The following is a 123,982-nucleotide window of genomic DNA, read 5'->3' on the forward strand; positions in this document are numbered from 1 at the left end:
ATTTTAGGGTTAGAAGTTTAAGCTGCATAACTGGCTGTGAATTTACTGATTCTTTTCTCGTCTTCCACTACCATGTTTCTTTTGTAGGGGAATCTCAATGAATTGAGATGATTGATATTGCTGCAGTGAGAATGGAAATTACTTGGGTTCCTTTCCTTTTAAAAGCTGCACGCAAGAACTGTGTGGTGAGTCAAACGTAGACTAATGGTTATGTAAATGTCACTAATTTTAGATACAGTCAAGATCTGAAAGTGTGTTTCCTTTTAAGATTTTATTTTCTTCACTATCATGACTCAGTATCACTTGCAAATGTTATTTTATTAGCCCTGTTATATTTTAGCATTGAAATACACATGCCTTCTGGAAATAAACGTCTTACAACTTTAAGTTTATCCATCATATAGATGTTTTAAATGGAGAACAAAATAGATTAACTGCACTGGGGATTTGTTTTGACTTCAGGCTTTGGAGGCCTGCTGCTGGTGCTGTGGCACAGGTACAGACATGATGTAGATGAACATGAATCCAAGTTACAATTCATAAATCTGCATTATTTTACCATACAGAGTTTGTCTGATATATGTACTAGTTGAAAATCAGTTGGTTTTTTTTCCCTGCATTTGCTATAGATTTGAAATGGTAAAATGACTGTTGACTGAAATACCATATTTAATTCAGACCTGAGCATTTCTCTATAGTAAAGCAATCCAGCATTACATAGCCCATAGCTTTTCATAAAATGTTTCTACGTGCCCATTTACTTGCTACAGGTCTTGAGATATGTGGACAAAATGAGGTCAACTACTCAGAATTTCTGCCATCTAGCTTGAAGTTTAGTAGCTTCATCACTGAAGCTTCTTTAAGTAGCACTGTATTTGCTTATCTCTAACTGCACTGTTAAAGACCTGCACATACATTTCAGCATCTGTAAATTCAGAAACCCTTGGAAAAGCCATACTCTGAGTTATAAAACACAAAGATTATTGTTCCAGTATTCCCCTCCCTTTAAAGGTTGCTGATTCTGTTAGCGTGCTGCTTGCAGAGGGCCATCCATCCTGTTGCTCCTGTGGATCCAGTATTTTAATGTACCTGAGCTTTCTCTCTGGGACTTCTGGGAGTAGATGCAAATCTAAAAAGGCAATCAGAAAGATCTGGGAGCGTGCAACAAGTAAGTCTATTTGCATGGGATTGTCGTGTGAATGGTGAAATAAACTGCTTCCTTCTGGTTCACCATGCAAACCCCTGTACTGGCACAAGGCAGCGGATGGAAGAGTGAAGCAGCAGCAGTGAGAAGTTGGCAGACTGCAACCCTCCTGCGTTTTGCAGCTCTGAGGTCCTATGGATCTGCCTGATTTAAGAAAAGAAGGCTCACTGTCTTCAGTTCAAGTGCTTATTTCTGTGCTAGACTTAGAAACTGTAGGGTGAAAAGATGCTTAACTCATATAAGGGATATAAGAGAGAGGCCTGCTTGAAATTAAACTGCAACTAGTTGCTGTGTGAGTGTAGCTAACTGGGGAGAAGAGCGTGTCTGAAAATGCCGTGTTGAAAGCTGGGAGCTCTTAGGGGAGAGGAGATATCTGATAAGTGGAAAATTGGGAGGACTGATACAGGTTGGGCAAAGATCTAGGGGGTTTGCTTTGTGAAGGTAGAAGAATCAGCAGCCTGACAGAAGGGGTCCTGCCTGATCCTGCAATGAAAGTGTAAGTCAATCTTGGGGAAAGCGGCTTGCACCTCAGACTCTTCCTAATATTTACTAGAATGCTTAGCACTTAAGTCTGCGCTGCCTTCTGACTTTAGCAGCTTTTGCTGTGAAATCGCTGTCGGCTTCATTTCCCTCTCATCCTGTCCCATGCAAAAGAGGGCAACTTTATTACTGCTCTTGGCTACTTTGCAAACTTTGGTCCTGAGCAACAACCCCAGAAGTCAGAGAGTAGTCGAGGTTAGAAGGGGTCTCTGGAGATCTTCTAGTCTAAGCAGGGTCAGCTAGAGCAGGTTTCTCAGGGCTGTATCCAGTCAGGTTTTTAGTATCTTCAAGGGTGGAAAATTTACAATCTGTCCTGTTCAGATTAATTTCCTGTGTTTTGCTTCGTGCCTGTTGCCTCCTGTCCCGTCACTGGGCACCACCACTTAGAGCCTGATTCTTCTGCTCTCCTTCACCCCATCTGCAGGCACTTCTAAACTTTGATAACCACCCCACACACAAACCCTGAGCCTTTTCTTCTCTAGGCTGAAGAGTCCCAGCTTTCACCACCTCATCTAAAAGATGCTTTAGTTGTTTGACTATCTTCGTAGCCCTTTGTGGAAGTAAATAAAATGTTTCAACTAATAGGGGAAACGGAATTCAAAGGAGGAAATGCTTTTGAGAAGGAAAGAAACCCACTGATAAATTAACTGTTAAAAACTAAAAAGAATATGCAGATTGCAAAATGAAACACTGAGGATTTATGTAATTCCTGATTTAAGATTCTGCAATCTTAATTTGCCCCCTTGTGTTAGTCTACTGTGAAGCAGTCTTCATGATCGTAGGGAATATCCAGTCCTAATAGGAGGACTGGCCTGGCATGGTGCTGAGTCAGGTAAGGTGTTGGGAGGCTGTGCAAGTAAGAAGCTCGACACTGCTACAGGTGCTGCAGAAACAGGCTGAAACTTCTGTGGGGAATGGACCAAAGTCTGCAAGTAGAGGAAACCACGTCTTCATGGTTACATCAAATGAGAAATCTGAGGAATTGGATGTGATGTTTATTTTTCTGCTTTTGTTTCTGTGTGATGCTCACCAAGTTACTAGGACACTGATTTCATAGTACTTGCCTTCCTCACTTCAGAGGTATCTTTAAGAGGCTTTAAGATCCTCATGTCTGATGGAGACACTGGCTTTCCATATTGCAGCTGAGCTACTTCAGAGTTGTAACTTGAATTAAAATGTTATGTAATGTCATGTCTGCTTGCAGTCTCCTAAATATCTTATGGGATACCTCAAACTGCTGGGTGCTACTATAGTTTCTGTTTCTCCACGTCACATTTAAAACGGAGATGATAGGCACTGGCTGGTTTTGTGTGTTTTTTATTATTATTACGAAGTTTCGTTTAGTGGCTGTGCTACAGCGATGCGTTTCCTCATAGAATTTTCTATGGCATTTATTAATTTTGGTCTGAAGAGGTGAGTATTGTGCATATCCTTACCAGTTCAAGGTAAGAAACAGGATTTCCATGTTGCTGGTTCATAGTCTTTGTCCCTTCCTGTGTACTTTAAAGTATTCTGATCTGTGTCCCATCTTGTCACTGATTCATTTCGCATGTATAGGTATAACTGAACATTTGTTCATCCCATTTTTGGAATATAATTTTGCAAATAATGTCATCAGTATTCTGCAAGATCCCTTATATATCGAGGGTAATGTTTGTGTCTGAATTTTGGTATGTTATACATGTACAATAAATTTACCTGTAAATATATGTATTAAAGAATGAACTAGTTAAATTGTAACACTTAAGTTCTTAGGCACAACAGTATTAAACAGCACTTCATTAAAAATGCCAAGTCATGTATTCAGGACTTCTACGGACTGTTCTTCAAATTTCAAAAGCTATTTTCTTGGTACCACAGACATGAGTGGATGAGAAGGGTTCTGTGTTTAATATTCAGATATAGAGAACTGAAAATCTTTGTTTTTCCCTAATACTCAACAAGATACCGTGGTTTGGGGAAGTCTCTCCCGGTTGAGTAGCAGCAGTAGCAATAATCAGTGAAATGTTTAGACTCCCTTCATGTTCCTCGTTACCACCTCCTATCGTAAAAGTCACAAGATTTATAGCAATAAATCTGAAGTGGTGTGCTACTATTTTACCACAGTTTAACTCAAAGCAGCAATTCTTTAAAACAAATGAACAAACAAAGTTTGAAACTTATTTGGAGAAAAAAATCAATGTCTGGAATATGTTATTATCTGAGTTTTTGAGCTGACAGTTTTAAGTGTATATCAGAAAACATTTACCTATATAGTTAGAAATGAGAAAAAATGATGGAAAAAATGCAGTGGCATGAGTGGTGTTTCTCATCTCTTTCTGTGAAGGACTTAGTATCACTTGGTCAGTACTTGCTTCACTCTAAACAGTTTATTTCTATAGGAAGTTATTAAGTATCTCTTAGGTACAGCTCTATTTTTCAAAATCTGACTTGCTTGTAATAGTCCCATGTTAATAAACCAAACGAAACTTATCTAATGTTGCTTCTGTTTCTTCATATAAAATTTGATCCCTGTATTCAAGATTTCTGAAGTTAAGATTTGAGTATAGTACTGTGTATCCAGTGCTGACCAGGTAAATGCTGACTGACTTATCTCAGAAGAGACAGGAATAATACAGCCATAATGTCTTTTCTCTGCTGTTTTTATCTGTAGATGGATCAGGCAAAAAAGAAGCTTCAGGAATTACATTATTGGACCAGCTAGAGTAGTCAGCAGTCAATAATATGACACTAGTTCTGTGATTCTGAAGCAAAACCAATTCAGGGCTGTCAGTCTTCCTGTTGCCCTCAGTATTAGCCTGGCTCTGATGTTTCCATGGTGGTTTCACTGAGTAACTTTGGGTTAGAGTTTGGTAAGCTCAGCCAGCTGAATGTGTCGCCTCTGTGAGCAGCACTGCTGGCACCAAGGAGAAGTTCCCCCTGCTCCCTTGAGAACAACAGCCGGGAGGAGTTCACATCTATTGCTTAAACCAATGTAAGACATACTCAGCTATAATCTTTTCTTGACTGACTTTGCCTCTCTGCTTTTCAAATCCTTCAAAGGAGCTTGCAGAGAATCTGGTCTGGGTCTTCTAGGTGCGATATAAGAGAGAAATATAAATAGATGCAGTGTAAAAATTAAAACAATAACTGCTTTCATGGTTAAGCAAAAGGACAGGAGCTGGGGAAAAAAAATAAGTTTGTCTCTTGTCCTCTTAGATGTTAGCATGAGTGTCCATGTTCACTGTGTACTTTAATAACTGGGAGGAGACTGTTTGAACAAAGAAGACAAATATGATCTACTGGAAAAGTAATGAACCTTCAGAATTAATTTTGTTCCCTCCTGCTCTGTCTTGAGTAACACAAGTTTGTTCCTAAAAGAAACCCTGCTATACAGGCCAAGGAGAGCTTTTCAAGGATTTTTTTTCTTTTCTAGGCATATCAACACTGAATGCAGAACTTTGTGGAACTTCATGGCTGTTAAGATCTTAGTTCCATAACAGAAATGCCAGAAGTAGATCGAGTGAAATGGTCGTAGGAGTCTTTGAGTCATCTTAATTTGTGCATCAGGTGCCATCTCTGTTACAGCGCTGAGAAAGGAAGTTTCCAAAGAAATTCAGAAAAGTAGAATCAAACTCTTGTTTTGAGGAAGTTACATCCAAGTGTGGTATTTCAGTACTTTTGACATGATTTCAGGGAAAAGAACATCTCTATCTCTGCCAAATACCAATTTATTTTCCTGTACTTCAGTTAATTCAGAAACATGGGATTTGACAACATTCCTGGTTTACTACCTGAAGCTGTACCTGTTGACTTCAATACTGTGTTGCTACAAAATGGTTTCTGATTTACTAAAATCATAGAATACCCCGAGTTGGAAGGGACCCATAAGGATCATCAAGTCCAACTCCTAGCTAACTAATGAGCCATGAATATTTCTTCCATATCTAAATTTAACTTGTAGAAATAAAAAATACACATCTCAGTCTGAATTCTAAAGCAATTGTTTGTTATCACAGAGCGTAATTTTGTTTTACACTGAGCAGTTTCTTTTGCATATACATCAATACAAGGATATTTTTATACATAGATACAGACAATATAATAAAAATTGCCCAGTGTAGTGGTCTACATCATCTGTTAGCACACCTTGCTATTACTTATCACAGTACAAGCAGTGCAGAAAATGACTACAGCTATAAAAGGATAATGAAATATTTGCTCTGTGTACTTCTGCTTGTTGACTTACTGTCCTTAGTCTTCTAGGAAGTATTTGCAAGTCTGTTTGCCGCAGAGTAGCTCTTTCTTAGATTTACTTGTAGGTTCACCTGGGAGTGAGGAGAAGGATATTTGGGGGGTGGGGGCAAGTCCCAGAAGCAATGTCAGTGGGGCTAACAACATCTTTTTCTACTTGTTTCCTTCAACAGAAGACTGGTATCTACACTCTACACATAAAAACTAACCCAAAAGTGCTCATGTAGACTTTGCTTCTTACTATATGGAAATGGCTGTGATACTTTTCCTATTATCGATGTGAAAGTCTCCCACTTTCCCCATAAACTATGTGTTGTCTTCAGACATACCAGTAAAAAAGCTAACATATCTATGTATATATTCATTTATAATGAAACTTAAGACATAAAAGCAAGAAATTTCCAGTAGTGTCATCCAAAGATGGAAAAGGGCTACAGTTTGGGGTTCATAAAATCTGTTACAACTAGTTGTCACAGGTCATTTAGAAAGTGGGCTTGCCTGAGTGGTAGGTTGTACAGTCAGAAAAAGGATTTTGCGGAAGATTTAACAACATCGTGTAGCCAGACAGCCCCCTGTTGGCTGTATTGTTCTGCTGTAAAGGCTCCAGAAATGAATTGTGCTCAAATTCAACTATTCACTGCACTAAAGCTATTTTTTGAATCCCATATCTTAGGTAATAAAAATGGAAAGGGGAATAAAGTGTATATATAAAAAAAAAAAAAAAAAAACAACTCTGAATTGAGTTTTATCCCTTTTCTGAATAAGATCAATGCCAAAGCCTGGTTATAGAGAGTATCAAGAGTATCTGTGTTCAGTTTCTGAATGTTTTTGTAGAAACCTATTTTTAGAGAGCTGCAGGGAAAATTTAGACTGGTACTTTGTCCTTGTGAGCAAAACTTAAGGCTAGCATACTTCATCACATTCACAGCCTGTCTAATGCAAAGCCTTTAGATCAACTTCTGTCAAGAATGCAGGTAATGGTTTGCAAACTTAAGTTTTAAAAAGCTATCAGTGAACTAATAAGATAGAGGCTCCAGCCTTATTTAATGACTGTGACTCTTCTAGGTCTGTCTATGAAAGTTTCTGCGGTTTAACCATGTACAGTTTTACCAAGAGGCTTGTGTTTTAGTTATTCGTGCTTGCTTTACTTTAGTCTCTTCTTTTGTGTGTGGCTGAAGTTGCTACCTGTGCAACTAGCTGCTTGCTTCCAGTTTGTGTTTTCCTGTGCCACAACACCAAAAGCCTTGATCTTCGAAAGAAATAAGTGCCTAAAATATGGGAAAGCTGAAGGACGTGTAGTATTTGGTATTAACTGTCCGTGAAGGAAACCTAAAACCTGCCTTGTAATGTCACTGTACATCCCTGTGACAATAGCTACTGTGTGTCTGTAAGCAAACAGTTGTTGTCTGGAATTTGATGGTGTATCAATGTGTAAAAGGTGCAGTTTAGGGTAGAAGTGGGTGACCTGAGGAAGTTTCCCAGGACAACAGGTGACCCACGGAAAGTTTCCAGGAACAACTGTTTCAAAGACAGAATCTTCTGCCCCAAGTTAGACAACACAGAGATGACTCCTTTCTGTATCAGATGTGGCCAATGTTATAAAAACTTATCTTCACTTGAAGAATTGGATTTGTGGCTAAAAATTATTTATTCATGGCTAAAAATCCATACCTGTAACAGTAGTGGAGAGTCTGATGTGAGAATTAGTCTTCAGCAGCATAGGACAGAAGACTAACATGATGCTGAGAAAGCCAAAGTGTTCAAGGACTCTATTTCTCCCTTTCCTCTTTGGTACACACACAGGGACAGGCCAAAGGTCACAAAGTCCAGTGAGCTGCTCTAACAGTTGGCATGACCTGCTAAAATCCATCAGAAGAGTCTAAGACATTGGTTGAAGTGGTTTCAAGGCCAAGGGACTCAGCAGAGAAACGGAGAACCTGGGTTTGGGGTTCTTCACAAGCCTGGGGGGAGACTCGTGTTCATGTCTTCAGCTTCTGAAAAAGTGCTCGGGGGAAGTCGTCCACAGATGTTCCCCATCTTCCTTGTTAAATCGATGAGATGTGCAAAAAAAGCGTAGAAGTCACAAAACAGTTTTGTTCAAAGGTTGTTGGCGGTGATAACTATTACCATTACCAGATGAAAGCAAGCTGCAGGTAGGATTTCAAAGGGTGGGTGAATTTGCTTTTATTGGACTAACTGTGCAGCTCTTTGCAAGTTCCATATTCTCTTCCTAAGATGTTTCCTGAAGTAATAGTAAAAAGAGCATCCAATAAATTATAGTCCCCATTAAACCCTGTTAAAGGAGTACCTTATGTTTCCAGAAGATGAACGCTGAGATAGCCAAGTATTTATGAATCGGATCACAGACATCTGTTATGCCAAAGTTTTTTACATCGCTGAAGAGAGCACCGGTAAAGATGTCCTTAAATTGTTTTATGCTCTTGGTTTCTCTACAGCAGCTCAAGAGGGGAAGTAACAGAGGTAAAGGACTTCACCAGTTTGGCTTCAGTGACCAGCAACGATTCACCTCTTCACTCTACCATCGTGTTATTATTTCTGACAACCTCCCTCCCAAACTAGGGATCGACAGGAGCCTGTTCTGGGTGAAAGAAGATTTAAAAGCATATCCTGGTCAGAAAAATTACAGCCTTTTATTCCTCCTCCGAGGTGTGGTTGGTTACTTAATTTCCAAATGATGATTAAACTTGAAGAATCCCCCAAGGCTCTTGGAGCATCTGTGTAACTTGTATTTCTTTCAAGCAATTCTAGTAGCTTAAAATGTACAGTGTATTTGGCAGAGCTGTGGTAGTGTGATCCCATTGTTTTATGCTTCTTCAGAAATAAAGTAAGTTGCTTTTGAAAGGCGCTGCCTTCATCTGTGAAAGTATTTGTCAGTCAGTTTCCTCTAAAGCTGCACCTCTTTCTCAAAGTGTTTAGGTATGAGCAGATATCCCTTCTAGAGCAGTGGGTATTTTTAAAAGTAGTTGACATTGTCTGTATCTCTAATTTTTACATTGATTTCAGAGTTCTTGTGAGAACAGCATCTGTTCCTGGTGATTTATAGTGGCTGAGTTTTTCAAGCTGCCAATAGACTCTTCCTTTGAGACTTCCAGGCCTAGTGAAGCTACTCTCATTTCCACATAAAGCGTGCCCTTGGGATAGGAATTTCTTCATCACCCTCTATATTAAAAACAAATCCTGTATTTTATTTATATTTGCTGTTCCTTTCTTCATCCTCTACAGGTACAGGAGCGTGTTCTTCTGCAGTACACGTGGAAGCAACAGCTCTGCAGAAGAGCAGTGTTTGTTCCTCCATCCCATAGTCCTCCAGACTGCCAGTGACTATCAGTACAGCTTTTCATTAGCCTGTGGTATATCAGGTAGCCATCTGTAATTCACTAATTTATCATTAATTGACGTTTAGCTGCTAAGATTGGTTTTAGTTTTGGAAATTGTAGCATTTCTGTTTTTCTGTTGGAGGAACTGTTTTAGTCCAGGAGGAATTTTGTATCAGCACGTACCCCATGAATGAGCACACGCAGAAAGTTCCTGTGTAATGTGGTGTTAGGACCGTCCATGTAAGATACCATTTACTTGGTTTGATGAGCATTACCTGAATCTTCTAAGAAGGCTGAGCAAGCAAAACCTCTTGCCTCAAAGTGTCACAACTGATAGAGGCACCTTGTCTCTGGTTCTAGTTTGCTTGAGTAGAAACACTGAGAAAGACCAGAAGAATCTTTTGTTTCTTCTACTTCTTGCCCTAGGCTGTCAGTGTCTCCTAACACAGCTAGACCTTAAATAGAGGGTGACAAGGAGCTGAACATTTGTAAAACAGATCCTGATTTTCTCATTGTACATAGCTCAAACCTGGGAACAGCGGGCTGTTTTATGCTGCAGACTTGGAACTACCTTGGGTATTTCATAGCACGTGCTCTGCAGTCCCTGGATCCTTTACCAGTTGTGTTGCTTAAGTACAAATCACCAGTGGCAGTGATACTGAAATTAATTCTGATGAAGTTGAGTCACCTTTGGATCCTTTAGCTGAAAGCTGATGGAGCAATCCAGCAGTCCATTATCAAATCAGGCTCAGAATTGGCCCTTACGAGCCTCTGTGGATGTCCAGCCTTCAGTAAGTTACTGAACCATTCTCTACTCTGCTGGTACTGAGAGATAATTTCCTGTGAGTCTCCGATACCGTGTAGGACTAATTCTATAGAAAATATTTCTGTGCTCTGTCAGAATCAGAAGAAAATAGAGGGATCCTTCTGTAAGGTTCTCTTTAGGTGGACCTCCTACACTAGGTAGAGGTATCAGCTGTGGTTCTTTCACAGTAGGGTTACTTATAGAGGTATGGAGACTTACTGCATTTTTCAGCACCTCTGTATGCTCATGAGCAGTTATTAAATGGCAAGGATCCTTGAGGTACCATCTAGACATTTAGATGAGGCCGTGGGCAACCCAATCTAGTGAGTGGCATCCCTGCCTGTGGCAAGGGGGTTGGAACTAGATGATCTTTGAGGTCACTTCCAACCCAAGTCATTCTATAATATTTAACTTCAGCCTTCAAAGAATGCCTCTTGTTGCTGTGTCACGCCAAGTGCTGTCAGACCAGAATATGGTCTTGGGACAGCCTTCACTGGAAGGAAGGCAGTCCAGTAACAGCAAAAATTGATGGGGTGGAGGAAGAGTAACTTTTCTAACTTCTGTATCCGCTGCAGAAAGAGCTACCCTTCTGTAAGTGAGGGTACCAAACTACCCAAGTATGCAAGCCCAACATAGTATTGTTAATTACTAGGTGCAATCAATAATTTAAAGTGGTGCTAAGATTTGCCACAGGCACCCAGGGAGGAATTTAGATCTGGTGCAGTCAAGACCGTTTATAGCAATGGCTTTTCCAGAGACAGACCTCTTTATAAAGACAACTTCTTTATGGGCTTTTTGAATTACAAGCAGCTAATAAATGTTTTGTGATCTGTTTAGTATAGACAAGGTCCTGCACACTATTCTTAGGTCCCTGGGAGTAAATACCAGTTCCCAAGAACAGGCATCGCAGCACAGGCTTTTCAACTGCCCAGACCTACATGCCTTCCAGCAAAGCTACACAAGATCTCAAGAGAAAAAAGAAAAACCTCTTCCTCGTGTTTAGTGGTTCACCTGCTTCTTTCATCAACACGGCAGAGCATCTGACTCTTTGATCTGGAAGTTTTCAAGTTCTGCCTCCTTCCTTTCAACCACTGAAGTGGTTTTGTAACAGGTTAGTGCTAGGCATCAGAGAGACAGGCTTGCACAGTCTATTTTAGTTACTCATTGACTCCATTCTCTTCCAGGGCATTTTAATATAGATAATTAGTAACATCCCTTTTCCTGTGGAAGAGAAGAGAAATCCCACTTCATCTTTTAAAGAGGGAGGGGAGAACTGTTGAGTTAATGACTCAGTTCCAATAAAGCATCCACTTTGGCCTGTCCTGGATCTCAAGAGATGCAAATACGTACATCTGAAAGATCAGACAGTAATATTTTCAGCTAGTAGTTTTTCAACACCAGGTAAAACGCCTTGCTTTGAGTTTTCAAAACACTTATTTCCACGCTACCACACAGCTTGAAGGAGCTACGTGATCTTTGTAGTGAGAGTTGTAGCCTCCTGTGCAAGACCAGTTCAGTGAGAGCGTGTCAGGCTTTCAATAGCTAAGCACAAGAGTGCTGTGGCACAGCATGCAGGACATGCTGTACCTGGAATTGCATTTTCCAGAAAAGGTTCTGCAGGAAAATCTCTGAAATGAAAGCTGAGTCTAGCAAAAAGTTGATCTTGTATCCATCCTTTTCCACATGTATCCGTACAGGTGTCAGGACTCCATATGAGGAGCACTTAGCTCTGGATTGCATTATCATATTTCAGAAAGCTCTTACTGAATGGTGACAGGCAACAGTTTGCAGGTTCTGCTTTACCGATCTGAAGATTCCCCATTTAGGAATTTGCTGACAGGGTTACTGCCTTCCGTACTGCACGTGGAATTGAAGTAAAGGCCACCGAGAGGAAGTGTCCAGTCCAGTGGAGGCTTACTGTTACTGTGCTGGTGCTGCCAAGGCAGAGGTGGTAGCTTCAGCACTTGTCTATGCAGCCACCAGAAGCTCAGCTCCTGCTTCCAGACGTGAGATATCAAGATGATTAACCCACCTAAAGTTTGGATCCTGCAATGGTTCTCCTAATGCAGGTACAGAACTGACCCAAGAGAGAAATGTTCGGATGTGCAAAATTTGTCAGATGTTCTGCAGATCTACCTACCTAGCAAAGTGGCAGAAAAAATGTTCCTGAAGTCTCATTAATGTCTAACTCTCCCACCCAAGTCATTCTGTGCCTCTTCCAAGTTCCTGTAGCAGCTATCATCTGCCCATTCATTCGCCCCATCAGATCTTTTGCTTTTCTCTATCTGATGTTGCTAAAATTTGAGCTGTTAACTGTCCTCCCTTGGATTCAGCAATTTGTGTCTGGTTCCCCAAAGGCACTGACACTCATCCAGCCCTGTGTTATCCCTTTACTCCTCTAAAAGGGGAAAATGAATGGGTTTGCTTTCTTCTGTGGGTCTCAGCCCCCCTCTAGAGCATGACCTGTTCCTCTGTTGTACCAGTGGCCAGGCCAAGGAGCAAGCTGAAGACATCGCAAAAAGATGCAAAGATTAAAGATGGAAGGCTCAGCGTGTGTCGTGTGCTGTTTGCTGTTGGATGCAGCATTGTCAGTGAAATTGTTTGTCTGTATTTACTCTTATTACCCAGTTTAGTTATCACTGGGGGGGGGGAGCATAGACCAGTCTTTTCAGAAGGCCCTCAATGAAAGCTGCAAAACTGCCTTTGAAACTTAAAGAAAACTGAGTTCCCAACTCCAGAGTTACCAGTAAAAGCCCAGACTCGATGTTTCCCATCTCTTGCCTTTTTTTCCTGCATAGCATCAGGCTGGAACGATGTTGCAATGTTTAATTCTGAACAGTTTCAGCAAGCCCTCAGCTGACTGTTGTAGCAGGAACTTGCTTAGAAAGCAAAGCACCAACTTCATTCTCCAAAGCAGATTTGTACACATTGCAGTTTCCAGCCTGTAGGGCGACATTCATCATCCTGCTGACCAGAAAGAAGCCACCAATTAACTGAACCATCGCGTCGGAGGGGAAATGGAGTAGAAGCGGGGTAAGAACTCTTGGAGAAATTTACACATCAGATCACACTTGCAGATAAAACTTCAGGGGGTGGTTTCAGCAGAAACTGCGCTATGGTCTAGAACGCTGCCATTCCCCCCTTTTGGCGAATGGCAGGCAGATTTATTTGTGTTTTATGCGATGACTGGTGATTTACATCCCACCCACCCATCTGAGAGCATTCTGGGCTCCGGGCATATCTCCAGCCAGTTCCAGGCTATTCAAAGGGTTGTTGGTCCGTCCATTTCCTCGTCACAACCAGGCCTTCTGTGACTAATTACGGCCTGAGTGCAGCAGGAGATGGCAGCTTCAAAGAGTGGGAATCTTCAGCCACGCTAGCAGTTCCCTCGCTTCTCAATTCTTTATTTATGTGGATTACATTGAGTTGACAGATTTAACTGGGCTGTTGAAGATACGGTCAAAGAAGCAGAGTCCCTCCCTTCCCTTTTATTGTTTTCTGAAGACATAACAGTCATATGCATCTGTCACTAGAGAGAGGAAGTTCTCCATCACTGGGCTTGATTTGGGCTTTTATATGCTGTTTCAGTAGCATCTGGGAATAGATCAATATAATATTTGGTAGGGAGTTGTATTTCCTCGTGATGCACTGTAAATCTTTTATTGTAGATACTCCCACTGTTTATTGTTGAAAATCAATAAAAATAAACCTTGTAAAGTTAAAGCCTGGCAAGGGTTCAGCACAAATCACAGGGAAGGAGCGAGAGGCAATGAGCCTCCCTCCCCCTCTTGGCTAGTTCCCAGCTTGTTTCCCAATGAATATTCAATAACACTTTCCAGCAATCTGGGAACAAACTTATTTTTCTTGAATTATTCAAAGTTACGAACGCTCTGTTGTGATCTCAAACAGGACTTCTAACCCGCTTTGGCTGCTTTCTGGCACTGAATTCAGCTGTGGATCAAAACCCAGTATCATCCAGATGATGTGTTGGATATACGTTAGCCTTATCCCTTCCAGAGACGGACGAAAGCACGTCGGCCTCGCTCCGCTCAGGTTAACCGGGTAATCTGTGAGCATTACCACTGGATATTAGCCAAAACAGGTTAAAAAGGGGGAGCAGCCCGCTGTGGAGAGAAGCTCCCCAAAAGTCAGAAGAGAATTTACAACCCCTGTTTGCACGCAAGGTGGGATGCAATTACTCTGGCATCATTCTCTGCTCTGTGGCTTCTAATTCCTCACATACTGCATCGTAGGGTGGAGTCTTCAAGTCATGAGGTTCAACTACACAGGGAAATGAGAAATGTTTGGGAATTATTTAGTGAAGGAGAACACAGTACCAAGGCCAAGCTAAAAGGTTGTTCTTTTTTAAATCTTAACACAGTATCAATCACAATAGGTTTGCTTAGACATCGATTCTTAATTGATTGCACTGTGTTATGAGCAGTGGCAGCAAAATATATAAGAATGTAGTGACTATACTTCCTGAAAGAGTGAAACCTCTCAAGAACTACCGTGTTCAAATTAATACTCAAAGAATCTTTCCAGAACAGGGGGGACAATGTGACAAAAAGAAGAGGAAGGTGTTTCTTGTCGGACTCTCCCCTTCCCAGTATCAGCAGAGCCATGAACTGTTCGGGTGGTAAACAAAGGACACATCCCCAGAAGAGATACTGAGAACAAGAGGGAACTTTACAACATTGAATAAAGAAATACAGGATGAAATCCAACTATAAAGGAGGGAAAAATGATTAAAATAAAGAAAATACAATACAGTTCCAGGTTGTTCCAAACAGTCTCAAGTTATGTCAACGATCTCAAGTCATTCCAGGGATGTTCAGATTGGACATGAGGAAGGATTTCTTCTGTCACATAAACTTTAAGTACTTGAAGGACTCAGTGGCTGCATTACCTTAGCTTTTAGCTCCTTTCCCTCCAGCCCCCTTACTGCTGTGGGAATCCACTGGTGTGTTATAACAGAGGAGAGCTCACTGCGCCTTGCACGTCCAGAAGGGAGCTGGAGGACCAACCGGCTCATGGTGCCCCAGCGATACGGCAGGCAACTCCCAGCATCTCCTGCCCTGGAGCAATTTGAAAAGTTTTGCAGAATCCAAGGAATAATAAAAAAGCAAATATAGAACGTAGTGTACTCAGTAAATTTTGTACCCTCCCAGGAAGGAGGAATTCTCTTGAGAAAGTGGGCAATGACTTGAAGAAGCGAACCAAGCCAACCATTACAAATTCCAACTTTGTTGGAAAAAAGGTCTAAATGTTTCAAAATGACAACTGCCATTTGGTTGTAGCTCTGCCATTGCTGCTTCCACTTTCTCTGCGAAGAAGTCCAGGCAGGTGCTTTCCTTCGAGGACCCAGCTCACCACCACATCATCTCCAACTAAATTTATCCCGCGGGTATCCTGCAGGACAGCGTGCACTCGGGCACTTCCACCAAGTTTCTGTTGGGTTATTGACTCACACTCACGTGCTCTCAAACTTCCTAAGGTACCATTTTTTAAAAAAAAAAAAGAGCACGAGTGACAGAGGTGAGACTTCTCAGCTCATTTCTAAGCATCAATGATAGAACAATGTGGGAATCCAAACTTACTGGCTGCCACGAGCTTTACATCAAAGATGCGCCCAGTCCCACCCTACATGCTCACACCAGGTCAAGGTAACGTATGCACGGTTCCTTACGGGATGGGAAGTGTTACTGGTGTGTTTTTCCACTGCCAGAATATTAGGGTGAAAGAATGGTGCTTGTGCTGAATAAAAATTAACCCATTGTAAGCTGTGTCACCAAAATGACCGAGCCCAGAGGGTGGTGATGGGTCTCATTGGGTCAGTACTGGGTCCAGCCCTGTTTAACAGCTGATGGTGACGGTGGGGCCAAGTGTGCCCTCAGTATGTTTGCATGTGACACAAAACGGGGCAATGGCAGATTCACCAGAGGGCTGTGCTGCCATCCCGAGGGACATCGACAGGCTGGAGAAATGGGCTGACAGGAACCTGCTGAAGGCCAACACAGAGAAGTGCCGAGCCCTGCACTAATGAGCCCCTGCTGCTAAGGAGGCTGATGGTGTCCTGGGCTGCGTTTGGCAAAGCATCACCAGGAGGTTGAGAGAGGTGATGCTTCCCCGCTGCTCAGTGTTGGGGAGAGTCCATGTAGGGCCGCCCAGGGGAGGAAGGGCCTGGATGACCTCTCCTGTGAGCAGAGGCCGGGAGAGCTGGGACTGCTCAGCCTGGAGAAGAGGAGGCTCAGGGGGATCTCCCCCAGGGCTGGGAATCCCCGCAGGGAGGGGGCAAAGAGGCCGCAGCCAGGCTCTGTTCAGGGGTGCCCAGCGCCAGGCCAGGGGCAGTGGGCACCAAGGGGCAGGCAGGAGGCTCCCTCTGAGCACCAGGCAGCACTTCTGTGCTGGGCGGGCGGCTGAGCACTGGCCCAGGCTGCCCAGAGAGGCTGTGGGGGCTCCTCCTGGCAGAGCGGCACAAGGCGCCTGCACAGGGCCCTGGGCACCCTGCGGTGGAGCAGGGCTTGGGGACGGGGCCTCCAGAGCTCCCTGACAGCCTCAGCCCTGCTGTGGTGCTGTAAAATGCTTGTATTAAGTATTCATTTAGGCAGAACCGTGGAGCATGAGTAATGGCATAGGTTAAAGCTTTTTATTAATCCAAATGTGAATATTTCCAATTTTGTTTCACTTCATTTTAAAGGAGTCCAAACCCAGTTTGTGAAATGGCTGCTACAGCAGTGAAAATAAACTCTCCGCTTCTGCAGTAGGTGCAAGAGCCTAACTTTGTTACTACAAAGGGTTCTGAAACAGTTCTCATATGGATTACACTGTTGCTGTCAGCCATCATTTGTATCAGGATGCTTACAGTTGCAAGTCCATTATTTTCCTCTTTGCCATAAAAAGTTGTCACTTTTGTCTTCTTCTTGCTATTATTGGTAAGTCTCCTCACTAATACTCACAGTTAGACTCATTCACTACTCATAAGTATTGGTTTTGGTTCTATTTCGATTTGGGGAACGGGAACTTTTCTGGAAAGCCAGTCCGTGTACCTCAAAACGAACCCACTGCTTCAAAAACAAGGAGTGTTTTTGTACAGCACCCTGCTGTGCCACCCTAAATCTGCCTTCAATAGGCCGACCACAAAGCCCACCCTTGCCTGGCTCCTGCTGCAGACCTTCACAGCGGGGCAGAACCATCCAGAGGCTGCAAACCCAGCTGGGGCCTCAGGGCAAGCCCAAATCACGCGGCAGCAGCCCTGTGAGTATGGAAGGGGCTGGTTCCTTGTTCCCCTGGCGCAACCGTAGTGAGGAGGAAGTAAATAAAATAAATAGGGGCCTAACAAAAGGGCCGTGCTCAACACTTCAACGCAGTGACCAAAAAATACAATCGAGTTTGAACTGAAGGCATCCAGGCTGTTATTCCACACTCAATACATCACGATGTTCGACATTATTTAACCTGTGAGCTGCCTGGGAGGTGTAGTCCCATAATCACATTATTTCCCCGCTAGGAAGCTCTAAAAGAAGCAAAGAGAACCTCGTCATTGCCAGTGGGCTTTCGAATTTGTGTCGAACTGAAATGCTTTATTGCGGCAACAAAATAAAACCAACGCCCAGTAGTGGCATCAGCAGCCTGGAATGATCCATTTCGTTGAAAATCCTACAGGCAAGGCACAGGAGGGTGATCCCCACCACCCCCAGGCTTAAGTGCTGCAAATAAATTCGCATTTTAAAGCTCCTTGTAAGCCAGGTCTGAGGCTTACGATGCAGGATGAAAGGTTCTTAATTTCTAAAAGCTTCCTTAACTTGCCTGGAACCTGAGATAATTTGGGCATCTTTACAAAGCATCGTACAGGGTTAACATCCCCAGGGCTTTAAAAGCAACTTCTGCTGAGCCTTCCTCCTAAATACATTTTGTATTTAGCAAGCATTAAAAAATGCTTCAATTTTGTTAAAAATTTGACCAACTCTTCCATCTGGAGGACTGATTATTGCATTTTTCTTCTTCTTACAGTGAAAGCTCTGAGAACCGACCCTCTGTTCGCTTCCCCAGCGTTCTCTGCAGACCTTTCTCTCTTAATTCCCAGCACCAAAGAGCAGCTCAGTGTCTTCAGACGGGGGCAGAGGACAGAGGAGCATTTTGCAAGAGACAGTACCACATTATCAACACACCACCACCAGCGGTGGCTTCACAAAGCCACCTTCTCACGTCTTGAGTCACACAGCAACACAACGGGCGATGCTGCAGCTTTCAGCTACGCGCAGGAGAAGCCGTGCAGGTCCCCTCCCGAAAGCAGAAGCAGCATCCCATTGTTCCGCTTCGCGCCGCTCCTCCGGCCACTTCTCCAAACTGCTCGGAGGAGAATGGGGCCACCTTGTTTATTCCTTTGTGTGTTATCACATCTGAAGCCTGCTTACATTGACGCGCAGAACAAAAACAAGCTTCTAGAAGGAGGGGCTGAGTTTTCGGCGAGTCCTGACATAAACGTTAGCCACAGGGAAAAACAAAACCAGCCCTGGAAAATGCTGGAATCTGGTCCCCAAACACAGTATTGAATCTGCGGCTCGTTTATTTAGAACTGAAGAGGGTGGAGCACTCAAAGGCAGGAAGGCAATTTTTTTTTTCCAAGTACTTTACAAAAATAAAATGTTGTTTGTTTGTTACTTCCCTCAATAGCTGCAGTTTCAAACAAGCAAACAAAAAGGGCCAGTGGTGCCGACACAGCCCTCTTCCACCTTCAAAAGATTACAGGAAAAGGCTTTATTTCCCCTTCTGCGTGTGGCTTCTTTTTCCCTGTGTTGCCCCAGAGCTCCCCGGGCTTTGGCTCACCGCGACGGCGAGGCCTGCTGGCCTCTGCAGCCTTTCGAAGCTGTAGCATTCCACTTTCTCCTCGCTGGAAACCGTCCTGGTGCTTACGAGGCGAAAGCCGTCTTTGAGGAAGGTGTCAACCAGCAGGCCCAGCACGTTAACGCCGTTAATCAGCTTCCTGGTGTCAGGCTGTATGGAAACGTACCTAAAATGAGAAAAAATAAGTTATAAAAAGCAGTCACAGAACACTTTAGATACTTCTGGAAGGATTTAATCAATTTTTTTTTAAAAGAACAAACCGGGTCCTCAGGTGGTGCAGCTCAGCACAGTCGCACAGGCCTCCAGCAGCCAGGTTCTGGGTCTCTTTTCTCTCCTTTGAAGACAATTTCACTCTTCCTTCATCACAAGCACTGCTCTCTCACCCCCACTACAACACTTACTGCCTTAAAAAGGAGAGAGCCGTGCCCTGAAGCCGCAGCGGTTTTCAGGTAGGAGTAGGTGATGGGAAGGAGAAGGAAGCCACAATCATCCCAAAAGCACACAGGATCTCTCTTACAAACAGTGACATTTATTGCAAAGTTACCTCGTACAGCAGGCCGTGTGGCGACAAGTAAGAAAATCATACCCACGTCGCCTCAGAGAGCTTTAATTGATATAAAGTACAGCTTAAGAACCTACCCAGACACTTCAGGGAACAGCAGTCATGTAAAAATACTATTACAAAACACGTACGCTGACGGGGTGAAACTGTTCCACAGGGAATTACACCGAACAGGCATGGAAAGCACAAAAAAAAAGGCAAAAGAATCCGTTTCACCACAGACTTAAGTCAACAGAAACTCAGCAGGCTGCGCAATCAAAGTGTTCTCGTTCCACTAATCAAGGTAGGCTCGTCCACAGGAAGAGTTTCACCGAGTCTGAAGGAATACAGGAAGGAATCGGGGATATTTTTCCCACTGCTCAAGCTGTCGGAACCTACCCGGCCAACTGCTAGTCCTGTAAAATCGTTTCCAAAATTACAAAATTAAGGGCTGGCACGTGAAGACGCCTTGCTGCACAAATGCAAAGTAGTTCTCCCTCTTCCCTCCCCTCGCTCGGCTACAGAGAGCTGAAAGGAAGGAAGATAAACTCGGTAATCAAAGGAGTGCAGTGTTAATTCAGATATTCCGAGAGAATAACCCTCTTGGCACGGTTTCAGTGAAATTTCCATAAAGTTCCAGATGTTCTAACAGTCGCAGAGGACAAATGAGGTTACGTTTTCTTAGCCAGTAAGAACGCGGCTCCATACGATGGAGACATCCAGCAAGAGCTTGTTTAAAAACTCTACGTTTTCAGCAGAATACGCTGCTGCTATCCCAAAACTCCCTGATTTAGAGGAGTCTTAATAAAATCCGAACCTGCCTCTGATTTCAAAGAAAACCCACTGCGCAGCACGCAGCTAATGGTCTCCCCCTTCTCCCTCCCCACTGTTAAAAGGCTCTACAAAAGCTTTCCAGCCCCTGAACCTGAGTTCCGCCGGTGTTTTCAACCCTGTTCAGCCATTCTTTTTTTTGATATTGAAGGCTACAGGACCACGAGGCAGTGGATTTCAGCTTTCTCCTGCACCTCACTCCTTATTTTGTTTCCTTCCCTTCATTTCACTCTGTGTTTTTCATGTTTCCTAGGAGGTCACCGATGCCACGAAATCCTAAAGCCTGGCAGAGAGAGCACGGAGGGAAGGAGAGAGAAAGACCCAACAAAACAGAGGGACAAACACTGAGAACAGGATTTTTAAAAGTAGCGATTATTTTTAAGAACAGGCAAATCAGCCTAACAGAAATTCAACTGGGCACTTCAGAACTGGAGAAATATCAAATTAAAAGTACAGAAAGAAGGATTTTTGTTCATTTCTCTCAGACAGTTGTCCCATAGTGTCTTTAAAACAAGCGCGTACTCTGTGGACTAGAAGTCCTGAAGGCCTTTCCCCATGGAGAAGTCCCACTACGGAGAGTACCTGGCCACAAGCTGGTCACCGGCGACGTATTCAGTTCCACACTGAAAAACCAGGTCGTGATGAGAAGGTCTTTCCGAGGGAAGGGGAACGAGCGGCTGCTGAGAAGGAAAAGGGCTGCTCCACCTCTGCACCGTGAACACGGTGATCTGCTCGGCGAGCCTCTCCACGGTGCTGCTGCAGGAACCAAAGATGCGGAAAAAAGCCTGGTTTTCCCGGAGGAAAAAACGCACCTCCAGCATCTCTGGCCGTGGCTTCAGCAGCTGCTCCTGGCCCAGGAGCTCAGCCAGCGGCTGGAGCTGATAGAACTCCGCTTCTCTGCGCAGCCTCTCCAAGTCGGAAAAATCAGCGGGCAGAGAGACCTGCAGGGTCCTCAGGAAGTCCAGGATGTAAGCGAACAACGCTCCGTCCCTGTCCACGAAAAACTCCCCGTCCACCAGCTGAAATTCCTCGTCGCCTTCGCTCAACATCCGCGCCAGCCTGGACTCGGGGAACCGCCGCAAGGTGGACGCCCGGGTTACAAACCTCACACCTCCCACGCTCAGGGCGACCACCTCCCGACTGCTCATCGCCGCCTCAGCCCCTCAGGGATTATGAGGACGCCCTGCTCTCCGCGCCTGCGGCTGGATCTTTCCTAAAGCACGAGCCATCCGCAGCTGCACGAAGCATTCGCCGCTTGCTGCGAGTGTTTGGAGCGAGGTGTGGAGCAGCCACGGGCTCCCCGGGCAACAACGCTGTAAATACGGCGTACCAGCGGTTTGTTTGCAGGGCTCGGTTGCTTGGAGACTCCAATTCTTGGAATTTTGCATTTTATTTTTGAAACGAGCCGCCTGCAAGGACTACTGGAAGGACTACAACAGACTGGATGGACTTCAGGCAATGTATTTCCGGATCGTGTGCTCTCAACGAAGGGCACTTCGGGGAACTCAAGCTTCCAGCTCACTTGAAATCAGCGTTACCCCACGGCCAAGCCGACGCACTCAGAAAGTTATTTCAATTCAATCAATTCCTGAAACAAGGTGCACGAAAACCCGGTACCAGCAGCAGAGCCTACACCCCTTCCAGGGCTGAAGCCCTTCCAAGCATGACTCCCACACCCCCAGGGTGTTACGCACACTTTCCTGGCTCTTGGAATACCAAGCTGGATCAACAGAGAGGAGAAATCTGCTGCCACTTTTGCGGGGCTACACCACAAGGCTGTAGGCCTGCCCCTCCCCACACCGAGCTGTTTGCTTGAAAGATGCTTTTTAAGGAGTTGTGGCTTCAAAGCAACGTGGCCCTACCAAGACAGCTCGCCCCCCCCGACAATTTCACGCTGGAAAAGCAAACTGCGAGCACGCAGCTTGCTCTCCTCTCAGCAGCCTCGGCTGGATTCTCTGTACCCCTAGGATTTATTCAAGCTGCTTGCCCTGGAGATAGGTTTTTGGACAGAACATGTAAACGACAGCCATTACCTACAGCAATCTGAGTATTCAGGATAATTCAGCTTTTGGCTAGACACAAAAATAGAGACCTGTGTGTATATATATCCATACACACATATATCCAGCCCTGTTTCAGTGAGTACCAGCAAACACACTCAGGTAGGAAGTGTTTCCAGGGGGGCAGCTACGCCCCGTCCAGCGCTCTGCTTCCCCATCAGAACTGCTCTGCCTGTGTCCGAACCCCGTCAGGAAGAAATAAATTAAAATTATCTGTGCCCTTCAGGAAGGAACACTTTTTAATCAAAGGGTACACAAGCTCTGATTCTACAAATACGTTACCATCCCCCTAAGTTCAGCCCTATGTTTCGGTAAGGAAAATGATTTAAAACGAGGAACATTCCCCTCATCACCACTACAAGAAGAATCCTGATTTTTTTTTCCAAAGCTCCCCTTCACCTTCCAGGTCAGCAGCGCTCAAACTACACGACCATCACGGAAACATTTTGACCCATCACTCAACATTTTGAATCAGAACATTTTGAGTGTTTTCACTGGAAGCCTTTTAAAAAAGCACAATTCGTTTTACAAAGCTTTACGTTTCCTTCACCCGATCTCTTTTACTTCCCACATTTCGGTAGGGGCTTCACAACAGTTTATATTTGCAGACGAACTGCGCCACGTTATCCAGTACGACCAACGTGTAGTTTTTACACTTTTCCCTCAGAAGCGAAGCTCCATCTGTCATCTGCTCCCAGTAAAAGACGGCGTGATCTGCTATCTCCACCGTATCTGCCAAATAAGATAAGCTAATTGTAAAGAGCTGAGACTTCCAGCCCTGGAGATTGTCAACGACAGACTCCACGAAGGACATTCGGGTGACAGCAAGAAGCAGCAAGCAAATAAGAGTGGTTACTATCAACCGGCGCGAGAAGACCGAGGGGATCTTCAGTTTCAGGGTGCTGTTTTCCTGAGGCAAGGCCAATTTGTCCACGTCAACCAGTTTGATCCCGTTCCACTGGCTGGTGTCGAAGCTCTTCATCGTAGGGCTGACGTCCACGTTGGAACAAGGTAGCGGGGTTTCTTTGAGCACCTTGATTTTTTCCCTGAACTCCTGCATCTGCTGCAGGAAAATGATGGGCTCGGACACGTCCTTGAAGGCCTCGGCGATGTTGAAAGCCATCCGCTGCTCCTGCAGGATGGCGTTCAGCTTGTTGATCTCCGGGTCGTAGGCCTGCATCACGGCGAGCTTCATGGTCTCGAAGTCGGAGAGGATCTCGTTGCGCTTCTGCTCCAGCGTGTGCTGCAGCTTCTCGAAGAACTCCTTCACCTTGTCGGAATCCTTGGTCAGCATCTGCAGGGCTTTGCGCTTACTGGTTTCCAACGTATCCAGGCGGGAGAGCGCGTCCCCGCAGCGCCACGTCTCGAAGCCCTGGAAGAGGGTTTCGAAAGCCCGCTTCTCCTGGGAGTAGGCCTCCTCAATGGAGCAGAAGACGTGCTTCGTGTGGTCGCCGCGGGTGGCGCAGACCCCGCAGATCAGCTGCATGTCCGTCCGGCAGAAGATGTTGAGGGGCTGCCCGCTGTGCACTTTGCAGACGGGCATTTTGGGAGCCACCTTGATTTTGTTGTACTTCTCCACGATGCCTTTCAGGGAATAGTTGACCTGTAAGCTGGTGACTCCCGTCACGGGTGTTTCCTTCCGGCACGTGGGGCACTTGAAAGGGGCCGGCCTCCACAGCACGTTCCGCACGTTGCCCTCCAGGATGCCTTCCAGACACTTCCTGCAGAAGTTGTGCGAGCAGGGCAGGACGCGAGGGTCATCAAACAGGCTGCAGCAAATGGGACAGGTGAGGTCTTCCTCCAGGAGCTCCATCGTATCCTAGGAAAGAAAATAAAGATGGTAACAACTTAGGGAACGCATTTCGGAAGTTCTTCAACTACAGAGCTTTTTTATTCTACATGCAAAGACAAAGGTGAGTCTCTAATCACGTAAAAACTTCCATTTTCTCCCACAATAATTTATAAGTAGCCAAGTGAACGTTATCACTCAGCTATTCAGCACAAACTTAGCGTACTTCAAAGAACAGCTGCCCATGATCCTTGATAATTCATAGCAAAACAGAGCTCTCAACTATTTTATTCATCCCCGATCTCTATTTCCAGTTCCATTCTCACAGCATTAATGCCTCAGCAACTCCTTTTCGTGGGCAGGACCTACTGGAAAAGGATTTACCACACATTCCTTCGCAATGGGAAGTCTCAATGAAAGGACACATCCCACTGCTCTCCCCATGCCTCTAACCAAAGCCAAGCTCTCAGGTGCACGCACCTTGTAATTACAGCGTGCTCTAGAAAACACACAACTAATAAAAGACCAAACAGGGTGACAGCTTGTATTTGCCAAAACTCTCAAATGCTTAGTTTGGAGCTGTAATTAAAAAGATGCTTCCCTTGTGTAGTCATCCCATACTGTGTTTTAAAATATATGATAAAATTCCTTTTATAAATTAAAAGATTTATCGCAAAAAAAGAGCATCCAAGTAGTCCCGTAACAAGCAAAGCATACAAATGAGCTGTTTTAAGTAGTTTTGGTGTTATTACTAAGATTCCTGTCCCCTCTAGGAAATATAAAGCAGCAGAGAAAGAGAGCCAAGAGAAGAGCTGCGAAGAAATATCCATGCTGCACGGGACAAGAAGAGCAATAGCGCAGCACCGATCCCAAAAAAGCACTGATAGCTACAGGGAAGAAAGGCAAGGTCAACGCTGAGTCTCCTCCACGAGAGGCCAGATACAGCCACGGTGAGAACTCACATTCCCGAGAGGTGTAACCAAACCTTCCGTGCTCCTCCAGCACCGAGGAGGAGAGGGATTCCCTGCGTTTGGTAAGCAAAGTTTGAAAAGGTTGCCAGGTTTTCTACTCACCCTGAGCACTGAGGTCATCGGGCAGAAGAAGGCACCCGTTAAAGCCAGGGAAAAAGCCCTGGAGAAAAAAGGTCGAATCACTCCATGTGCCACCAAGGGTTTCCTTTAAGGCCACAGATCCCACGCAGAAACTTCATTTTCTGTAAAAAGAAAGTAATTTTGAAACACCTCTTAATGCTGGCACACACAAGGTTTCTCTCTTGCCTCCTCTTCCTAATGGTAAAAACAATGGGATGAAGGGAAGAGGGTGATTTTGCCCCTAAACTCCTGAGTCCCTCTGTATGAACAATTCTGTTTTCCAGCTTGGACTCGTAGCTTTCAGCCATGGTAGCAGCACAAAGATCAGTTTTGCCCACGCATTCAAAGGACAATAACTGCCAAATGGAAATGCCAGTTCTCCATCTTTTAGTAACTGGAAATCCACAGCGCAGAAAACATTTGCCCCGGTCCATCTCCTTTACCAGGGAGGATTTTGCTTCTTAGTTAGGAACTGGAAGCGAAGCTTGGTATGCCTGACAGCAAGCACTGAAAACCACTGCAGAACACGCTTACTACAATGTGTCCCATCAAAAATGCAGGACAAACATTGAAGACTTGCAAGCTCCTAAAAATACAAAAGCGTATACAAAAGGGTTTCACGATCCAAATAAAACTGTCTTGGTGCATTCCAGGCCTGCTTATCCAATTAAATAATTACACTTCATAAATGCAAGTGAACTGCAAAATCATTGTACGATAGCATTAAAAGCTTAGGATTTAAATTTAAAAAAGAAATTGGCAAGGCTATGAGCTTACTTTAAAAAAAAAATAATCTTACAGCAACAGTAAGGAGAGCAAACCAAAAATACTGAAAACCTGAAGGACTGGTTTGGAGAGCCCAACTTCCTTCTGCTCTAGGAGGCCAATTGCAGAGAATAAGCTGCCTGCGGACTGAAGCACACCTTTGTACCCACGCATCCCTTTGTACCAGCAACCTGGTATTTGCACGAGTTAACTACAGCTTAAAACGCAGCAACACCACCACTTCTCTGTGGGGAAGCTCCGTGTAACTTCTGACACAGGTGCACAAGGAACTGGAGCCCGCCACCTGTAGCGCACACACCAACAGGCACAATGGTTTCTCCCTTCACCTGAGCTCTGGAAGCTCTCTGGGTACAAACCCAGCAGATGTCACCCACCTGAAAGAAAGAGCGATTGGCACGGCCCTACCGTTCAGAAGAATGAATGGTAAAACAAATCTAACCGTAAATATGAAAATAAGCAGCGTAGCTCGTTACTGCACTCCAAACGCAAATTCATCTAGCACGTGTCTCAGCACAGTTGAGTTCATGAGCTAGCAGGCAGAAAGCAAAACCGAAATTTCTCCAAACTTTACAGAAAACAGAAACAGAAAGCGAGCTTCCCTCAGTTACAAGTTTCCTTCAATGACATGAAAGTAGTCTAAATAAAACGTTACCAAGTTGGGCTGTATTTCCACAAGCATTTGAAGCAGTGAGGATGGGTCCTGCCCCCTTTCCTTCACAAGGACCCCACCACACCTTGTCAGGACCTCCTGTGAGCTACTTCACCAGCTTTCTGTCAGGTCAGCACGTTCAACAACCCCAAACAAGGCTCCCACAAGACAAGGACGGGAGGAAGGGAGGTGGGCACTCCTCTTTGGGGCAGCAACAACCTCAATCCCACTCACCCCACAGAGGGAAACCACAGCCTGACCACGCACCTAGGGCTAAAGCAGCCGACCTACGGATCTCCCCCGGCGTCCAGGCGAGCAAGAAGGAGCCGAAGCGAGCGGCCACGCTTCCAATATTGATTATTTCACAGCCAAAGCGTTTCTTTTTCCTTCTTCTTCCTCGTAGGAGTGCCAGGCAGATCCAAAGCCGTTCAGCTCTCGGAAAGGCCTGTAAAAATAAATAGATAAATAGATAGATTGATAAATAAATAAATAATAGGAAATTTTAGTCAGGGTGAGCGCTGTTTCCTCAGGAGGCTCCCGTCCCCAAGCCGAGCGAGGAGAGCCGAGGCACCCCGCAGCCCCACAGGCAGGGCGACACAAATGGCCGTCCCCCACGTCTCCTCACACACACACACACACACACACACCCCCCAGCCTCTCCTCACCCTCGGGGCCCTCCCGAAATGGCAGCGGCGCCACAGAAAATGGTCGCGGGGCCGCCTCTCCCAGCCGCCGGCCCCGGGGGTGGAGGGAAGGAAAAGGCGGGCAGCGGGCGGCCGCCATCGCCTCACGGGCGGGCACCGCGGCGCCCAGCCCCGCTCCCGCTCCCGCCTCAGCTCACCTCACCTCAGCGGCCCCCCGGCCGCCATGCCCCGGCCCCGCCGCCGCACGCCCCTCCTCTCGCCCCGCAGCGCCGAGGGGCGGGCAGGGAGCGGGGTGTGCTCGGCGAGGCTGGGTTATGAGGAGAAAAAGGGGTCGGGGGGTGCGGGGGAGGCCGCCCCGATGTGAGGGGTGGTCGGGGGGGGTGAAGGGGGTGAGGGGGGTGCGTGGCCGGGGGTGCTGCCTGAGGGGGTGCTGCTGAAGCGGCTGCTGAGCCGCGCTGGGTGTGCTCCAGAGCTCACATCTTTCCTCATGCACTGGTGTCCAGTTCTTTGTGATTTTTGAAAGCAAGTATTTTCAGGTAGTTTCTGAAAACTGGTAATAAAAGCCATCCCCAAATTGCTTTCAAGTGATATCCAATGCTTGTGCATTTACATTTCTAACTTCCCCATGTCTGTGCTTTCCCAACTGCCATCCTTATCCTAAAAAATTCCTACTCATCTTCTCTTGAATATTTTGATTAAAGATATTAACAAGATGTCATTCTTGGCGTTTAGATTCCCTACTCATTACAAACTCATTGTACAACTTTTTTTCCTCATGTATTTTCAGAGTATGTTTTATTCTCTGTTCATTCTTTTTCCTCATTTTCCTGTCCTTCTCTGTCTCCTTATAAACAAAGAGGGAGTTGTATGGACATAAAAGCGCAGACTGGCTTGCCTAGAGTATCTCTTCTTCATCTGGACCATCCAAAAATTTTATTTTCTTTCCTTTCCTGGGCTTCTGTCAGAGCTGAAAGGTTAAACCCCAGGACAAACACAGCAGCCACCGTATCATTTCCTAAGCAGTCACGGGATTTCTGTGTTCAAGTGTACCACGGCTGTCCTCAGCATGATCAAACATACTCGGGGTACTTTTCTACTGAGTAATCCGAGTGATTATTTCTATTACACATGCAAAATATGTAATACAGCTTAGGAAACTGCACACAACCAGTCGTTTTGCACAAATGTAGTCCATCTTCCTCTACTCTGTAATCCCTTGATTGTTAACGCAGGTTTTTCAAAGGCAGGTTGCTTATGAGCTTGCATTCTCACAGCTGAGAGCACGGAGTGTTTTCCTGAAGCAGCAGCAGGGGCCATTTGCTGAAGTTTCAGAGGAAAATCCTGGCTGATGGAAAAGAGCATTGTGCAGCGGTATTATCTATTTGTGGGAAGGCAAAGGGCAGCAGCACCTACTGGCATCTTCCAGCTCCAGAGAGGACCTAGACCACGGTTCTTGCATTAAGCATTGCTTGGGGAGATTTCTGAGACTGAAGCTGTGTGGTGGGCTTCAGCCAGCAGCCTGACAGCTCCCTGCTGCTACTTGCCTTGCTCGTACCAGCTCCACCACGCTTCACAGACACTCTCCCGAGGTGATCCAGCCCGCTATGCCAGCAGCACGCTATTCCCTTCTCTGTGCCTGGGTTCATTTCCTGCTGATGCAATGAGCTGAACCAGCTCAGTACACGGTTAGGCAATCACCAGGCCTAACGGAAGAGGAGGGAGGAAAACAGGAATAAGGATTTTTCCTCTCTGTGGATGCGAGCCATTAAACTGACTCAAGCTGTAACAGGTACTTTCGCCCTGAGAGGTGGATTGACAGAGTTAAGCCAACTGTGCTGCTGACAAAAGAGAGCTCTATCCTTTTCCTTTCCCTTAGTTTTGCTTTCCTGATGCCTTCTCTCTGCTGGCTCTGACATCCATGTGGCCACATGTCAGGTTAGACTCACTTGCCAATGGAGCCGAAAGCTAATCCAGTTTAAAAAAAAAAAAGGTTTTCAGCAGGATCAATCTCTTCACCCAGCTGATCCCACAGCCAAACAGGCATTAATGCCAGCATAAGGGATCTAGCAACAGGGCCTGTTCCAGTGGCAGCCTGCACACGTGTCAACGTAAAACAGAAGTGCCTCCCCCCCGGCCATAATTTCCCAAATGCTTCCAGCCAGCTCTTGCTGGCACCGCTGCCAAAAGTAACAGAGTCTTGCCCTTTGGCCACACCAGCTGCTTACTGCAGGCCCCAGCCACCCTCTGTGCCGTGCTGGAGAAGGTATCTATCACAAAACTGATGGATAAAAGTAGCAGGAGCTAAAAGTAGCAGTTGTGTGTTGTTGTTGTTGTCATTTTTTCTCCTTTTCCTCAGGTTTGGCTTCTCCATCAGTAAAGCTTTTCCAAAACCATGCTACCAAAGACTTGTCTGATTGCACTTGTCTCTGAGGGTGAAACACCAAAGAAAAGAGAAGAGTTGAGAGCCTTTCTCAGACTTATCCTGGGCTCCAGGTCTACATTTACTGAAGGAGGTTCAGGCTTCACATCCCGTTGCAGAGGTGTCGGAGCACTCCCAGAGTCGGGTCCGACTTCAGGATGATGACTTCTCGAAGCACGCTGCTTTATTCACGTGAGCGTATCCTCAGATGGAGAGAGGCAACCTGAGATGTGCTGTGTGGTTGCTGTCAAGACCTAAAAATGGAAATAAACCTGCCAGAGATGCGATGCCAGTACAGCTCAGTAAGAAGACACTGTGAGACAACACAAATCAACTATTCACAGCAGCCCTGTGTGTCAAACACCTTAGCCGTGCATAAACGTCGCACAGCTACATGTATATTGCATCTGGCCACACTTCTTTTTTCAACAGATACATCTGGGCTGTATTAAACACTCCAAAAGAGGGATCAGAGAAAGCACTTGCTTGTTATTGTTCCATAAAAACTGCTTTTCATAGGCATTGTAGAAATACTGGGCATTAAAAGTTCATGAAGGATCATCAGCAACCGAAACGATTGCCTGCAGTTTTGAGGTCTGAATGTCAGAGACTGCCTCGGTGTCTGCAGGGTCCCTGACGAATATTTTAGCAGCACCGAAAAGCTCCGTAGTTTTCCGCGCAGAACTTTGACCCGCACGGTTAACTAATATTCAGCTCGTCGCCAGATTTTCCCGTTAGGAGGAAAACTAACGTGGTGGTGAATTCAGTTATCTCCGCAGTGTGATCCCATTTATTTATGGAGAATGTGCAGCCACGTCCCATTTCCTTGCACGCAGAGGAAGCAAATGGGAGGGAATACGGCGCGGCGCTCCAAGTTTGCTGCTCTCGCCAGGATGCTTGCCCAGAAGAAGCTGTCCCCTGGCTTTTTCTCAGGGCCATGCACCACTGCTTCTCCCACTGTCTGCTGGCTCTCGCCTGGTGTTTCCGCTCCCTGACATGCACGCAGGCAAACACAGCTGCAACCAATCTGGGCTCTTGCTGCCGCGCTCGCAAGCGGTCCCCGGAGAGCTCTGACTTTCCCCAAATTAGTGCTTGCTCACACGAATTAGCTCATCCCAGTGCCTGGCTGTGCAGCCCTGTGCCCTGGGCAGCGGTTTCTAGGCTCTCGCTATCTTACACCCTAAAAGAGCTTAATTGCTCCTTCCTGGCCAGCGCGCCTGTCGGCTTTAATGAGGTTTGTGATTGCCTATAGATCAAAGCCCTGCCCTGATGGGTTCTGCTTCTCCGGCATAGAAAGGAAAGGGGAAGTGACCTCCAAAGCAAATAGAACAACTGGGAACAAAATTAATTTTCGTACACAATTTCTGCTGTGACTTGGCGAGTGTCGGCTTGACTGCATGAAGTAGGAGACTTCCTACAGAAAGTACACCCTCCCCAGAAGACGTTGTAAGGAAGATTTGAGGAGTAAGAGCACAACCTGTTTTTCATCGGAGACCTTGCCTGTATCATCTTCCAAACCACAGGCCTGACCCTGTGAGTGGAAGGACTGCTTTCAGTAAACAAACCTTGATTTTCCAGTCCTGCGCTATCATTTACCTCTGTGCAAGCCTCACGAAGATGTTACTACATCTATTCCAGCATATTTAATAACTTTTTTTTTCTTTTTTAATTGGTTTTCACAGGTGGAAACGCCTCCGTAAAGCTTGTGGCAGTGGAGGAGCAAGGCCCAGTGCTCTATGAAGAGGAATTATCGTGCTGAGACTGATTAGTGATGTTGTATTACATGCTGGAACAATGGGTGATACATAATTCCCCTCTCTCCTGCGAATTTGGTGATATCAGGGAACCTTACCCAGATGTATTTGCAGCCTGTGGAGCTATTTTGCAGGGCTAATGAGGGACAGTTGTGTTTTGTGAATGAAGCTCGGAGCAAGGGAACAAAGCAAGTCAATGACCACCCTTCTCTTCCAGCACAATCTCCAGCACTCCCACGTCTGTGAAATAGATGAGACCTGGTCTTCTTTTCCGTTCTTCTTCCCGTTCTTCTAACATGGTTCCCAGACAAAATGTCTCTGCTGCTACTGTTCAAGGAAAAAAAAAAAAAAAGAAAAAAAAAAAAAGAAAAAAAAAAAAGCTAAAACCCTGTGAGCAACAAGCATGTTTAGGCATGCTGAGCATAATTTTGCTTCCAGTGTGGGAGGGCCCTAAATACTTGGCCTCCCCAGCGAAAGAAATGCACATTCAAGAAATTCAGCAGACGCCGCATTAACCCTTCATTGCCAACCACAGTTATACATGTGAATGCTGGAGCCCAGATCTCCATTTCCTCGGGGCAGCTGCTTGGGCATTGAACAAATTTTGTGAAATCTCACTGTTCAAGTATGCTCTAAACAGGCTGTCAAGAAAAAATGACAGATATGGTACTATCTTGCTGGCGTTTCTCACCTCCTCCTCCACAAAAGGCATACAAAAAGCTGTATTTATTACCGGCTGACATTCCCTTTTTCCACCTGACCAGCCTCGTTGGTTTTCCCAGGTGGGGCTTTGTGGCTTTACCACACATCCCATGGGGACACCGAGCTGTCACCAGCACCGGGCTTGGCGCTGGCTTTGGGGGACACCCAGCACCACAGCCACTGGGAGCTGGAGACTGGTGACACTGGGATCTCCAGTAAGAAAGCAGTGGAGTGGGGAAGTGCCAGCAACTGCCCCCAAAAGCCTTGTTCCCCTTTAGTCCAACAGCTTTGGCAACACTGGCAACATGTGCTTGTTTCCCCAGTGGCCTTTTGGGGAAAGAAAGGAGAGTATTACGGCACAGAGAAGAAATAGGATGGGAAGCCATCTGGAGGTTGCATCTCCTCCTAAGTCTTTTTTTTTTTTTTTTTTAATAATATATTAACATTTGTCATTTAGCATTTACTGTAACAAACCCGCAGTGTGCGACAGACAATAAAAATCCCGCAGTGACTTAAATGGGACTAATTATGTGAACAACGAGCTACCGACGGGAACGACGGTGCCCTACACACAAAATGAATAAACATCAGTTTCCACCTAATATTTACTTCTTAGAAGTCCAAGAATAATCCCATTTGGCATATTTTAAGGAAGTCAGCTCTTGACCCCAAATGTTTATGGGCTGTAACAGTAAGTCCAATAAAAGAAAGGAAGCGTATTTTAGAGCCGCTCTTAAAATCAGCTTGGTTTTAGGCATAGTGTGGAGGAAGGCAGCGTTTCACCTCATGTTTCAAGCGAAGGGGTAGGTGTGACTGATGCAGCCCATCCATACCAGTAAGATATTTCTTGCTGTGAAGCTGTTCTTTAATAAAGGATGTGAAAACCCCTAAAGTCCCCAAGACGGGCAATGTTGTACCACACGGGTTACGTTAGGTGCGTATGGGGGAAAAACTTAAGGGAGCTTTCTAGGTGAAATGTAGCGAAATGAGGTGGCAGACAAGCATCACGAGGAACAATTTTATCCCAAATGGGAGGTAAATATGGCTTTAAACGCATGTATTTTGGTGTTGGCAGGGCATTGTGGACCAGCAGCACTACATTTACTGGAGTTTCTCTGACAGAAAACCCGAGCGGCAAGCGGGGTGAAGGCAGCAAAGCGGGCTCCGGGGGGGCTCCCCCCTTCGGATAACCACCCCTCAGTGCCGGGGAGCCCCAGGGGAGGCTCAGCCGAGCCCAACCTGCCCGGTTGTTCCCCCCGAGGGCTGTGTTTTGTCCCCTCCGAGGGCCGCCCTCCCTGCGCTCCCCTCAGCGCCCCGCCATGTCGCGCCCTCCCGCCGCCTCCTCCCGCCCGCCAGAGGGCGCCGGGCCCCGCCGCCATCTCGCGGCTCTGGCGGCGGCTGCGCGCTTGGCCCGGCCCGACCCGGCCCGGCCCGGCTCGGCTCGGCTCGGCTCATCCCATCCCGGCTCGGCTCAGCCCGGCCAAGCCATGGCCGCCTCCGTCTTCTGCTGCCTCCGCTGGTGCCGGGATGGCGGCGCCGGGCACATCCCGCTGAAGGAGATGCCGGCGGTGCAGCTCGACACGCAGCGCATGGGTGAGCGCGGCGGGGCGCGGCTGCCCCTCAGCCTCGGGGAGGTGTCGCCGCGGGGGTTGTTTTGGGGGAAAAAGGTGTCTTTTTGGGGGAAAAAGGTGTCTTTTTGGGGTCGCCGTGCGTGAAGAGGGGAGGGGGAAGCCTCAAGGGGCGCTCGCCTTGCTTGTGGTGGGAGGGCGCGGGGAGGGGTCGGCGGCAGGTGCCTGGGGGTGCAGCCCACTCTGAGGGCTTCACATCGGGAGAGTTGGCGGAGGAAGCCGAAAAAAATAAAAATAAACATAAAAATAAATTAAAATAAAAATAAAAAGAGGTTTGGGTTAGGTTCAGGTGAGGCGAGCGGTACGCGGCCGCCTTCCTCAGCACCTGGGAAGGAGCAGGACCACCGCAGCCCTGCCCAAACTCTTCTTGAGGTGATTTTAACACCAAGCCGTGCCCAGCCCCTCATCCACAGCCCAGCGAGGAGGAAAAAGCAGCTTTTGAGCATGATTCCTGGCCTGTTTGGGACCTGGGGAGTCAACTGTACTCATGGCCGTGCCAACGGTATCTATAGGTGAAGTCTTCTGCTGGAAGAAGAAACATTTTGTATTTTTTTCCCCCCCTCTCCATACTGGCAGGCATCTTTCTAACAAAAGGGCTTCACCTGAGAATAACTGAACGCCTCAGGAGTCCATCAAACGTGTCTACCTGCTGTGCCTTCCCTTCTCCCTGCAGAACGTTTTTCTCCAGTACAGGGTACGGGGCTTAGGTCCTCCTCACGGCGAACCCCTCTGACTACGTTGTAAGTTATGCCTCTGATGTGGCTGAGCAAAGGCTGTGATCAGCGTGGTGCCTCAAAGCCCAGGAGGTGAAATTAGAGCAGCGTATAGGTTTTAAATAAATAAACCCGACTTGAAAGATGAACCAGCCCATAAACAGCCTCCCGTTTCTTACTTCAAAGCGCGGCCCGTCGTCGTAATTCTCTTGGACTAATGAAGCTCTTACTTGGGGCTGAAAGAACAAAATTTTTTCTCCATGTCTAGGGCTTTTAAGGGCCGCTTCCAGACTTCTGAAAATGTTTTGAAGTTCTGTGTTTTGTTTTCTTCTTGCAGGAACAGATGTTGTCATTGTTAAAAACGGCAGGAGAATATGTGGCACAGGAGGCTGCCTAGCCAACGCACCTTTGCATCAGAACAAGAGCTATTTTGAGTTTAAAATCCAGTCCACAGGTTAGTCAGCAAAAATGTACAACTTTAAACGTGGAGGGTATGTCGGATTGCCTGCTGTTGGTCGTATCTCAAATGCCGAGCACGTGCATCTTTCACATTGCATCCTTGAACTTTGTGAATATTGGAGACTCTTACAAGTTGTCGTTCTGTAAAAGGAAATCTTTTTCTTATTATTCTTATCCTTAATTGTGGCTCTGCAATACTGAAAAGAATGGTGAATGCAAATCCTAAAACACCATATTATTTTGTATGCTGCTATATGCATGCTTTTCACTGAACACTTTAGAAATGTATTTTGGTAAGTACATATTCGTGACCACATCGAACGCTAGCTATGAAGTGTTAGCTTTTTAATAGTGCAGTTTATCCATCATTATTTCTGGCTATTTGTCTACCTTGATTTGCTGTTAAGGCATACTGTGCTTGAGCACTAGTAACATGCCTCGTGCTATGCTTTGCACTTCAAATCAAGTGTGTAGCACTTTTTTCAACACTGCTTTATCAAGAGGAGCCTTTCAGCACCCTGTTTTGTACAGATTTGCAGTGCAAGGTAGCAGAAAATGAATAAATTTGGGAACATTTTACTTTTACTAATCCAGTCATCTTCACTCGTACAGAGGGCACTCCAGGCTTATTTGTATTACAATAATAGAAATCAGCCTGTGTTTTTAAAAACATCAGACATTAAAGGTGAGGCTGTTCTTTCTCAAAGCATAGGGAGAGGAAAGAAGAAGGGAGGTGTTCGTCCAGAGACGGGCTTCACAATACTGGAGCTTGAACCCAGTGCTTTTTGGGTAAGGATTGTTTGCACTCAGTTGGCTTGGAGTGCTGGCAATGTGATCATGAATCCATCTAAAACACCTCACACTCAAGCCATTTGTTCTTAAACCAGCTTGGTTTTAAACTACATATAAACCTCAGCTCAGTCTTAATCTGTCGATTTTAGCATCCTTTCTGTTGAGGGGGAGAATCAACTCAGCTGCAGCTGTTGTTCATGTACTGTCATCATTCACACAAGTACTGTATCTGCGTTGTTACACTTCAGAAACACAGGAAATAAACTCTTCTGTGAGCCCGGCCTCATCTCGTCCTGTGCCCCAGGGCAGGAGAGTTACAGATTGCTTAGCTTAAAACTTCACAGAAGTGTCCCTGCGCAGTCTACCAGGGGTCACTTAACCTGACTATGGGAAAGTTTTACAAAGCCCAGTCTGAATTCTGTTTTCACTCTGGATTTGTAAATATTAGAATGAATTGTTCTGCAATTGTGTCTTTTGAAATTAATTTTCTTATATTTTTGCTTTGTTTTAGTCTTCTGAAGATTAAAGAGCCCCAGTTTTTTCATTGTCTACTTATATACGATATTTTTACACGTTTTTGATTGGTTTTCTTGTTTCTTCTAAACTGTGCCTAATTGACCTGACTTGTGAGGGATGATGCTTTAAATGGATGCTCTGCTCCAGCTGCAGCAGCAGTCGATGTCCTTTGTGGACTTCATATACAATGTGTTTAATTTATACACGACATCCAGAAGCTTTTCACAACAGTACAACGCACTCAAATACGGCGTGTGCTGTGTGATAACCCTCAAATTATATTCTTTGAACTGGTTGCCAGGGCACTATTGTATTTTTGCTACTTATTCCTCCTTACCTGCTGTTCTTTGTAATTCAGAAAGAAATAAATGCTTTCTCAGTATTTCAGACCTCCTAACCAATTTATCGGGATTCTTTAAAAATTGGCCTCTGAAGAGCTTGCACTCCTGTCAGGTTGATACTGGCAGCACGTTTAACAAGCAAATTGTCGTGTTACTCAAGCCATTAATGTGCGTACAGAATAGCATCTGACCTCGGGCATTCCCTGCAAAATCTGAAACCCCACTCACATCATCTTTTTGATCTGACAGAGTGCTACTGATGAGTAGCCTCCGAGTACAGTTTCCTAACCAGTTGTGCACTTGCCTTGCTGTAACTTCACCTCGACCACATTTTACTCATTTGAGTATTTGAATGTTGTATGAGGTCCCAAAACATTACCAAATCAGTATCTGACATATTTACCATTTCTCCTTTTTCCCTAGGGCTGCTCTAACCAGCTGAAAAATAAAATTGCGTTGTTTCAACTTGATTCATTGTTCACAAATCCGTGCTAGTTGGATTTATTTTTTACATCTTCCTGGGTTCTCAGAGTTGTTTTCTAGTATTTTTTAGGAGTAAAAGTTAAGCCAAGTGGTTAGAATTCTCTGGATCTGTATTTTCAGGATAGGATATCTTGATATCATCAGGATATCTTCAATCTTTTGTGACTGCTGGTATTTCCAATAGATACTGACTGGTAGTAAATACCTCCATGGCACTAGTTATAACACATTATATTCTTTATAGTGTCCTGCTTCAGTCAGATATCAAAATGACGTATATAAATATATATATATATTTTTTTTCTTATTGTGTTAATCTCATGTTTTAGGGATTTGGGGTATTGGAGTTGCAACCCAGAAAGCAAACTTGAATCAAATTCCCCTGGGTCGAGACGTGCACAGTCTGGTGATGAGGAATGATGGAGCTCTCTATTACAACAACGAGGAGAAAAACAGACTACCAGCAAACAACTTGCCACAGGAGGGCGACGTGGTGGTGAGTTTCCTAAAGCTGCTGTATCTTTTCCAGCTGGTCCCGGATTTCTCTTTACTTACAGCTGCTGTGTGGTCAGACCGACCGTTTCAGTCAGATTATTGTCGTCTCCCAGTTTGGAAAGTGCTGATGTAAACTCCTGTTGTGTTTGAATGGGTCAGCAGACTTTGTTCTGAGCATCTGTGTGATGCTGAGTGGGGGACAGACTTCACCAGGGTTTGTGAAGTGGCCTCTCCTGCTGTGTCACAGCCCAGTTGCTGTGTCCAGCTGGCTGATGACTCCTGTCAGAAGGGTCCTGCGCTGTTTGAGATGGGACTTTCCTGAACAAATTACGCTCTGGAATGTGTTACGTGGCCTGCCTCCGTGCCCAGCTGAACTCTAGATCCCTCAGCTGACCGGTTAATAATTAGAAGGGAGCAGAGAGAGGGCCTGGCTGACCAATGGATTGTATTTTTAGCCAAAATTTCATAGGGAATGAAAGAAATATTAAGTGCGGATTAAATGAGGAGAGGGTAATGCTCAGTGGGAAGATGATTGAAGAATGAGAGCAAAGTGAGAATCCTAAGATGTTTGTACTTCACTGTTCCCAAAATATCTTTATGGCTTGACATTCAGAGGATTCCAGCTTATTACCGTTGTTTTCTCAATGTCCTGTTAAAGACTTATTTTCAAAAACACGTGGGAGCCATGAAATGTAGACCATTTATCCCTGCTGCTTTTTCTTGCTGGGTAACCTTGCTTCTGTATAGCAATGGTTAGAAATTTCAACCCTAGAAGCCCTAAACAGCTGAAGCTGACTCCTCCACCCTTCGCCTCAGACGCTCCGTTATTCTTTTAATCCCCTTCTGAAGTTGTTTTCCTGGAGGGTTGCAGGCTGTTTCAGGGTTTGGTCAGACAATGTAGTCTCCAACAACTTCAATCAGTCACAAAAATGTAGCCGATGTGCTACTTTGGTGACCCCCCAGTTTTCATAGATGTCAATTCATTGTGTTCTGTCATGAAAAGAGATTTCCGAGGCAGCAAATGACAACACCAAGTGCCACGCTCAGCAACACCAAAACAGCCAGGAAAAAAAAAATCCCTTGTCTAACAAATAAGTCATTTATTACCTTGTGAATGTTTGCTTCCTACTCTCTGGTCAGCACGTTTGTCATGATGTGTGTGGAGCGGTGGTCAAATAACTGAGCTCATAGTGTCGTTAGTTAGGGAAGTTATTTCCATGGGAAGGTACAGAAAAGAAGACTGCAAAGTGCTTAATATCCATTGGAAATTTTGTGATTCTGAGCCGTGGTGAGGAATAGTCTGGAAATGTCTTTTGTAAACTGGCCTTAGTAAGATGTGTACAGTACTGATTGCATCTAAATTGAACGAGCATTGAGGAATCCCAAGTATTTGAAAATACAAATGTTCCTGATCATTTATTAACTTCTAGGCCTGTGCAGAACTATTTCAAGTGAAGTTTTCTGGAGTGCTGTGGTTTGCATAATGGTGTTAAAATCTGCCTGTGGCTGAAAAATCTAATTAAAGTAGCAATCTTGTGTGTATCAACTTGTTGATGATGGCTTGTTTGTTTGTTTGTTTTTATTTTTCTGTGCTTTGTAGGGCATTACATATGACCATGTAGAATTAAACGTATATTTAAATGGGAAGAACATGCATTGTCCAGCTTCAGGAATCCGAGGGACTGTCTATCCAGTGGTCTATGGTAAGCAGGAGATTTTCAAACTGTGTTGTAGTACATAAAGTATTTTTGCCCCAAGTCTGTCTTGTGAATTCTCCTCCTCGCTTGGATGGAGCACACGTCTTTCCAGTCACACCTCAATCATTTGTTCTGGCAACTACAATGAAGAATTGCTTGGAAACACAAAGCTAGGAGAATACAAAGGTGTATTTTCACTTCATTTTTTAGTGCTGTTTAATAGCTAGAAAAAAAGAGTACTGCTGACAAAGTATCCACATCCAACAGGCTGGGAAGTTCCTGCAGTTAGTCTAAAAGTATGGACACATGGGCTAATCTAGTTTATCTCTGCAGCTTGGCATTTATGCCCATTAATTTCACACTTCATAAATGTATTCAGTGTTAAATATGAATAGATACTGAATTGCCACTTGTATTCTCTTATGGAAGCAATAACTCTCCTGTAGTGCTGGTGCAGCTGCTTACTGTCTGGTGGGTCAGCTCCTTGCTGCAGCACCAAGGTGCTGAAATGCTGCAACTTGTGGGTGAGCTGTGGTGACTGCTCTTGCCAGCGCCTATCGATACAGCAGAGTGATTTTGAAGCAGAAACCAATGCCATGTCTGATTAATCCCCTCATAGGCAGTTTAAGAACGAATTTATGAATTACGGGAGCTGGAATTTGGCCAAGGCGTGTGTTAACAATTTACCCTTCCAGAACTTGGCGTTGTTTTTGTAGTTCCCAAGCAGTCAGAAGGCTGTTTAACATCTCATCCGAAAGGCAGCACATAATCTGAGCTGCACTCTGAGTTGTTTTACAATTTACAGCAGACGATCACTGCTTATTGGATCCCCAGCACTGCACCTCCAGCCTTCTCCGCTTTATCTTTGTTCCCACGTGAGAGTCTTGTCTAAGCAGTGTCTTCCCCCAAGCTCATTTATCTCATTTTCTTGAGATACCATTAGCTATATGATGTGGATAATTATTTCATTTCACAGTTGGTTCCTAATGAACTGTTGGCGTGTTCCCATTTATATCTTGACACATTCATAATACTGCATTTTATGAGCAGGACGCAAATACTCTTAGATATGCTGTAGAGCCTTTGAAGTCAATAAATTTAGACTTACACCTTTCCGAGGTATTAGGAGAGGAAATATTGTCATCTTGTGGTGTGTCTGTAAGCCACATGATGGCGCTGCTGAAGTGCTGTGGCCGCCAGGAGCTGCCCTGCAGCACGGCCGATCTCGTGTGAAAAGCTTGGCGAGCAGTGGGAGAGGAGTTACGGTGTGATAGCTGATCCTTGTGTCTTCCCTTTATTTTGGAAATGGTGGTAGAGAAAGCAGGTTGCTTTCACAAAGCATTCGGTAGCTTGTTAGCCTATTATAAATCATCTTTTTTTCTGAGTTCTGTGCCAGGGGAATGCAGCAGCCTTTCATTGCCAGTTGCTTATTCTCCTCTTCTGCAAGTGGGCATAATTTCACAATAACTATCACGTTTCTTACATGTTGCTGTAACAACTGAAGCCTCCAAATTGATTTTGCGTGGCACTTAACATTGGTGTACATTTTAAATACCAAAGTCCTTATTTTAATGTGCACTTCTAGTCACAGGAAAGGATCTGAGCACAGCGAAGAGAGCTTCTTAAGCATTTCCCTTTCCAGAATTCAGAGCAGAACTATGGATATCATTTTGAAAGAAACCTGATAGAGTACGTGAACACCGTGTCAAGTGTGCAAAACAGGAAAGTGAACTTGAAGGTTGCTCCCCACAGCTGCTGTACTTGAGGCACCTTTGCACAAGGGTGATATAAATGCTGCAGGACTGTATGAATGTGCTAATAAGAGGTTTTTCCTACCTTGGTTCTGAGCTATCTAAATTTCAAACCAAACTAAGGGGATGAATCTCCCCTATTTTGATCTAATATTGTTCATATACCTGGTTTATTTGGAGAAAATTATATTGAAAGAGAGCTTTGCTGTCCAGCTGGGCATTTCTATTTGTTTGTGCAGTACATGAAAGTTTTTCTATGTCAGTCCTCAGGAGTTTCTTTTTTCTGTACTGAAGGTTACCAACACATGTGCCACAGTTTACGCAGGGGTCCAAAACTGGGAATGGTTTTGTAAAAAGCATTAACTTCCAACTTAAAGAAACAGTCAAGGAAGCTCTCTTCGTATTACATCCTAGAACAGATGGTCTGACACCAACCACTGCAGACTTCTGAAATCTTGGTAACCTCCAGAGAAATGATTGCAGACAGCTGAAACCCTGTAAAACTCCGGCAAAATAGGAAGCGGACAGAAAAAATATGCAGCTGTAGAGGTGACAGCCTTGCAGTGTGCATCTAGTAGTGTCCTTAGTCTACAGATTTACAGAAAAACAGAGTAGAAAATTTGAATGGAATTGTCTGAAGCCCTGCTAACGTGAAATCAGAGGTAGTTTACTCTGGGTAAATCAAGGACTGGTGCTGGCTAAAGTAAATATCAGCAGAGAGAGGTGACTGGCTCTCCTTGGGGATGCGTACAGGGCTGTAGCAAATTTGTTGGAGAGATTTCATTTAATTCTCCTGTGCATAAGTAACGAATGATCTGGGAAGGTGGTGTAATAGAGGGTGAAACTCTGAATGTTCCTTCTCTAATTCCTTCTGTTTGATTCTTTCCCACAGTTGATGACAGTGCCATTCTGGATTGTCAGTTCAGTGAATTTTACCACACGCCTCCCCCAGGGTTTGAGAAGATCCTCTTCGAGCAGCAGATCTTCTGAGTGTCTTCGTACTGGAAATTTGCACCCTGCACTGTTACGAAAAAGCTTTGTCATCTTAAATAAAGCTTCACATTACCTTTAGGAAACATATCCGTATTTTTAGTAAGTACTTGTGACTGTTGTCTGCGGAATTAATGTGTTAACTGCAACACCAGATAATTGTGTTGCAAGTACTAGATTTCTGGCAGTGTTTTGTGGTTGAAAATCAATGTTTTGGGCCAGTTTTTTTCTGATCTGTACTCGATGCCTAAGGAAACCAAGGGTTATCATTGACATCAGTGTTCAAGTCAGTATTTTGGATGAACTGGAGCTCTGTAAAGCCGGTAATATGATAACTATGGAGAGTGATAGTTCTCATGATCTTTTTTTTTCCCAGCTTTTTCCAGACAGAAGCTTTATACCTTGTTAAAAGGAAGTACTGTATGAGTGCCGATACGATGGCGTAACTAGCAGCTAGGCTTCGTGTGCCTCTGCAAGGTGTAGCTTAATCCATTCCCTCCGTCTTCAAACAGCAAATGTGTATTGCTCCTAGCTTTTCCTTCCCTTTGACTGTGATGGATGATGGGTTGCTGTGTAGTGATACTTCCAACACTATCTTGTTGAACCTTAACAAAGCAAAGCTGAACGCCACCTGTGTGGTTTTTTTTTGAGGACCACGGCTCTGTGTCGCTCTGGTAGCAGAATAAATACAGATTGCTCAGCTTGGGTATGCAGAGAGACAGGTGAAGGGTGTGAGTTGTTACGGTGAAGCCTTACATCTACACTGTAAATCAGATTATTCTTTTACGGAATAACTTATTTAATTTCTCTGTGAATCATTGATAAATGATTAATGGCTAAGACATTGTTCTAAAATGTGATGCCCGTAAGTATAAATTGAGATGCTTTTTTTTTTTTTTTCTCCTCTGTTGTCATGTATTTAATATACTTCCTGGAAGAACTTTTATTGTAAAGAAAATCTTCGTATTGGATGTTTGGTTTTTGTTTTTGACTTTGCCTGGGTTGATGCAGTTGCATAAAGGAATAATTTATTTAAATATTTTTTAGAAATGACCTGATTCTGAAATTTTCAAATACAGCTTTCTCAAAGCCTTTCAACATATGGTTTTCTGCATCTTTCTTTGCATTCTGAGTGGGCCACGTTCTCCTTCCGTTTCGCCTTGCTGTCACGTAAAAGCAGTGAACTTTTCAGCCTGAAAAGACGGGGTATAAACCAGGGAGACTTGGAGTGGTGCAGTTTTGGTTCCCCTTGAAATCTGCTCTGCTGTGTTAAAGATTATACAAAACATTCATCCTTGAGGTGATTTTGCTCTGCCATTTGATAGGAATGTTTCTGTTTGTTCAAGTTCGTCAGCTTTTCAAACTTTTGGAATGATTATTACACAGTTTTGTTCTTTAGATATAAAAGGGGAGGGAAGGTGTCCCTCTTCTTCCTTTTGGTATCTTTGAACAATGCCTTCAACAGTGTTTCTTTGCCATCAAAGACTACTGAGATGAAAGTGCTTCATGTGGAATTAAGTTTCTTATGTTCCCGGGGAAAGGAGGAAATATTTAAAGAAGCTCTTATCACTTCATCTAAGTGTATCCAGCAAACGACTGATTTTGAAGCCTGATCTCTTTAAGAATATTTAAGAGTAAAAGCTGTTATCTTGAGCTTAACATAGACTTGGTGACAGAGTTCTCATTCTCCTTGAAGGTGCAGAGAGGGCTGTCTTCTTCAAAGTCGAAGGTTTGAAATGGAAAACGTTTTGATTAATACAAAATGTTCAAAATAGTTGCTAAATTTGCCAAAAATATTAGAGGAGCCTGCTTTTACAGCTGCAAGTTGCTCTTTTCTCATCGTAAACTGAGTAAGATGAATTTGTAAAGCTGAAAACTATAACTACACCTCTTGTCTGAACATGGGAAAACTTGTTTGGGTGTCACAGGGAAACTGTCTAAAGTAAGGGGGGTGAATAAAAGATTATTACCATCCGTTTATGGAAATGGAAAGACACCGCAGGTTTCACCTGGAAATAAATATTGTGGAGATGCCTCGTAAGAGAAGCAAGGGAGCAGTTAACTCCATTGCACAGGTAAGAAGCTACAGAAAGAGCAAATGAATGAACCTGTGTCCCAGCGTGGCATTTCAGCACCTGGCAACAAAACCAGCGTACTGTGTTCCCAGCCCCAGCTTCGCCCAGAGAAACGAGGTGCAGTAAATGTTTCTGAAAGCTTCCCTCTAAAGTCATTTTCAGTTAAAGATTTAACGATATATTTCCTAGTAGCAAAATTCATGTTAACAAGCATGAATCATGCTTCCCAGTGAAATTGTCGAGGTATTTCCACTAATTGTTGGCACCTAAATGTTTTCTTAATCTCTGAATGTTACATTTTGAACACACTATCAGAGTGCAAAACTTTATTTTAACTGATACTGTACATTTTATGAGTCCTCCTGAGATGGCACGGTGGCAGCAAGATAGGAAGTCTGAAGCAGACTTTGTGTATCCATAAATAAACTGAACTGACAGGGCACGTCATACGGATTGCATGTAAATCAGTGGAGTTGTTATTCTGATCATGCTGGAGCTGTTTATGGTGCTCCGGGATAGATGCAGCCTGGTAATACTGTTCCAAGGAGCCTGAAGCCCTCATTAGATACTGTAAAGCCAGAAATACCTTTCGAGGGTTGCCTGAAAAGATGAGGGTTCAAAACATCCGTGTACATCCATACAGGTGCAAACGTTCACATGAAAACAGACGTGCAGGGCTATTCATGCTTTTTTTTTTTTTCCCTTTCTGCAGGCTTTCTTGGGAATGGAAGGCCGTGCATGTAGAGGGATGCAAAAATAAAAGGAACAGACTCCTAGTCATTAACAAGAACGCCTTAACCACGTACGAGCTCGCTCACTGATTGCTTTTGCACTACTTGCTCGGCTCTGTCATCAGGTTGTTGTGTTGATGGGGCTTTGTACACTCAAATCTGCTCAGGCTCGTGGCTGAGGTAAGGCTTCACAGGCTGAATCAGTGAAATGAGTTCCCGTGTGTCTTCGTCACTCCAGGATTTAAGGTCTGAGGCTAAGGCTCCCCTGAGCTACACCATTTTGGAAGGCTTTGGAAATGGGGTTAACCATCACCTCTTGCTGTAGTGAGGGACCTGGTTGCGTAAATATATCCCAAACTACGCAGCTAAGGTATTTGCAGGAAGCCTAAGGAAGCGCTAAAGATTTTGAACAAATCTCAGTGCCAAATGAGCCTTTCACTAATCAGTTTTGTCCCTAATTCCCCAAATTCCCCAATGAAGGGCTTTTCTAGTTACTGACATCTTAGAGAAGGATTTCTACACAAAAACTGAAGGGGTTCGGGAGAGCTTTCAGATCTACAGTGGCAGAAATCTTGCTTGCTTGGATGGTGGATGTTTACAAGCAGAGTATTTGCAAGAACAAACAGTTGGTAGGACCAGTTCCTTCCTGAGCTGGCTTGTTTGAGAGCCTTTTTTTTTTTCTTTTTCTTATCCATCCAGACATTTTAGCTTTTCTTAGACCCTTTTCTAGCCCTGCGTTGGACCTAAGGAAGCCTACCTGATCTGGCTGCCCAGATGAGTCAGCAGAGGAGCTCTTTATCTCCCCACAAGGAACAAACGTCTGACACTTCTGGGGAAGAGGAATAGCTCAGGCACTGGAATTTCCTTTGCCGTAGTCAAGAGGTGGGCTGGGGATTAAATGAGATCGAAAAAAAAAATGTTCTTGTGAGGAGACATCTGCTAAAATGGAAGAAATTCGGTGTGAAGAGATGTGCACAAATAAACTTAATGCCACTCTTCCCTACTTCCAGAACCCGTCAAGGAAAAAAAAAATCTTTGTGTGTGTTTAGTTTGCCTTGCACACGCAATCTAATTCAAGATAATGCAAGGAGAGCGAAAATAGAAGCCAAGTCACATCCATGGAAAAAAAATTGGCACATTTAAGAGACAAGACAGTCCCTAGCTTCAAGAAACATGAAGACTTGAGTCATTTTTCTTGGATGTGCTCATTTCATTGGCAAGCAGCGCAAGTTAAAATCCCATTGTTGAGAAATCTGAACTCCTTTCTGCCTCAAAATATCCGTACTCGGTATAAGATGGCTTATGACCTTTCCGTAAGTAAAAAGGTACCACGCTGAGCAACGATTTCAGAAGTTTGGTGAGGATTTTGCCTTGGAAAAATGCAGTTTTCAGCCAAAGTAAACCCTGGCGCGATAGAGATAAGCTGGTGGAAGCAGCTTGTTTCACGGCAGCGTGCTCTGGACAAAGTCATCTTCTGTCTAGGATGGGAGCAGTCCCTCCTCCGCCAGCAGGATGTCAGGAGGACGAACCTGGGGCCACGTTCAGGCTGCTTGTGTGCCACCGCGTGTCACAACTCCTCTCCATCAAGAGAAATCGAGTCAGAGCAGTCTGAATCACTCCCATTTGAACATAGCTTCTTTCCTATCTGCTTTGAAGGCCCATTTCCCCCACAAGCAATAAGACAGCCGTGTTTTTGTTGTTTTTTTGTCCCTATTCAGAAAGCGAAGGTGCGTGGCGTGCAGGACAGGCGCTCTGCTGATGCCACGTGAATCATTTCCTCGGCCAGAGGCAGCAGCAGGGACGGACGGACGGACGGACGGGCGTTTTGGCCGGTGTAGCCCCACGTGTTGCTGAAGTTTTTCCTCGCAGGGCCGTGTGAGCGGGCTGGCATCCCCAGCTAGCGCAGGTGGGAAGGAGCTCGGGGCTGCTGAGTGTTGAACTGTCAGAAGCCCTGCGTGTGGCTGCTCAGGGGGGCGTCACTGCTGAAATAAATAAATTAATGAGGAGTTATGGAAACGGCTCTGTCCTCACCAGGCGAGCTTTAGAGGCCAGCACGCTACTCTGCCCGTAGCCGTAAAGCCGTCCCATTGTGCAGGGCACCTTAATGCTGTCTGCCCTCTGTAGGATCGAAGTCAAGGTATTTCTTTCCTCTCACTCTTTTATCTTCACCCAAAGAGACGTGGATTTCAGATTCACCCTGGGGAAAGGGCTGCATCCCCCAGTCTGCCCAGCTCCGTATCCGTCGCTCCAGCACAGGGCTGTGGGGGAAGGCAGACCCCGACCTAGCGCAGCAGTGAAGCTCCTGGCCGTATTGTTTAGTGCCTTGTTGTTGCCTCCAGGATTGCTCTGTAAGAAAGTTAAGTTCCCTTTCAGGGCCATCTCTGTTTCTGCCCTTTGTTTCTCTTCCTTCCTTATTTTCCTGCCTCCAGACGTAGCGGCACGCATGATTTATACCAGTGCAAGCCCTGCCGTGTTGACCTGAAAGGATCTGCAGCTGCTCTCGTTAGCCTGACTGGCAAATTACTGGGAGATTTGGACTCCCCAGAGCCCGGAGACATTTGGCACTAGGGCGAGTTGCTCTGCCCTGCTGGCTGCCCAGTTCCTCTTGTGGTCTGCGTGGTCTCGTCCTCGTGCCGAGTCGCGCTGGCGGGCAGCCAGGTTCCACTTCTTGGTGCCCGTGAGCTCCAGAAACTGCAGCTGGTGTGTTTCTCTAGATAGCTTGATACCTGCTTTCACCTGCTCCTGGTCTCTATCCTCGGAGAAGTCCCGGTGTCTCAGCAGAGCTGCTCCAAGTGCTGTTAACTCCTAAAGCTCCTCACAGAGCGGCGTTCGTTGCGTAAGGGCTCGGAGGGTGCCACGAGGCGCTGCTTGGGCCTTCCTCCTTCCCCAAACTGCCGCTCCCAGCAGGGCTGAACAGCACACAAAGGTTCAAACACACTCGTTGGCTTCTTTACCTTGATGGCAGCAGGTAAATCATGCAAAACCAAGCCCTGGTGTCGGACTGCCAGCAGGGCAGGGTTGGCACACGCTTGTCCAAGTCACTCCCGTGGCTCTCCCTTAGGACACGATGCCTGAGGGTGGCTCAGGGCATCCTGAATTGCTCTCAGCCTCCTTTTAACTACCAGCAGCTGTCCCGTGTTCTTTCAGATGCCACAAAAAAGATGCTTTAATAATGAAATGCCCACGTTGGGTGAAGCCAGAAGTCGGCTTAGCTCAGCGTGCTACATCCTGCGTAACACCCGGTGGTTATCCAACACGGGTGGGGTGTAAATCACAAACCAACTCTCAGCATGAAACCTGTGACACAGTCACCCCCAGATGAGATCAGTAACCTCAGGAGCACAGAGCCACGTTCCTCTTTATTTTCTGAAGTTTCCAAACTGAAGCTGAGGAGGAGGGAGAGCATTTCCATCCAAGAGCACCCAGGAGCCTGGTGGTCAATGGATTGTCCTGCAGGTAGGTGGCCTGAGTCTCTGCCAGGTGAAGAAGAGCCTCGTTACCTATTTGCTGGCCAAAAATTACAAGTGCAGAGCCTGCGTATAAAGATGTAAATAGTGCAGGCAAGGTACAGGAGCCACGACCACGACATTTCCACCCCGAAGCAGCAGCAGTCAGCTTGTGGGGGCTGCACAGCCCGAGAGAAAGGAGAGGGAAACGACTTCTGCGTTCGGACGGGGCCACGGTGCCTGAGAGGAGAAGCTGCATGATCCCAGAGCTCTTCGCTGAGCCGTGTGGTTTAGGCTAATTCGAGGCTGCCTGCAACCAAACCCTTGTTTTGCTTTGTTTTTATTTTTTTTTTTCTTTCAGCGCAGTGTGACTGCTGAGGCTGCACAGGATAACCAAGTTCAGCTTTGTTGAGCGTTTTTAGTCCAGCAGCAAGGAAGAGTCGCTCGGGGGGGAGCTGATCGTGGTGATGATTTCTGGGTCCAGCAATGGGAATAGTTTTCCTCCACTGACTCGCAGGAAACCAATTGCAAGCCTGTCAGCTTTCAGATAGGTCCCGAGACCTGGCAAAATAGCTGCTAGCGATGCTGTTGGTCTTTGCAAGAAGCATGCCTGGGTTTTTTCGCTATATTTTAATGAATTTTTCTAATCTTGGTAACTGCTTTACCATCAGGACTCATTCAAACGCCCCTGCGGCTCTCCATCAGTCCCCATTGTTTCCTAATCCCGCCGTACCCGATGCTGGTTTTATCCCAAATAATTTGCCGCGCTCGCTGCCCTCCCCGCTGACTGAGCCGGAGCGCGTTAGCGATGCGTGACTGCATCTGGCTCTCTGCTCTCAGGTTAGCCACACGACAGAAGCCTTAATTGCACTCAGCTTCTTTGCAAAAGCTCGTTTTGGGGGCAAGCATGGGGATATCTGTGCATCCGAGAACTCGCCGGCAGGGGAAATAACCGTTTGCTCCCTCCTAGCACGGCAAAGCCCTCCTGAGCAGCTCTGCACGGATAAATTTCCATCAGATGGATGGAAACCTCGCAGGAGCAGGACCAGCCAGGCAGCCAAGAGCTCTCCCGTGGCTGTGGGCAGCGGAGGGGATGCTCGGCCCCGTCAGCTTTTCTTGCTGAGAGCACAGCCACAGCTGGCCGGAGGATGGGGTGGACACGGGGGCTTCAACGCAGTCACCCCCTGTCCCAAAAGCATCGTCCAGCTTCGGAGCCAGGTAAGAAATAACTTAGGAACAAACCCGGATGGGAATGTGCTGTCCTTGTGGGGTCTCAGAGCTGCTGGGTGTGTGAAATGTAAAATATAACGTAAAATAGGATGTAAAAGAGAAAATGTCATGTAAAAGACGTGGTCCTGGGCAACCAGAGGTTCCTTCCGACCTCATCCAGTCTGTGACAAACACGTCTCATGTATACAATGTGGAGGTGTAAAGAAAAATTGTATTGATTAGATAAATCTCTATATGCAACAGTTGGGTTTATGTGAAAGGTGCCTCCTCTCTTCACCCCAACTTCTGGTGCCCAGGATGGGACATGCGGGATGACCCGACCTGATCCTAAAGGGCTCCCATCACCTTCCCGAGGGGGACGAGCTGAAGCCATGAGGAAGGATGGAAAGGTAAACTTGTGGTTTGGGGGTCACAACTCCAGACTGGGGCTCGGGAGCTGCTGGCTGAGCTCCCAGCAGGCACCAAAATCCCCCACTGGAGCAGGACCTTGGTGAGGAGCACCCCAAAAGGTGCTTCCCACTGAGAAGCCACCTCAGGTGCTACGGGACCTGGGCTGAAGTGAGGCGTGGCTGCCTGGCAGAATTCATCTGGGGACCTGTGAGACCCAAAAATAAACTCAGGAACCTAGGAAGGGTTTTTACCCTTATTCTGAGCCTTGCAAGTGTGCAGCTGGATGTGCTGGCCCGGCCCTAAAGCTGCTAGCATTAACACAGGCAAACAAGCCCCCTAAATAGAGAGCGAGAGAGGAAAATGCCAGGACCAAAATAGCTGCGTTTTGCAATTCCTGTTTTCTGAAGCATGCAGCCCTACTAACAAGGGTGTCTTACGTCTGTAAGCCCTCCAGAAGAGGAAAGTCGTAATGAAATGCTAACAAGTGTCTTATCTTCACTGAATGCGGATTCACCCGCTCCTAATTTTCTCATCTTCGTAACTTGTGCCTTTTGGAGTTCATTTCCATATTTTGTTAAATTTCTATGCATCATCCGTAGCTGAGTTTTGTAGCATTAACCCCCCAGTGCACGACAATTTTGTAGCCGAGTGGGGTCTGCAGGCTGGGGGGTGTCCTGGCACAAGACAGGCAAATCTGGTGCTAAAAAGCAGGAAAATGGGATTTAACAAGGGCTTTCTGAGATTGCCACCATGATGGTGAGTAACGTGTGGCAAATGGCAGTGCAAATATTCATCCCTCCGACTTTTTTTGCTGTTTGTCTTGATACTCCTTTCGCTTCATGGAAAGCCAGTATTTGGAAGGAATTAGAAAAAAAAATTTGGAAGGAATTAGCTAACACAATTAAATTACACAACGAATTATTTGGGCAGTCCCAGCTCCTGCAAGGAGTGAGCCTGCCATTGTCTGTCCTGGTGTTTCACTGCAGGGAAGGACGGCTCTGGGTGGGAAATCCAGAGCCCTACACACCCCGATGATGCTCCTGGTACCTGAAAAAATAACGTTGAAGCTGTGGCAGTGCCGTAGCTGACCTGACTCAGCACATCAGCCCAGGGTATCCACGTTTCTGTGATTTTTTCACCCAGAAGAGGCACAAAACCACAGTATTTTTTACCCCCATCTTCTTCCCCAGACCCGCCAGTCTTTGCTGAGCACCAGAAACCACCATCGTGCTCCAGTTTGCTCCCTGTAAGCTTGCCTAAACTCCGATGCCGTCAGCAGTTCGCTGTGTCAGTCCCCAGGAGACATCCAGGACACCAAAACAGCTGCGGTGTTGGGAAACCACTTGGCACACAGCTCAGCAGCTGGTGCTGCGTGCTGCTCCTTTCACCTTTCCCTCCTGCGTTGCACCGAGAGCCACGAACGACTTTAAGCGGGTGACTAGCATCCCTCAGCACTTCTCAAGGACGCCGTCACCTCCTTAAAAGAATGAATCCCCGATTCACGGCAAGTAATTTCATGGTTTCTGTGTGCTTTGCTTGCTGTTGGGTCTGGGATGTGGAATCAGTCGTCGTCCCCGCATTGTGTGTGTCTGAAGGTACCAGGCACAGCGTATGGCACCTATGCACATTGCCTGTCAGGCTGGTGTGAGATGGATAAAGGAGATAATTTAATCTTTAATCTCCCTATTTTCTCCCCAGGGCTTGCTGGCTGCTGGCACACAGCTCCTGCACATCATGGGAAGCAGGGACAGTGTTTTGTGGGGCGCTGCCCCACACTACACCTTCAGAGAGCCCAGCAAGGTACAACCCATGGTGAAACCTGCTGTCAGGGCCCAACAGAGTGGTCCAAAAAATGTTTAGTTGAGCTAAACTGGCTGTGAAGAAACCCAAGCGCAGCACAACCAGCCACCGGCGCTCTTTACAGGACTTGTGGCTACATCTAAAGACAGAAAATGATGATTGGGAAATGAGTGACCTAGCCTGTACCGGGTTCCTCAGTCAGCTGTTCCTCCCCTTTGCTGCTTACAGAGACAATTCCTTGTGCTGTGGACAGGGCTGGCACCTTGGGATGTCACCGCTGCGACAGGCTGCTTTGGACCAACATTTGGGGTCGTTGTTCTGGGGCTGCGGGCATTTCACACACCCATCACCACGATATCTTCCACGGGTCTGAGTGGCCTTGCAGAGCTCCCCTACTGCTGAGCCACCAGAAACGCGACCTGGGCAGCAATTAAGGAGAGCTTGTGCAAGGCATCTGCCCCCTAATTCATTGTTTCTCTTCTCGGCATCCTTTAGGGGAATAAAGTGGAATGTGGGTGCTAAATAATGAGCGCGCTGAGGGATTTATTGCTATTTTAATGTTATATAAGTAACTTCCAAAAGCTACAGCTCCGAATAACATGTGTATATTGGTCAGATATATCTAAGATATGAAGTTTTAATAGCTCCATTTGTCTTCCTGAATTGCGTTTCTACTAGATTTACAAAATGTGTTCATATTTCACTCGCTCCCTGCCCATAACGATCTGCATAGAAATCTTATCATCGCCGGCTTAACTGCTAGATGAGGAAGTTCAATGCGAAGGGAAGGTGAACAGCGGGTGGCTCCCTCACCCCTCGTAACCTGTGAGGATTTCTCCTCTGGCTTCTGCATCCCCGCATGTGTTCCCAGTGCTTGATAACACCCAAAGCAGCGACCGTAATTATTATCAAAGCACCAGCAGCACCTAGCAAGAGCCCGAACAAAAACCCCGACGTGCTCGTTATCGAACCAGGTACTTACACCTAAACGCATCTCAGCCTCTTGCATCTCTGGAGGAAGCAGGATGTTTATTCTGGCACTTTCCCCACGGCAGCCTCAGAGCCCCCCTGCGCTGCCGTCACAGCTGCGAGCATAAATGAAAAAGCAGTTATCTTTGGTAGCCTGCAGCACTGCTGTCTCTGCAAACACGGGGCTGCTCTACTCCTTTTACACTGATGGAGCAAGGATTCACTCAGTATCCTCTACACAACTTCAAATATACCTATATTTATATATATATTTATATAAAATCTGATGGTGGCCACAGCGACACGCAGAGTGCAGAGCCCGGGAGCTTTCTAAGGGTGACCAACCCAAGGCTGCCTCCGAACCGTGCCCCTATCACCTTTGGTTGTTCCAAAGGGATGAAGAAGCTTTGCAGGGCTTCTGGTTTTGCTGCTGGTGGTTCCCCTCCCTGCTTATGTTTACCTTGGCAGGGCAGGAAATATCGAGTGGCGGCGCTGCCGTTTTGCCGGAGGGCTTCTGGGAGGTCCTGGTGGCTTACTAGCTGGCTCAGAGCATGAAAAATAGCCGGGGAAAAAGAACAATATAGACATCCATCCTTCTCTTTTTACCTTGGATCGGGTCCCTGACCTGGCTCACCACCGGTTTTGTGGCTGGAGGGGCGATGCTGGAAGGCTGAGCATCGAGCCCTGCCTGCAGCCTTCCCGTGTGCTGCTCGTGGCTGTGGAAGAGAAACAAGTTACTGGGCTGTGCCCGTTCCTTCTACCTCTCCCCATCCCTCCCAACCACATAAATTGGTATTAAATCCCACTTTCAGCTATATTGTAGTACCCACACCAGGCTGGCTCGCACCTGGCTCAACTCAGCCAGATTTTACATCAACTGTGTTGAATCATCACCAAACAATCCGTGAGCAAATACTTGGAGAAAGCTCCCTCCCCTCTCAATTACTGCACAACCACATTTTTCATTCGTCTTGTGTTGTCATCATCATGCGTCAGCTTCGATATAGCATTGTCAAGAGGGTTTTGAGCACATATATATGCTCAAACTACATATATATATGCTCAAGATAGTTATATATGAAAAATATATGGTTACTATGGGAAGTTTGTTGGGGTTGGGGCACCAGTGGAGAATGCCCAGCAGAGGATGCTCCTCTGGGGACCTCCTGTTCCCTCTCTTGCCAGCTGGCCACTGGGGAGAGTTTTCCTTTCCTTTTTGCTTCTCTATTTTTACTTTTTCTCTTTCCCCAAAAGCGACCTTTGGAGTCAAAGCTTTCCAGCAGCTCCAGATCCTGTGACTGAATCTTTGTGCAGCTCCACCTGCCTCAACATCCTCCAGCCCTGCTGCTCCTGCACCGGGGATCACGTAGGGATGGGCTCCAGGTGCCCAGGAGATGAGGTCCACGTGGTGCCTTGATGGTCCACACATCCTTGAGGCAGCCTTGCAGGGTGAAGCCAAGGTTCAACGTAAAGGCAGAGAGAGCTGTGAGTAAAGAAATGTCCCATGTAGGTGATTTTTGCATCATCGTCCATTATTTTCAAACATTTGAGGCAGCATCAATGATGAAAACAAACTCCTGCCCTTAACCAAAGCAACCCAGAAGGCTTCCCGTAGTGATTAATGGCTTCGGTCCAAAAGGGGGAGCACGGAAACACAGAAAATGAGGCCAGGATCCGTTTCCCTGCCTCTCCTCTTCTGTGTCACCGTCTCAGTGGCATTTTGCTGAGAAGAGCAATGCCAAACGGGTTGCGGTGCATGAAACACGTTTGATACCATTAGAAAACCATTCAATGAATGCCGGCTGACTTTAAAAAGTGACAATGTAAAAACAGAGCTCTCTGGTTTGACACGTCTGGCCACGTAGAGCAGATCTCTCCGTGTGCCCAGAAAATAGCTGCTTACCTTCGTGACTGAAACGAAACCCTCTGGCTGAAGGCACATCCCCATCTGCTTAGCCTTATGCGCGTGTGTCGTCTGGTTCCTTCAGTCAAAATAGCTGTGCACGTTGTTATTTTCAGAGCTTGGGACGCTATTGCCATGGGGACCGGAGATCCAAATAGATCTGGAGAGCAGATCACGAGAGGCTTTAAAATAAAATCGCCGTTTCTGCCAATAATCACGTGAAACCGGCAAAACGTTTCAGCGTGTAAGCCTGGGGGCTCGCTGCTTTGCTGACTTCCTACAACTGGAAGTTACTGAGACAACAATATTGCATTTGTTTGGAACAACACAGCACCGAATGCGCAGTTATTTACAGGCTTTAAATATGGAGAACCTCTCCTCCAACGAAGGGGACGCGGTGGCAATAGCCAGCTCTGGTGGTACGTGGTGATAGCAGAAATAGAACTGCGCTTGAATTTTCTCCCATCAAGGCACACGAAGGGAAGCGTGCCTTGTTCCAGGGTTCCCCAGCACTGCATCTGTGCTATTTTCTATGAGATACACTTACATATGTATATGATATATAGGAGCAGGAGCTAAGGCTTGTTTTGCAGAACGGCAGCTGCAGGAAGCTGCCTCCTCTTCTGTCGTACACCTGGGTGTAACCTCTGCAGCGAACTGATCTCAGCTCGCACAAATGAAGCGAAGTCAGGGCAGGTTAATACTTGGAGATGAGAGCAGGAAAGAAAATCCGCCTTTCTCAGGATGCTGTCATCAGAGCTGCATTACCCAGGGACAGGAACAGCCTGATCTGGGAGGGCGCGGGAGGCACGGCCTGCACAACACGCATGCAACAGGGAAATACGCCTTGTGTTGCTGGCACCAAGGGCAGCAGAAGCCTCCTGAGCCACCCCAGTGAACCCTTTGCCTCGTCTGCAGTAATTATTCACCTAAAATTGCCTTTGCTTATAGGAAAAGTTCTTAATCTGACTTAGTGAAATCACATCGAATCCACTCGAAGGCTCTTGATAACCCTGGATGACGTGAGTGCTGAAAACTGCTTTGGTGTCACTGCAATTCCACTCTGAGATATTTCTGATTAAAAAGAAAATAATAATAATAATAAAAAAAAAAAAAGCCAATTTCCTGCAGTGCAAACCGCTCCTGCTCCAGAGGGTGAGGAGTGTGGTACCCCACACCCTGCGACCGGAGCACTGAAAGGAGGTCTTCATTACCCCTGCAGAGAAAGTTTCCCCAATCTGACGACATTATATGCTTTGTTACAGAGCTCTTCTGCAGTTATCTCCCTTCCAGACACGCTTCCCTCTCGCTGCCATATTCTGCACATCTGTAATGAGGAGAAGAAAGCAAACTCCCAATTATGCCAATTAAATTATCCACTTTGAAATATAAATTAAGAGAGCCATCCTGCAGACAGTCACTCCCAGGTCCTCGGGGACCTTTCCTGTGAACAGAATCCCTTTGCTGTCTCCTTCAGGCACGGCTCAGTCTGTGTCAGGAATTTCCTGGCTCTTTTAGGTGCTGGGGCTTGGCATCCCCAGGCTGTGGGTGCAGGAGGGTTTGGGCCATGGAAGAGACCTCCAAGAGCTGTTTCCACCAGAAAAAAAAAACAAAAAAACAAAAAACGTGAGCCCGCCATTTTTTGCTGCTGGTGGTACAGCCCAGCCTCCTAATGCCATACCCCAGGAAGGTGATGGACTCATGGCTCTGCCAGCTATATCTCAGAAGCTTGGCCTGTGTTCAAGCTAATTAATTAACATAAATGAAGCATTAACATTAATTCATTATCTAATTAATTAACATACTCACCAGTATGGACCTTGATTTGAGCTGGGACTGATCACTTGTGGTCTTGTCTAGTGATCTGGGCTTTTGGCTGGCTGCTATCACCTGATGAACTCTTCTTGGAAGTGGGCCCTTGTCCACGAAGCCCCCACCCCATGTCCACCCCTGGCCCTGGTCCACCTTCTCTTACTGAGCTGCTCGCTGGTGGTTGGAAACAGCACAAAATGAGGAAACTCTGGGGTTTCTTGTGAGAATAGCGGAGGATGAAAGTGATACTCCGTCCCAGGAGGAACTTGCCCTAATTGTCCTGCCAGAGTGTAGACAAAGATGCTGAGGCAGCAGTCTGGCTCTTAGACTGAACCCAGGGGGGCTGCGAATAACTGGAGGCGTTATGGTTCCTCCTTCGCTAGAAATGTCCCCCAGCTTCTGGAAATGCTGGTGTAAAAGCCAGCTGTCCCATCGGTGCTGCTGTTCCTGATCTGCGGATACCAAGGCCTGTGTAAACCCAACCCCTGGACTGCTTCTTCCAAAGCCAGCCTCATGCCAGCTCCTCCATCAGTTCTTCGTGTTCCCCCAGAAGCAAAGCCAACCCTCTGGGACTGTCCTGGCACAGATCTCCTCCTCCTGATCATCAGAAAACCATTACAATAAGAAAAAAAGGCGATGCTTCCCCCAACACTTCCCCAGGTTCGTTTTCAGATGAGGGGTTTCCTGACCTGGGTGTGTGTCTTTGACAGCAACTTTCATTGGGTTTCTTCTCTTTGTTGGATCTCTCGCCTCTCCTTCAGGCACATTGACTCGTAGCATCCACAGTATTTCATGGCAGCCTTTAACAAAGCTCGAGTCTTTACCAGGATTTACTTCGTGTTCATTACTAAGCCTTAGTCACCATGAGGTAAGAACATAACTTTCCCTATGAAGACAAACTTTGAGTTCAGTGACAGAAAGTACTGCAAACACGCAGCAATAGCCTGCCTCTATCAGACAAAGGAAAGCAAGCTCCAAAAGTTAACATCTGCTGGGAATTAGGAAGCACTTGAAAAGCAGCAAATTTTATAGAGAAAAGCCCCCTCCTGCTCCACTGTGATGATGGTCTGACGTTGTCACCTTGCCAGCTGCCCCCCTCTTCTGCTGGGAGCACCAGGAGGCACCCACACCTCCTTTGTGCCATGGGTCTTGGCTTCAGCTACCTGTGACTGTGAATAGAGAGAATGGGGAGCTGACACACGTTTATTCACCTCTCCTGCCTTCTGACAGCCACTGGCAGGGTGGGACTGGCAACAGGTCGCGTCTTAAATCGCCGCACCTAAATCTCCCCAAGCCTTCTTGCAGGGACAGCCAGCAAAAGCGTGACTCGGATTCATCACATTTCCTTCATGTGCTGGTTTTATTGCAACCATATTGACAGGCATACACATATAGACAAGATATAGACAAAACTATGGACTGCAGAAGAGCAACTGACTGGCTATCACAGGAGGAAGCAGCCTCTGACACTGCGTTCTTGAGGTGATTTCCACAATATGGCAATATCACCAGCTGGGTCAGTTTGTTCAGCTGAAGCCAGCAGATTGTCCCAGAAATAAGCACAGCTCAACTCCATTCAGTCATGGGATACCCAAAGAGCTGTTACAGTCCTGCATCTCTGAATTGTTATGAAAGATTTTTCCTCCCCATGGCCCTTAAGTGACAAAATTTATGTCGTTGGGGCACTGAAGGCACTCACAGACCTTGCTGGCCACAAGCAGCCTCCCTCCTTCCCCTTCATCTCTTCCAGTGGCCCAGGAGCCCCATTTCAGCCCACCTCAGGGCCCGTGGCCAGGCAGGGCTGTGGTGGAGCTGGAGACCAGCCCTGCTGCAGCATCGTTAGGGCAGGGACTGATGGCCCCAGGGGGCTGAAATGGAGTGGGGGGGGGCAGCACAAGGCCAGTAAATCCCATCAGTGTGCTCAAGGCCTTGATGTGTACCTTTCAGGTCTTGGTGGCCAGGAACATATTAATATGAAGCTCATGTGGTGAGGAAGAATGGCTACCCTGAACCACGGGGGTTCACTCAGTTTCCAAAGTAGCGAAGTACTCGTAGTATCTGTTAATGACAGTGCCAAAAAGTAGTACTTGCTTAACTACCTCAAAATGTTTTCTCTCTGACTACATGAAAGTTTAATTATGCAGTCATGAGCACCATTTTATTCAGGCAATAAAGCTGATCCAACTACCATGTAGCTCTGTCTAAGAGGCATTCAATACCTGAGGGTCTACTAAGAGGAATCAAGTGCACCGCAGACACTCCGATAGGCTTCTATCATGAGGAGGAAGAAATGGGATAGGAAAGACATCGCCACGATTGCGTCTATAAATTTTATCTATCTGGTGGGACGGGTATAGATTTATGGATCAGTAAATTGAGTTGTCGCAGTCTGGGCGCTTTCCATTTCTTATTTGTAAGTTTTCCATGTTACTTCATAGGTTATATTGAACAAAGCTCCTTTGTTCGTGCCAATGGCCAGCAGCTCCTGCAGAGGATGGCTGCAACACCCCGGCTGGCAGTGACCGAGCCGGTGTCGCTCTGATGTCCGAGCGGGTCTGAGTAAGCCACAGCTGGCAGCTGCAGCCACCTTTCTTGGCAGGTGAAGCAAAGCTCTCAGCTCCTGAATCTGCTTTGGCAGCTCCGCCGAGGACAGCTGGGTCCGGTTCCCCTACAAAACTGCAAGTGTTGGGCCCCAAAGCCACCTCTGACATGAGCAGCATCGACAAACGCCGTCACGCTGCTTGTGCCACATGGGCTTTGCCTGCTCTGGGCTCCTTGCTCTCTTCCATTGCTCGCAGTGGTGGTGAATTTACCCAGGTAAAAAACACCAGGAACACGCTGAGAGGGAAATGTGTCAAAACTGCATGGAGACAGGAGGGATGGAAATGATGGAAATGCTGCACCGGCCCCTTAGATACACACATTTGGCACACAGCAGAAAGGCAGTGACGAAGCACAAGTTTTTTTATTTTTATTCCCCTGCAGCAGGCTGCAAGCCTCACTACGGCCGGGCGGGCAGCGGCGGGGTCACCACCATTTTGGGGATGTGAAGAAGGGCTGGGGGCATTAAGGAGCTGAGCGACGAGAGGGGGACGCTCTGAAAACAGGGTTTGTAGGGACATGCTGCAGGTTGTGAGGCGTTATGAGGCAGGTTGTGAGGTGTTATCAGGCAGGTTGTGAGGCGTTATCAGGCGGGCTAGGTGCGAACGTGACACATTTTGGGGTATTTTGTGTGTGGGGGGCGGTTTTTCTTGGGTTTTATGCTTGGGAAACAGTGTTTCAAGGCGGCCTGGGGGATGAAGTGATTTAGACGGCTGTGTGTGGGGGGGATTTTTCGGCACCAGAGGAGCCAGCAACCGCCACGGCCATGCCGGGACCGACGGCTCCTCGTGCGAGGCCACCACCCTCAGCGTGACTGTGGCGGGGATGGTGGTGGGGAGGGGGAGGGGGGAAGAGGGAAAGGCGGCACAGAACTACACCTCCCATCACCCCCCGCGCCACGCCGCGGGGCCGAGCCGCGCCGCCATTGGCCGAGCGGCGCCCGCCGCTCTCGCGGTTGCTAGGCGACGGCGCGCGCGCCCGCGCTGGTTCCCCCCTCCCTCCCCTCCCTCCCCTCCTTTCCCGGCGCCGCGCGCGCGCGCGCGCTCTCGTCACGGCGCGTCCCCCGCCCCTCGCGCGAGCCGGAGCCGCCGCCGCCGCCGCCTCAGAGCCGGAGCCGCCTCAGAGCCGGAGCCGCGCCTCAGAGGGAGCCGCCATGACCGACAACGCCGCCGCCGGGCTGGAGAACCACCGCATCAAGAGCTTCAAGAACAAGGGCCGCGACGTGGAGGTGGGCGGCAGCCGCGGGGGGACGCGGCCTGGCCTCCTCCTCCTCCTCCTCCTCATCGCCCTCTTCCCGCCGCGCCTCAGGAGGAGGAGGAGGAGGAGGAGGAGGAGGAAGGCCGTGGGGGGGTGTGGAGGAAGGCCTGAGGTTTGTGCTCCCTCCGTCGTGAGGGCGGCGGCCCCCGGGGGCTGGCGAGGAGCACAATGGGGCCGCCGCCGGGGGGGGGCCGCCCCCGGGCCCCGCTGAGGGCCGCTGCGCCGCCTCGCAGCCGGCGCTGGAGGCTGCCCGGCCCCAAAACGCCGGGCTGGGGGGGCATCCGGGGGTCCCCTTCGCCCACAGGGGTCCCCACAGCCCCGCCTCGGCCCCAACGGCCTCCATAGGGGCGGCCCCGGTGCTGGCCTCGCGCAAAATCAGGGAAACCCCTCGCGTTATGGTTGGTTTTTAGGGGAAAAATAATAAAAGGGGTGTGTAGGGGTGGTGCTGGAATCCCCCTCCCAGCCTGGTGAGGAGGGGTCGTGGGGAGGTGGAGAAGAAATGTGTGTCAGCTGCCTGCAGGGTTGCCCTCAGGGGGCTCAGCCAGCTGCTGGTGACCCACCGTGGTACCGCCACCCCGACACCCCCCTGGCATCGCCCAGAGCCCCCCCCAAAGCCCATCTGGGGGCTGAGCAGAATTCACACCTCTGCTGCTATTGTTTGGGTGGAGACGGTCCTATGCGGGTCAGCCTCGGCAGCGGCAGTGCCTTTAAGATGACATTCACCGCGTGAACTGTTTCTTAATTTTCGCCTAACTTAGTGACAGCGGGTCCTTCTTACGGGTAACGTCGTCTGCGAGGAGCGTGTTAACTTCAACACTCCTGGCTGACATTGGTAAAGGCTAGCAAGCCGCTAAAAATTACCCATCTCGCCTTCAAGCCGTCGCTTTCCAGGGTAGGAGGAGGCGTGGTGGGTTTCTTTTTCCCCTTCTCATCCAGCCAGGCTCTTCCTGCTGCTCCTCATTCATTTTGTCCTTGTCTCATCTCCCCGTGTTGCTTGCTGGCTTTGTTGCCGCTTCCCCAGCCACTGGCCCGAGTCCATCGGAGCTCTAAACAGGGAAAGGTTAGGTATGCTCATGCCTGGTGCGAACTGATCTGTCACCCGTACTTGCTTATGTTATAGCATGCCCAAGACTAGGGGAATTAAATATCCGCCTCTGCGGGGGGGAGGAGGAGAATCGGCTGCCTAAGCTCCTCTGGAATCAGTTAGACCGGACCAGCGAAGGTACCTTAGCTCTCAGGAGAGCGGTTCCTCCTGAAGAGGAGTAATTATTTTGGAGTAGGGTATTTGCTGTTACGGAGGAGTGCATCCTCTAGGGTTATCTTCCAGTGTGCTGACTGACTTCCTTTTGTAGCTGAGCCTAAGATTTCGCCAGATAACCACGTTAATGGTGCTAGAGCCCACACTTTCACCCGTGCTTTTGAAAAGCATTAAAATCCAAGAAGCACCTTTCTTCTGGGGGCGCCAAACAGGTGAAACTCAGGAGTGAGTAGAAGTTGTATGCTAAGTGAATTTAGGTGCATTTCTCTTCATTTACAGGCCTTGAAATGAATCGGTGTCTTTCATGTTTTCCAACACAGGTCATGTGTGAAATTTTTGACCATACCTCCTTTTTGACTCTTTTTTTTTCTAATCATGGTACTTATTGAAAAGCTCAGAGTATTCTACTAAGTAAACTTGAGGTAACTTGGGTATCTAGAAGTAAAACCAGGTAAATAAAGTTCATAGCAGAGAGTGAAGGAGCCCAGCAGGACTATATAGTTGCCATTACTTGCTGTGCTTCTCTGGAGGTACTACTGCACAGTCTGACAATTGTGTCTGTATTTAGTGAAAATTATCAGTTCTCCCCCAAACAGTTCACTCCTAAATCAAGTATTTATACATAATTCTCAACTGTCAGCAATAAAATACGCTAGTTTTGGTGCCTGTGCCTCAATGAGGAGTGTTACGTAAAGATCCTGCTACCTCCAATGTTCTTGTACTTTGAAAGCCAAGCTGAGGAGTGCTATCGCTGATCTGCATCTCTGCTTTTTGTCAGATTCCACCAATGAGGAAAAAAGTGGTTAGAACGACGGAGTAATAAATCATGGCCTGGTATCTAGATGATATCCTTTGGAAAATCTCAAATATTCAAGGCCGTGTGCTCTCCGCTTCGGTTTGAAAACTGTTGTTTGAGTCACCTTGTGCCTGGAGACAGTCCCTGCCTTTGAACTCATCAGCCTTGAATGCGTTTTAAGAGTACCTTAGTAGTCTTCCTTTGGCTTCTAATAAATGCTGATGAGTTGTTATTGATCCCCTCTGGGTACAGACTATTATGGCAGACCAAAACACTCCTTTAATTTGTAGTTAACTCATATTTTATTACCGGGTTTGCTAGGCCATGATCATCTTTGCTTTTCGTTAATGCAACCGTAAGGGAAACAAGGGATTAGTAAGCACTGGTTTCATGTTAAGACAGACCTTTATACCCCGTGCTACTTCTCACTGGGCTCCTTTTTTAGGACCAAAGAGAAGGATCTGCTGGGACTCCTTGACCTGCCCAGTCCCACTCTGCCCTTCTGAGGTTTGGGTGGAAGTTTCCCACCATTTAGTTGCCTTCTTGTGTAAATGAGGTAGAGCTGTGCACGTAGAGCTGGAATTGTGATTCTGAAGCATTCATACTAAAGGCGTTTATCTCCGAGCAAAATCAAATGCCAGAAACAAAGCATTAGTCACTTAATATTAGCTTGTGTTCTCGCTTTTATTAGCGAGGCTCTTCTGTTTTTATAGGCCCTGAGATGTGATTAGCAGCACTCAGAGCGAACCTGAACCAGCAGAGCTGGGCGATGAGCAGCCACGCGGCTTCATTTGGACCAACGACTGCCACAACAGTTTCTCCTCACAGCCTGCACAATTTTTATATTCTCCAGGGATATGAAAGGGCTTTTTAAATTGTCCCATGGATGGTGAGAAAGCCTTCCTGTGTTGATCACAGGCATGTAGCCTCAAGTCTCAGTGGGTGTTTTTCTAAATGTACAGCGCTGATTATTCCAATACAATTGGGGCTTTGCAGGAAAAGATTGAACAGTTGCAATCGCTTAATTTGTAATACCCCCTTGTAACTGCTGGCTTTATTTGTTTATAATTACATCCAGGATAACCTAGCTTTTATAAAACCGAACTTCAGCCTTCTGATCTTTCTGTTTGCTGTTCTTCAGCTTCATATTTCCCTGGTAATGTTCTTCCTGCAGCTTTTTACTCTTGTGACTTCCTGGACCAGAAACTTGTTACCTGTTCTGTATTACAAATAGCAGGCACCAATCTGTTGGCTCCCCGTCGTGATGTTTAAGTTGATAGATCAAACAATTCAGACAATTTCTTTTTATCGGGATCAGTCAGCATCTTTGGCTAAAACTGAAGAAAAAATCTAGATAAACTGAGATGCTCTAATTTGTAGGACTGTCTGTGTGACTTACTGTTAGTTTTTGTGTGGTGCAGTGAGACTGTGATCATGTAATTAGCAAAATGCATACTGGATCAAAAGTCAAGTTCCCTGTACTCCCATAAAAAAAGAGGCAGCAACTGAGGAACAAGTACATTACAGCCTAAATAACTACCTGTAAAAACTTCTTAATGACTGGGGTTAAAATTTCCTTTTTGTATCCTTGTCATGTCTCTCATTGCAAGGCAAAATAACACAAACCTTTGGTATCCTGAACTTTTGTTGCTTGATCTGTAGGATGAACCTGCTGAGATTTGGGAGAGGCTGTTTACCAAAAGGAGGCAGAGCTGCCCTGTCATCTTCCACCTCCCGGTGCTGTATTTGATTTGAAACTACAGAGGTCATGGCCACTGATGTCTTCTCCCCAGTTACGGTGTTTTGGGGCCAGCTCTATCACCTTTCGGTCTGTATCACCCTTGGCCCGGGGACTTTGCAGGATCCATTCTTACTCTTTACCTTCAGCCTCCTGATGCTGTATGAGGCAGAGGAGGATACTGGGCTTAGCCTGGATCTTCATCACCAGCTCGGGCATCTTCGGTATATTTACTCCCAGCTATTTTGCAACAACCCAGGTTCTTTCCACAGCTCGCTTTCACAGGTTGGTCAGCTTTCTGCTTCTCTCTGTGCTGGCACAGGATCTAATGCTGGCAAAAGAAGGGTTGGGAGGGATTAGGGCTGGAGCAACTGATTTAGGTTGGTTTAGGTGACCGTGGGCCTGCTGTCTTAATAGCCTCGCTGGCTCGGGGAGGCTCAGCAGTCAAAGTGAAAACACAGGAATCAGGTAGCTTCCTGCTGGGCACCGCATTTAAGGTAAGATCTAATACTCCCGTGCAGAGCTTCCGAGCTGTCCTGCAGCTTCTTTATTAACCTTTCAGGCCAGCGTGCCCTTGGGAGAACGCAGGTGTACGTGTCTGCACCTTGGAAAGAATTACTTGGGTAGGAAGGAAATAGGAGGTATGTGTGGGAAGCCTCCTTGCCTGCTGTTGCTGCAGAATTTTGTAAACTGTAGTTAGCCTGCAAGTAAAAAGTACAGTGCTGTCAAAAGTTTGTCACTTGAGGCAGAAAACAAACACTTAACAAGCTCGCTTAGATATATTGTCTTATATTTTCCTTGTGAAACTCCAAATCTACTTTATGCATTGCCTAGAAATGTTTAAAGACACAGATAGCTTGGGAGGACGTTGTTGGTTTCAGAAATACCTGTGGAGAAAGCAGTTTGGAGATGGCAGCTCATGATGAACGTCATCTTTGGAAGCTGATTGGGATCTGTGCTTGCTGGATTGCCTGATTTTGGGGTGGTCCTGTGGGGACCCGGGAGTTGGACTTGGTGATCCTTGTGGGTCCCTCCCAACCTGGGATGTGCTGTGGTTCTGTGACATTACAGTTAGTTGTTGTAGAGATATACCAAGATTTAGGTGTGGTGGGGTGGTTTTTTTTTTTTTTTTTTCATTCTTTAGTATGTCCAGCAACTATAGCTGTTGCTCTGGTATCCCTAAAAGCTCTTCTATTAAAGAGTAGGTTTTTAACTTGTAAAGTGTCAGGAGCAATACGACTGCCATACTAGTTCTGAGAGCTCTCTAACTATTCTTACATAAGTTGTTTGAGATTTTCATAACGTTCAGTTCTAGCACAAATCCAGGCTTGACTTTTTTAATCTAAAACTGCGTTATTTGAAGAGGCAGCGCTTAGGAGGATGTGCCAGCTACAACCGAGTGATCAGATTTGTATTTACTGTGGGGTTGGAAGTGGAATTAGGCATCTAGTGTACAAGATTAATGCCTGAAGAGGCAACAGGGTGGCTGAAGCTGATGGGACGTGTGAAGAAATTGCCAAGTAAACTGACTTGAGATGCAAAAGAGCTGTAAGCCCTATATATTTTCCAAGAATACAGGCTGTTAATTGTTTCTAAAATACCTAGCAATGTGAAATACTGATGCTGAGTTGGTATTTATTCCTAGGTACTTCTGTAAGAGCAGGAGCTGTGGGCCTTGCAGTCTGTTTCTGTTGGTAGGCAGAGCTGGTTTCTTCCAAAAAGCTGCTCCTGCCCCAGAACTGGTGGTACAGTGGGGTGGGCTAGGTGCAAAGCTTTTCATGTTTCTTTTGATCTGCTCCCTTAGCTTCCTCTCTGCTGGCCTCTCATGTCCAGGAGAAGACAAGTGGTGGCTCAAGGTGTTGTTGGCGTGGAGGGAGAAAGCATGTTTGGGGTGGTGCTTGGTGTGGGGTGCTTATCCCTTCGCAGGCAGGCTGGTGCCGTTGAATCTGCTGAGGAAATTCTGTGCCCTTTCTCCTGGGTCAGCTGGCTCTCAGCTCCTCGCTCAGGTTAAGCAAATGTTACCGTCGGTTTTGAGCTTGATTTGGGGTGTGTGTGTCTAATAAAGTAGAGCAAGCACAAAATAGGACTGCGTGCTGCATGGATGGCTGCAGAACCAGAGGCAAAATGAGTATCCTTCCCCACTCAGCCACCTCCTGCCACATTACTCATTTCCCTCACATTCTGTAACGCCTGTGATCGGCTCAGGGTCTCCTCTGCGTTTTTAACCTTGGTCGTTGTCAAGTTCGGTAACAAATGGACTTTGGAGGCAGTGATGGAAGAGGTGATTTGCAAAATCAGCTCGGAGAAGTGGCTTCCTCATCGCTGGACTTGTTAGCCTTGATGGAGGTGTATTTTAATGAGCGATCAAGCCCCGCTGCAAACTTGCTGGTGCAGAACCCAGTCAGAGCTCGTTTGCATGAGGATAAGGTGGTCAGACAAGGTGTTAGGGCACCTCAACCAGCAAACACCATCGTTGTGTGCGGGTTTTTGGCAGCAGGGTCTCCTGCTTCTTTGCATGTTCACAACCAAATGGATGCAAAGGCAGAGGTGGTGACTTCTCTGCACCGAAAAGCTGACTTGTGGCCAGGTAAAGACTGCTTTCCATGCCAAGAGCAGACCCTGAAAGGAGATCCCAGCCAGGAATCAGCAGGAGCCTGATGACCACCATTCTTCAGATGTGCAAGGAGGACACAGACTGCCATAACATGGAACGAGCAGCTGTTGAGAACAACCTTCCAGGCAAGCAGAGGTGTTTAAGGGGCTCTGACACAAGTCCCTCAGAACCAGGCCACTTCTGCTGGTCTGAGCAACTTTTTAGGGCTAGCTGGTACCCTTCTTATGGAAGGGTAAACTTCAGGCAGTAGAAACACAAATTCAGGGTTCATGTCACATGGAAAAAGTGAGGTAGAAGCACCTAGAGTTTGTGACCCTGCAATGACAACATTCGGAGGGGCTGCCGATAGGGTTCCTAAAGGATCGTGGGATGTTGCTGGAGTGTGTTTTCCAGCTCCCAGTGCGCCATTTTCTTCCAGGCTTGTCAGGTGGGGCTGTTTTCTCTTGCATCTTGAGCAGAATGATCTCTTCGTACATTTAATTAGGCAGCTTGCACATTTAATTTTTTTTGTGCTTTTTGATTATGCCTTTCAAAAATAGGGGGGAAAAAAACAAACATTTCATTTGAGTCATGTAACAGACCAAAAAAACTTAGTGTGGTTGAATACAGTCTAGCTCTCTAGGGACCTGATTTTTTTTTTTTGTTGCACCTTGTAAATGTATGCAAATTGCAATTATTGTTTCCCATTTTATAGATGGGAATAATTGGGCTTTTTTCCCTCATTTCACAGGGAGGATGTTTATAAATGTATCGTGTGAGGTACTTTGAGATTACAGCTGAAGGCTGTTCTGGTGTCTGGAGAGGGAGTGTCACTGTTCAAACACGGGTTGTACAAGAAGATACCTGGCTGGTATTTGGCCTGGTAGCTGTTCTTTCTGTTACAAGACAGCTAGGTTGTTGTCTTTAGCCTGACTTGCTGCTTCTGGAGGGGATGTAAGAAAATAAATTGTAAATTCAGTGTCCAGGTTACAGAGCAGCCCCAGAAAGGGGTCTGCCACTTTCTGGCTTAAAAAGGAAGGCAGCTGGGGAGAGTTGTTCTGTGTGCTTGGGTTTTTTTCATTTAAGGGAGGGGAAAGGGGAAACTGGTATAAATATTGGACAAGCTTAAGGATGTCTTATCTTCTAGGACAGTCCTCACAGAAGTCTGTGAGGCCTTTCTGACCAAACACTTCCTTTTGTCACTGGTTATTGAAAGTAGTCATCTACAATGATGACTTCTTAGAAATTCCAGGGGAGGGCAGAGCTGGGGTCATGTGTGGGGAGAGACCAGGGCAGCAGGGATGCTTTGCTTCAAGGAGAGGGTGTGCTTCTGGTTCCAGGAGGCCCTAAAGCATCTGATACACGGTTCTTGCAACACAGGGAAATCATAAATATCTTCTCGGTGTTTGCACAACTGCACGGGAATTTGTATGCTGGCAAGAGCAGATTCCCATAACTTAAACCTGTACTGATGGATCACTGGATGTATTTAGTGTGTCCAGAAGCCTTGATCTTCCAAATTTTAAAAAAATTTGAATAGGAATCACTTGTAATTAGCCTATCTTGATCACCCAGTGTTCTGGGTGTCTATTTGGTGTCTGGATAAGGCAGACCTGGCACCACTGTAAAAATCAAGAAGAGAAGGGACAACTCATCGGAGTTAAACTTCATTCAGCATGCCCTTCTGTTTGCAAAAAATACAGGAAAAGGCAAAACGCTCGCTACAGGTATCCTGCAGATCAGCAGCTTCTTTTGGGATGACAAAACTCCAGTTACGTTCTTCAAGGCTGTCCCTTCACGAAATCAGACTCGTCGCAGCGAGACGTTGCCCCAGTCCCTTGGAGCGCTGCGTGGGCAGATTGCTTTTGCTGGTAGGACCACAGGACAGAACTAGTGCTGTGAATTAGCTGGTGATCCCGTTGGCCTGAGCAAACAGGCATTGTGCAGCGATGAGTTAGCTTGGGGTTACCTGGAAACCTCAGGTGGACTTAGGTGGAGCCCGTGTGGCTGCATTCAATCTTCCTCTGATGTCAGAAGAGGTGTGATTAGCGGCGTTACGATTTCCATCTGAATAGAAATGCTGCGAAACTTTTTTTACTGGGCATAATGAGCCTGATTCACCCCGCAGCAGAGCCTGGAAATCTATAGGTGCGTGGTGATGTTGAATGGAGAATTCCAGCTCTTCTTTGATGCTGTATTAAAACACCAGATAACGTTGATTGTATTCCGGGCCGCTTCGTGTCCTTCAATATCAGTGCAATTTGTGCTGCGTGCAGCCAGCTAAATTGCTTTGGGTCCGGTCTCCTGAGAACGCTGATACATCTGTACTTGGAAACCAGGTAATTGGTGTATGGAAATGAAAACAGGAGCGCTCACAACTCACTGCTTTGGTCGGAGCTCAGTACCTAGCTTAAACGCAGAGAGGGGATATCAGGACCTTGAAGAGTTTCCTCACAACACAGGCGGTTAAAAAACAAACCTGGCAACCGCTTTTCTGCCAAGATCACTTGGAGCAGTAGAAGGAGATAACATGGATGGGCAGCTTTGTCTGCTTCCGTAGGGCTTTCAGGTGACTCAACACCGTGAGCAACAATAATTGGAGGCTTGTGGCTTTTCATATTGGCATGCGTGTGTCTGACTTCAGTGAGTCATTGCCCATCGGTAAGTGAAAGAGTCAGTGGGTATCTGATGCATCCAGTTCGCTGAGACTGTCCAGGTTCAGCTCCGTGGATTATCTTGCCCCAGACTGGCTAACAAAAAGCAGCTGGTATTCATTTTAGAGGCCCCAAACTGGGGAGTAAAAATATAAAATAAAACAGCGTGGTAGCTCCAACTGAAAAAGAAGCAATTTTTCTTCAGTGGCCTTTGTGAGTCCCAAACAAAACGGGCTGTGGCATCAAATAGAGTGGCACGAACACTGCACTCTGCTCCTGATGTCCCTAGTGCTGCGTGGAAGGCTCCGAGCCAAAAGGAGACTTCATTCTTGTAAGATTCTGCAGTGCACAGAGAATCCGAACCAAGTTCTAATACTTTCTGCAAAGTAATACAATCTTCTTCTTAAAAGAGGAACAAATACCTTTAGGGCACAACAGTCATCAAATGAACTAAAACCCCTGGAGTCTCAGGTCAGTGTGCGGGTCCGTTGTCTTATTTGGTTGCTTTGGTGGAGCTGGCGCTTGTATTATGGAATCTGTGCACCCTGCCTGCATTTCTAACCAGCTGGGTGGCCTTAATTTAATAGGAGCTGTGATAAAGCCAGAGGTGGTGATGTGCTGATGTTGTAGTCTATATGACTGGGAAAAAAAAAAAAATATCACTTTTTCTTCAAAGAATAATTTGGAGATTTATAGGAGTACTCGGTAATTAGTTAAATCTCCAGATTGGGTGTGAGGAAGAAGTCTGCTTTCATTATGCACTGGGTGTGGGAGCGTGAGGTTAGCCAATTATCCACGCTACTCCTACCTAAAGGAATAAAACTAGCAGGAGGGCTTAATTCTGACCAAACATTTGGTTTAGTTTGGCATCGATAGCCAATCTTTTTGCGTGTCTGAAAGAAATACGGGGGATCAGCGTCCAGTCCACATCATCGCTGGTTTCAGTTCTTCCACTTTGAAGTACTTGCGTTCACACCACTGTGATGCTATCCAAAAATTTTGCCTTAATAATCCCCCAAACTTCGATTTAGGGTATTAATTTTGCTTGCAGCTCTTGGAATAGGCTCTGTGTCCTTTAAAATGTGAACAAGGAGAACAGCAGCATCACCTTCCATCAGCGTCTCTCTGCCTGACACTTGGTTTGGCTGAAGCCAGCTCTGCCAGAATGAGTAAAACAACATCATCAGGCTAAGCCTCAACTTTGAACGCACCAACAAACGATGTTCCTATGCAAATACAGAACATTTAACTTCTAATGTTAACCAAAGATAGGCAGCTGCCAACCTTACTCATCTCAAAGGCTGTATACAAACAAATATTTGAATTTTTTTGTCTTCTGACCAGAACCAGCCCAGCCCGTGGGGCTTGTGCATTTTCATCTGCATCGCAGTATTCATGCTTGCTAAAAGCCGTCCGAGGAGGATTAAGGGGGGAAAAAAGGCTAGCAAAAATTCTGGGGAAGCACAGCGTTTAACTTCATCGGTGCAAACACCTTTTCTCACTGTATTGCACCCACAGCTACCTTGTAAACTATTTAAAACTCTGCTCTAGGGTCTGCTCCTATGCAAGGGGGGGAGGTATTAGTTAAATCCAGTCCAGCTGTTGGAGCTGGGCCAGTTTTTTCTTCAGTTAGGCAGGTGGAAGCAGATTGGAATTGACTTGCAAATGCTCAGCTTTTCTGCTGCCCTGTATGCTTAATCAAGCTACCTTACTCTCCCAGCTACGCATTCAGGGGAGCTCTTGCCCGTCAGCATTTATATTCTGGTTTTCCGAGGCTGGCTCCTTTCACGGCGAGAGGCAAGAGCAGAAGGGAAGAATTTAAATGAACAGTTATCTTTTAATGAAGTTTGTAGACCCAGAGAAATTAGCATCAATGAATTTCTTCCCTCGTCTCCGCTTAATAGCTGAAAGTTCAAAAGCAACTAAATGCGCGTCTTATCAAAGTTCCTGAAAATATGTTTTGTGTCCCCAGAATTGCCAAAATTGATATTGGTGAGTGGTGGTTGTCTTGTCCAGATGAAGCTGGCTGCCCTGTTCCAGGACTTGCAGGGATGCTGAAGCATGCAGGAGCACAGGAGCGGGCAGCTGGCAGTGTTGCTGCTCTGGCTTGCCTAAAAACATCTGCGTCCTGCTCTCCATCTCTGGGTTTTTCTGCCCTTGCTTCTGTTGCAAAGGATGTGGTGTGTAAATGCGCTGATTAAAAGCTGTCACTCCTCAGGTATCCCACTTAACGAGGTGGCTGGTCTGGGGGAGCACCACACAGCTCCAGATCTCGTGGTTACAGTGGCAGGGAGATTTTGGGTCACTAAATGCTGGCTGCGCTTTAATCTCCCCTCTGACATGATAGTTATAGCTAAAAATGGTTAAAAAGTTTAAAACTTAGACCGTTTACCATGGCATTTCGATTTTTTTTAACGTAAAGAGGGTGTATGTTGTTAAACACTTTGTTCTTGAAACTTCATTTCTAATTTGCATTAAAAAATCTTTATCCTTGAATAGCAAGGGGAAAGTGGTGAACTCATCTCCTCGCTAGTTGTGTCATTCACATATTTAAATTGCTTTGGTTTTGTAATCTGTACCTTAACTGGAGATGAGGTAATCTTACCAAGTATCCAGAACTTCTTCTATTTGAGACTGATACGTTTTAAGGACTTCAAAGTGCTTATAATCAAGATTTAAGATTGCTTATAATCAATTAAGATTGATTTTTAGGTACAAAGTAGGAACTTGAGATTAACGGAAACCCTAAGACTATTTCCAGTATTTCTTTGTGTGCTAAAATCTAACTTGAGTAAAACAGTCCCAAAATTTTAAGACCAATACTGCTCCCCAGAATAGCCACGACTGCCATGTCTCAGATGGTTTTGTCCTTTTGAATCAGCCTGAATTTTCTGCTTGTAAGCTTTGGTTGGAGTCTCACATTTGTATATTATTTTCAGGAGAAACACACCACGTTACAAATTTGCTAGAGGGAATTTGGAAAATGTATTAATTTTTGATATACATTAGACTAAACTGATTAGTTGCTGGATTTCTTGATTTTTTCCTTGCCTATTCAAGTAGTTTAATTTATTGTGCTGTTGAGCCTTTGCTTTAACTCAGCAAAAGTTAAGAGGCCAAAGAAGCTTGCTTAAGAGACTTAATTTCCCTTAAAAGCTTAATCTAAATGGTATCCAAAACTTCAAAGTACTTTTTTTGTTTCTTTGCCACGTGAGTGTGGATGGGCCATCATAAAGGCATCCAGAGGTGGTGTTGCAGCAGTGCTGCTGGCTTTTTAACCTGTAGCGAGCATCCTGTGCACCTTTGTACAGGGTTTCACAAACAGAGCCAGTGAAGTATGTGTGGTTGAGCCAGAGGGTCCCAAGCGTTCAGTCACTTAAAAATGCTTCCTTAAACGTGTTGTTGGCAAGGGTTGCTATTACGATCATAACTCAGGAATTTGTAGGATTATCTTCAGGCATTGCATCCTGGTATCAAAAGTTCCACGTTTGGTTTGTCATCATGGGCTATCGATCAGCTGAAAAATTGGGAGAAATTTTCCTTTTCCATAGGTGTCTCTGATATCAAGCTTTGAGGTTGCTTCTCATCATCTTGTTGGAGGAGAGAAACCAAATGTGAAACACCGATTTAATGAGAACTGGTGTGTTTTCTGTAGCTTCTGCCCATTAAGAGTATTAAAGACTTTTTCAGGAACGGTGGCATTCTCTGAAGCCACATTTTTGGGCACTGATTTGTGTAAACTGCTTCATTTTCAAGGCATGATCTCTTAACAAATTTTGATCTTCTGTCAGCTTAGCATTCTTGTGTTCTGTATCAGCCTGAAATAAGGTTCCTCAGTTTGTTAGGTTTGACTTCTCAGCTCTTTCTGGCCATTGTCACAAGGATGGGAGAGCCTAAAAAGCAGCTATGGAATCATTTAAATTCTGTTAGGGGGCGGTGCAGTGGCAGTCTTTAACCCAGCAGCCCTGATGTGCACAGTGACTTTGTTTGCTCCCATCTGAAGTCAATTTTGGTTTTGCTCCTTTGGGTCTGGAGGTTATTTCTCTTCGAAGTGGGAGATGTCAGGGGGAGACTGTTGGCGTGGCACACTTTGCATCTGCCTTTGGAGGAGCATTCAGAAATGCAGGGTGGAAGCGAGAACAGTAACTTACCTAACAACATCTAGTAGACCTTTTTTTTTTTTTTCCTGGATGATTTTATAAAATAGCAAGGAATTTGACGTTAAAAATACAGCTAAACATCTGTGTTTGACTTGATTTTTTTTTTTTAACCCTTTTGTACCTTGAGAATGGTGCATTAATACCCTTGTGCTTAGGAGCTGGGTAGGGTTAGTTCAGATTCTGTAGGAATCAGCTTGCATCAGCTTGTGTTTTGTAGGGTTGTGCTTATGCAGAGTTTTCCCTTTTTGAGATTCGGAGCCTGGCTTTTCAATCGGTGAGACAGTTCGGGTTTGTCTTGGGGTAGTTTTGGGATACGCTGCTTCAGCGTGACGTGAAGTTACATGTTTGAACACGTTGAGCTCAGAAACGACTTGCTGGATATTGGAGATGTTGAACACGGTATTACATCCAACATCTCGCTAGGCTTCAGCTAATAGTGCCTAGAGAGATGTTAGCAGATGGCTGTCCTCCCAGCCTGAAAGCTGGTAATGAATCCACGGGGCTGGGATGCAGGATAATTGTCTCTACTCACTGTTTTAGCTGGGGAAAACGTTTAAGCTGTCTGTTATGGTATAAATCTCCTTCAGATAACACATACGACCTCCATACGTGCTGGGCCTTGCAGGTGCTATGAAACCAGGACATTCTGCTCGTGGTGCTGGTGCTTCCTTAAAGGAGGGCTCACACCAGTCCCCAGGACAGCCTTTTTGTGCTGTTGGGTTATGCTGTATTTTCTTCTGGGGCTGTAGGAAGATGCTGATAACCTGCTGTATTTCTAAATCGATTCATCTGAAGCACAAGCTTTAAATACCTGCTTCTTAAGAAATGCCAAATAAGAAGAAAAATTTGCCCTAACGTGCTGAATTTTTAAAGATGCAGTGCCGACAGGAACCTCCAAGAGTGGGAACCCATTCGTGAAGCTGAGGCTGGGTGATATCCCCGGTTATCAGCCCACCTGCTCTGCGAATGGAGAAGCAGCTCTGGAGCCAGCGGTGCCTTTTAAAGGAGGAAGGAAGGAAAGAAAGAAAGAAAATGTAGCAGAGCTGCTTTGAAAGAGAAACTGCGTACAAGAAGTTTAAAGGGAAATACAAAAGAACAGGTAAAAGGATAAAACTCAGGTAGCGCAGGCATTGATTTAAGACGCACATGAAAGCTCAGAAAATGTATGCGGCTGCGAAGAAAAAGTCCCCAAAGCTGAGAGGCTCTTTGAAGAATCTTTCTAAAGAGTGGTGGTGCTCTAAACGAGGAGAAGATGGGAGGCTTCCTGCACATCAAATGTAAAACCATAATGGAGTAGTCGAATGTTTCGAAGAGCAGTTGGATAAAAGAAACAACTGGTAAAGAAAAATAGAGACAGAATTGTAATAGGATAGGATCAGTGGGGCTGAAATAATGGGAGCATGAAGCAAAACACTGACTGAAAAGCTGAGTGAATTATTTGCCTTCAGAAAGAAGCTCAGAGTATTCCCAGTAGAGCTTTTGTGGAGGGTTGACTCCGAGTAACCATCTTCAGTCAAAGTATTGTTCGAGGAGGTTTTACAGTAAATTGATGAAATGAATAGTAATACTTGCCTGGGACTGCACTCTGTTTGTCTTTTCTAAAGCAAATGTTAAGCTGCTGAACTGTGGAACGCAGCACATAGGTTTTCTTCCATTTCCCTTGCTTTTAGAATGGTAGGTGGCAAGTGTCGTCGTTGTCCCCCAAAGAGTTTGAAATTCGGTCTGATTTTTTTTCTCTCCTCAACAGAAAATACTCTGGAGTGCTATCACATAGATTTAATGGAGGAGTGAATTCACAGAAACACAGAACCATTAGGGTTGGTAAAGCCCTCCAAGATCACCTGGTCCAACCATCCCCTGCCACCAGCGTCACCACTAAACCACGTCCCCAAGCACCACATCCAACCTCTCCTCGAACACCCCCAGGGACGGTGACTCCACCACCTCCCTGGGCAACCCGTCCCAGTGCCTGACTGCTCTTTCTGAGCAGAAATGTCTCCTCATTGCCAACCTGAACCTCCCCTGGCACAACTTGAGGCCATTCCCTCTGGTCCTGTCACTGGTTACCCGTGAGAAGAGGCCGACCCCCAGCTCCCCACCCCTTCCTTTCAGGTAGCTGCAGAGAGCAAATTTGAAACTAAGTTTTGCTTTGCATCTGTTAGACCTTTGAGATTTCGTAATCTGGCACTGAGAGCACTGGATCTGGCTGGGGGGGAATCCTAAAGGACACTGAGGTTAACGAATTTGTCTTGTGATGGGATATGCCTTAAAATTTAAGGTAAGTAGGAATAAAAGACTTGCTAGCGGGAGGTCTCCTGGAGATTTTTGGTGTCCAGCACATTCAGACGGATGCAGAAAAGGAGCTTTTCTAGCAGAAATCTGAGACAAACCTGTCTAACTGCGTTTGTCATTGAAGTGCAGAGTTATCATGGGGAAGAAGTATTGAAAATCGTTTTAGGCTATTCAGTGCCCTTAGATTTGCCTTAGTTATTAAGATAATTCAAATATAAAATTCTAATAGGACTTAAAACTGGAATGACTGGCCGAGCTAGTTGCCTGCAGTGACTTTACAGGTTCTTCACCTCCTGTCCATTTCTTCCCTGCCCAGTTCCTTCCCATACCTCAGCAGCCTGGTCCTGTCGTAGCGAGCTTCTGCAGCAGGCTCGGGTGGTCGCAAGGATCCAAAGATTTAGCAAAACGATGAGCGTAGGGGAAGGTGTGCTTCTGGTAGGTGTTGCAGTGCTGGTGTCCCGTTCCTGCAACGAGGACCTGCCTTGTTTGCAGTCGCACAGCTCTTTGTGGATGTAAAATGCAAAGTGGCTGCGTGTACCTGAGGGGGTTGGTTAAGCAAGCACCGAACGGGAAGAGAAGCCTGCCTGCTGGGTAAGTCAGACGAGGCTAATTAAATGATTAAATGTGTCCTGCTATGCAAACTGGCTGAGAACAGCGAAGCCAAGCTTATGTCCTACACGCTGAATCCACGTCCCGTACAGATTGATGGTGTGAATGAAGTCTGCCCCTTTCGTTTACCCATCTCGGAGCTTTAGGATGTTTGGTGTTTTCGTTGCTGGCTGATGGGGGAGTCCTGGTGGCTTCTCTGTGTGCTCCTGCTTTTCACTGATACCTGTTGACGTAGGGAAGTGATTTGCCCCAACTCAGAAGCACACAATAGTGGCAGTGAAGGTCAGTAGCAAGGACGGAACATAGAAAGCCTTTTAAAAGGCTAATTTTAGTTAGTGTGGGTGATCTTCCTAGGCTGCCAGCAGCCATCCAGTCCTGATTTGCTTCTGAATTGCGTTCCGATGCTATGTCCACTGAAAATGGAGCTAGGGAATCAATTTCAGCAGGCAAAAATTGTTCTTTCTGAATCTTCTGATCTCTTTTAGCTAAGAGGGGTGATAACTATTGAAGGGAGTACATCTGAGCGCCCAGTATCCTTGAGGAGCTGAGACATTTATGGGTTGGTTTTCCTTTACAGTGTTCAAGCTATAGATTCAGAGGAGACATTGTGCCGTTGTACTTTGTTTCCTTTTGCTACGAGCCTAACCTGTCTTGTTGGGATTGAGCTCAGTCAGCTCAGCCATCCCTCATGGTCGATGGTGGCCAGATAGTCGGCGTGGGTTCTGTGTCTGGGCTGGGCATGTGGGCATATGCGAATGTGGGGCTGCCTAAACCTGCACTTACCGCATCTCCTGGTGTGCACACAAACCTCAGGAGAGTCATCCCAGTGAAACCGGGGGGAAGTAAATGTTTTCTGCCTCTGGGATACTGATTGTGGTTTGTAACAAAGCCTTCTGGGAGGCATGGAATCTTTTTTTTTAAAAAACAAACAAACAAACAACCTAAAACAACTCATGCATCTTGCTCGCAAAGCTGGGGTTGTGAATTATGCACACTGTTTTGCTTCTCTTTTGGCGAATTACTGCACTTTTGACCTAGAAACAGCTGATCCCAAAACAAAACTCTTGATATGTAATTCTCTTTTTTTTTTTTTTTTATTTACAGACTATGAGAAGACACAGAAATGAAGTTACGATTGAGTTGCGGAAGGTGAGTCTGCTTTTCTTCATCAGCTTTGGTACTTCTCTGTGCTTAAAATGCTCTGGTGTCTTTGCTAGATATTTTGCCATAAGGTTTGTTGTCTAGCCCCAAACTTAAATAGAGAATTTGTGTATTTGTAGATTACAAATTGTGGTTTCTAATGTTAATTTTATTGTCACTTATTAGGCTCACTACAGCAAAACAAGAGCACCGCTTTACTCCAGGGTATGGCTTGGGAATAAACCATATTCAGTTTCTGTACCAGTTCTCATCTTATTGTGAAGCTGTTAGCTGTTTGAATGCTTGGGGTCTATGAATGGGCAAGGGGAGAATCTTAGCACTTAGGAGGTGTGAAAGTTGTTGTATTGGGCTTATGTGCTAAGGTGTTGGTAGTGGAGGGGCTGCAGGGGTGGCCTCTGTGAGCAGAGCCCAGCAGCTGCCCTGTGTCAGATCAGAGCCAGCTCCAGCTGGCTCCAAAGGGACCTGCTGCTGGCCAGAGCTGAGCCAGGGAGTGATGCTGATTGTGCTTCTGGGAGAGCAGATTTAAGAAAGGGGAAAAAAAAAAAAAAAAAAAAGAAAAAAAAAAAACAACCACAAAACCTACTGTGCAACAGCAGCTGGGAGAGAGGAGTGAGGAGCAGTCCTGCAGCTCCCAGGGCAGTGCAGCAGGAGGGCAGGAGGTGCTCCAGGCAGGCAGCAGCAGTTCCCCTGCGGCCTGTGGAGAGGCCCCTGGTGGAGCAGGCTGTCCCCCTGCAGCCCATGGGTCCCACACGGAGCAGATCTCCACGCTGCAGCCCCCCCATGGGTGGAGGAGCCCCCGGTGGAGCAGGTGGATGTGGCCTGGAGGAGGCTGCGGCCCATGGAGAGCCCCCGCAGGAGCAGGCCCCGGGCCAGAGCTGCAGCCCGTGGAGAGGAGCCCACGCAGGAGCAGGGGGCTGGGGGTGCCAGAATCCCGTGGGAGGGACCCCACGGGGAGCAGGGACAGGGAGGGACCGTGAAGGAGCAGCAGAGATGAAGCGTCAGGGACTGACCACAGCCCCCATTGCCCATTGTTCCCCTGCGCTGCTTGTGGAGAGGAGGTAGAATAGGGTGGATGGGGGGAAGGTGTTTTTAGTTTGCTTTTAGTTTCTCACTGTTGTAGTCTGTTAGTAATAGCCAATACATTTTATTAATGTCCCTACATTGAGTCTCTTCTGCCCATGACAGTAATTGGTGAGTGATCTCCCTGTTCTTGTCTCAACCCTTGAGCCCTTTGCATCGTATTTTCTCCCCCTGTTCCTTTGAGGAGGGGGAGTGAGAGAGTGTTGTGGTAGTTTAGCTGCCTCCTCTCGCTGTAAAACCACCACAGTTACCATGTTTTGCTTTCTGGAAGTTACTGCTGCTGTACTGTAGAGGCAGTTAATTTTAGGGTCAGACTTTGGTTATATTGGGTAAATTCTAATATAGCTGGGAAGGTTGTGGCAATAAGTCATCCAGTTCAGTGCTGTCTCAATACAGGACTTGTTGCACCCTTGTCATTTATAAGACATTTCCAACAGCTTTTCAGGGCACCTTAAAGGCTGGGCAAAGTGTCCACAAGCTAAACAACTTTTGAACTATACGTGTAAAGAGAAGAAGGAAGCTTTCTTCACCTTTGGGTACCTTCAGTATATTTGAGGACTGACGCTGTCCCCTGAAGTTCTGTCATGATGAGACAAATTCAGTTGTTCACTCTTTCCTGGGATGTTTTGCGTCCTAGATCTGACTTGTTGCTGCTCATCAGGTTCAAACTGAGATCTCCCTGGAAGTGTGGTGCCCAAAACAGGCCTCAGCTGAGGCTCACGTGACGCTGAGGACGGTGAAGGGCAGTTCCTAACGCAGTATTCCTATTTATATTGGGCATGTTGTTGATTCAAACTCAGCCTGTGATCCAGTGCATCCTTCGGACACTTCCTACAGTGCTGCAAAAACCAGGGCAGTGGTTTGGGCTCCATTTGCATAGTTGAGTGAATGCAGAAGTTTTAAACCTGATTCCTTCTCGTCGTGTGAATTGCATCTGCTTCTTCCAGATGGTTTCTTGACTTGAATTCCTGTTCTCTTCCCCAGTGTGCTTCGGGGCAGCCTCATTTTTTTTTTCTGTATGCTCTATCTTTCCTAATATTCCCCTTAGTGACTTGATGGAAGCGTGTGCTTTGAATATTCCAGCTACAGGCCAAGCTGCTTTGGGTCTCCATCTGATGCATCTCCCATTTGGCCAGTTGAATCACCGGGGGCTTTCTTAAGAGTGCACACCCACCTGAATTATTTGCAAACCAAGAGAAACCAGAAGCCTTGCTAAAAGCAAGGTGAAGATAGAAGCTTATAGATAGAAGCTCTGACTTTTTTTTTTTTTTTTTTTTTTTTTGAGAAATCTTGTCCCTACTTATCACTTGATTGTGTAGGAGCTACCCAGAATCTCTTGCTAGTATTTTCTGGGCTCCTTCTGCTCGTTTTTAAGAAGAGAGTTGCTTTTTTGAGTTCTCCCAGAACCACTTCTGTCTCTCATTAGAATATCAAAAATAAATGCTTGGGAGATTCATCCTGAGAGTACAAGAATTAGTTAAAGAAATGTGATTGAACCCACATGACTGGAGAAAATATCTTATTTAAATACTTCCATGAGCATCATGTATAATCTAAAGATTTTTGTTAATGCTTTCCTATTTTCCTAATCAAAGAAACTAGCTGAACATGTCTGGAAATCTTGTGTAGCCTAATGTGGCTTCATTAGGCCTGATAGAGCCCAAGGTGTGGAGAACGCTGGTTTTGCATGCAGTGGCGGGGAGCAAGTGAAAAATTAAATGAGGCACTTGTTACTGAAATGAAATCCAGGGGATGTGCTGAAGGCAAGGCAGTGGGTTGTTCTGTGGGGATGGGCTCTGTGACGGACCGGTAATACGTGAGTAACGATGAGACCTGTGAGTGAGCTGCTGGTTTCTTTTCACTAAAAACTGCGCCTACACAGATCAGTTACACGCTGAGAGAAGCCTAAGCACTGGATTTAGGACAGGCTGTAAATCAAGAGTGACCAGCAGCTGCGGAGCCCTTCCACACGGGAAGTTGTGTTCTTCTGGAGTGTGTGCCCAGCGTCTTCCACTGCATGCACCAGAAGTTGTGTTAATAAGAGAGGTTCAGTGTGCATTCGAGCTGTTCATTTGCAGCAGGGGAACATTGGTGGTGGGTGGCACCTGGCTTGCTTCGGTTTTCATCCGTACAACGAACACCGCTACCACAGCACGAGGGTAACGTCTGTGTTGGCATGACCTGAACAATCCGTCTGTGCCTCTTCAAGACAAAGAGGGAGCTTCTCTTCATCCCAGCGCTCCAGATGCTGAGCGTGCACCTGGCTTCTGAAGGAAACAGGCAAATTGAGCATCTTCTTCATCCGTGCAGCTGAAGGACCACATAAGAACAAGTTTGTCTTTTGAATCAACTTGTGTATAAATATTAAATGCCTGGATCTGATGAAGCTGCTTACATGTCTGTTTTGGAAGATGGAATAAATAAATCACCGCTTTGAACAGTACTAAACAATTGCTGTGTGTGTTCCCGTGAGGTTCACTGCTCCCATACCACACGGCAGCTCTCACTCAGAAAGCATCTTTACCTTTTCAAGGTTTTTTTTCAAGCACTTGTTACTCATTTAGGAACTGAGCAAACGAAGCCATCTCTGACATAGCAGCGTCTGGCAGAAGCTTGGCCCGGGCCTGGGTTGGCACAGTGAGGCAGTCAAATGACACTCCTCCTTGTCAGGTGTCCTCCGGTTCCATATCAGCCCTGCTGCACGCTCAGTGCGTTGTGGCAGTGGGCTACTACGTTTTGGAAAGGATGGGTTTGATTTCTGGCTGTGCTTTTATTGCAGTGATTGTCCAAAGAGCTTAAAAAGTAGCCCCTTCTTCCCAGACAGACGAGATAACGATGTCAGTTTTGGTTCTGGAGGCTGTCTTCAGAATTTAAACTGCTCAGTGTAGCGTGTCATGGCCTGGTCGGAGTGAGAAGGCTCAGTGCTTAATGTCAGCATTACAGCAGCACCCTGAAACTGCTCTGTTAGCAACAGGGACCCTGGAATTAACTGGCAAAAATAGCTGGCTAGTGTCAATCTAAAACACGGAGGGGGGAGAAATAAGGGTTAGGACTCAGTTTAAGGCTGCATGCCTGAATGAAGACAGTGAGTCTGCTATTAGGGATTCTCTGGTTCGTTTGGCTTTCTGTGAGGAGGAAACTCAGCCTCAACTTGGGTCATTTGTGTGCTTTGGGAAGTGTAGTCAGTAGGGTCACTGGGTTTCATGCTGCCCTTCGTTTGAAGGGTTACGCTCCTAACCTCAGCAGAAACCGAGGATGCTGTCATCTTTTAAGGCTAGCTAACTAGAATCCTATAAAGATCCAGGTCCCTCACAAGGTGTTTGGGTTATTTTTACTTTCTTGGCAAATTCAGCTGTCTCTGAGCTCATAGACATGAGCTCATGAAAGCCCTAATTGCCAGTTAAGATTGATGCATGACAAAGCAATTATTTCCTAAACGAGGGGTGGACTATGGGAGCCATGGCCATGTCCTTTTTCTTCTTTAGCCTGTTCTCTGGCATGCTGTACTTGTCCCCAGCCTGATCTCTCTTCTGTAAGATCATTTAGGAGCTGGGCATCACTGAAAAGAGCCTGGCCCCATCCTCTTTGTACCCTTCATTCAGGTATTTATAGACCTTGATGAAATTCCCCCTGAGCTGTTTCCTCAGCAGGCTGAGCAGCCCCAGTTCCCTGTGCTCCAGTCCCTTCCTCATCTCCATGGCCCTTTCCAGGGCTCCCTCCATCACGTCCAGGTCTCCCCTGCACTGGGGAGCCCAGAACTGGACCCAGCACTCCAGGTGTGGCCTCACCAGTGCTGGACAGAGGGGACAGATCGCCTCTCTGGCAACGTTCCTCCTACGTCGTCTTTGCTCCAGCCTTCCCCTGGTCTCTGGGACCTGGGCTTCCTGAAGACCACTCTTGGTAGTGAAGACAGAGGCAGAGATGATGTTCAGTACCTTGGCCTTGTCCCTGTTCTCACGTTTCATTCAGTGGTGGGCCCACATTTTCCTTCTCTCTTGATAAGGATACACGTACAGAAGCCCTTCATGTTGCCCTTGGCATCACTGACCAGATTCGGTTCCACTAGGGCTTCAGCTTTCCTAACTCCATCCCTGGATGCTTGGGCCATGTCTCTGTATTCCTCCCATCCTTGCTTCCACCCTCTGCATGCTCCCTTTTTGCATTTGAGTTTTGCTGGGAGCTCTTCGTTCATTCCTACAAACCTCTTTGTTGGGATGGACAACCCTTGAGGTGATCCTTGAATGTTAACCAGCTTTCTCGGGCCCTAATCCCACAATATTCTTCCAAGCAGATCCTCAAAGAGACAAATACCTGCTCTCCTGAGGTCCAAAGCTGCCGTTCACCTTCACAGTCCCAAATTGTTTGTTGTTGGACTGTACATCCTTAAGGATGTAGATATCATGTTGATACCCATGAGTTGTAGGACAATCAGATTGACCTTTTTAAGCATTTTTATGGCTTTCAAAGCTTTACAGTGCTGTTAGCAGTAGACAGTTTTGCTGTGGTGCTGTGCTGGTGGATGCTTTATCATCTCTGCTAGGAAGCTGTCAAGTTTTGGGTGCATGGCTGCTGTTGTTACGGTTATTGCTTAAGATCTGGGTGTTGTTTTGGGGACCAGAAAACCCACACTGACTTCCCAGATAGGCAACTTGTCATTGGTTATAAATGTGTGTTGCAGAGCTTTGTTGTAGTTTATGCCACAGTCTGGATGGAGAGGAGATTATTGCAGGAAAGGAGTGGGGTGGGGAGGTCAAACTGAATTTTTGGAATATTTACTCGCCACTCCAGGCAAGCAAGGCCCAGGAAGAGATGTCTGATCTTGAAGCATTGTAATAACTGTCCTTAAGATGCAAAGCCTTGTACGTGATGCTAAGTAGAGAAATGTTGCAGAGGGACTCCTTTAGACGAGACAGCACGTCCAGATGTGTAGGGTGTTTATTAATAAAGGCCTGGTTACTGTAGGAAAAGACCTATTTGAGCTCTTAGGAAAGATGTAGATCTACTTTTCTTCCCTTCTGCAGATCACTGCTTATTGTATTCACCTGGAGAGCCTCCTTATATGCTGACCAAATGGCCAGAGAACATGTTCCTGTGTCATCATCTCAAGGCTTTTGGATTGTTTTATTTCCTTTGTCACGTTCTTAAATCCCTGTGGGTGTTGAGGAGCGCTGTGGCAGTGGGTAGAGCCACAGGTAAAGGTTTTTAGATGATCCCTTTACCACCCTGAGGTTGAAGCAGTAGGCACTGAATTTCCTTTATAATGGACTGCGTCAGGTGCCGTCAGGCGCTCCCCCCAAATTTGAAAAATAAAATAAAATAGGAATTATGTTTAAGTGAAACCTAAAACCCTGCTCGTTCTGTCACAACAGGGGCAACTTAAAAGGGACGGCCAGGCAAGCTGGATCCACCTCCACCACTGGCCTGGCCCTTCAGTCTTAACTTCAGTTTCTTCCTACTAGAGGCTGAGTTCCTGGACCTTTCCATGACATGAATAAATAGTTGATAAAGATGCTTTTTACCTGAAGGCGAGTATTTTATTGTTATTTCTCACTTCAGACCTTGGAGCTTCTCAACAGAGGTGAGGCCCTTTGTAGAACTTTCCCATATAACAAACGGGAGTTGCTCTTCATATGACAGGGGTTCTTCTTCTGTCGCTTTAGAAACTTACTTGCACTGATGGGCATTTTTTTGAATCCCGTAGCCATCATCCAAGAAAGTAAACAAGAAGTACCGGGATCTGCAGGATTTGCATGCTTACTGGTCAGGATGCTTAGCCCTCCCCCTGCCAGGGAAACAGACATTTTGGGTGTCTGTCATCGAAGACTGTACACGAATCATCATGGTGGGCAAGAAAGAGCACTCGTGGTGCAGTTCCTGTTGTTCCTATTTGGTGATTTTGCCAGGCAGGTGTGTCCACAAACCTGTTGTTTGTATGGAAACATCTGTAGGCTGCCGTGGTGTGTTCCCTCCCTCGAGAATCATCCACTTGGAAGGAGAAGACCTGCTTGGTTTCCTTGGTGACGAGAACTCCCTTCATCAGGGATCCCAGCCTGACGCCTCTCCCTTTGAAAGATCTCTCACCGGTCCTTGAAGAGAATGGCTGTGTCCCAGTGTGCTCGTTTGCCTTCAGCTTCACCAGAGGAGCCTCCAGAAGAGGCTGATGATGTGATACAGGCCATAAGAAAATGAGATTTGTCACAATATGACAAAATACAAACATTTTACAGTCTCTTTGAGTTGCAAATCATCTTCTTTCACCTTATGCAGGGGAATTTCACTCTATGAAATTCCTGTATACAGAGCTCGGTGATTTAGCTGACCCAAAACTCGATACTTTTCAAAATGGACACAGCTGTTTCAAAGAGCCTTAGAGCTATTTTTTAGGACCAGGAGGTTCCACGGACACTGCATTTGTAAGAAGTGCTAGTAAGGATAGCTTTCCTTCCTAAGAAATCTGTAGTGCTTCTCAGTGTGCATATATGTTCCTGCCAGTTGTTTTTCAGCCCAACCATCTGCAAACAGCGAGGCGCTACAGGAACATTCTTGTTCTTTCTCACTTTTCCTGGCTAAGGTCAAAGCTTCTGGAGCCTCTTACACCATATGACTGACAGCCTGAAGATGCTGCCTGCAGTCGCAGGAACTCTGGTATCAAACTTGGTCAGTTCTGTCCTGGGAAGTTCAGTTCTATTGGAAGGGACCTCAAAGCCCACCCAGTCCCACCCCCCTGCCATGGGCAGGGACCCCTCCCACCAGCCCAGGCTGCCCAAAGCCCCATCCAGCCTGGCCTTGAGCACCTCCAGGGATGGGGCAGCCACAGCTTCTCTGGGCAGCCTGTGCCAGGGCCTCACCACCCTCTGAGGGAAGATTTAAACCTGCCATCATGTGTGTGTGAAGGCTCAGAGCTTGGAACAGCATCATTGGTGACCTCACAGTGATGTGCCTTCGTTCCTGCTCTCTGTGGAGCTGTTCATGGGGAGCTGTGTTGTCTTTCACAGCTGGGCACGCTGCTGCTGGTAGGAGAACAGTCCCGTGGGGGCTGTTGAGGGATTCATGGGAGTCCCCTTCAAGGTAAAGGAAGTTTTGGGGAGTACTGCTTGGAGATAGCCCCTGCATTAACTTCTGCATGGACAGGTGCTTGAAGGAGAGAAGTTTCTTCTCAATCCCTGTTCTTCTGGAGCGATGTGTTCATTCAGACCCTTCCTTCTTCCCTCTTTCTCCAAGTCCCTGAAGGATTTCTAGGGAATTGGAAGAAGCTAAATGTGTTCACCACCCATTTTATGGCCACAAGCAGAGAAAACTTGTGCATGTCTCTCTAGATGCTGCAAGCAAACTACATCAGCTTACAGCATTTGCATAGCTGCTCACTCCCTGTGAATAAACATGAAGTGTGGATCTTAAAGAGTAATGCTTACAGGCAGGTAGTCTTTCTGAAGTTCCTAAGTGAAGAGAGGGGGAATAATCCAGTGCTTCGTCCACTGGCATGCTCTGGACTTACTGCCTGGTGTTTGGGGAGGGTGATTTTCCAGGATCATCTTTCAGGATGTTAGAGAGGAGATACCAAGATGCATCTGCAGTCTTGTTTTGTGGAGTTACTGCTTACCACAGCCTCTGTGCTACCTCTTGTAGAGGTACAGCCCTGGAGAGCGCTGCTATTTCAGAACACTGCAACTGTATAAATCGTGGGATACACATTAATAGCAGTACCACAGTTGCTGCAGCATGGCTTTGCTTCTTGCATCCAAAAACTTGTAGATCTTCAAAGCCACAAAACACGTGATGCACTTTCAACTGTTTCTAGCTCCTGTAGCTTTGGGAGGAAAAAATAGAGGGTGGAAGTAATGCTCAGGAGATACAGATACAGCCCACATGTGTGTGGATATCATCATAATATTCTTACCAATTTTAAGAAGGTGATATTTATTGCAAACGGATGGCATCTATTTAAAATCAACGCAACTGGCAAGACGTTGCCCTTACTTCTCAATTTGGGCTTAGGATAAGAGCGAAGCAACCTGACTTTAAATGTCTCTTGCATAGCTTCCACGTCCTGGAGGGATTTCAGCTGAAGCTGTCTGAGCTGCCTCCACGCTGTGCCAGCACAGATGCGTTGTGTGGAGCGCTGGGGAACAGCGGTGTGCCATTTTCCTCTCCCCAAATGTGGGGACGGTTCCTGAAGGTCAGAGGATTCAGCGGTGGGGGAATCTGCTAATACAGAGGTGAAAAAAAAAAACAACACCACTGTATGTAAGAATTTATGACTTGAACTTTTATTCTTTCAGCAGATGGGAGAGTTCTGGGAATAAGAAACTTGAAAATAACAAAAGAGGCAATATGACTAGAAATTTTCAGTAAGTTCAATAAAAATATTTCACGTTTGCTAAATTCTTGGCTGTTCCGGGTATTTCATCGTCATTTGAATCAAGGAATCTGCAAGAGTCCTGCATCTAAAAGGATTTTTACAGAAATTTAGAAGACCACCTGTCTTCCTGCAGGGTGTTGCAATACGTCGTTGAGTGCCGCTGATAACGAATCACTGAAAAATCAGTAAATCTCACCGGTTGAATTGGTATGGATAACAGCTCTTGAAACAAACATGCTTTACAAAAAAACACATAAAGCTCTTTCCCTGAGTTTTATGAGCATGACAATCCAGCCAAATACTTCAGGAGAACTCGGTCTGCAAACCCTGCCTTGCACCACAGTGGTTTGCTGCTAGTGACAAAGAAACTCAGTCCTCCCTGGTAAATGATTTACTGTCAATCAGTTAACTTGCTCCAGCAGACAGTTAGCAACAGTTCTGCACCAGGACCCCAATTTATTCAGGCTGCACCTTTTCTGCAAAGAGGGCACGACTGCTGGACCCGTGCGTGCACCCTAATAATGACATTTTTCTCCCTATACATTTATTTCTGCGTGTGCAAACTCCGGTGTGGACCGATGTGATCTGCAGTGGTATCTCCGGGTGGAAAGAGAAGGACTGAAGACATCAGGACGTCAGACATCGGGCATCAATCCTGCTCCCAGTTTTGGTTTGTTCTCCCCTAGAGGCAGAGCTGCTCGTGTCCATCAGAGGCAGGACGAATTGCTTCCTCAGAGGGGGATGTGAGCGTAGGAGCGCTGAGCTGCACGTGGGGAAATGGGATCTGCTCCCTGCAGTTGTCAAAGCACGGGCCGTGGTTTAGACAAACAGGAGGAAAAGGAATTGTGCTTGAGCAAAGCCAGATTGACTGGGGTTGAATGGTGTTTGCTTAAAATGGCAGTGCCAAGCAGTTGGTGGGGAAGAACACCAGGAATATAACATCGGTCTTCACAGCGAATCCGTCCTCCAGTGTCTGCCTGGTGCAGCTCGTCTGCGTGACACTTTCTTCTCAGCATTTGATGCCTGCTCATTTCTATCTTCCCTCGCTCCAAAAGCACTTGACAGCAACAAACATCTAACGCTTGGCTGGATGGGTGTGCTCGAGTATCCTGGCATCGCTGTACAGCTCTGGAGGGGCTGCTGTAGCTCATCTTGGTGATCTTGTGTGCTCTCCGAGGGTTTGGTTTCTGTTCTTGGTCTTGAAAAAAAAAAAAAAAAGCTAAGCTGAGTCTGTGAAATACGTTCTTCTGCATTAAAGAGCTATTTCATTTTGGTGCTGGGTTATTGTTTTAGCATTCTGTATCTGAAAAAATCATAATACATTGCTTGGAGCCTTTCACACCGAGGCCGGTAAAGTCACTTTAAATTCATTTTCAAATGTCTGAACGGTGACAGTCAGAAATTTGGGGTCTGAAATTATTTGTCTATCTAACACACGATAAAATGAAACACTGAGGGGAGACTCTTAACAAACGTGATTCGGTTTAGAGGGTTTCTTATCCTTTACAAGCAAGGCGTGATGTGATACAATCTCCATAGTCACTACCGTTTGTTTAGCAGATAATTGTTTGGAGACTGAAAGGCCTGCTGCTCATTGCTAGGGTAATAGGTTTGTTTTAGATATTATTGCTGTTTAATACACCTTTTCAAGGTTTCACTTCATTGGAGATTGAAATCTTAACGTGCTTACATGTATAAACAGCAGTGTTCAGATACGCTGCATCACCCTCATCCACTGCACTTTCTATCTGTGATTGTACACCTAGACATATAGCAAACAAGAAATCCAGGCTGAAATTAGGAAAATGCCACTTTATACCTTTGAAATATAATAATGATACTTTTAAGACACTCTAAATTTGTGAAGTTGTGTGTGTGGATGCAGTCACAACTCCTGATTTTACTGCCTCCTTTTTTTAATTAGGGTTTTAGGTGTTCAGATACTCTAATTAAGCAAGGTAGAAATGTTAAATGGGAACTTTATCACCAAAAAAGCAGTGTTTTCTCTACCAATTCCTTAAAGGAGCTATGGCTGGATGGTGCTTTTTACTTCAGAAACTAGGCTAACAATGTGAGTGAGCGGGAAATACTGCAGGTGTCGGTGTGTAGGAGCCATGCTACTTCACACACAAGGTGTAAATTCATGTAACAAGGGAACTTGAAGGTAAGTTTAACTGAAAATTAATATTTCACTGGAAAATAATTTGTCTTCTCTGAGTCTAAATGTTAATGTCACCCAGATCTGTGTGTTTTGTAAAATTGTTAGAAAATTGCTACCCAAACTGCAAGTTTTAGTTCATTCAAATGTCATGGATCATCATAGTCTGTGATTTGCAAGCTGCTAGGTTAACACCTGAAATACTGTTAATTTTGTTTGCAGCTATAAATGGCTTTATGAAAGTAGTCTTACCTAAAGTTTTATTTTGAAAGGGGCCATTATATCGTCACCCTGTACTAATTAGCATTGAATGTCATTATTTTTTGCTATTCCTTTATAGAACAAAAGAGACGAACATCTTTTGAAAAAACGGAATGTTCCCCAGGAAGAAAGTTTAGAAGATTCTGATGTTGATGCTGACTTCAAAGCAGTAAGTACCTTGATTCTGGAAATTACTTTTCAAACTTTGGTGTCTCAAAGCAATGTATTCTGTTTTTACTTTAACACTGGAAGGCTTGCAGTTATTTGAAAGGAAAATTATGAACTGATACACTATTAAAATCAGTTTGATCGTACTAAAAGTTGAAAATGACAGTGTAATTCAACAACAAGATTACTAAAACACTTTTTTTTTTTTCTTTTCAAGCAAAATGTAACACTAGAAGCTATACTGCAGGTATGTTACATTTACTTATTTATTTTTAATTAGAATTGATTGTTCTGTGGATTTTTTTTTAATTTTTACTGTTCTTTTTTTTTTTTTTTCAGAATGCCACAAGTGACAACCCAGTGATCCAGCTGAGTGCTGTCCAAGCTGCAAGGTAAAAAAAACAGTAAAGGCACATAAATACACTTCCTACGCATTTTTTCATGATGAAAGTTACTTATTTTACTTTTGCATTTAATTTCACAGAAAACTCCTATCCAGTGACAGAAATCCACCTATTGATGACTTAATAAAATCAGGAATTTTACCAATTCTGGTAAAATGCCTAGAAAGAGATGATAAGTAAGTATACTTTTAAAAATGTTCACCTTTACTGAAAAACTGAAACCAAAACGCTCTGGGTACTTATTGCAAATGGAACTGAGGGATCCACAGCATCACAAAATCTTACACAGTGGAGCAGATTCCATGACAATAGACCATAAATTCTCCAGAAGTATTTATGCTGCCACTGAAATGTCACTTTCTTTGTTAGTGCTTGCTTGAGACTATCTAGCTAAAGGAGGATACTCTACTACATTTCTCATTGGTTTTGAATATTTCAGACTTTTCTGTTCACTGTTCTTTAAAAAATGTGTCTCAGGTTTGTTGTGTGTATTTGTGAAGGCAGAGCATATGCTTGGTTGTGAACAGGGCTGTTCTCTGCACCAGATCATAGTTACCATCTCTTTCATTAAGGTAATTAGCTTAAGTTTCTAGCTCCTTTCATTCATACTGCAAGGTGGGCTTCTTTCTGGCTCTGCACTGCTCCCTCATGTGATGTTACAAAACAGTAAGCACACTTTGGGTTCTGATTAGTCACTGGAAAACGAGCTTCAGTAAATGAGAATGCTGAGTCTGTAGTTGCACGGATTTCAGGTCATGTCAGAAAACTGCCATGTTCCACGATCCACAAGCCCCTTAAGATAGATGGGGATTAATACATCTGAAGTAAATGTTTTAGGCTCTCTTTGGTCTGGGGCAGCCATAAATGTATTTACAGTGTTTCCATTTTCAAGGTTATTTCTGCAACTGCAAGGGCTAGAAACTTCAGAAAATGCAAACTGACATTTTGGGTATAATTTGATGGTTGCAAAACATGAAGCGTGAGGAGCTTTCTTGTTTGTTTAGCAAAACAATTACTAAGAAGGCAGCTGGCAATAATGTTCATATCAGGATAGCATTTTAAAATGGGTCACAAATGTCTGTCTGCTGTAGAAGTAGATGGTTCAGTGCCATGAAAATTCATTTAATTTGAATTTTATGTATAGTGTTTGTATGGTTTATCTTTGTAAACGTTTATTAAGCCTTTTGAAACTGAACATAGCATTTTCCTAAGCAGTCCTTTTAATAGTGATTGCTATATAATATTCAGTAGAGGTAAATTCTGCAAAGGCTTTGTTTAACAGATCATTAAAGCTGATGTTCATGTTGTAACTGAAAACTTACCCCAAGGCCACTCAGGTCCCAAGGGGAAGAAAAATTCCTTGTGTGCTTGAGGACCAACACAGAACTAGCATGTTAATGCGTTTGATCCTAGAACACAAGGCTTATAGATAGCTGCCTACAGGTACTATTTGTTTTTACAAATCCTTATTTACACCTCTTGGGCCTTCATCTCCATTTCTTTCGCAATCCCATCCCCAATAATACTTTTAAAATGCCTTGGAACTAATGCACAGGAAAAACTTAAGGGAAATGAGTGGCGTGGCTGTATAGAAAACATAACGGTGAAGACAGCAAAAAGCACAGAAATGAAAGAGTCACCTAATAGTAAACACTCTCTGTTCCTCCTGAAGCTAGACACCTTGCTGTTATTGCAACCACTGTAAGCTATAAAGCCTTTTATAGCTTTTACAACTTTTAACCTTTAACATTTGCTTGAACAAGTTTTCCTGCAAGCTGTTTTACTGTACTTCTGGTGGCATAGACAACAGCAGCTGATAGACACCATCTTGGGTTAGACATTCCCCCAGCTTTTATAGTATTTGTAACTAATTTTATCTGTGTTTAGTAGGTTGGTTTTAGCGCGGTTTTGATGCAGTCTTTCAATACTGATTCTAGATCTTTACCCTGTCTGTGATGGAGCAGAAAAATGCCTTTGTCCCAGTGTACCTGCTTGCACTGCCTCTCGGATGTGATGTCAGAAGGGCCACAAGCGTGTTATTAGTTATGGCCAGCCATGGTTAATTTATTGAGAACTGCTAATGACAGTAGGAAAGTTACACTTCTTCACTAAGTACGCCTTTGGGTCAGCTGGATGTGAAGAGGTGTCTGTTACCCATTAGAGAGGCATAATTAAATTTGATGATGATGCGTACTTGAAATCTTTCATACTGGAGATAATTAGTTAATTAGAGTAGCGGCCAGCTTCACTAGCTGGTGTGTGCTTCAACAAGTATTGCAGTTTGGTTTTCTTTTCTTTCTTTTAGTTTTTACTAATCTGAAGTTGGAATGATTGGCAGTTTAAAAAAAGACACAGAGTGTAAAGTTAATATTTTTCTCTCATCTCTGTTCTGAAATGTCCAGCCTCAGAGTATTTTGGAAAAACTTTTAGCTTGGTGGCGCTGCTTAAATGTAGCATTCGAGAGCGCTTGCAGCTATTCATGCTGAAGTCATCCAGAAAATGATCTGAAGATTGTTTCAAGTTATTACTGTAAAATTATTTCCTTACAGCCCTTCATTACAATTTGAAGCTGCATGGGCATTGACTAACATAGCATCAGGCACTTCTGCACAAACTCAAGCTGTTGTACAGTCTAGTAAGTATGAAAACTTGTTTATTGGGGGGTTGTGGATATTTTGGGTAAAGGACAAAAAGGGGCTTTTTGGATAACATACCGCTTGTTATCAAAACTATTAAAATTATAAAATTGTATATATCGGTCTTTCTCGAAAGTTTCTAGTTTTGTTCTTGAAGGTTGGTCTGTTTGTCAGTAACAATTAATATTAATGATCACAGAACTGAATCTGCCTTTAAAGAAGATAGAGAATGAATGACAGGTGATACGAGTTTGACAAGAACGTTAGTCCTTTCTAATTCTGGGGTTGATTATTGAATTCATATACTGTTAATTCCCCTTCAGCTAAACCTTTCATTAGAAAGTAATTCTTCCTACCTCGAAGGTATGTTCGTAAATCTTACTGAAGTTGTTAAATACACAGTTATGTAAGATTGCCCATTTAAATACACAGTTAAGAAAATTACCATCTTTTCCTTTGACCATATGATTCATCTCTCCTGTACACACTGTGTTTGTTGTGCTGGCTTCGGTTCTTATTTAACCAGCCACTGACACTTCCATTATGAAGAGACAGAAAATTAAAGCTAATTGAAGATAATTTATGTGTGCTGATTTCAATCAATCTGTCCTTATTTTTCTGGGTTTTACATGTAGCTTTTGTGTATCAACATGCTTCCTGCAAACAATCACCTTTATGCTAAATGCAATGTGTTGTCATTAAATGGGAGGCTATAGCTAAGTAATTATGATAAATTGTCTTAGTTTATTCAAAGTCTGTTTTTATGTGGGAAAACGGTGACTTAGTTATTTAATTTTTTATTTTTTTTGTGTAAATATTTGAACCTGTCTTTCAAATCTAAATGCAAGTATGGTTTTTTTTGGCTAATAAAATATCCCACTAATAGATTCTGTACTGTTACTGTATTGGAGCAATAGAATAAAAATGCTTATCAAAATGAGCTTTGGGTATAAATCCAAAGTCTTTAAAAATTGTAAAAATCTTGAAATTGTTTAGAAAAAAAGAACACTTTAAATGATTTGGGCACCTCCGTTTTTGGATTGCTTTACAACTGTCTAAATATCTTTGGAAATGTATTTACAAGTTTTCATCCTTCCCAGCAGCTTGTAAATCGGTTAAGCGTTTCTTCGGTCCTTTTTCAAGCTGCAATGTTATCATCTTTGGGTGAAGGAATCCAAATGAAAAGGCTATTTACAGTATTTGCTTTGCTGGAAAAAAAAAGTGTGGAAATAAGATCTTAATGTGAAAATTAAAATTAAAATGAGAATGAAGAAATGCATGTGTACAGCAGTGGAAAGTTAAAAGCCTTGCTGTTAGATGCAGAATTACTCCAAGTTCAGGCTGGGGTTTGTCCCGCCCCAAATCTGTTCAGCTAATGCTTGAAAAGAAGCGTGATAAAATGATCTGCAAAAGCAAAAAAAACATTTCCTAAGTTTTGCTTCTGAAGAGAAAATGGGCAGAAGTTTAGTCTGGCTGCCTTGTGCTGGGAGGTGACTCAGGGACTCTGAACTCCGCTCTATTTTTGATTAGGAAGGCTTTGAGGAAGCAAAGCGATAGACCCTTGATAGTCCCAGCTTCAGAGGAGGCTGCTCCAGCCTAAATCCAAAAGAAGAAGGTTTCCTGCAATCCAGAGGGACAGATGGCAGTTGGAGGGCCTAGCAAGAGAGGGAGAGTCCTGTACTCACAGCACAGATCTGGCACGAGCCAATTTGGAGCAGAAGCAATTAATTTTTTGAGAGCAGTAGATGAGATAACTCATCTACTCACGCTTTCTCAGCTACTCTCTTTCTCACTGCTCACGCTTTCTCAGACTGTCCTGCTTGAGTGCTGATATGAGAAATAGTTTCATTTCTGCTTTTGAAAGCATACCAGGAGTGCAGTCTAATATAAACTGCATACTTGACCCTCCTCTCTCTGAAATATGTTGAATGCATGTATGGCTGAAATGTGATCTCAGGAATCACTGGGAAAAGGGAGCTTGAATATTCCTCGTGAGCTAACGGAAGTGGGATGATTGTGACAAGAAAAGAGAAAGTGTTCATAAGCAATGCTATATTGCTTTCCCTCCCGACTTGTCAGTTGTAGGCTACTGCTGAGTTACTCATCCAGGTTGGGGAAAGAAATTTAGGTTCTCTTTATTCTTCATCGCTCTATTTTTTTTTCCAGGAAAATAACAGCATGTTTTGGCTCCTTATTGCATCCTAAATTGCCAACAGAATATTGATCCATAGCTGCTCACAAATTGTGTTGCAATTCTTTAAAATTTCTGCAGCTATTGTGGTTCTTATGGTATCTAAAGATAAAATACTCCTTCCTTCCCTTCCAGAGTATATAAATTGATGTATTTTACTTTGCTTAGAAAGGCTATAGGACGAGTATGATAATACATAGATTTTTTAAAGTGCTGTAAAAATTCCCATCTTTCAAAGAATACAGATTGTCTGAGAGAAATAGAACATGGGAGTAGCTTAGATCTCTTAAATGTATTTACTTCATCAGAGACTGAAATCTAAAATCAGTGCCACTTCCTTAATCTGTGTTATATAAGAACAAATAAAAACTCATCTTAGTACTGTATGGCAGATGGATGCAAGTCTTCACTGCATGTGGAAACTAACTATAGCCACCTCTTGGGAGGAAGCTATTTTCTTAAAGTCAAGATTTGAAGCACATTTGCATGAGTAGGCATGTCTTTCTGCTAGGTATGTATTGCTGTCTTGGATAACTGGGAAATCTGAATCACCAGGACATTAAACCTAGCACCTACAGATCCGTGGCTCTTCTGTAGCACTTGGAGAACGATGGGGCAATGTTTAAATGTGGGGAGCAGTGTTGTTTAATAGTTGCTTGTTCTTGAGTCTATTTTTTCCCTCTCTAGATTTTTATAGAAATATTTAACTGAAATTTTATATGCTGTTCATAAGAGAAATCTGTATCTTAGTATAAGGCATGGTAGAGAAAGCTTAATACGGATCAATGAACTTATGATGCATATTATGTTCCACTAAAAACAAATGCAATCTTTTACATTCTATAGATGCAGTACCCCTCTTTTTGAGACTACTTCATTCGCCACACCAGAATGTCTGTGAGCAGGCTGTCTGGGCTCTCGGAAATATTATAGGTAACTGTTCTTCTTATAATGGTTGGAATTCAGGGAGCGTTTCATTTTCAAATTTGACTTTTGAACATTGGCATTATCATGTGAGACTATGTTTCCTCTGAATTCTGTGACGAATACAATTTTTCATGTGGCCAGAATTACATCTGTACATGCTATTTTTTTCTAAAGAGTAGTGCCACTTGCTACACAAAATGTTAACAGGATAAATTCCGTGTCTCTAAAATATACATACATATCTGTACGTATGTATATTTAATTGAACACCAACTTTTAGTAGTAAACTATCGGTGAGGAAACATAGAATTTCAGTATCCCGACATGTCATTGCATACATTTCAAGATTTTCCATTTTTAATGTAATTTCTTTTACAACAATTTTCATTTCTGTAGGTGATGGTCCTCAGTGTAGAGATTATGTCATATCACTGGGAGTTGTCAAACCTCTTCTGTCCTTCATCAATCCCTCCATTCCCATCACCTTCCTTCGGAACGTCACATGGGTCATTGTAAATCTCTGCAGGAATAAGGACCCCCCACCGCCTATGGAGACAGTTCAGGAGGTAAATAAAGAATTACAAGAGAGATAATTTTTTATACTCCGGGCTAGAAGCTAGATATTTCACATTGTCATACTATGAATTTATGTATGTCTTTTGCCACTGTCTTCTGTCACTTACCAGTTGTTAAATGAAGTAATTTGACCAATTTGGTGCTTCTTACTGAGATTATAACAAAGCTACTCATAACATCTGAAACTGAACATTGTCTGATTACCCATATATTAGAATGGACGCAACAAAAATTAACGCTCTAGAAAGTGTTAATGTACTCAGCATTTAATATTTTTATCAAAAAAGACTACAAACAGGGTTCTGTATATATTCTGTATGGAGGATTATTTAAACACAATTATTTTCAGTAAGAGGAAATACATATATTGAATGTAGTGTAGTTTGATTAGTTGTGAACATGCAGTCATTGTCAAGTCCTCACTTGAGAAGCATCTGCAAATCTTTTTAAACTGGGGAACAAATACAGTGTTTGGAGTAGGCACATCTCGTAAAGTTATTTGACTAGAACTACAGTTGTAATGTAAGTAAAGTACTTCATTTTAAGCTAAATCCCAAAGCACAGATACAGGTTTTGAAGCTGTATGAAGATTGGAAGTGCAAGGTTGGTAGTGAGTAAACTTCAGTGAAATCTCAAAAATGAAGCAGAGAACAAGGAAACTCTTAGAAGTAAGAATTTACCGAAAAAAATAAACAAAAAAACTGTTTTAAGCAGTCTTGCCATTACTCAGTTATATACTTTCTTTGTACATGAATACAAAAATATATAATCTTATTTCAATCCAAAGAGGGTTTTATGTAATAATTTTAGGCTAATAATTTTTACTGTGTTTTTCAGTAACTTTAAGCTTTCATAAATAGCAGGGAGATGTCTTATCCATAGCGTTTGCGTGTTTTCTCTCAAAGTATAGTCTGCTCTCTGTCTGTCTTTGAAATAAATGACTTTCTTGTATTTTCACAAATTTAAAATATATACTTTTATACATACTTTGGGGAAGGGAATGAGCAGTCGCTGGGAAGTACATGAGTGTAATGTACTAATGCGGTCTTAAGCATTAGTCTTGAGTCTCAAGTTTTGTGACTGCACTACTTGGATTCGTGTTTACACAGCAAATTTTATTCTACTCTAATGACTGATGAACTTCTTTTCAGATTTTGCCAGCATTGTGTGTTCTCATTTACCATACAGATATAAACGTAAGTAATTTCTAAAGCTCTAGATATTTAGATTCTTTCTTTTCTCTTAAGAGAAAATGCTCTAAGATTTCGTTGGTCGTAACTTGTTTTTGTGTTAATTTACATATACTTAAGCAGTAAACGGACAATTAAATACTAAGATTAATATCACTAGCCATTCAGAGCATGAAAAATGAAGTGCAAGCACCATTCTTAAAATATTTTTTTCTAAAAGGCTTACATTTACGTTAGAAATTACATTTAAAAAAATTCTATTTTGCAGAATTGAGCACTGAAAATTTAGAGTAGTGATCTTTACTGTTGACTTTACTTAATTCTGCCCCGATTTGTAATTTTGCATAGCTGATATATAATACATGTGTGCAAAGATATGTGTAATTCTATGTATTAGTTGAATCAAACACTGTAATTATATGGGTAATTCTGATTTTTACAGCCTGTTGGGTGCCTGAATTTGCAACCTGTTTAGCTAAAGAAATCACATGTAAAAATACATTTAAATAAGCATCAATCAGCTATTGTTTTGTGGCACCTTTGACAACTTCACTTCAGATTTTTAATGTTAAACCTTCAGTACTTCCCACATTCCTGAGCCATGGTTTTACATACATTTTCAAAGTAAAGTCCTAGAGAGCTGAGCTTACCTCCTGAGGTCTTACATTATGACTTCAAGAACCAGGATCTGTGTAACTAAGGGTTACTGAGCTGCTTTTCTACTCCTCCTCCTGTCAGGACTTTGTAATGTTTTGGACTGTTGCTCCCTGTAGTGACCTCCAAATTAGGGAAGCAGAAATTGAACCCTTGCGTTGGGTCTGGGGGTAGGACAGAAGGTTGGTGGAGATGTCTGATGATCTATTTCCACAACGAGGTAGTGGTGTTTCTGCTGCTTTTCTAATGGTGTAGTGGGCATGGCTCCACAACTATTTGCCAACAGTTTAATTTGGGATTTTGCCAGAGTTTTCCCAGTGTAATATGAGTGGGAGACAGCACATGGTGACTTTGCAATTCGTGATTTGGACAAACCTGAATGGAAACTCGTAGTAAAACCAAAATACATCTAACCTATAGGCTTTTTTTTTTTTTTTCCTGCCAAATTTGAAAGCTTTTTGCAAGCAATGGTTGTGTGAGAGCTTCTTAACTTAGATATGAGACTATGTGATGCCAGGTTTTGACTGATCTCAATTAGGGTGCCCATCTTTTTGACCTCGAGGGTCAGGTGCTAGTTTGGAGGTACCACTGTGGTCCCAGCCTCCCAGTACTGGAGCAGCAAACCTATCTTTGGCGATGAGGCAGTGATGCAGGTAGGTCAGCCAACAGTACCGTGAGCACTTCTGGCGGCTGCTGCTCTCGTCACCAACAGGGCTGTGGGGCAGCAAACTGGTGAGGCACCATCTCTCACTGCTTCTGCTGCGATACCGGCTCCACTGCAGCACGTTCTGCTGTCCCCGTGGCATTAGTGGGTGAGGGCAGCAGCAGGCTGTGTCAGGAGAGTTAGGTCTGTGCTGTCTGGTCCCTGGAAATTGGTGGAAACAGCCTGTGGGACAGGACTTTATAGTTCTTCCGTATCTCCAGTACTATTTAGGTGTCTTAACAGCTGGAAAGTTTGTATGGGTATCTGTTTTAATAGTAGCAGGTGCCTTTGTGGAAAATAGCAGGTGAGGTTTCTTCAGTTAAGTTGTCAGGGAGAAGCCGGCTCCCAGGTTGCTATTTGGGTGCAAGTTGAGCCATTCCCATTTGAAGCTCCCTTAAATCTCAGTGAGCTGGGCCGCTGGCTCAGCCTGGGCACAAGCTCTGCCTGCAAAGCCTTTCAAACACAAGTTCAGACCATCTGATCTCAGAATATAAATAAGATGCTTAGATTTGGAGCCTGTTGCTCTAAGGTCTTCTTAGTAAATCAGATGGGAGCCACGTCAAAAAGGTGTTTTCGTTCACAGAATATAAAAGGTGCCTTAGCACGCAGAAGATAGGGGGAGAGTAGGCTAATTCTGCTCTTAATTTAGGCACTTCACTTAGGTGCAATGAATTGAGGCCATAGTCTCCATTAATACTAAACTGCCTTGCTTTAGTTAGCAGTGGACATTTACTTAGAAATGCAGAGGTCGAGATACCTTAACAGATGATGTCCTCAGTGGGGTCCAGATTTCTCTTCCTAACATCATCTCTAAGTGATGGGATATTACCACTCTTTCTGCTAGCTTTGTTCCTGCTTCAAATACAACCCTTAAAATAACTTGTAACTTTTGTACCTTTCCTTTCCTTTTTTTTTTTTTTTTTTGAGGGATCTCAAGCGAGCCTTATCAAGTCATCCATGACGTAGTCATTACTTTTAAGATACTGAGAGTGCCCTGCATGATGGCCATTCCTTTGTGTTTTTTCCCTTTGCTTGAACAGTTGCCACCTTACAATAGCTGTTACTCCTTTAGCTGGTGTAAGAAATTCTTTCCTTTGCTGCGGATTTTAATCTGGATATGAAGGCCAAAGAGGATACGTCGAGGACAGTTTGCAGTTTAACTTCAAAACTGTGCTGTGGGTCAGAAATGTTAAAGTGTGGATAGATGGATTGCATACTGTGGGAATTTAGGTGTTCTGTAATCAGAAGATAGCACATTTAACAGATTAGGGCAGGGCTGGCTCAGTGTTGTCTTCAGAAGGTTACTAGCACAGTTACTTACCTGAGCGGGTCATCTATCTGTGAAATGCAAATAAAGCCAAAAAATTTACCTTTGTCAGGAGATGTGTGCTGTAATTTTATGCACCAAAATGTGGTGTTTAATTAAAAAAAAAAAGAGCACACAGAAATTATTTTCATGGTACAGATGGCCCCAGTTATCATAGGTGTACCTATTAATTTAAAATTCTACAAATTAGGTTGCATTATTGTATTTGTGTTTTTCCTGTAACTGAATTGCATGCTCCTTTTTTACCCAGATGTGTGCAATGTTGTTTGCTAAATTAAGACTTGGTTACACGGATCTTGCTGTTCAATCTATAATCCATGTTCTTTCCAACTTGTAGATTCTTGTGGACACCGTTTGGGCTCTGTCCTACTTAACAGACGGTGGTAACGAGCAGATACAAATGGTGATTGATTCAGGAGTTGTACCTTTCCTAGTTCCCCTTCTGAGTCATCAGGAGGTTAAAGTTCAAGTAAGTCTGCTTCAGTGTCTTTGCAAAGTCCTTTGTAACCTATTGTGTTAAAAAATGTGCTTCTGAGTATTTGTTAGTGGTGTTCTGAGATGAGCATTTATAGCTACATTTGTTGTAGGTTAACTGAACAAAAATGTTACCTACGCTAAGGAAAAAAGATCTTTTAAAATTATATTCAAGTTGTTTTGAGATTCCTTTGATTTTGTTAGTAACAGGTTAAACATTAACTTCCACTGGATGATTACCAGGGGTACATTCCTTTTGTTCTCCTAAAATATTTAATGACAATGGGTTTTACATTTTCCAAATTCTATATACTCTTTTTTTCTGTTGCTGCATGTATGGTTGCAGCTTCTGAATAGCTCATGGAAATCAGCCATGATTTTTGAGACTTGCTGAATGTTAAAATATTTGCAGATTCTCAGTCCTTTTAGTAGAGTAAATTTCTGGTTATCTACAAAAGGTAGGGTAACTGACCTTGTTTGATTAATTTCAAAAACAAAGGGAAACTTAAGGTTAGTTAATATGTCCTTGATTTTTATAAACTAACCATTGGAATGTGGAAGGTTTGTTTTTTTTCCTATGTCTGTGCATTTGTCATGTTTGTTTAGTTTGGACTTTGGATGAGACTTGGCTGTCTTGAAATTTGTCAGGCCAGTTCATTTGATGAAAACAAGTCCCTCCAGTATTCTGTCACTTATGAAGCACTTAATAACTAATACAGAAGAGTATAAAGTACATTTCTGAAAGTCAAGTAAGAGTCAATAAGAATAAAAGTAGTCCTTTTTTTTTTCTTTTTTTTTTTTAAATATTGCAGTGGAGACCTGAATGGAAAAGTAAGCAATATTGGCAGACATAGTCAAGAGCTAGATACATTTATTGTAAATCAGAGCAGATACGCAATGAATTATTTTATTGTTTTAATACCCTTTTACTTTCTGGTCTTTACACTTTTGGATTTGAGCTGCACTGCATCTATTGAGTAAAATTCTGTACTGTGTGTTTCTGTTCTGGTGGAACAGCACCCTTTTTAGAGTGTAGCTTGGAGGCTGAAGTGCTAAATTGTGTTTTGCAAAGTGTTTTTGTCGAGACATTTTAAAATGATCTTTGTTTTAGCATAAGTAACAGCAACGTCTTTAACATGCTTTTTTTTTTTTTCCTTCCCACTTTGGATATTCAGACAGCAGCACTGAGAGCAGTAGGCAACATAGTAACTGGTACTGATGAACAGACACAAGTTGTTCTCAATTGTGATGTTTTGTCTTACTTCCCAAACCTCCTGACGCATCCAAAAGAGAAGATAAACAAGGTATATTATGATCTGCTTCTCCCTAACTTAATCTTGTTGCTTAAAAAGTAGAACAGTAGTCTGCAGCGTGTTACAGAAGAACTTCTTATGGCTGTTATCTCTGGGATGTCAGCAATTCTGTATTGAGATGCAGCCTTTGAGGCTGGTGCTTAATTAGGGCTGAAGCCAACCAGGCATACTGGGGATCTGCGCATTGGTGTCGATGCCCAGCGCTTTTTGGGAGGCCTGATGGTTTTTGCTTGGAAGTGTGATACTTTTTTTTTTAGTTTGCTTGCAAAGTGAGTAATTGCTGAACTTGCATTGGGGTTTTTCATATGTAAGGATTGTTACTTTGGGTTGAGTCCAGTGAGATGGGTAAGATTGATCCAGTTTTTCCACTCAACAAAATTAAAGAAGCTTGATGAAGTAACACCTTTTTCGTAGCAGAGTTTTTTCTCTTCTATTGCCAGTCCTCACTTTCAAGGGAGTAGGGAATATCACTGCCCTTTTTTGAAAACTATCCCTGGGTTTCCTCTCCTTCCTTTTAACAGAGGGAACCTTGCTTCTGCAAAGGACTGGGTGGTGTAGGGAGAGTTAGAGGAAAGAATGTGATTAATGACCTCTTTTCCAGAACTGTAGTTGATGGTGTTTTTTGTTAATAATTTTTGTTAATCATCATGCCATCTTTCCCTGCAGAGATGGGGCTGGTTAAGGAGGAAGGGTTTTTTGTTTCTCTCGCCTTTTGTTTATCTTACACGACTTCCCTATTTTAGCTTACCACTGAGGGGAAATCTGTTAGAGAGGAATCTGTGTCTTCAGGGCCTGGCAACTGCCAAGAGCACTGAAGAAGTTAATCTTTGACAGTTCAAACTGCTGTGATTTGTTTCTGCCTGCGCTTCTAGCACTCAGGAAAGAACGAGAAATGCTAAGATTCAGTGCTTTTGAATGCCAAGAAATGAACTATTATTGTATAAGGGGAGTGTATAAACACCTTTGAGTTTTTTGTTTTAATAAATGTTATGAGGAGCAAATAAAAGTCAGGTACATGTCCCTGAAAAAATGGAACCCATTGTTTTCTGCAGTACTTTGTAATCATCTCTTTGATGGCTTATTAAAATCTGGTTTTAGTATAGATTTTTTACATTGTTCTGAATTGTCTTAACAAGTATTCCCCATTGTAACCATGAATTTGTTGCTGCCATTAGATGTTATCTATGCTGAGGAACCGCCAGAAAGCAATAACTGCTGAGTAAGGTCTGGGGACTGAGAGTCCTGTCCTGTCTGATAATTAATGGGAAAACTCGAATGAGCTTTGTAAGCTCTACTTCGTGTTTCAGGAACAAAATGGGAGCTGGAAGCACAGAAAGCTACTACTGAGCTGTCAGGTCAAATATTAGAGGAGTCCCTTTTTATGTGGGGTTTTACCGATTTTCTTTGCAAAACTGATTAAAATTTTAAAACACGACTGTGATTCCAGCAGCACAAAGTGGATGTAAGGTTTAAGTCAGTATCGCTCCCAGTGTATGGAAACGCTCCTTGTGTAAGTAATAATCTGGCCCAGTGAGTTAATCATATCAGTTTTGTATTGATCCCCTGCGTGTTTGGCTTTCACAGTGCAATAAAGGTTGTGCGCTGGAAGTGCTAGTGGGGAGGAAGCCTGGAGGCTGTGTTTAGAGATTGGTCATTGTACGAGTTGAGGTTTTGAGGTTGTTTTGTTCAGCTTGTTTTTTTTTTTTTCGTCTGTTGACTGTTTTTGAAAAGTGTTTTGCTTTTTTATTTTTTCCATTTTTAGGAAGCAGTTTGGTTCCTTTCCAATATCACAGCAGGAAACCAACAACAAGTTCAGGCTGTAATAGATGCTGGTCTAATCCCTATGATCATACACCAGCTGGCTAAGGTCAGTCAAACTACCAGCTATGCGAGTTGTCATCCTCTTTTTATAAACCTGACATGCGGAGTCGGTGATTTTTAATAATAAGCTTGACAGATGTTTCCATGTGGATTTTAATGAGCGATTAATTTTATTCTTCAGGGGGACTTTGGAACACAAAAGGAAGCTGCTTGGGCAATTAGCAATTTGACAATAAGTGGGAGAAAAGATCAGGTACGTGTAGTAGGATTTCAGATTGTCCCGAAAACATTGTACGTGCAGCCATTTGTAAGAAGCAAAATGCTCAAAGCATTTTGGATGCTTTGTTCAAAGGATTTTTTTCCCCTATTATTTAGGTTGAATACCTTGTACAGCAAAACGTAATCCCGCCATTCTGCAATCTACTCTCAGTAAAGGATTCTCAAGTGGTACAGGTGGTGCTGGATGGTCTGAAAAACATCCTGATAATGGCTGGTGATGAGGCCAGCACAATAGCTGAAATTATAGAAGAGTGTGGAGGTAAGTGCTTTTTAGGCTTTTTAAAAAATTAATTTACTGAATTTTATTCTGTCTCCTGGCTGTTGTTGATGTTTAGTACAGCATTTTTGTGACCGTGGGCTATTTAAATAAGCAAGCGAGACTTTTGCAATGAGAAAAATGACAGCCTTTCCTGTTCAGCTTGTTTTGGGGATGGTCATGTTGGAGGCAGTCAGTGGAGGAGCCTTCTGTAGCATAGGTGTTTCTAGACATAAATGAGAATTGTACTTCTTTTCATTTGGTTATTAGTTGGTTGTGTGGTAAAACACACTTCATGCTTTATTTTACTGCTTTGGAAGCAGATGTGAGGATCACAGTTCCATTAAGACCAAAATAGGATGAGGAGTCAGGCTTTTGGATATTGCAGTCTTAGTATTTACTCAGTATTAACTAAGTGTTGCAAACTTAGTATTAACAAGCTACAAGCCTCCCCGTTTTCTCCAAGTTTTCTTTGTTTTTTTTCCCAGTTTCAGGCTACAATTTTAATTGATAGAGTAGAATAGCACTAAATGGATGTTTGAGAACTTAGTGTATTGGAAACTTTTCCCTTGTGTATACCACATCCAGTCTGAAAAAGGGACTATAGTTTCAAGCTGCTCTTAGCATGAGACTTTGTTGCCTTATTGTTTAAAAATTGTATGCAACACACAAATAATACCACTTCCTTATTCATATATGCAGAAAGCACAATGACTGGGACAAAAGCTACATATTAGACAGCAGAAGTCTTACAAAAATAATAAAAAATTGAAAAGACAAACACAGAAGTACAGAGAATTTTATTTAAAAAGAGAGAAGATTCCCTTGTCCTGTGTTCATAAAATGGGATGTTCCGTGGCATGCAAAGGTTCACAACCTATTTTTTTTTTAATCTTGGAGACAAAGATAGCTATTGTGGAGATAATACTTGGAAACTGAGCTCCATCTTTTTTATTATGTTTCTGTAGTAATCTCTCATGGTTTTTCTTGTTCTCTTTTTTTTTTTTTTCAAAAAGTAGTTAGTTACTCACTTTAGTTTAAACTTAAAATTCTCCCTTTCCTTTTATCCAGGGCTAGAGAAAATTGAAGCCTTGCAACAGCATGAGAACGAAGACATTTATAAACTAGCATTTGAAATCATAGATCAGTATTTCTCTGGTGATGATGTAAGTATGCTAAGGATTGAAAAGCATATGTGTTGTTATCTGTTACTGTAAGTACGTTGCCACTGTTGCTCAGTTCCAGTTCTTGTGATAATAGGTTGGCCATGAGGTCAATTTTCCTGTTCCTTTTTCAGTTCACCTTCCCTTAATTGAAAGTCTTTGAAGAGTTTCTCGATACCAAGAACTTTCTGTAGCAACATTAAGATGACTGATCTCATTTTACTTGAACACGTTGATTGATGCTGACCTAATGTTATATTGACATGTACACTGACATGTAATTACTTGTGATTAGAGTCAAAACAGTTCTCTGGCTCTCCTGCTTTACTTTCTCATACATCAATCTTAAAGATGGGGGAGCAGATCCTTAATTTCAGATAGGTTACTGTATTTTAGCTCTGTAATTGCTCAGTCTGGATTCTGCATTGAAAAGAGTCATTAAAACCAGAAAACTCTCTGCAGCTGATTGATCTAGACCATCAGATATTTTCTTGCATCCCGAGTAGACATTTTGACAGTTTGGTTTCCAGCTCTTCCTGCTGCTGGCTGCTTGTGAGTTGAGTGCCTCAGAAACACTTCAGCAAATAATTTGAGGAGGACTAATGGTTGCCTTTTCTAGGCCTTCTAGGGTGTTTGCACTTCTGCAGCCTGCCAGTACTAATGTCTTCAGTTCTTTTGGCTAACAAGCCTCATAACTTGAACTCCTCAGATATCAGCTCTCATTTTATGACTTCCTAATTTTCCATTTATGGTCCCATCGTGGCAGCTGTGAGGTTAGTCACCAAAAGTTAAGATCTGTGCAAAGTTCCCTATGCTTTTAATGATTCTGTGGGCAGTGTCTAATAATCTCCATAACGGTTCTGAGACTTCCGTAGTTAACTGAAGAGCACAGTCTGGTTGGTGTGGGTGGAAAAATACCCCTTGTCGAGGTTAGTACTCCCTTTTGTGCATTTACTTTTTACATAAACTGATGGGATTTAGTCTGTGCCTAATTGGCTGAATTTACCTCCTTTACTTGGGAGCGAGACTTTACTTCAGATTCTTGCCTATACTGGTAGTACGTGTCCTGGAGTTTCTGAAACTTAACTAAGAATCGTACACATTCCATAATTGGCAAATTGGAAGTAAAACACAACAACAAAGAAATTTTGAGGCAGTAACTGTAAGTGGCAAAATTAACCCTTGTAAGTTTAGTACCAAGGCAAACAAACAAGAAAAAAAAATAATGAAATGAAATCCAAATTGCCCTAAGGAGACAGGAGTGGTTATGTTTGCCTGCTTGGTAGTGTTAAGCTTGACTGCCCAGGAGTACTCCTGCCTTCTGTCACTTCAGGAGCTTTCGAGTTTCTGTGTTTTCATAAGATGTTGCTGGTCACTAGATATTCACCCCTTCATTGTTAACCCCATCTGCTCCTTCGCTGAGTGAGCCCTGTGAAGTGCACAGGCAGTTGGCAGGTACTTTAGGACCAGCACTGGTAGCTTCCTGACTTTTATTTGTTGCATTAAAGATATGAGAACTTCGGTAACATTACTTTGTAGTACCCCTCCAGAAGGCAGAAGTGCTAATTTAGCAACTCACAGACATTTGTGAAGCATTCTGAAACTGGATTTGATTTTCATTTGGTAGTGGCATGCCCTAGCCTTCCTCCTGCGAATTGTTGCTGTCCCCAGATGCCTTAATCCCTCCTTGCAATTTAGGTGTTAAGTCTCCCAAAGTAAAAAGAAACATAAAGACTTGAGGTGAGTCAGTTCTGAAGGCTGCACTACTCCAATGACAGACCTCAGAAACCTCTTTAGACCCCACAAGGGCTCTTATGTGCTTCCAAAATGACACACACTTTGAACCAGGTAGGGGTTGAAGCTGTGCACGTTGAGGGTACTGCCGGTGGTACTTCTGGTTTCTAGAGGCAGCGAATGCTTAAATCCTCACAGCTTTGAGGAAGCTGGATAAAGTTGGATGCAGATGCCTTTCGTTCTGTATTCACAAAGTATTTTTGGTTTAAAAATATTTCAGATTGCACTTACGGGAATTACGTAAAACTGCTGTGAAATGAGTTATTCTAAATCCTTCAGATCCTAATAGGAGATGCCAATTATTCTGTTAAGCTTTATACAAGTCTTCCTATCAGCTGCTAATAAAAATTTTCGTGTTGCAATAAATGGGAGAAAGCACAAAACTAATTTTGGAATTTACATCTAGTGATCAGCCAACTGAAGAAGTGCTGGAAATTGGCGTTGAAAATTAAATTGCACAGCTAAAATAGCAACAGCTTTGACTGAGCAGCAACCCAGTCTCTAGCCCTGTTGATTTTCTGTTTCCCCAGTGGTATTAGAACAGAGTTGATGTGTTGATCTTTTTAAACAAAGCTGAGGAATTGAATTGAAAAAACTAATCTAATTTTATTGCAATAATACCTTAATAAATAGGCGAACGGTTGAGAATCTCGCTTACGTGTACTGGATTGTGCTGGGAATCGGCCTCTGATGCATTTTTGTTGCTTTATTTCGCAGATCGATGAAGATCCCAGCCTCATTCCTGAAGCCACTCAAGGAGGTACTTACAATTTCGACCCAACGGCCAACCTTCAAACAAAAGAATTTAATTTTTAAGTTGAAAAAAGTGCAGCTTCTCTGTCCCACACCAGTATGAAGCACCACCAGATGGCTACCAAGTGAAGAAACAAAAGGCTCCAAGACACACATGCCTCTTCGTTTTGATGCTTCTAAAGCAAGCCATGTATCGGTCACTTTGCAGTTGCCAAACATCACTATCACATGGACTGTAAATGCATATGCATGATCTCTTAAACTGTTTCAGAATTCTTTTTAACAGTCCCAACTACCTTTTTTTGCCTTTTTCCTGGTGCCACATGCTGACAACCGCAATCTGCAGTTTTGTTAAGAATATTCCATAGTGGTGGCACATTGGCTTTCCACGGAAAAGTAGCTTCTTTGGAAAATGGTGCGCTGTGGATCAAGACACTTTGGTATGATGCGTACATTTTGGAAGACTTTACAGGGGCCCAGTTTGCTCTGAGCCTCCATCATCGTCCTCCACAAACATATTTTCATATACTTTATGTGGAAGAATAGATTAAAAAATGCAAGCCAAATGAATTTCATTGGTGAAACTGAAATAAAAGTAACTTAAAAAAACAAAAACAAAACAAAAACACTTGGCAATTGATTAAACACTTAAGTTTAAAGCAAACAAAAAAACTACTTCATCTATCAGTAATTGATGTGTGTTCATTAACTGCCTCAGAAACCAGGGTTGGAGAAAGAACTGTAGATTTGGACTGGTAAAGCTTTGCCATTATACCTAATTTTTGAGAACAGCGAGCCCTATTTGACCACTCACTTCAGCCTGTGTGTTCCTGCTGTTTTGAAGTAATCAAATGCTGTGCATGGTATTTTACCTGAGCTACAAACCTGTTATGGACTTGAACTTCTGTTTAAGCTGAAAGCAAGAATCCCAGACTGTAGAAAAAAAAAAAAATCTGTCCAAAAATGCATTAGTTAAAAAAGAATCTTGCTTTCAACTTTCAGTAGTCAATATATTTTGTTTTAAATTGATAATTGGATATGGTTGATTTATATTGGGTTTAAACTGTGGAGCTTTCATGTTTACTGTAATTTAGTCTTAAACTATTTTTTACTTAGTAACCAGTGCTTATGATGATGTGGTTGGCAACAAACCAGCAACTACTTAGAAGCGTCATAAAAGCTTCATTCTTGGAGTATTGGAAGAGTAACTCAGAAATTAGTCTCAAATCTTATTCACACGATTACAAAAGATGCAAACTGGTTGATGTGTGAGGCTGGATGGAAGCTGCCATGATTCAGCATAAACCCGATGTGCAGCGCACATTAAATAACTTTACTTGAGGTATGTGAGGTCATTGCTTTCGGAAAATCGCCTGACCCAGTCATTTTCAAAGGGATTTTGGTATTGCTGGAGCGGAGATCGATCCTTGTGAAATTCTGTAAGCTATCACACAAACTGGTTTTGTTGCTGTTGTTTACTGGGTGTAATTTCCCAATGCATTGATGTGAAGGGATAGAAAAATCTAAACTAATTTAGTTATTGGATGTGGGTTGTATTTACTGTGATGAAGATAAGGACAGATGCCATCAGAGCTTTGTGGATCAGCTGTTTTTCCACTGATGAACAACGCATAGCAGGTGTGCATTCATTAAATATATATCTGCCAAGGTGGAGCCACTTTAAAGAGCGAGTTGTCTTGTATCTTAACTTGATACAAGCGTATGTTTAAACTGCAAGATTTTTACTTGCTAGATAATCTGTTTTAATATAGTGGTTTGGCCTCTGATTATTTATAGGTTTTATAAATTTTAGAATCAATTTCTCTTTAAGGTGGCTCAGATTTTTCAACTCTTGTGCACATAAAATTGAGTTGAAGTTCATTGTGCCTTTTTTCTTTTCCCAAAAGTTGAGTTGAAGCTTCATATGGTAACTGCATCCTATTCACACACTATAGTCTAAAATCTTGAAACTGTGTGGTGTTCGCTAAAAAAACTAAACAATAAAAAGTCAAAGTTAGGTAAGGTCACAAAGTTCTTGTGAAATTAGAGTTCCAGCAGGTGTTATTGTGAACAAATATTTCCCCTCCTGACTCGATTTAGTTTCCCTATATGCCATATAGAACGACGGTTACCCCGTTCAGCCTGCACTCACTACTATCCTGCAGATTACGTACAAATTGATATTAAAACAACAGTTTTCCACTACTGTGAAGATCGGATCTTTTTCTTGCACTCAATGCATTACATTAAAAGTGAACATCGGAGAACTGAGGTAAAGCAAGACAAAGCGTTCGCTCAGTTCTTTCTGTTGTGACCTTATCAGCTTTTGATTGGGATTGCACCATTTCATAGTTAATAAAGGAAACAAAGTATATTGCTGCACTTTTACGTTTTCAGAACAGTGTTTAAAATTGCATTGTTTTTATTATTTTTTTAAACTATCAGTTAAAATAGACTAAAACGTTCTTTCAAAGAGGCATCTAAATGTGTTCCTAATTTTGTATATGGGCTTAGGTTTTGTAACCAATAAAAAGCTGCTATCAAATACTATTAAAAAAAATTCAAGAACTTATTTTGAAAATTATGAAACTGCTTAGTCTTCACCGATCTCGACTTAGGGGTTTTTGTCTTTGACTAGATTTTAGTTATCAGAACTCCGCCTCAAAGTTTGACCTATGTTACAAGAATGAATAAAGTAAGCTAACGCAGTCATCTCTGAAACGCTGGGTACTGTTCTACTACGGAGTTTTATATGTTTCTTTTAGGGAAATGTTTCCCAAACGTGTACGGGAGGCCGTGGTAAGTGAGCTGCAGCCATTCTGCACAGCTATACGGGAAAGAGTGACTTCTGGTAGAGGCGTGGAGTGCACCATGGCATCAGGGAGCTCCAGAAATGTTTTCCAGGTCCCGGTGCTGGTCTGGCTGCTGATACCACACTAGTTTTATAATCAGGTGGGCACTGCTCCTTGGTCTGCACCAAGACCAGCCCTAGGCAGGAGGCTGACGTCCCCATGGCTCTCCGTGGGCAGGACGGATGGATGGCAGCGTCCCTGACCTCTGTGGGGTTCCATTGGAGTGGGTTGGAGATTGGATCTGCATTGCCCAGTGGGTGAACGTAGATGAGTTGCCCAGTTTCGCTTCTGTTCAGACATGTAGGACAACAAATCGAACCATTAGAAAGCACTTTTCAAGAAGAAAAGGGGGGAAAAAGTAGAAAACAGATGAGAAGTCAGGAGCTAGAGCTGGGACCAAACGCTTCCATTTTCACAATTTTGGCTTACCATTGATGCTGTCCTGTCCTAAATCCTTCCTGAGCAGCCTACAGGTTGACAGAGGAACGTAGGGTGTTGTTTTTTTTTCCTACCTGAGTTTTAAAAAGCGTTAGGGACATTGCAGCATTGTGCATCATACTTCAGAACATCATCGGTTTTGTGTTTTAAACTGAAGGCTAAAGAAAAGTTCATCTTTACAGCTCTCTGCCTTCATCCGTCAGTCCCGATGATCCCCATATAAATTACCTGTATGTGAAGGAGAAGTGAAGTGCTGTGTATTTATATATTACATATGTTACAGTATTATAAACCACAGTGAGGTCTGGCCCTGTCCCTGTCACCGTGAAACAAGTATTCAGAATTAGTTCTCTAGGAGCAGCCCCTGTGCCCTTGGGTTTGTTGTTTGGGCCATTTCAGGGCATGAATTTGTGTTGGGGGAGTCCTTGGAGGGCTTGTCAAATTCTCAAGTTTACATCAAGCACCTCCAAATATTCCCCAGTTTTTGTCAATATATTAAAAAAAAAAAAAAAAAAAAAAAAAAAGTGGTCTTCCAGTTCCTTTATCCCTCAGCCCCAGTAATCTCCACATGCCATGGCCCCGATGAAATGAGCCAACGTGGTTTCAGGTTGGGCCTTGCTGACAGCAGCATGAGCCCAAACGTCCGCGTGTGCTGTTTTGCAGGGCTATCGGTACCCAGGGAGGAGTTCTGGGGAGAGCTCAGCCCCAGATCTGCACTAGTACTATGAAAACTGATGGAAAGGGGAGAAATCTCTCCTTGCAGTTTTCACATCTTCAGCTGTATTTGGTATTTTAGCCAACTTCTGAGCTCTTGAAATACTGCAGGAGTTCTACTCGCTTAACCAGTTGCATTTTTGATGATAATGTAAAGGGAAAAAAAAAAAAAAAAAAAAAGCTGGCTCTTAACGATGGGAGAGAAAAATCTGAAAATGCAAATCCTACAGGCTTCAAAACTGAAGGTTGTTAAATTCTGGGTTTATTCTTGGCATAAACCTGTGGGTTGCTTCCCAAACCTGACACTTGCTGCTGATGTCCTTGCTCTGGAGCTCCCTGTGGTGCAGTGCAGGGCCCCAGCACCAAGGGTCACCACCTTATAAAGAGCCCAGAGCTTGCCTGAAGGTTCATCAGCCTCACCACGGCCCTGCAGGGATCGTGGTGGTTATCAGCACAGCTCCTGGGGGACATCTCCAGCTTTCCAGCACCGCCAGCTCTGCTGGAAAACATCTTTCCCACCAGCTGGGTAAAGAACAAACTCCCACAGGAGCCACGTCCTCCCCTAAAGCTCTTTACCTTCTCAAACCTGGTGTTGAAAGGAAGGGTTGGATGGGGTTTGGGGCAACCTGATCTGGTTTAAAAATCAAAATCACAGACTGTGTATAAATAAACTGGAATCCAGGCAGGATGGGACAAAACCAAAACACGTGGACTTCTTCATTTCCTTGACTCCATCGTTGATACCTTCAACGAGGCAGCCTGTTTTCATCGCTGTTGTTTCACAGCTGAGCTTTCCTGCACTGCCCTTGGGTTTTAGGGTTTTGGGGTGTGTTTTTTCTTCTGGATGTATTATTTATTTTATTCCTTTATCACTTTTTCATTCTTAAAAGGTTGATGTTGCTTTTATAGCAGTACTTGCACTATATGCAGTCCCGAACCCCACACCAAGTATGTTCTTGGAGGCCCTTCCCTTGAGGGTGTTTTCTTTCCTGGGGCCCATCACCTTCAAGGAGACACCAATGAGCTCCATGAACTTCCACCACCAAAATTGAATAGCAATCATTTAATTAGGATAAATTTGCTATGAAGAAGACGATGGCAACCGTTCAAGGCTCTGGTGACACATCCACAGCCCCCAGAGGTGTCTTGAAGAGCTTGGTGGCACCGTAGACGTTGTCCCCATCTCTTTCAGGGCAGCTCTGGAGGCTCAGGACCCATGCTTGCAGCCCCAAATCTGCTCTTTGCTGGTGATGGTCCTGGGGTCGTGGCATGGACCTGGGCACCCTGCTCGAGCAGGGGTTGGACCAGATGTCCTCCAGAGGTCCCTTTGGACCTCAGCCGTCCTCTGGTTCTGAGATTGGTCTCACCTTGTCTTGCAGAAACAGGAATATCTGACACATTTTGCTTCCCGTTGACCTCCCACCCAAACCAGGGAGCGATGCTTTCTCCACTTTTGTGGATGCTCAACCCTTCCAACTAGTCGCAGTGCTGCACTCCTCCTCCACCCTCGAATGGCTTTTTTTGGGAGATCTGACGGGTTTCCCAGTCACTGGATGCTGAGACCCCTTCTGCAGATTGCCTGATGGGAAGCATCACGACCAAGTCCATCCTCCAAGTGGCTTTTGCTTGGTTTCTCCTCCATTTTCAAGGTCTTTGGTCCCATTATTTCTGCTCTCTGCCTCAGGTCTGTTTTGCTTTCCCAAGCCTGGCTTTCTCTGCAAATCCATCCCTAGTGCTGCTCAAGCAGAGAGCTTGTGAAGAGCAACAATGTCTGCAAAACACAGACAAAACTTGTGATATAGGCAACATTTGCTCCTGAAGGCAATGAAAATGATGAGTTGCGAAGCGTGTATCTTTCTCCATGAGCAGAAAAAGCCCTCGAGTCAGTCTGTTGGCTGGGAAGAAGTGGTACATGACAGAAAAATGCTCTCAAAGCAATGCCGTGGCTGTTAGACCTGCTCCTGCTTGGGACGTGAGGGTCCCGGCCTGCCCTGGGGTGGTGTTTTTCTTCCCGAGGAAACCTCCCGTTTGGTCTTTCCAAAGACATTTCCCCCCCCGTTATGAAACTTGGCTTGGGACTGCACGGCTTTGCCCTCTCACTGCGGGAACTGGTGGCTTCGTGACCCTGGCATGACGGTGCTTTGGTTATTAAAAAAAGTGAATTTAAGAATAGTTCATCAGCCGTGTGAACTTCAGGGAAGTTATAGCAATTATCAGACAAGAGGTCGATCATGGCTTAAATGCCATGATCAGGCATCAGGAAGAAGATTAGAGGAGAGCCAATTAATTAATCCTTGTAAATGCCAGAGTGTTTTTAACCATAGTTGTCGTTTGCAGTGATCGCAGTTGCACGGCTGGTTTTCAATGCCACTTGGCAGCGGTGTTAGCATTTTCAAGAAGTGGTGGCACATGTGGTTTCACCCCCTGTTCGTCTCAGTGAGTTACACATGGTGAATCTTTATAGGTGATATTTCAGGGTTTATTTAAGAGGAGGAAACTAAAATACAACTGCTAGGCGTATTGAAGTGATAGCAATGCCATTTCACTGAATTATGCAACCCGTTTTCTAACTTCTTTTTTTTCCCAATCTATCCTTCTGTGTTGTATCTGGAAAAATATATATTTAAAAATGAAAAAATAAAGGAAAGGACACCTCCCACCAGCCCAGGTTGCCCAAATCCCCATCCAGCCTGGCCTTGAGCACCTCCAGGGATGGGGCAGCCACAGCTTCTCTGGGCAGCCTGTGCCAGGGCCGCACCACCCTCAGAGGGAAGAATTTCCTCCTAACATCTAAAATCTCCCTTCTTTTAGTTTAAAACCATTCCCCCTTGTCCTGCCATTATCTGATTGAGCAAAGAGTCGCTCTCCACCTTTTTATAAGCCTCCTTTGAGTATTGAAAGGCTTCTGTGAGGTCTCCCAGGGCCTTCTGTTCCCCAGGCCGCACACCCCCAGCCCCCTCAGCCTTCCCAGGAGAGCTGCTCCAGCCCCTGCCCACCCTCATGGCCCTCCTCTGGCCCCGCTCTCCCAGCCCCACACCCTCCTTGTGCTGGGCCCAGCCCTGAACGTAGCACTCCAGGTGGGGCCTCACGAGGGCAGAGCAGAGGGGCACAATCCCCTCCCTGCCCTGCTGCCCACACTGCTGGCTGCTGCCTGGCTTTTTGGCCACCACAGCCCCAAATCCCTCTCCTCAGGGCTGCTCTCAGTGAGCAGCAATGTCTGCGATACAGGGACAGCACTCGTCACCGGCCCCCACCCGCACACGGAGCCATCGGCCACCAGCCATTGACCACCACACTCGCCAGTACGGTTCTTCTCAGCGGAGCAGCGGCTGGGCAGATGGATGCACAATTATGAATTTTGGTTAACTGAAGTCGCTGTAAACTTCAATATGTACCAGAAGATCTCTGAAGGTCTCCCAAACCTTGCTGTCGTATGACTTGGTCACTTCTGACCAGAAGTTTTTAGCCACCAGATTTGAAGTATTTGGTGCTTGCTGTTGTGTGAGCATTGGATTAGGACAGGGCAGGAGTGGGTAGATTTGCTTGTTTTCAGCTGCTTTGCAACACGGGAGGAAAGAGAGGATAATTAGAAGTGAACTCTGTGCTGCTGTTTGGAGCAGCGTGGCCCAGCATCATTTCGTCAGGCTCCAACAAGGGCGTGAGCGAGCGGGGCAACGTGACCGAGAGCCGAGCAACGCCTGCTTGCAGAAAGCAAGGGCAGGCAGTCACATGCTGCCCCACGGGATGGAGCCTTGTGCCAAACCCCTCCTTCAAGGGACGTGAGGACGCTGTCGGGAACGGGGATGTTGCCTAAATCTGCTTCGGGCCCTGCCACGAGAACCCCTCCTTCAGCACTTCCCACTTTGATAGTTTGATGTGTAATTGCTGATCTCTACCAAAGGCTCATGGTCACCTCTATTTGCTGCCCCCTTTATGTCTTGAAAGGGACAAAAAAAACACTCCTGGGGGAATAGGAAGGCTTCAGAGCCTTTTTTTAACCACCAGCAGACAATTTTGGAGAGTCAAATGCACGCACCAAGAGCCAGCTAAGAGTAAAGCAGCAGCACGACAACTCTTCAACACATGCCGAGTTTAATATTGCAGATCCCAGCCCCTAATGATCGATACTCTGTTTGGTACCGTGTGAGATGCGTGACCAAAACACCAGCAGACTGAATGAGGAGTCACTTTTGACACAGCAATCGGATTGTTGTGTTGCACCTCCAGGCCCGCTGCTCCACGTGGCCGGAGGGGCCCCTGAGAAGATTCGTCCTCTCCGTGCACTGGAGATGGGGCTGCACGGATAACCTGGGATCATTCATCTCCATCTCAATACAAGTGCATGTTTTTGCCTTACAAAAACCTCTTCATCTGGTTCCGACAGTCAAGAACACAACAAGTGCTTGGGAAACGCGTGTTAGAAGTCAACGGCGGCCACCTCCAAGCCAAAGGCAGATCAGTCTGCTTATATTAGCCACAAATACACAAGTATTTAAATACAAAAGTGTTTAAAGACATGATTTTATCCTCCTTGTCATACACACAGGTTTGTGATAGAGGTTTTTACAGTTCAGTGCTACTTACGGCTACTCATGATCACTCAGGCCAGACCAACACTGGAGCACTCTCTTATCACATATAACAGTTATTATATTTTATATATTAACACAGCTACAAATTGTGACTCACTTGGAAGGACATCTTTTATTGAGACCTTCCCCTGAGTGGTTTGTTGTGCCCTGCTCCTTCAGGAGTTTAGACAGGCCCTGTGTCCCGGCTGCTGCCTGCTACGAAGTGAGGCTAATCACAGCACCAGAGGCAGCTGGATGGTTAATGCCTTAAGAGCCATGAAATGCACTGGTATGAAGAGCAGAAGGCTTCTTTGTGCATTTTTCTTTGGTGATTCTGGGCTGAATAAGTTCCTTCCCGAAAGCAGCCGACTTCTGCTGACTATAAATGTGGTATCCTCTCTCAATCTCCTTGCCCCACCGCTTTCATTCATTGCATAGTGGAGTAGGGTCTACCACTAAGCCTCTTAACTTTAACCCTAATTAAGAGAATTTTGGGTGTGGGGCACCCTCCAGGCACACATTTCATAGGTCCTTCCTCCAGCAGGCTCAGTGGGATCAGACACAGACCCCACTGGGACCTTGGCCCCGCTGTGAGCTTCCAGGGCTGGGAATTTTGGCTGCCTGGAGCAGGGTGAGCATGGAGAGCCCTTTGGCTATCAGCCTGCCCGCGCTGGGCCACCTCCTGCAGAGTGGTTTCGTCTGATTTCAAACCATCTGAGAGGGGGGCTTCCCCTCGACCACCGCGAGGATATTCAGGGGTTGTGTTTCCACGCACCCAGAACTCGGGTTTGACTTCCTTATATTTAAAGAGAACACCAGGGAAGTTAGGCACCATTTTCCTGCAAACGGTATTCAATAAAAATAAGGAATGGGAAAGAAAGACAAGGAATTAGTAAGTACACATCCTGGAACAGCATCACAACGTCTCATCCTGTCTCGTTTCCACGGTTTGAAGGTTACACCCATGGGTGCTGCACTGAGGCCGCTGTTGGAAGTCCTGCTCCATCAGGATAGCTGCATCAGGGCCGGGAGGAAAGATAAAAATCCCTCGTGGGCTTCTCTGCCAAACATGCAGGTGGCGAGCATGCGAGAGACGGATCCCAAAATGCTCCTGCTGGGTGTTTCTCAGCGCGATGTGTGCCAGCTGCAGGTCTGCTCCTTTTGGGGGGTGCCCAGAGCCTGGCATCCTGCTGGCTCCACCTCGGGCTCACCCGAGGGCTTGCCTCCTCTCTGCTGGACCAACAAGGGATGTGCAGCGCTGCCCTGCGCCCCTCAGCAGCTCACCCAGGACCCCCAGAGCCTCCTGCAAGCCCTGCCCGGTGAGGGCACTGCAGCCCCGCAGCACCCACGGGTGCCCCATCAGCCGCCCCCGCTGCAGCCGCTGCCCCAGCTCGGCAGGAGCCATCGCCCCGGGCACCTCCTGCTTGTTGGCCAGGAGGAGGACGGGGACACCAACCAGGCTGGGATGGTCCAGGGCTTCCTCCAGAGCCTCCAAAGCTTCAGGAAGCCGGGCCGTGTCCGTGCTGTCCAGCACGAAGAGGAGGATGTTGGTGTCCTCCAGGTAGTGGGGCCAGCTGGCCCGGAGGCTGCTTTGTCCCCCGACGTCCCAGAGGGTGAAGGGCAGGCCGCAGGGCGTCCGCAGGGACTCCACGTTGAAGCCCACGGTGGGGCACGTCTCCATCGCCCGGCTGCTCTTCAGCCTGTAGAGGAGGGTGGATTTGCCGGCGAGGTCGAGCCCCAGCATGACCACCCGTGCTTCTCTCCTGCGCCGGCCTTTGGAGATCAGCTTCCCCATCGAGATCCTGCTGCAAACAACAAGGAAAAAAATAAAAAAATAAAATGAAATAGGAAATAAAAAGGGTACTTCCTGGGTAATATCAGTCAATAACAGAGCACTCGGTTGTGCTTTGCTTACGTTTGCTGAGCAAAGGCTCGGGCAGCTTGTTGCTCCTCTCCTCTTGGCAGCTAGGACGAGGCAGAGCTCTTATTTTGGAGGCGTGGAGCAGAGCCAGGCGCCTGCTGCCTCCCAGGCTCCATCGCCACCCACAGCCCTCAGCAAGAGCCTCGGCGCGGTGCAGGAAGAGGTGGGGAGGCAGCGGGACACGTTGTTTCCTCCGCATCGCCGCCAGAAAGACACGGGCTTTTGTTCATTGGCTTCTGGAGGGGAAATCCACCCCCGGCCGGGCAGGAGGAAACCGGGTTTCAAGCACGGGGTTGCTCCGGGAATTTGCTGAATCACAGCTCAAGGGTGTGGGCAGCACTGACGGGTTTTCAGTCTTGGGCTTGCACAAATCCGATCCAGCATTGGCTTTCGCTGCCTTCCTCCCCGCATCACACGGGGCTGTAAGGTCTTCGTGATGGGTATTGTGTGAAACCCATCATGAAACCCCAGTGGGTCCAGCGGGCTGCCCCTTGAACCTGCCCTGCTCCTCCTGCTTTCGCTGCTGACCTTCTCTGAGGCTTGAGCTGTTCATTCATAAAACTGATTTATTTAAAGTAAACTGGGATGCAGATACGGGAATCAAGGGCGGAGATCCTGCCACCCGACAAGCAGCGATTTGGAAGATGTTGCAATGGGCTTTGATTGCATCACCCTCGAACACGCCACAGAAATAGGCTTCTTCTGTATATTAAAAAAAAAAAAAGGAAGAAGAAGAAATAAAGCAGAATAAAGAATGTGACTAACGCAACCCGGGTGCAGTTTTATTGAGGATTGCTTTTAGGTTTTGTGTGACAGAGAGCAGATTAATTCGTGGGCAAATAGAGAGATAGAGGGAACTTTATTTTTTTATTTTTTTTTTACGTTTTCATACCCCTGGTATTGAACTGTAGTCTGTTTTCTTTCCCCCTGCCAATCGTTCCAGAGACGGGGTGCAGAAGATCCTTGCAGAGTTTGTTCCACCCACAGCTACGTTATGAGAGCATAATCTTCCAATAAATAATACATGGGGGCAAGTGCAGTTTTGTGCAAGAAAGGCTGGGAGAAAAGAAAGTCAAAGCAGACGAGATGAGCGCCGAGAGGTCCTGTTGCTGGAGCAGAAAGGCGAGACACTAAATAATTCACAAACTCTGCTCCGAGGACAGGGCAGCCCTCACTGCAGCTACCTCTTGTGTGGGCAGAACAAATGGTCTCGCCTTGCTGGTGGTTCCCTCTGGAGACCACCTCGCTGCAGGGCTAGACGAAGATGCCCTCAGCATGACTGTCCAGGTAACCTTCGTGCCACGATGTAGACATGCATAGACAAGAGGATCTCAGCCCAGCAAAAGCAGACTGTGCCTCCATCTCCAAACCTGAGGTGTTGAAAATCAGTGTTGATGGGTAGCTGCACGAACCAGCAGCCGAAGCCAAGGTGCCTCTTCCTGAGCCAGGGTCCCGGAGGCTCAAAAGCTGGCTGAGAGCACACCGAGAGCACTGCAACACAGCCTCAGGCTTTGACAGGCTGGAGGAAAGCCTGTGGTGATGTCTCTTCACGACATATGGCTTCCCAAAGTCGTTGACCTACTTCCAAAAGTTTGGTGACAAGATTCATGCGATAAAGTTCACAGCAGGCATTGAGCACCTGCCCTTCACATGCCCATCAAGCATTTGGGAGAGTTGCTCCTACCTCAGCTGAAATCTCTCCTGGCCCCAAAACCCAGCACATCCCAAAAATTTGGGGTTTCCTTGCTCAGCACTGGCTGGTGTTTCTCCAGCCCATGAGTGCTGCTGCGATGGGGCTGCCCCCTTCACAGACCATCCCCAGCTGCCTTCTTCCTCCATAAATTGGCACAGGGCTGCACTTTTCTGTCTGTACCACTGTGACTCTCATTCCAGGTCCTTCTTCTTACCTCTTAAGCTCACCAATCTCTTCTTCCTTGACCCTTAACACCTCAGATCTGTCTCCTCAGGGTGATTCAGATCTGAGTGTCTTCAGCTTCCTCGCCTTATCCTAATGCTCTCACTCCCCTTTCTGACACCATCTATTAGCCCTTCCTCTATCTCAGATCAGGTCGTGCATTTCATGCTGTGTGCTGCATACTTGCAGTCTTCACCTTAAAAAATAGTTAAAACTCTATCTATAACTCTATCTTGAAGTGCCTGAATCTCAACTCTTCCATTATTCTTAGTGTTTCTATGTGTAAACAAACAAAAAAAAAATAGCAAAAATAGGTACGCTTACAAAAATACGAAGCTCTTACTCCATCCTTTCACATATTATTGTGTTTGCTCCTCCGTCCGTATTTTATTTTATTTTTTAGTATTTCCTCAGTTGCTGTTGAGGCAGCCCTACACAGGATATCTAAAGCTGCATAACCACACTGCCTACTTACTTGCAGTAGGTATACTATAGGTAATATCTCTCCTGAATCTGTTAATACTACAGGAAGCCAAAATTACAGCTTGGAGGTACGCTGAGGCTCATCTCAGCGAGAAGGGAACTCTGCTTTGAAATACACAAACCCAGCTTCAACACCTTTCCATCTGACACATCGGAGGAGAGCAAAAACCTGCGACGATGGCTCTCTTGCACTGCATCTGGCTCTCCACGGAGTGTCACTGTTAGCTCGCACATCTCGCAGTGGACAGCCCATCCCCAGAGGCATCAAACAGCTGCTGCCAAACCTCCAGGGCTGGAGATCCCTGCTTGGATCAGGGGAGGACCTCCTTTGGCAGCCTTCCGTGGCAGGATCGCTTCAAAACGGATTTTGCTGAACAGCTGTAGGTGTGTTTAGTGAGCCTATGCTTTCACATCTAGAGAAAGCTGATGGTGAGGTCTGCAGAACAGAGTGGAATAAGGCGCCAGCTGTGCGTAGGGGATATCCAGCTCCAGATTGTTTTCCTATCAGCTGGCACCATGTGCTAGGGCTCTGCAGTCTGAATGAAAGCAGCTAAGCCAGTGGTGGAAAGCATAACGCTGAACAAAGAGGAGAAAAGCATTCTGAAACTTTCTTTCAGCATCCTTTAACAGGTCATTGACAGCTGCCAGCATCACTCTCCTCACTGTGGTCGCTTACAGAGCTGCAGATACAGGCAGGCATTTTCATCCAAAACTGACAAAAGGTTATAAATTCTACTAAACCTGAATTTATCTATGACTACGGCACTTTGAGATCCCGTTTCAACAATGTGCACCTCAGAATGAATCTGCTGATTCGAGTTACATTAGGGTTCGGGGTGTAATTCAATGCCATGCTATTGTTTTGTATCTCCAATGCTTTGAGTTTTGTCACTTGAGAAAAGGACTTCATAGTCATCTGCGGTGACATCTGCCTAGTCATCTGCTGTCAACTTCGTGAGATGGAGGTTGAGATGGTCAGTGCAAGAGAGATACCGGCATCTGAGCGAACTCATCCAAGTCAGCAATGAGTTACATCGGCAGTACGTCGTGATAAGCAGTAATTGCTACAAAATAATAATAAAAAGTCTCTGGAAAGCACTTTGCCTGGTTGAGCTATTTAGTGCTTTCGTAACATTTCCAGTCTGTCACAACTTTTCCAAGAAGGATATAAGATTTCATATTCCTTTTCCTTCTAGAAAAAAAAAAAAAAAAAAAAAAAAAAAAAAAGATGAGAGAAGACTTTTTTTCCTATTGTTGGCTTCTATAAAAAGCCTAGAAGAAAGAAAAAGAACAAAGACTAGTAAGTAGCATTCACTAGGTTATACAGTGACTTCTGCTCCACTCAGAGCACTTTTTTTAGCTGTAAAACTCAGACATGGTATAAACTAACTGCAACTACTGTGAGGTGTTTATGGACTTAATCTAACTGCTGACATAAGCAATAACTAATGACAAGAAACCTAAACCCATGTGAATAAAAACTTTGACTGGGGGATGTGTATCAGAACATGTTTAAACAACTGGGTTTCCATATAGTATAAATAAGCGGGTCTTTGATACAGTACTAAATAGGATCAAAGCTCTGTTTACACAGCTCCACCTTCTCACCACTTCCTAGCAGTGTCAGGGAAGGCAGCTATTCTAAACAGATGATTTGTTTCCAGAGCCACCAACAGGAGCAGAAATGCAATGCACTGCATTTCTGCACTGCATGAGCAGATATGCACTGCTATTTCTCTGGCAAAAGGGAAACCATCGGTGTATTTTTGGGTTTTCAGTTGCAGTTCCCCTTCTGCCTCTTCCCTTGGAGGCTCTCACTACACTTTTCCACATAACTTCTTATTTGTGCTTTCCATTTTTGTAGCTCAAGCTGTTGCACAAGCTATTCAGCAGTCTTCCTGAGGCCAGCTGAAGTGGCCACTCAGCAGTGCAGTAAGCAGAAACTTGGCAGGGAAAATCTCTTTTTGCCCTGGACCTACTGCTGGGCCTTCTTTGCCTCATATTCCAGGGCAGAATTTCTTCAACATCACTGATTCCCTCTCATAGCAACCCATCCGGATTGAACTCCATGGGTAGTGACACTGAGTTTTCTATTTTTTCTTCAAACAGCTTTGTCCTAAATTCCTGCAGAGGAAAAGGACATGGGGGTGCTGATTGAAGCTCACGTGAACATGAGCTGGCAGTGTGCCCAGGTGGCCAAGAAGGCCAACAGCATCCTGGCTTGTGTCAGCAATAGTATAGTCAGCAGGACCAGGGAGGAGATCGTCCCCTTGTACTCTGCCCTGGTGAGGCCGCACCTCGAGTGCTGTGTTCAGCTTTGGGCCCCTTGCTACAAGAAGGACATCGAGGCCCTGGAGCGTGTCCAGAGCAGGGCTACGAAGCTGGTGAAGGGCCTGGAGCACAAGGCCTGTGAGCAGCGGCTGAGGGAGCTGGGGGTGTTTGGGCTGGGGAAGAGGAGGCTCAGGGGAGACCTCATTGCTCTCTGCAGCTGCCTGAAAGGAAGGGGTGGGGAGCTGGGAGTCAGCCTCTTCTCACAGGTAACCAGTGACAGGACCAGAGGGAATGGCCTCAAGTTGTGCCAAGGGAGGTTCAGGCTGGCAATGAGGAGACATTTCTGCTCAGAAAGAGCAGTCAGGCACTGGGACGGGTTGCCCAGGGAGGTGGTGGAGTCACCGTCCCTGGGGGTGTTCAAGGAGAGGCTGGACGTGGTGCTTGGGGACATGGTGTAGTGGTGACACTGGTGGTAGGGGATGGTTGGACCAGGTGATCTTGGAAGCCCTTTCCAACCCCAATGGTTCTGTGGTTCTGTGACACTGGCTACCCCCAAAGATAGGCTGACGCTTCTAGCAGGCTCTACCCTACTGCTCCATGCTGCAGATCAGCCAGCTCCTCGCTCATGGCACGAAGCCCCAGCTGCCTCATGACCCTGCGCACGGCCAGGAAGGCAAGTAACATTTAGGAGTAGCGGAAGCCATTTCCTGGCAGCAGCTCCGAGCAACAAAAGGTCCTCCTCGGGAGGGGGGGCGTT

General features: G+C 45.1%; 5 protein-coding genes across 8 annotated transcripts; 2 read left to right on the plus strand and 3 right to left on the minus strand.

Annotated features, from left to right (window-relative positions):
• Positions 1–16,808: 16,808 nt before the first annotated feature.
• KCNRG (potassium channel regulator) lies at positions 16,809–21,510 on the minus strand. The gene is made up of 2 exons (XM_084306073.1): positions 20,922–21,510; positions 16,809–19,133 (listed from the first exon to the last, which is right to left on the minus strand). The coding sequence occupies exons 1-2, from the start codon at positions 21,485–21,487 to the stop codon at positions 18,881–18,883; spliced, it is 819 nt and encodes a 272-aa protein (XP_084162199.1). The 5' UTR covers positions 21,488–21,510; the 3' UTR covers positions 16,809–18,880.
• Positions 21,511–22,966: 1,456 nt separating this feature from the next.
• On the minus strand, positions 22,967–27,672 carry TRIM13 (tripartite motif containing 13). Of its 3 annotated transcripts, none has more exons than XM_084306069.1 (4): positions 27,556–27,672; positions 26,982–27,159; positions 25,262–25,401; positions 22,967–24,218 (listed from the first exon to the last, which is right to left on the minus strand). In XM_084306069.1, exons 3-4 carry the CDS (start codon positions 25,277–25,279, stop codon positions 22,986–22,988), a joined length of 1,251 nt encoding a protein of 416 aa, XP_084162195.1. In that variant the 5' UTR covers positions 25,280–25,401; positions 26,982–27,159; positions 27,556–27,672; the 3' UTR covers positions 22,967–22,985. The 3 variants fall into 3 exon arrangements, with proteins under 3 accessions (XP_084162195.1, XP_084162197.1, XP_084162196.1); XM_084306071.1 differs by having other exon boundaries at positions 27,561–27,602; XM_084306070.1 differs by lacking the exon at positions 27,556–27,672 and adding an exon at positions 27,380–27,545.
• A 5,946-nt stretch (positions 27,673–33,618) lies between these two features.
• Positions 33,619–43,196, plus strand: SPRYD7 (SPRY domain containing 7). Its single transcript, XM_084291683.1, has 5 exons — positions 33,619–33,826; positions 34,912–35,028; positions 37,495–37,661; positions 39,261–39,363; positions 42,001–43,196. The coding sequence occupies exons 1-5, from the start codon at positions 33,721–33,723 to the stop codon at positions 42,096–42,098; spliced, it is 591 nt and encodes a 196-aa protein (XP_084147809.1). The 5' UTR covers positions 33,619–33,720; the 3' UTR covers positions 42,099–43,196.
• Positions 43,197–60,123: 16,927 nt separating this feature from the next.
• On the plus strand, positions 60,124–110,632 carry KPNA3 (karyopherin subunit alpha 3). Its single transcript, XM_084306148.1, has 17 exons — positions 60,124–60,283; positions 77,517–77,561; positions 89,511–89,600; positions 89,817–89,846; positions 89,939–89,991; positions 90,084–90,179; positions 92,553–92,638; positions 95,677–95,763; positions 96,154–96,323; positions 97,485–97,529; positions 100,545–100,676; positions 101,857–101,985; positions 103,757–103,861; positions 103,997–104,068; positions 104,191–104,353; positions 105,422–105,516; positions 108,025–110,632. Exons 1-17 carry the CDS (start codon positions 60,209–60,211, stop codon positions 108,121–108,123), a joined length of 1,572 nt encoding a protein of 523 aa, XP_084162274.1. The 5' UTR covers positions 60,124–60,208; the 3' UTR covers positions 108,124–110,632.
• Positions 110,633–116,500: 5,868 nt separating this feature from the next.
• Positions 116,501–118,670, minus strand: ARL11 (ARF like GTPase 11). Of its 2 annotated transcripts, none has more exons than XM_084306271.1 (2): positions 118,551–118,670; positions 116,501–118,437 (listed from the first exon to the last, which is right to left on the minus strand). In XM_084306271.1, exon 2 carries the CDS (start codon positions 118,428–118,430, stop codon positions 117,843–117,845), a length of 588 nt encoding a protein of 195 aa, XP_084162397.1. In that variant the 5' UTR covers positions 118,431–118,437; positions 118,551–118,670; the 3' UTR covers positions 116,501–117,842. The 2 variants fall into 2 exon arrangements, with proteins under 2 accessions (XP_084162397.1, XP_084162398.1); XM_084306272.1 differs by having other exon boundaries at positions 116,501–118,440; positions 118,551–118,659.
• Between the last annotated feature and the right edge of the window lie 5,312 nt (positions 118,671–123,982).

Source organism: Netta rufina (assembly GCF_964035555.1).
Source record: "Netta rufina genome assembly, chromosome: 1".
Lineage (NCBI taxonomy): Eukaryota > Metazoa > Chordata > Aves > Anseriformes > Anatidae > Netta > Netta rufina.

Bases quoted from the DNA above. Each gene is read 5' to 3' on its own strand.
- SPRYD7 (XM_084291683.1), top strand. From the start codon at position 33,721: ATGGCCGCCTCCGTCTTCTGCTGCCTCCGCTGGTGCCGGGATGGCGGC. The intron at 33,827-34,911 runs GTGAGCGCGGCG...TTCTTCTTGCAG, and splicing joins GCTCGACACGCAGCGCATGG to GAACAGATGTTGTCATTGTT. The intron at 39,364-42,000 runs GTAAGCAGGAGA...TCTTTCCCACAG, and splicing joins TGTCTATCCAGTGGTCTATG to TTGATGACAGTGCCATTCTG.
- KPNA3 (XM_084306148.1), top strand. From the start codon at position 60,209: ATGACCGACAACGCCGCCGCCGGGCTGGAGAACCACCGCATCAAGAGC. The intron at 89,992-90,083 runs GTAAAAAAAACA...TTAATTTCACAG, and splicing joins AGTGCTGTCCAAGCTGCAAG to AAAACTCCTATCCAGTGACA. The intron at 105,517-108,024 runs GTAAGTATGCTA...TTTATTTCGCAG, and splicing joins AGTATTTCTCTGGTGATGAT to ATCGATGAAGATCCCAGCCT.
- KCNRG (XM_084306073.1), bottom strand. From the start codon at position 21,487: ATGAGCAGTCGGGAGGTGGTCGCCCTGAGCGTGGGAGGTGTGAGGTTT. The intron at 19,134-20,921 runs GTACTCTCCGTA...TTCTCATTTTAG, and splicing joins GGTGACCAGCTTGTGGCCAG to GTACGTTTCCATACAGCCTG.
- ARL11 (XM_084306271.1), bottom strand. From the start codon at position 118,430: ATGGGGAAGCTGATCTCCAAAGGCCGGCGCAGGAGAGAAGCACGGGTG.